This window comes from Podarcis tiliguerta (assembly GCF_965153285.1).
Source record: "Podarcis tiliguerta genome assembly, chromosome: 11".
NCBI classification, from domain to species: Eukaryota; Metazoa; Chordata; class Lepidosauria; order Squamata; family Lacertidae; genus Podarcis; species Podarcis tiliguerta.
Window position 1 is genome coordinate 27,023,255 of NC_139544.1, and position 120,599 is coordinate 27,143,853.

The 120,599-nt window shown below is 42.4% G+C and overlaps 3 protein-coding genes across 6 annotated transcripts; 1 reads left to right on the plus strand and 2 right to left on the minus strand.

Annotated features, from left to right (window-relative positions):
• Positions 1 to 5,974: 5,974 nt before the first annotated feature.
• Positions 5,975 to 43,826, plus strand: LIX1 (limb and CNS expressed 1). The gene is made up of 6 exons (XM_083404350.1): positions 5,975 to 6,548; positions 17,174 to 17,337; positions 28,808 to 28,948; positions 35,666 to 35,761; positions 37,645 to 37,722; positions 41,202 to 43,826. The coding sequence occupies exons 1-6, from the start codon at positions 6,440 to 6,442 to the stop codon at positions 41,484 to 41,486; spliced, it is 873 nt and encodes a 290-aa protein (XP_083260476.1). The 5' UTR covers positions 5,975 to 6,439; the 3' UTR covers positions 41,487 to 43,826.
• On the minus strand, positions 27,542 to 52,872 carry LOC310659942 (2'-5'-oligoadenylate synthase 1-like). 2 transcript variants are annotated; one of them, XM_083404153.1, is made up of 10 exons: positions 52,020 to 52,077; positions 51,116 to 51,281; positions 50,461 to 50,647; positions 50,137 to 50,327; positions 47,955 to 48,115; positions 47,646 to 47,770; positions 47,272 to 47,461; positions 45,939 to 46,148; positions 44,642 to 44,845; positions 27,542 to 29,001 (listed from the first exon to the last, which is right to left on the minus strand). In XM_083404153.1, the coding sequence occupies exons 1-9, from the start codon at positions 52,031 to 52,033 to the stop codon at positions 44,689 to 44,691; spliced, it is 1,401 nt and encodes a 466-aa protein (XP_083260279.1). In that variant the 5' UTR covers positions 52,034 to 52,077; the 3' UTR covers positions 27,542 to 29,001; positions 44,642 to 44,688. The 2 variants fall into 2 exon arrangements, with proteins under 2 accessions (XP_083260279.1, XP_083260280.1); XM_083404154.1 differs by lacking the exon at positions 52,020 to 52,077 and adding an exon at positions 52,789 to 52,872 and having other exon boundaries at positions 28,885 to 29,001.
• Positions 52,873 to 60,567: 7,695 nt separating this feature from the next.
• LOC310659842 (leucyl-cystinyl aminopeptidase-like) lies at positions 60,568 to 105,524 on the minus strand. Of its 3 annotated transcripts, none has more exons than XM_083403786.1 (18): positions 103,424 to 105,524; positions 93,827 to 94,673; positions 92,703 to 92,841; positions 89,987 to 90,118; positions 88,512 to 88,632; positions 87,954 to 88,108; positions 86,266 to 86,379; positions 84,592 to 84,723; positions 82,560 to 82,691; positions 80,516 to 80,679; positions 78,544 to 78,632; positions 74,146 to 74,329; positions 72,653 to 72,809; positions 71,432 to 71,616; positions 69,483 to 69,644; positions 68,005 to 68,145; positions 66,510 to 66,591; positions 60,568 to 65,878 (listed from the first exon to the last, which is right to left on the minus strand). In XM_083403786.1, exons 1-18 carry the CDS (start codon positions 103,443 to 103,445, stop codon positions 65,747 to 65,749), a joined length of 3,090 nt encoding a protein of 1,029 aa, XP_083259912.1. In that variant the 5' UTR covers positions 103,446 to 105,524; the 3' UTR covers positions 60,568 to 65,746. The 3 variants fall into 3 exon arrangements, with proteins under 3 accessions (XP_083259912.1, XP_083259914.1, XP_083259913.1); XM_083403788.1 differs by lacking the exon at positions 103,424 to 105,524 and adding an exon at positions 103,189 to 103,394; XM_083403787.1 differs by lacking the exon at positions 103,424 to 105,524 and adding an exon at positions 102,970 to 103,323.
• Positions 105,525 to 120,599: the final 15,075 nt, after the last annotated feature.

Genomic DNA, 120,599 nt, shown 5'->3' on the forward strand with positions numbered 1-120,599 from the left:
CGGAGCCCGGCGCCAAGCCGTGCCGGGCTCCAGAGGGTTGTGCAGAGCTGCCTGCATTCCGAAGCCTCGGGCGCTCTTCAGCGCGCCCGGGCTTTGCACAGCTGTCTGCAAGCCTGGGGAGACCGGCGCGACTCCCTAGGCTTGCGGATTGCAGGCTGTTCTGGGGTCGGGGGAAGCTCGGGCTTCCCCTGCGCCAGCCCCGTGCCTGGGGGGGGAGGGAAATTTTTTTTTCTTTATCCCCCCCCCCCCCGAAAAAAACTAGGTGCGTCTTATGGGGCGAAAAATACAGTAAGCACAAGTTTACAAAACATGGGATCAAACTGCAATAATCTTGAGGAGATGATTATAAGGCTTGTGCAAATCTATGGGCTCAAATCTGACATTATTAGAGCAATCCATAACCCTGTTTAAAGTTACCCTGTTATCTTCACTTTGGCTCAACTGCCTTGCTTTGCAACCCCATATATGTTTACTCAGAGGTAAGCCCTATTGAGGTCAGTGGTACTTCCTCCCAGGTAATTGTGTTTAGGATTGCAGCCTTGCAATAATTAATGTAGCACCTTCAACAGTATCTTCATTTCTAAACTTGAACAAAGGCTCACAAGTTTTTCATGACTAGCAGAGCTTTGAACCTAGAAGCTCTTACTTGAATTCTCTCGGCACTTCCAAGGTTTCATACGTAAATCCTGCCCAAACTGACAAGTAATAAAAATGATGTTGCACAGGCCTGGCTGGCACTCGGATCTCTAAGCAGCTCTGTGCAACTGCTAATAAATTTTGTTCACGTACATTCAACAATGTGCTAGATAGCCTCTCGCAAAATACCTTGGAAACCCAGTAGCCAGGAGCACTTGGCTGAAGTGTGGGTTTAAAGTGCATAAAAGATGTTTATCTAGCAGAAATAGAAGCAAACTCTTGTTATGCTGAATCTACCTTGTTAGTAATAATAATAATTTTATTATTTATACCCTGCCCATCCAGCTGGGTTTCCCCAACCACTCTGGGCGGCTTACAGCATATATTAAAACGTAATAAAACATCAAACATTAAAAACTTTCCAAAACAGAGCTGCCTTCTAAATGTTGTGTAGTTCTTTATCTCCTGGACATCTGAAGGGAGGGTGTTCCACAGGGAGGGCATCTAAAACTGTTACAACTAAAGCTGTATGGGATAAGTTTAAGAACTCCAGAAAGGAAGGGAAAGACTTTTTTAAATAAATCAAAAAAGGTGTGGTTTCTGTAAAAACAATAAAATGTAAATCAGAAATTTAAAGATAATCAGGCCAGCTGGGGCCAGCATATTTTTAAATTCATGTTTCCTTCTATTCTGCACTACAGCTTGAATCACCTTCGTGAAGTTCACTTTATGATAGTTTCTGTGAGTGTATTTAATATAGCAGCTGAAGTCTTAAAAATGTGGGGTGGGAATGGTTTTCAGATTGCTGAAGTAGCCATACATAGCCAGAGATCATATATAATATGATCAGTACAGCTTATCTATTTTTAAAATAATTCAAGAACAGAGCATATTACAACAACCAAGAAAAAACATGAGCATTTAGCGGGCAAGAACCGAAAACAGGTTAAAAGCCCAGTGGCCTAAGAAAATTTTAATTGCCCACCTAAATGGGAATGTTGCAGGTCAAAATGGAATCACTGAATTGTACAGCTGGAAGGCATCAACGGTGCCTCACAAGTGTTGCCCTTTACTTTTCCCCACATACCTGTATGACGAATTGCCGTTTACTCTAGTGGGGACAGAAATACAGCACTGCAGTACAATGGGGGAGAGCCTGAGTTTCTTATGGGAAGGTACACATTGCCCCAAAGATTCCTGCATTGCAGGGGGTTGAAGGAGATGGCCCTCGTGGTCCCTTCTAACTCTGGTTCTGTGAAATACATCGTGGACTTGCGTGCAGAACAAAGATGCTCTGAACTCAAGCCTTTCAATATACATGCCCTCTGTTCACTTCCATCCTTCCTAGCATATTTGCAGAGGTTTTGCTAGTTGGCTTTTAAAGTCTGAACAGGGATCTTTTTTTTTTAATTAAAAAAAACTGTAGGGTTTATGCGTTTCTGTTTCAAGATTAGGGGAAGGGCTGAAAGGTTGATGATGCTAACGTTCTTGAAAGTAACCTTTAACAGATTTCCACAAGAGAAGATAGTTTGCACATGTATGCTTATTACCTGCCTACTTCCATCTGCATCATCCCCTGATGCATACAGCTGCCACACATTTTAACAAGACTGACTACTTCCATGCCTTTTCTCAGGGTTCTGGACCCTGGAAGCAATTTGTATGTTGCTTGTTAAGCTTTCGTGTCACCTGAGGTCACAGACCAGCATCGAAAGAACTGCAAAACTCGTTAGGCAAGTCCAAGAGAAGCTTGGTTGCTTTTGAGTAAAATATTTGAAAGGTTAAAACGATGGAACATGGGATACCCCACAGTTTTGGGGCACGGTGTCTCCTCTGAGAATGTTGGATATAAGTGCTTGATTGGCGGGTTTTTTGTTTTATTTAAAGAGAAATAGTTTAGAGGAAGGGGAGAGCCTTGTATGCCTCTCTCTTAACCAGATGTGCTGCCTCTGGGCTGAGCACCTACAGTTTGCATGCTATTATCCAGGGAGGGATGTGGGTGGCGCCATGGTCTAAACAACACTGAGCCTCTTGGGCTTGCCGATTGGAAGGTCGGCGGTTTGAGTCACTGCGATTGGGTGAGCTGCTCTTGCTCTGGCCAGCTCCTGCCAACCTAGCAGTTCGAAAGCATGCCACTGCAAGTAGATAAATAGGTACCGCTGCGGCGGGAAGGTAAAACGGCATTTCCGTGCTCTCTGGTTTCCACCACAGTGTTCTGTTGTGTTAGAAGCGGTTTAGTCCTGCTGGCCACATGACCTGGAAAGCTGTTTGTGGACAAACGCCGGCTCCCTCAGCCTGAAAGTGAGATGAGCACCACAACCCCATTGTAGCCTTTGATTGGACTTAACCGTCCAGGGGTCCTTTACCTTTATCCAGAAAATTCATGGCTTTCTAAGCCCTGCAGGCCTCAGCTGCTCCCTCAAAGAGCAGGAGTAAGCAGTACACTGAGAGCCTGGGAAGGAGGGCTCCATTGGATGAACATAATGATGCCCAGGAATTCATCCTGGTAGACCAAGAAAGAAGAAGAGGCGGCCTCAGCCTATGGCAATCCTCTTCTCGCGCACTGAGCTGTGTATGTACAGATAGGACATTTAGATAAATAATGGGGAGATAAAGAAGCAAAGCATAGCAAGGGATTAGACTGAGTTAATGTGATTTCACATGCTTCAGACTTTGTTTCATTTGGGGATAAAGACAAAGGTATTTAAAGCATTTTTGAAAAATAAAAGTCGTTCCAAGGCATAGCCATAAGTAACCACTTGTCCTTAACCTTCGGTTTTGTTTAGATTACCATACATTTCTCTGGGGATAAAAATGGCTAAGGGAGGAACTCGGCCCTGACACTGTACCATGATATATCTCTTAACAAGAACAGAGGTAGAATTCCTGAAATATCTGAAGTCACCAGAGGTCACTATGAAGTTTATACAAAGGCTGGACTCCACGGTGTTCCATTTATATTTCATATGTGGATATTCAAACAAAAGTTTACTTTATTTACTGGGAACCTGAGGAAACAGGGAGGTTAAGTCAATAACGTCCCAGACAGTCCTAACAAATTCACATATTTAGCAGGTATCGGAGGATTGTTTAATCAACATCCTTCAAATGCATTTTTAATGGCTGCACTTAACAGGGTTTTCGTAACTGGTCAAACGAGTCATGAAAATGCTAAAGACTCTGTATCTTCTGATACAATATTGTGTATATTACCTGACTTTCAGCTATATGGGAATAAAAGCTGTCAGCTATGTTTGCTGCCCTACCACCCTGGCTGATATTTGTAACTGAAAATCAGTAACAGGTGTCATTTTTCCCCCTCCTTACCTCGGTTAAGAAATAAGTCCATCTGTAGATGTTACCAAGCCTCCCTACAGAGAGGTGAACATTGCCAAGATGGGCAGAAGCTCTTTCCTCATTTGTTTTTTTAAAAATACCATACAAAGGTAAGAGTGTGTCAGGAAGCCTCATACAGGCCCGTTGGTCCATGTAATTGTACTGATTTGAGAGATGGCTCTTGATTTTTTAGGATTATTGGAAATGTTTTTGTTCCCTGAGAGGTATTTTTAAAAATTAAAAAATTCCAAGCACTCAAGTGGAGGGTTCTGTTGGACCCCCAGTATCTATCGGCCCCAGCCAGCTCAGCCAGTAGTCAGGAATGGAGGAAGCCAGCATCCTAAACCCCGACCCTAAAATTTTATGTGCTTCCTAACTCTTCCACAGAGTCTGGACAGGAAATGGCTTGGCATGGTCAGCCATTTTGTGTTGTCTTAGCTGTCATAAGGGGAAGTGACCCTACGCGCAGGCTATAATACATTTCTTTACACAATTTATGTTGTTGCACCTGTTGAACTACAACAACCTCCAACATCTCCAGACGGCATGGCCAGTGTTCAGTGATTATGGGAGTTGTAGTCCACAACATCTGGAGGGCCAGAGGTCACCTAACCTTGCCTTAGTCTACAACCCAAGGACTAAGCAAGCACATGCTCCTATATTTGCTCACATTGCCCTTTCTTCTTCCTTTCTTCCACTTCCCTTCTCTCTTTCATGAAACTTTAAGATTACAAGATGCTTGGGGCAGGGACCTGTGTAAACCTCCATATACATTACTGGAGAACAAATTTCAAATTTGGAGGCAGTTAAAGCAATTCTCTCAGGTCCAAACCATTAGAGTGAGGCAGTGGAAGACAGGAGTGCCTGGCGTGCTCTGGTCCATGGGGTCATGAAGAGTCGGACACGACTAAACGACTAAACAACAACATTTACTGCTTTAATATCTAATGTGGGGTCCCATATTAGAGTGACCACTTATATATCACCACAAGAGAGAAGACAAATTGTTGCAAAATGGGCACCATGGCTTTGGTCCTGCATACCTGAAGGAGTGTCTCCTCCTCCATCGTTCAGCCTGGACACTGAGGTCCAGCTCCAAGGACCTTCTTGTGGTCTCCCACTGCAAGTAGTGAGGTTGCAGGGAACCAGGCAGAGGGCCATCTCGGTAGTTGCGTCCTCCCTGTGGAATGCTCTCCCATCAGATGTCAAGGAAATAAAACAACTATTTGACTTTTAGAAGACATCTAAAGGCAGCCCTGTTTAGGGAAGTTTTTAATGTTTGGTGTCTTAGTGTTTTAATTTGTTGGAAGCTGCCCAGAGTGGCTGTGGTAACCCAGCCAAGATGGGTGGCATAAAAACTTATTATTCCTACTACCACTACTACCTTCTAATGCAGAGGTGTAAATGTAGAAACAATTCCTATAATTAAAAAGAATACAGCTTATCTGAATGGGGCAGACTCCACAGGTGACCTGAGTGCATGCTCAGTCTGTTCCACATGGACTAGCCATTGATGTGAAACTTTGGTTTTAAAAAAAAGGTAAAGGACCCCTGGGTGCTTACGTCCAGTCAAAGGTGACTATGGAGTGTGGCTCTCATCTTGCTTCAGGGGGAGGAGCCGACGTTTGTCCACAGACAGCTTTCTGGGTCACGTGGCCAGCATGACTAAACCACTTCTGGCGCAACAAAACACTGACAGAAACCAGAGTGCACGGAAACGCCGTTTGCCTTCCAGCCACAGCGTTACCTATTTATCTACTTGCACTTGCCTGCTTTCGAACTGCTAGGTTGGCAGGAGCAGGGACAGAGCAACGGGAGCTCACCCTGTCGTGGGGATTTGAACCACCGACCTTCTGATCAGCAAGCCCAAGAGGCTCTGTGGTTTAGACCACAGCGCCACCCACATCCCTACTGTGAAACTTTGAGGCTCCTACTCTCCCTTCTTTATCTTTAAATAGAACTTGGATCGTGATAACCCATCAAATAAAGGGTTGTCCTCAGACAGCAGTACATAAAGTAAGACATCGTCGAGCTATCCCATATTAATCTTCTCATTTCCCTTTTCCTCAGTTATTATTTAAAAAAAAAATACAGTGGGGATGAATTCTTATTAAGTCAGCAGAAAGTCCAACATTGTCTGCTTCAGGAGCTTTAGTCAATGTCAGGATGAAGAGAGGAATGTCTTTCGCATGCTTTCCTTCTCCAGCTAGCCAGTAGGTGGGTGTGTTTAACAGAGGAAAAAGCAAGGAGGAAGGAGCCTGTCAACCAGCCTCCCCAGCTAATTAGCTCAGCCTACAACAAAGATAAGCGAGCTGGGGAGGAGGACCCCCTGAAGGGTCTTTTGAATCTGGGCAATGTCTGATTGGCAGATGCTGAGGGAGATTCTTTGGTAATCCAGTTTATCAATGAGCTGCATAAATTCAGGACAGGGCTGGAAGAATTCAGGCATGTGGTGGACACTTTGTGGATGCAGTCTGCAAGAAGGCAGCCCAAAATGGACAGAACCTTGGAATCTCTACAGCATATAATCTCCCAAGTCCTGCCTCACAGGGACCCTGCACTTGCGTTTAAAGACTGTAAGTACCAAAACAAAGTTTCTGGACTTTGCATTTGAGTCAGACAGAAACCTGTAACAGGGATGTTGTATAGATCAGCCCATCAAATGCTCTGCTCTCTCTGTGTGTGATGTTTATCAAGATATTTTTTTCCTGCAAGAGTTAGTGCTGCGATTCTCACTGGCATGGGAGTAAGCCCAAATGAACTCAGTGGGTCTTACAACTGAGTAGATATGCTGTGTAGTAGTAAAACTTGGAGGGGGGGCGGAATTGAGTACTATATTTGCAATCACAGAATAATGTACTATACGTACACACTTCAAATCCTAGAAGAGTTTGATTATATGTTTTATAAAGTTTTGCCTGAAAACATGCCAAACTGTTTACCGTTTACAATTGTACCTATATACTAAGATTTACATATGTTCTTTCATCGTAACTCATGTGCTATTTATTTGTAGGAATAATGCTAGTTACAAGTCACATGCACGCTTCAAACTGCATCTGAAAACAATCCTATTTATAAATACTGAGGCTGTTTGTTCAATAAAATTTGTATTAAAGTCTGTTAAATTAAGTTCCAAGAAGGTCTCAGTGTCTCAGACTGACTGCAATCCTGTACACACTTGACTGCAGGTAAGCACTGAGTAGGACTTACTTTTGAGTAGACATGCATACAATTGCATTATAAAACAGCTTCAATTTGCTGCCTTTAAGCAGACACTGCTTACTTTCTAGTTAAAGCATTGTTTATGGGTCCCTCTGTGATCTTTATAGGACAAGGTGTTAATTCATATAAAAGAGGGCATCAGAATGCAACCCAAAATCTCTTGACTGTGCTTAGAAGAGAAAATCCTTATATATTAAAGAGGAAACCAACTTGAAAATTCCCCAGAATTTATCGTGATGAATCAGACTAATAATGTAGTCTCACCTTTTCCATCAGCATGGTTTTTTTTGTTCAGTTCATTGCTTTTTCATAATTTGTGAAAACTGTCAGTTATAATATTAGTCTAAATTACTCAGTCACATTGCAGAAAAATCACTACGCTGCCTTTGCTGGGCAACATTTCGCAGAGAAAGTTTATTATTATCTATATTACACTCTGCGGCACTATGGGGGAGACACTCTTTGAAAGTATCTGCTTAATTTCTTTGTCAGGAGCTATGGTAAGAGTTAGCAACTTCATCAGCCCTTTGTGTTCTTTCAAAAGGAGCATGGAATGAATGACTTTAAATAAGCAGCTGGCGAGAGAGAGCGAAGTTGTGTATCAGTTATTCCATACATAGTTTGACAGAAATCAAGAGTTAGACAGATAAACACAAATACAGCTCCTGAGGCCACCCAGAAGGAAAACTCAATGCCATTGCTTCAGTCCCACGTTAAGCAGCAGTTAACAAACCTTGTGGAGGCAGATACATCCCACAAGCACAAAGGATTTGATCTAGAAAAGGTGGGGAACTTCCCCCCTCCCCTCCCATTGTGGCAGATTCCTGAAGATCATCTGACAAGGTTTTGATTGAAAATGTATGTACTGGCCTCTCAGACAAAGTTATTGTGACCACCCACAGATCTGTGGGCTGGAAGAATGGCTACAATAAAGCAGGAAAGCACATGGGGATGGAATACCATTTTCAATGGAATCTTATCACAAAGTGGGGTTAACCATTAAAAAAATAGTCCTCCCACTAGAATATATTGAATATATTGCATCCTGTTAACAGGCTTTAGCCAGCTGAATGCTATCAGTCTCTACATTGATGTAGAAGAGGATGAACCTCCAGTAAATCAGTGTTTCAGAAACCTTACTTTCAATATAAGTGTCTGCCATGGGTTTGTATGGACTTGTTTTTTACATGAATTTACTGATCTTTTCTGTGTTGTCTTTAATGGTTTTATGGCTGTGCTTATTGTATTTTCTACATCACCTTGAGAAATGTATATGGAAGGCTAGTAGTAGTAGTATTTATACATATGTTATTTATTTAGAAGAATTCTATTATCTACATGAATCCCAAAGGCTGCTTATATTTCCCATTCACTTCCCCAGCAGTTTCAGTATATAAGGTCCTATAAGGATTAAATCCTTGTTCCTACAATTATGGTATTTGCCAACCCTTTGCTTTCTCTTTTCCTGAAATCATTCTTACCAGTATTCAAACTTGAAATGGAGATTTATGTAAAATCACATATGTACAACAAGTTTCATGGCCCTATCTTAAAGCTCAGGGCAGATGTATCGTATGCTGCTTTTCTGCATATTTTCTGCCCCTTTGGAAATGTATGTGGGAGTCAAACAGGAGTTTCATAGAGTCATAGAGTTTATAAGGACACAGAAGATCATCTAGTCCAACTCTCTGCATTGCAGAAATATGCAGCTGTACCATATGAGGATCAAACCTGCAACCTTGGCGTTATCACCATCACACTATAACCAAGGCTGAACTTGAGATGTCAAATTCTGTCTTGAACAGACTAGTATTTGAACTTAAAATGCCCTGAACACATATACCAGATGCTGTTTCAGTATCAATGTTTAAGGGAGATATGTTGCTACAAACAGGAAACCAGATGAGAAGCCTTGCTTTGCTTGGTCAATAGCATTCTCTAGCTCCATAAGCCAGAGGGAAACAACAAGATGTGAGTTCTATGAGTATCACCACTAAAGACCACATATTATTAGGTTGTTATGTTATCCTAATCACCTGGGAATAAGTACCTTTGATAGCCATGGAACTAATTCCAAGTACTCTTTGTGCAGTAGGATTGCTGTGTAAATCCCTTAAAGTGGGAACTGAGAACCTGTGTCCCTCCAGATATTGTTGGACTACAATTCCCATCATCCCTGATCTGCTGTCTGAGGCTCGTGGAAGCCGGAATCCAACAACAACTGGTGATCACAGTTCCCAATCCCAGCCATAAAGGAAGCAAGCAGCACGTTGTTATGCTATTTTGAAAGAAAGATAATACTGCACTTACATGACCTGACCACCAAGGTCCTCATGGCCAAGACTTGTTCAGTGCTGCAGCATTACAGATATGGCATGAGCATCCTTAGACAACAGTAAAAGGGAAGATGGATTCTGTGGAATCTCAAAGGACTTGGGGTTATATACAGCTCAGTTCTACTCAGAGTAAACCCATTGAAATTAATGGACCAAAATTAGTAGTGCCCGCCAATTTCAGTGGGAAGGAGCACTCAACTGGTGTTTTATGGCAGGTGTGTTCTGCACTATGTAGTTGACACAATAATAGTCCTTTAGTGGTGGGTTTATTCTGCTTTATTACTTCTGTGATGGTTCCCCAGTGCTACCATATTATTGCTGTCTGGAAGACTACAGCACAACAAAAGCAGGACCAATATATATATTTTAAAAAGCCCAGAACATTGGTGGTATGAAAATGTAATGGGATTTCAGCAGGGAGGTACAAAAAGTATGGAATGCAGGGCTGTGTGTGACCGCTCTGATATCATCATGTGAGCAATAAAAAAAGGACATGTGCAGGGCATTGACTAGAATTGGATACAGCCCTTAGCTTATTTTCATCATGAAGCGGTTATACGATCAGCCCTTTACAATCTTCTCATTTTTCTGAATTATTTGAGCCAATTACTTTGGAGATGAGAGAGAAAATGCATAATACAACTGATGAGCAGTTCCCTCGTTTTTTACAAAAAAGGAGGGGCAGCTAAAATGTACTGTGTATTTTGTATCACAAAACCAGCCCAGATGAGGTAAAAAGGGGCAAGAGTGGAACATTAACCTGCCCCTGCAAGGGCTCACTCACAGAAGCAAGGAAATAGTCTCTCAAGCAGCAAGAGGCCCAAAACATTACTCAGAAAGCCCTTTAAGAGGCCTGTACCGGCCACAGACCAGATCCATTTGTCATAGGGAGGTGGGACACATGGACAGAGTCCTCCTTCAGTGTCTCAAGCTATTCGTGCTTATGTGTTACGGTTGACTCAGGTTGTTCCAAGGTCAGCCAGAGGTAACTGAATTAAAAACAGGTTAGAAACCTACAAATTCGTGAACCCTCCATGCAAAGGCTATTTCAATTTCTCAGTGGTTTGGCTTTCTGCAAACTGAAAGGGAATTATGCCTTACAATAATTCCAGGTTTACCCTTGTTTGTAGGCCAATTACATAATCTGTAAAAACCACAAACAAATATCCATGGCCTCATCAAATGGCAGCCTGATGACCACAGTCTTTATGGATTTTTCTAGAATAAGCATGGCCACCATCATTCTTCATATTTATTGTTTTATTAATCATCTTGGGATCAGAGCAGTACTTGAAATGCACAAATGAGAGCGCCTGGGCCAATTTCAAGACACATGAAACTCCTTGTTCAGGGGTCCTAATGCTAGTTTTGAAATTGTCTTTGGCAAGAGGCCTGCACAGGCAGGGAGCCAAGATCCCCTTCTGAAATAACATGATCCTCAAGGCCACCACCAGGAGACCTCACGGAGAAGTGGAAACACACGCTGATGCTCAACAGCTACACAAAGGATTATCTGGGAATAAATCACTGATAACTGCCTCAAGCTGAGGGCAGTGGAAAAGCTTCAAGACCTCAACTCAAGTCCTCCAGAGAGGGGAAGCCAGGAAAGTAGAAACATAACTGGATGCTTCAGAAATCAGTTCAGAGGCAATGAGTGGAGCAAGGCTAGAGAACCTGTGGCTCTTCAGAAGTTGTTGGACTTCAACTCCCATCAGCCCCGGTCAGCATGGTAAATGGCCAGGAATGTTGGGAGTTGTTGTTCAACAACATCCTGAGACACAGGTTCTCCATCCCAGGTGTAAAGTCTGGCCCTCATTTGACTGCCTTCATTAATCAGGAATCTCAAGCAACTGTTTCAGCTGTTCTAGTATATTCATCTTATCTGATGAAACAGTACTATACTCTAAGCCAGTGTTTCCCAAACTTGGGTCTTCAGCTAATTTTGGACTATGTTTCCCATCATCCTTGATCACTAGTCCTGTTAGCTAGGGATGATGGGAGTTGTAGTCCAAAAACAGCTGGAGATCTAAGTTTGGGAATATCTGCTCTAAGCTGAGGATGACTATGCATCCACTTCTTTTGTCTTCGAGGAACAAATTAGATATGTAAGCAGCAGGTGTGTGTGTTTCAGAAATGAATCCATATTGATATATGGCAGGGATATGGAACCTGTCATCTTCCAGTATTCGCTGGGCTGCAGTGCCCATCATCCCTGGCCATTGGCAATGCTGACTGCTGCTGATGGAAGGTAGAGTCCAGCAACAGCTGGAAGGCTACAGATTTCCCATTCCTGCTGTAAAGGGATGAGAGGAGAGATGCAAACCATACTAGGGTGGGCCAATAGGGAGATGCTGAATGGTTCCACTTTCTTCTTGTACCTCGCTGGGGTTTTACTGCCCTCCTGACTCTGAAAGAGATCGCTTTTTAAAAGCAGTTTGGGATGAGAAAGTGTAAACTTCGAAAGTATCCCCTAAATCACTTTAAAATTTGTCTCCTATCGTTTTATAGCAACTGAACAATCCACCCTGTTCTGATGCACAGGTTCACTGTAATCCTCTTCAAAGACACCTGAGGACTCCAGGAGTTGTCCACGGAGTGCTCAGGATGCATCTCTTGCAAAACTCTGGTGTAGCTAAGAGTGGCTAAGAGATTGACCCGTGAACTGGGGAGTGCCTTGTTCATATTTCATCTTGTGAAGTTGGGAAGGGTGGGCCTTAGGATGGAACTAAGCAAGAATGGTTTGGAAATGAAGTCAGGGATTTGGTAATGGTAGATGAGAATATGACCAAAGATGATTCAGACAAATGGAAGGTCATACTCTTGTAATGAACATATAGATGCGAAATTTTAGGTTGTGGTGAATAAGGGTCTTTGGGGTAAACAGAATTTCTCTCACACACACTCATTCATGATACAGTAGTGCCATGGAGACTGAGGCAACATGTGAGGCAATTTATGACAGTGGTTATGGTCCCAAGGCCCACATATAAGTCTGTCCAGACCCTCCACCAATCAATTGCTTTGTATATTTGTAACTTCAGGCTCACACCACTTAAAGCTGTCCCATAATGATATGCAGATCAGCATGGTGGTGCTGGCCCTCTGCATCTTTGGGAGCTCCTGGGACCCCAGTATCAAGTAGGAGCCCACTTCTGGCCCGTCTTGGGCACCCCCTGCCCCTTGACTTCTTCCTCCTCCTCTTGTCTCAGTGCTCTGATCAGCACTGGTCAACTGGTCTAGTTGCTATTTACATTTCCCACAATGCCCATGGCGTACTGTCGCTCCAAGGCATGTGGAAAGTTGAACTGGTAGCTTAGACCTTGCTGCCCTGTTTTGTTCAGAGCACTCCCTGTTAACCACCAGATAAGCCCAACAGGAGCTGACAAGAGGGGACAGGACCCAACTGAGTCCCATGAAACTTGGAGACATATCAGTGACAGATTAGCCCAACTTATGGTCTTAGCAGTATGAGGGAATTATAGGCATGTGCACATTTTACAGCATTTTGATTTATAAAATGCAACATGGCAACCGAATTAATATTATATCTCTTACATCCATGTAACATAACTGTTTCAGCCCCATGGCGTTGCTTTTTCTCATTCTACACATTTAAACAATCTGCATGTATCAAACTGAGCCCAACTTTTACAGCTTCAGTCGAGGTGTGTGTTAAATTATAGCCCCTAATGGGAGGCAGCTGTAAGAAGGTGTGCCTATAAGTTATGGTATTTGTTTAAATGATATGGTTTTACTGATTATGTGTCATAGATTGATTGAGGAAATAGAAGACAATTTTAGTAGCCTTGCGACAAAAAAAAATATAGTCTTTTACTTAAAAAAAATACAACTTAAAAAACCCAAATATGAAATGTATATTTCTCTGCAGTCAAATGGTTATTTAATAATAGTCTGACAAGTTAGTTAAAACAACTCTTCTTCTGAAAGCCCTTTTAAAGTATAAAACTGACTAAGCAGGAAATACTTACCGTGTGTGTTCTTTATAAACGGATCGTTTGTGACAATGAAATATTCCCAGGGTTATGGCTCTGTTCCACATTGCCAGGAAGATTGCAAAACCTCTGCTTGGATAATCCTCTTCTAAAATAAAAGGCACTGCTAAGTTCTTTGGGCACTGTGTGTCCTGTTTATTTGCAATCTTGGCATGATACATTCTTGTTTTAGTGCCTTCCTTCGTAACTATCTATTGCTCAAAAGCTGAGTTTGTTTGTTTAAATCGAAAAATACAAAGGTTCTTTGTATGGAGCTGATCCTGTTAGTGGGGAGGGGAGCATTCATGGTGGACCATTTCCTATGCCCTGTTGTCTCGTGATCACCTCCCCACCTCTTCCTTTTTCCATTAAAAAAAAAAAAATATTACCTATTGACACACATTTGCAGGTGGGTGCAGGAGATTAAGTCTCCATACATTCAAAGCACATTTAAAGCACACGGCTTCTCCCCCAAAGAATCCTGGGAACTGTAGTTTATCCCTCACAGAGCTGCAGTTGCCATCACCTTTAACAAACTACGGTCACTAGGATTCTTTGGGGGAAGCCCTGTGCTTTAAATGTGTGTGGATGTGGCCCAACTACACAAGCTCCAGGGCCGGCTTTTGAAGAGCAAGCAGAAGGGTTTCTCAGATTTTAGTGCTGTGATGTTTCATGCCAATACTGGATATAATAGATACCCACAGCTGACATAATAGGACATCAAAACGTTTGGTGCCCATCCTCTACCCTGCTGAGTTCAGGACAACCCTGAGACTAAGCTGGGGGAAGGGAGGAAGTTGACAGACAGTGGATGTGTTAGAAGCAGTTGTATTTTTCTAGAAAAAGAGGTTCCGGAACTCACCATGACCCTTGTTCTCTTATACAGTGGTACCTCGGCTTAAGAACTTAATTCGTTCTGGAGGTCTGTCCTTAACCTGAACTGTTCTTAACCTGAAGCACCACTTTAGCTAATGGGGCCTCCAGCTGCTGCCAGGCCGCCAGAGCATGATTTCTGTTCTCATCCTGAAGCAAAGTTCTTAACCCGAGGTACTATTTCTGGGTTAGCGGAGTCTGTAACCTGAAGCGTCTGTAACCTAAGGTACCACTGTAATGGCAATGGAGAGCTGCCGGAACTGAGTTCCATTGAGTTCCAGCTGACAAAAGCCCTGGTTAGAAGAAGATAGGCAGGTGGTGGCTGGATGTGGGCAGCCTCCATAGACCAGCCTCTACTGCACAAACTTGTTGACCAGCTAGAAACAGACCTATAGCATAGACGTGCTCTGGCCCTCAGCCATTCTCTTTGCCCAGGCTTCCATTTTACTTTCTTCGTTGTTACATTGAGCTAACGACATGGGTAACCTATGCACATCCTTTGTATAATAATTTGATATCACCACCACAATTCTTGTCACACTCATAGTTTAAGACGGTTGAGGTTTAACATGTTTTTTAAAAAACCCTAAATATCAGCTTTCCCTTAATGGCTTTTAAATGGAATTGTTACGAGACCTGTGTGCATATGTATGTGTGTCCTTATTAGGGAAAGAGGAGTGATGGATGTAAATCTGGGCGCGGTGCTGTTTTAACAGACCCGATCTAAAAATCTGAACTAGTTTTGGTTTGGAGGGCTCCCCCCCCCCCCCCGATCAGATATAATTCTTTAAGGCATGTTACCAGTTCTGATATTATCAGAAGTCAAAGCTGGGAGGGGGCGGGGAAGAATAAGGAAATAATATCAGGGGAAGTCTTTGGTGAATGTAAAAGCAACAGGTCACCTATCATGCTTCAATCTACTAGATTGCTTTGATGACTTTCAGACATCAACAGCAAGTAGCAGAGCACATTAAATAAGCATTTAATAAAGTCTGCCGGTCTCAAGGGAGGAATACAACTTTAATTTGGAAAAACAATTCATTTCTTTGTGGCTTGGGTTTTCACCTTTGTTCAGTTTGTGTCAAAGCTTAATTCTACCATCACAGATTGAGATAACCATCTGTTTTCCATTTTAAGTTTTGGTTTAATTGGGGAAAGGGGTCTCCATGACCTTCTGAAAGGTCGGTCATATCAGTTTTTATTATTCCTATTATTTTACAGAGCCATTATATTTTCCACTTAGATCATCCATAGAAGTCCTTGAGTGAGAGACCAATCCAATATTTACATTCTATGATTCTCATAGAAAGCAGCTTTTCAGTATAGCTGGTCTATTAAAAAAAAAAAAGAATTTCTAGAGTGCCAATCACTACTTTGGAGGAAGATGCAAAATAAAGGCTCTTATTGAGCCCTTTCTGAAAAAAAAAAAGAATTATAATGCTGGATTTATTGGTTTTCAACAGCATCTGGGGACCTAATTCCCCACCAGTAGTTTTACGTGCTACATTTTTCATCAACATGCAAGGCATTGTCTAAGGTTGCCCTCTTTAACTGTATCAGCCATTTGCCAGAGGAAAGCCATCACATTTGTGCCACAGATTTAAATAGACTTTAGTCAATGTTTTGTTGCACGCCACTCCCCAATCCCTGAGTGGTGTGAGATTCTAGGGTGTTCCAGGCACTCACCCAGGGTCTGTGTTTCCTTTTGGAAATGAGGCACAGCGGAGACTGCAGTGTATTTATGATATATGGTTTATTTACACACACATCTACAATCTGAGCCTACGATGAAGGGATTCACAGCATTAGCACCCCAAGAGGGTCTTGCTTCTCCCATAGGGGCTGTCTAGGATTCAAACAGACATCAAACATCGTGTTCTGCCTGCTGCTCTGCTTCTCTGTCACATAACTCCAGGCTCCCTACTCCAAGCTTCTGGCTCACATTGCTTCTCCCTCTCTACCCTGGCTATCTGTCATTTGCTGCTGAATTCATGATCCACACACATATGGGAAAATAAAGCCACTTCTCTCGCCACCCCATTCCATGAAAAATTACCTGAGATGGACAGTGGTATTCCACCCATTGGCTCTACCCCAACCATCACATCCTCAGGTCTCCCTGTCCCACTGACCACATGTTGGGAGAATGTTGGTGCACGTTTCCAGGTCATGAGGAGAGCCTACACATGTTTATCGGACTTACCTGTTCCGTTTATTTCTCCAACGCATGCAAATGGGGCCAGGACAACATGGGTGAGATCAATGACTGATTTCTCCCATTCATGCTATTGTATATGTGTGATGTATATTTATTAACACCTGAACAAGGCTTAGAAATGTGTTATTTAAAAGGGTTATATATAAATCCTAGGCAGGGCTCTGTAGACAGGATTGTAGCACTGCTTCTCTTCGAAGTGAGACCAGGAAGGGAGGCTGGGCTGTATTTAAGGGAGCAATGCATTGTTAGTTCATTAACCATGAAGCCAACACAAAGTGGCCATTTGTGTCTAGTCTTGGTCAGCCAAAATCTATGACCTTTTCAGTTTGTGGATTAGGTCATCAGACTTCAGCCTGGGAAAACAATGAATTTATTGTACATCCAAATTTAATCTGTGGCTTCCTTTGCAGATTTCTTTCCCATGTCGACATCAATGTAAAGTTATAAAAGACATCCATCATTTTTTAATGCAGGGTTGTAGTTTCATTCCCATGCAAATAGAGATATAGAGAATCATCGGTCATTACTAATGTATTGTCATTTCTCTGTTTTGGCAGTGAATGTGGTAGCAATGCTTCAGGAATTCTGGGAGAGCAAACAGAAACAGAGAGGTGTGTTTTCAAGTGAAGGCACAGTGGTCTACGAGTCACTAAATTCTCCTGGGCCTCCGTTTGTGAGTTATGTTACCCTGCCTGGAGGAAGCTGCTTTGGTAACTTTCAGGTAAGAATATACGCTGAAGCATTTTAATGAAAAAGGACTCTGCTGCAAGTAATTCAGCCTGCCATCATGACTATCGCTCTCTCTGTTGTAACACTAGAACTTTGGGTCAACCAATGATGTTGGTTTGGAACCAAAGGAAGTTTTTCTTCACACCATGCACACATTCAGATTATGTCTGGGCATATGGGCAGGTTTTCCTCTGCTGCTGCTTATTTGAGAATAAAGCATTTGTGACTTACTTCCACCCTGATTCTTGAACACAACACATGGGAAGGTTCAGGGGTGAAGGAGGCAGAGTGGCCTGCATGGCCCCTCCACCGACATGTCAGGAACCTCCTGTCAAGAGATGCATCAGTGGGACAAAACAAGTGTATATTATAGATAATGATGCATCTCTAAAAGAATTTCCAACTCTTTTTAAAACTCTTATCTGTCTCCACCCTGCATTACCATGTGTCCTGATCCTCTGGCCTACTTGGCAGATGGTGTACCAAGACAAAGTCCCAAGTCCAGAAGCCAATTCACACAAGCCAAGTCCAGGAAACACAGTCTGGGGTCAGTCCAAGTAAGCCAAGATAGGAGTTCAGTAGTCAGGATACAGTCTAGAGTCAATCTCAAAGTAGAAACCCATGAAGGTCCAAGGAGAATCCCAGGCAAGGTCCCTCAACATGGGCAGTTGAGCAGACACAGCACCTCAGCTCTGCTTCCGTCTTATCCTGTGTCTGCTGGTTGCAGCATCTGAGCTTGATGAGGCATGTGACCCTCACCTGCTCTCAGCTTGCCCCAGCTGAGGAATCACATACCTCCTCCAGAGCTAGAGAGCCCCACCTAGGGAGCTGGGCTGTGGGCCCTTGCCTGCTTCAGCCTCCTACAGCACCACTCCCCTTGTTCCACATGCCTCAGAGACTGCCATGTTTGTGGGAACAGGGGCCCCTGCTTCCTGGAGTGCCCTGCCCACTGTTCCCTATGTCTTAGGACCGGCTGGGTTCATGGGGACGGGGGCCTCTCTGACTCTAGTGAGGGTCTCGCTACTCAGCTTCCTGTGCACTAGCCCCTGCTTCCTCATCATCCTCTGTCGCCTGTGAATATTTTCTACTGGGATGGTCGTCCTCTTCCACCCAGTGCGCAGCTTAGGGAGGGACGCACATGGAGCGATGAGGGAGGAAGGGGACATCCGCGTAGCCAGCCAGATCAGCCGAATCAACCCTGGCGATCAATGGGGTGACAGATGTCGCAGCCAGATCGCCCTCAGGTCCAGCGCTGAGGTCCAGCGCCGAGGGCCTTCTGGAGGTTCCCTCACTGCGAGAAGCAAGGTTACAGGGAACCAGGCAGAGGGCCTTCTCAGCAGTGGCGCCCACTCTGTGGACACTGGCAGAGGAAGAAGTGTGCAGGGGGAACGCACCGCCCCTGACAGCACGATCCTGGCAGGGTGCCATCGCGGCTGCTGGGTGCCACGCCCCTACAGGTGGCAAACCACGCCCCCAGGACATGCACCAGCCCCACCCCCACCTGCTCTCCGCCCCCTGGTGCCTGAGCATGAAGCTCCGCCACTGCCTGTCGAATGCCCTCCCATCAGATGTCAAGGAAATAAACAACTATCTGACTTTTAGAAGACATCTGAAGGCAGCCCTGTTTAGGGAAGTTTTTAATATTTGATGTTTTCTTGTCTTTTAAATATCCTGTTGGAAGCCACCCAGAGTGGCTGGGGAGGCTTGGCCAGATGGGCGGGGTATAATAAATTGTTTGTTTGTTTGTTTGTTTGTTTGTTTGTTTCAACCTCTCCTTCCCCATCCCCACTTTGCTCCTGGGTGACCCACTCCCAGCTGCACTGCTCACCAGGTTCCTTTTCCTCCTCCCTGAAATACTGCCAGTTCATGACACCATGTTACTGTATATTGGGTGCAGCGAGAATTCTACATTCTATTTCAAGAAAAATGCCACTCTTACAAACAACAGAAAACTCTTAACAAGAGAAGTCCCCTTTTGAAATCTGTGCCCCTTGCCGTTTTTCTTCAGTTACTCATTCTAGGCCTTCTGTATGTTGTTTTTAATATTTATTTATCTGGAATATTTATAAACTGTTGTAACATTATGAAATACCATAGCGGTGTACAAAGCAATAAAAATAGAACAGATAAAATAGTTCTGAAATCAGATCCTGCCCACCCTTCTGGGGAAGTTTTCAGCATCTGAGGAAATGTAGGCTGTCTAACTTCAGTGGCTGGGGTGCATAGGAAGCTATCAGAAGTGCAGTGAGCAGATTTAATTCAAACTGGATAGAATTTCTTGAACTTGCAAGGTATTTTTAAATGCTTCTAGTGAGACTGGGCTGCCAAAGTTAGTCCCCCCCCCCCTATTTTACTTCTTAAAATATTATGTGAGAGAGAATTTGTGGTTAAATGTGGTGCGGTGAATTTGCTGTATGCTTTTTATAAAAAACATCTCACTATCTTATATGCCATCATCGCTGCATAATAGCTCTCTTTGGTTTGCCATCACTTCCAAATACGTCAATAAGCAATCATTTCTATTACTCATGTCACATAAATGTCTCCCTTGTGCATTCCAAAAGTGCTTATAATGCACTTTTAATGCTGTTTGTGTATATGGGTCATCCATTATGTTTAGCCTTAGTTATCAATACTTGTGCATCAATACCAACTTAGCTCTAGTTGTGGTAGCTGTCCGAGACAACATTGGGCAAGTTACATAGCATTGAGTCCATCTTCTCTTTGGATGGGTTCCTCAAAAGCTTTTGTAAATTGATCCCTCCCAGAAGATCGTCAAAAGGGAGCAGATGGGTCCAATTGCAGAGAGGAATTTCCAAAGAGTAGGGAATCAAGCACTGGAAATGTTTAATACAGATTCCAAATGAATTGTCCCGAACCCCTGGCAGAAAGTCAGTCCAAAGTCCAAGTCTAGGGTTAAAGCCACACAAGCAAAGAGCAAAGTCCAAAGGTCAGGAAACAGTCCAGGGTCAATCCAAGTAGCCAAGTCTGATGTCCAGCAGTCAGAATACAGTCCAGAGTCAAACTCAAAGCACAGTCCTGTAAAGGGCCAGGCGTATCCAAGCCAAGATCCATCAACATGGGCAGCTGAGCAGACACAGCCCCTCAGCTCTGCTTCCCTTTGGTACTTTGCATGCAGATTGCAGCATCTGGGCTGGATGAGGCATGTGACCCTCACCTGTTCTGAGCCTAGTCCAGCTGAGGAATCACACCCCTCCTCCCAGAGCTAGAGAGTTCCACCTAGCCAGCTAGCCTGCCTCAGCCTTTAGGCCCCCACTCCCGCTGCTCCATATGCCTCAGAGCCTGCCATGTTTATGGGAACAGGGGCCCCTCTGGCTCTTCAGATGGGTTCTGCTGCCCTGGTTCCTATGCATTGACCCTCATCCCCTTGCCATCCTCCGTCACCCTTTGAGTACTTACCTCCCAAACCCCTGCTTGCCCTGGTGCGTCCCAGTCCTGGCTACATCCCCTGTCAGGGTCCTCTTCCTGCTCCCCATCATACTGCCAGTTCATGACAATACTGGTGGAGGATGAGAGGATGACGTTGGATGATGTCTTTGGGTTTCTACCAAGCTTGTGATTTTGTATATGTAAGACGGGAGTTTCTAGTAGAAGGGACAAGTGCTTAACTCTGTTAAGTTAATGGCAGTAGCTGAGCCTGCTATGCATCCTTCTTCATATCTGAAGAGCTGATTACATATGGATGTGTTGCCATGACAACAGCTGACTGGTGATGCTCTTTTAGGAAGGGATAGATCTCTCCATAATAATAATAATAATAATAATAATAATAATAATAATTTTTATTTATACCCCACCCTCCCTGGCCAGAGCTGGGCTCACGGCAGCTAACACTAGTAAAATTACAGTAAAAACATAGTAAGGGGGGAAACCCCATTTAAAATACAGGTTAAAATGCAATTTAAAATGCAGCTTCAGTTTAAAAGTAGCCCATAGATCAAAACCATAAGGGGAGGGAAACATAAGGGTCAGACCGAGTCTAAACCAAAGGCCAGGTGAAACAGCTCTGTCTTGCAGGCCCTGCGGAAAGATGTCAAGTCCCGCAGGGCCCTAGACTCTTGTGACAGAGCATTCTACCAAGTCGGGGCCAGTAATGAAAAGGCCCTGGCCCTAGTTGAAACCAATCTAACCACCTTGTGGCTTGGGACCTCCAAAGTGTTGTCATTTGTGGACCATAAGGTCCTCTGCGGGGCATACCAGGAGAGGCAGTCCCGTAGGTACGTGGGTCCTTCACCTTGCTGGAGGCTGTGTCATATTCTGGGTAGAACAGAACAATGATCTAGACCGCTCTGGAGCTGGAAGCTGGTTAGACACAGAAGCTGGACTTGCTCTCTGTGCTGAATGCACAGGAGCCCCTGAAGTCTCCTACAGCTCGGAGTTTAGGATGCATGCAAGAATACCTGAGAGGCATGCTTCCCATCCATAAAATCCTGGTAAGTTTAATAACTTGGATCTATAAGATAGCTTAAGAAAGTTCACAGAATAAAAAGTGCACAATCAACCAACAACCATATTTGACTCGTTCCTTAGCCTACTAGTCACAAACCCTATCTGGCTTCTTCTAGAATAGAGAATAAAATAACTTTAAACTTATTGTTTACTTTGGCTGAGATATTGGCATCTTTATTTTTGTTCAATTTGCCCATTGCTCAGCGATGTGTTTGTGGCTCAATTTCAGTATTAAGCAGTGGGCAATTTTAATTTTGCAGAAATTTAATGGATTTTTCACAGGTAGGTGAGTAGCTGAGCTACCCACCCCCACCCTCGCCAGGGAATAATGCAATCCTCTGGCCTACATGAAGGCTTAGTGTTTGTGAAGTATGCATCAAGATATCCACATTTTCCTGGTGTCCTTTGTATCAGGATGTCACAAGCACAGCCATTCATGAAAACAGTACTTTACTTTCCAGTTGCAGCAAAGCAGGGCAACTTGAGGCCTATCTGATAAATTTCTGGCTCCCCTTTTGTTGAACTCTGATGTCAACCCACTCATAACGCTAGCAGATGTTTTTGCTTTTCTTACCAATAGGAATGTCACTGCCCAACTATTCATTTAAATATAGTGAAATAGGTTTAATGCATCTTTAATTAACAACAAATGAATCCATATAACTTTTTTTAAAAAATATATATATTTTTTACATATGGGGATTAAGCTGGGGGGAGGAATGCCTTAACCACCACTTGACCAATACTTTCGTAAAGATAAATCCCCTGTACTTTGTCAAGGTTTGAACGCACCTGTGCTGGATGTCAAAGAAACATATGATTTAGGCTGAGTTGAGATATTGTGCCCCCAAAAGCTGCTCCAGAGGATTAGGAGACTCCCAGGATATATCATTGGATGTGACATTGAGGAAAGGGGCTTGTAAGGGGAATCTTCTAGCCTTTGTGCCTTGGTTCACCCCCCAGCAAATGCTTGCTGGGGCCCCAGAAACATGTTTCAGCTATGCATAGACTACAAGGACTTGTGATGTATAAATACCACCTCACTTAGCATTGCAAGCAGTTCCCCATTTATGTAGGCGATTACATTCCAAATGCAGAAACACATAAAATGTCGAGTCGCCATTAGCTCCCACCCCCGTTAGCTGTGTGAGGGCCATGCTTTCCTCCAGTTCGCGGTATAGACAAGGTTCAGACATCTTGCTGAGCATTAGAAAAACATCGTGATTTGAAAACAAACGCACTGCTCACCTGAGAAATAGAACAGTGCAGCTATCATGGAATAATAAATCTGTGTACTGAAAACAAGGCAAATCTTGCAAGAGATATTTACAGAGGTATCTCACTGCAGATTACAGTTCCTGTGACCAGACGCATGTCAGGTAAGCAGCAGCAGACTCTAATCTATATCCTAGTTCCTATTATCAATCCCAGTGATTGATATAAACCTTTGGAAAGGGCCTGTGTTTCATTTTTACTATTGCCCAATGCAAGGATGTTATTGCAATATTATTCATTTGTATTAAGTTTTCCTTCTCCTTGCCTGCAACACATCCTTCCACACTTGAAGACTACCTAGCCCCTTTCAGCCTTCTGAAGAGTCATCCAAAACTGCAAAAGGAAATGGTGTACAAACTATGTTTAAACTAGGTACTTTTAACTCCTTTTATATAAAGCTCTGCAAACTTCTGAGATATGCAATAGGGTTTCTAATATAGAATATGCCATTATTTATTTCCACCCTGGCAAGAGCCTAATTTCATTACCTGGGTTTATTGTGATTTACAGAGATCTTTAATTCACTGGGCATGGAGAATCATCACCTCAAGTATATGAGCATATGGTTTTCATCTCCTTCATTGTAGCCTTAGGTAACTTCCTGAAACCACATCCTTGGCTATTACAAGGCATGCAGTTGTCCCCCAAGTCTCTGCCTTCTGTTTCCATCCAGTGATATTTTGCATTCCCTTCCTTTAATCTCTAGATTCCATCCTTAAACTGCTGCAATGATTAAAATAAATAGGGACTTTAAATTGCAGAACTCAGACCACATAGTTTTCAATTTTAGCCAAAAGCGAGGGGAGGGGGGAGTTAGAAATCATTTAACCACATAATTTGCCTGGTTTTTCCATCCTCGGGTTAAACCTTCTTTCAGTTAATCCAAATACATTCACACTCTTCTGGTTGTGATGCCCTCAGATTGTTCCTGGGATCTGTGCGTGTGAAGAATTTCATACATGCTGATGGTTGTCTACTGGCACCTATTCTTCCCCCTTCCCCACCTTATGTAGACTCCAGTTCCTATCAGACCCAGCCATCATAGTCAGTGGCCAGGAATGATGGGAGTTGTAGTCCAACCATATCAGGAGGGCTACAGGTTTCCAAACTCTGCAGTAATACTGAATTAGATGGAAGAATGTTCTGACTCTGATAAGGCAGCTTCATATTGTTACATCACCTCAATCTCCACACCTCTTGTGAGATTCAAGGGTTCCAGGTTACCCTGGGTTCGTGTTTCCTTTGGAAATGAGGCACAGCAGAGGCTGTGGTGTTGTTATGATGCATGGTTTATTTATACATAACTTTTCCTTTTATTGGGTCGATGCAGGCGGTGCTGTGGGTTAAACCACAGAGCCTAGGACTTGCTGATCAGAAGGTCGGCAGTTCAAATCCCTGTGACAGGGTGAGCTCCCGTTGTTTGGTCCCAGCTCCTGCCAACCTAGCAGTTCGAAAGCACATCAAAGTGCAAGTAGATAAATAGGTACCGCTCCTGTGGGAAGGTAAACGGTGTTTCAGTGCACTGCTCTGGTTCGCCAGAAGCGGCTTAGTCATGCTGGCCACATGACCTGGAAGCTGTACGCGAGCTCCCTCGGCCAATAAAGCGAGATGAGCGCCGCAACCCCAGAGTCAGCCATGACTGGACCTAATGGTCAGGGGTCCCTTTACCCTTTACCTTTACAAACAACTTGAGGCTGTTCAAAGCATTACACTCAAAGTGGGTTCCGTCTCTCTCATGGCTGCAATGTTGGATCCAAAACTGAGACCTTGGTAAGCAAGGCTTCGGAGGGGGGCAGTTGTGGGAGGCACAACCAGGGCCACCCCAGTTGTGTACATACCACCAGGCAGGTAAACAGAAGTATTTCCTCCCAGAGATTTGCAGGGGGGTGGGTGTTGGTAGTTTGGCCAGTATGGAAGCAAAAGATTACTTCAAAATTCAGGGTAGGATGAAATTTGGGACACTGGTGGATGCTGTGCATAAAGATGGAAGAGAAAGTAAATTTGGTTTTCATTTTAATAGGAACCTACCAATTTTGATCTTACATGGAAACTGAAAAGCAGCCGTCATTCAGGCATTTCACTTCTCCAGATTTTATGGTGTGGTTCTCCAACCAGCTGATGTGTTTGGAGGGAAGTTTGCATGAGAAAGCTCTCTATGCTCCATCAGTTTACCTTGCCAATACCATGTGCATTTCCAAATCAGAATGTCTATCAGAATAGCAATTTAATAGCAACACAGAAAGAAACATTCCGGCGGTCTGTATAACTTACGCTGAACTCGCAGAAAAGGTGCTGGCGTTAAGTTAAAAGGAGGATCCTGTCAGAGCTCGCTCAGAATCCTTCAGATTCTACAGAGAAGTATCCAGATTGTCTGAGTTGTGTGTTTTTTAAAAAGGGAGTTGGGAGAAACCGCATTTGCTGTGCAACAGCTTCTCTAAGCACCAGCTAATTCTCCTTCAGTTCTAGTGGATTTGGGTGATGTAGGCAATGTTTATCCTAGCATAGCAGCACTAGCTAAAAAGTGTGAATTTACATTGGAGGGTTATGTGTGATGAGCCTGTCAGCAGTTCTTCTCCTCACATTTAAAAATCTGCCTCTTAAACTATTCTTCAGAATTTAAAATGCCGCTTGAAGGATATGCTTGGAAACTCAGCGGCAAACCAATGGCTTGATTGTGACCACAGACCACACAGAAGGATAATGGGGTTTGGGGTTTTTTATTATTATTTCAGTTTGTGCACCTATCTGCCTTCTCCCCCATACCAATCTTTCTTTTTCCTGGGCCTCACAGAAGAGGAGAAATAAGCACTCAAAACCAGAGAGCAAATTCTTACTTTGCTTGTTTACTCAACGTGTGTGCATTTGATAAAATATCTCCTGCCAAATCTACTCCCATAATAACTTGTGCACTAACAAGTTCACTTCTGCGGTCTTTCATTCTTCATTTCTCCTTGCAGAAATTAGAAGGCTTAGTTTTCCCCTCCATTTCTCCCTAATGGCACAGAGTGCTGCAAAGTGATCCCATAACTGATTTTGGATTGGCTTCTCCCAAGCCATGCCATTCACTGCAGGCACTGAGCCAAGCTTGACATACGAAGGAAAGCTCTGGCAAATACTGAGGCAAATTGGGCAAGTAGCATCCCAGAACAAAAGCATCCTGGGGGCTTATTTATTTTAGCTCAGGGTGATCCCAGAAGTTTACAGCAAAAGTTTTAAGATGCATGTAAGCTCTTTGGAACAAAAAAATGGCGAAAGATGCAAAGGCAACCCCGTTGCCCAAATAGCATGTCAGGTAGAAGCAAAGGTCTGAAGAACATATTATGAAAGAGTACATAATAAAGCCCTATGTGGCCTAGGACCCACGTACCTACGGGACCGCCCCTCCTGGTCCTGCAGAAGACCTTAAGGTCCACAAATGACAACACTTTGGAGGTCTCAAGGTGGTTAGATTGGTCTCAACTAGAGCCAGGGCCTTTTCAGTACTGGCCCCGACTTGGTGGAATGCTCTGTCACAAGAGACTAGGGCCCTGCGGGACTTGACATCTTTCCGCAGCCTGCAAGACAGAGCTGTTCCGCCTGGCCTTTGGTTTGGACTCAGTATGACCCTTATGTTTCCCTCCCCTTATGGTTTTGATCTATGGGCTACTATTAAAAGGAGGCTGCATTTTAAATTGTATTTTTTAACCCATATTTTAAATTGGTTTTCCCCTCTCCATTATGTTTTTATTGTAATTTTATTAGTGTTAGCTACCCTGAGCCCGGCTCTGGCCGGGAAGGGCAGGGTATAAATTAAAAAATATTTATTATTATTATTATTATTATTATTACAATGCAATAGACTATATACCAATAAATGAAAAGTGCATTGCATGAGCCAGCCGGGACTAGCCCACCAGTTGGCAGGGTGAGGTGTCTGCCTGAGGCGGCAGATGCTGGGAGGCAAAAAACAACAAGGCGTTGGAGGACACAGCTGTGTGTTGCCTGGCCTGCTCTGCTACTTCGATACTTTTTCTAACACTTGTTTTGAGCAGTCCTTGTAGACACCTTTGCCCTGAGAAAAATTAAAGGGTTGAGCTTTTAACAAAACTCGTCAGGGCTCATTTCACATAAGTTCCAATGAGTCCTGCTTTCCCAGGATGAACTATTTATATTGCGAGAGGAATATTTTGGGAAATTAATTACAGAAGGCTGCAGGAGAAAGTCATGTGTCAAGGAGCTAAACAATAATTCTCAATTTGCTTAAGCTTTTCTGTCTGCTATTACTTTCAGAAAGAGAAGTAAAATATTCCTGATTTGTAAATCTCTTGGCCGGCAAAGATTTGCCATTTGCTTTCAGACTTATGCAGCTTCTTTGATCTGCTGCTTTGCTGGTCTTACTTAAAATAAATAGTTACTTTTATCTTTCCTTTTACTAGGTTTAATCTTCACAAAGATGGTTTAAATCCAAATTATTTGGATAGGTTTCTATTATAACGTTTATTATGAAAAGCACACAAGTCTGAATTTTGTCTTGGAATCTGAAAAAGTAAACATTCATTTTAACCCACAAGAGAAGGTCGAAGCTAATATAAGAGCTTGGTGAGTTATGTTCCTCGTGGAGTGAGTAGATATAGGTGGACTTATCAAAATACAGTTTAAAAAATGATTGCTGAAGAGGAAAATGACATTTAATTTTACATAAGGTTCCCCCACCCTTTTCAAGCTAGGAATAATAAACACAGACCAACCCAATAAATGTTTAATGTCCCTTCAGAACGTAATAGTCCTGATGGATCAGACAATCTACTCCAGCATCCCATATCTCACAACTCAAAGAGTTCCCACATGTTTCTGGGAAGCCAGGAGTGGAATTCTAACCCAAGAAGAAGGTGGGTCCCACAGATGATATGAAGCATCCAATACATGGGCCTTGTTGGCACATCATGGTCAGTCAAACTATGTGTGAATGATCTCATTCACACCTGCTTTGTTCCTCCCTGGCTTTTTTAGCTCAGTGAGGCTCAATTCTGTAGCCAAGGTTTTACCTATGGTTACAGGTGGTGGTTAAGGAAGAAATACCTTAACCACAATCCTGGGTACAGATGACATGCTAAGCCAAACCTCGTAAAAGGTACTAAAAGGACATGGGCGGAGCAAAGTAAGTGTGAGCTCCTCTCCATGGATTGCTGTGTTAAGGTGGTTCTGGTAAACCAGGGGAGAGGAGTCTTGGGCCTGAAAGCCAAATGCAGCCCTTCTGCTGGTCCATGGGACTTTCTTCAGGTCATGGGAGAAAAACTAACCACCCTCACCATCTTAAAGCCAAGAGGGGATGAGATAGAGGGACTTAGAGGCTTCATTGGTGCCAGACTTCAAGGGTATCATTGTGCCCATGGGCATCATGTTGGCAACCCCTGCATTAGGTCCACAGTCTGAAATTACCTAACTACACCACTGTGTGCTATAGCCTTTTTTGAGAGGGGCGGACAAGAACATTTGGGGGAAATCTGAGCCCGTACGAAAGAAGATAGTTGTAGAATCGAAAAGGGGCAAAAGTCAACAGAAACTTGGGTGGGAGCATCTAATTCAGGATGACTTATCTCTCAGGAATGGTGGTACAAATATTCCAGTTCATCACATTATAAACGACAAAGCGTTCTATGGTGTTTGGATGCTTCTCTCTTACCAGTTGAGGCAAACCCATCCTGCAAAGCTCTTACAACCATTTACTTCTATTTCAGTGCTGCCTGAGCAGAGCCGAAGCAAGACGAGATGCGGCCAAAGTGGCGCTAATCAATTCTCTCTTCAATGAGTTGCCTTGTCGCAGGATCACAAAGGAATTTATTATGGAGAGCGTTCAGGAAGCTGTTTCGTCCACCAGTGTAAGTTCAATTCCATGGCTTTGTATGCTGTCATTGGCTGCATTTATGGTAAACTGCAGAACAGGAAGACAATAATTAGTGTAAGATTCCAGATAAGAGTATCTCCATTGATAGGCTAGTGCTACTATGATTCATGTGCCTTTTCTTGACTTTCATTTCCTTCACATGTGGAGTCCACTTGGCTGATGGTGAAGTCAAGGATCCTGGGAAGTGGTTAATCTGGGCTGATCTCCCTCCAAAGAAATGTGGATAAACTTTATATTTCCTGCAACCAGGGAGTCCGTCCTTTCCCTAAACTTCTATTAGTCTACGTGGCTGCACATACCATGAGTAACTTCGGTCAACATGGAAAATATTTTAGACCCTGTTGCAAATAGACGGCAGGTCATGGTGGCCCCATCCATTAGGCAATGTTTTTAGTAACCACATAATGCTTGGAGAAGAAGTTAACAAGACATACTCTTACATTTCCCAACAATTATCAACTTCTCTCCAGAAAGACGGGAGATAAGAGATGAATTGGGTAGCAGGTCCAGGGTAAGGAAATCAGATAGGATAGTTTTTTTCAGATTCTAAGAATACAGTCATGCTCGGCAGCAGGCTCAGCAAAAGTGGAGCCTAGGAAGCTGCCTTAGACAGAATCAGACTATTGGTCCACCTAGCTCAATATTGTCTACACTGGCTGGCAGCACCTCTCCAGGAATTCAGACAGGGATCTCCTCCAGCCAAACTAAAGATGCCTGGGATCAAAATTGGGACCCTCTGCATGCAAAGCAGATGATCTGCCACTGAGCAGTGGTCCTTCTCCTACACTGAGCTCTCTGGTGGAGCCGCGCGCTGGAGCTGTGATGCGAGATGTTGCGTGCGTGCTGCGCACACTGGACTCCTCACAAACAAAATATTGAGGGGGCTGAAGACACCTCAGCCCCTTAGAGCTGGTGCACCTGTATCAAAGGAAAATGCATCTCATTGTATATAGCTTGGACATAGTTCCCCTTTCCAAGATGAAACTGGAAAAGTTGACTCATCAATCAATAGATAAAGGGACCCCTGACCCCTGGTCCAGTCGTGGCCGACTCTGGGGTTGCAGTGCTCATCTCGCTTTATTGGCTGAGGGAGCCGGCGTACAGCTTCCGGGTCATGTGGCCAGCATGACTAAGCCGCTTCTGGCAAACCAGAGCAGTGCATGGAAATGCCGGAGTGGTACCTATTTATCTACTTGCACTTTGATGTGCTTTCGAACTGCTAGGTTGGCAGGAGCAGGGAAGATGGAGCCCACTGCTCTGAGTTCCAGAGACAGAGCCAATTTGATCCACAACATTTTTAATCTGGCAGGGTAATTCTTTAAAGTTATTACATTGAACTGTGATATAAAAGGAAAAGGGTAAAGGGACCCCTGACCATTAGGTCCAGTCGCAGCCGACTCTGGGGTTGTGGCACTCATCTCACTTTATTGGCTGAGGCAGCTGGTGTCAGGGGGCCAGCATGACTAAGCTGCTTCTGGCGAACCAGAGCAGCGCATGGAAACACAGTTTACCTTCCTGCCGGAGCGGTACCTATTTATCTACTTGCACTTTGACGTGCTTTCGAACTGCTAGGTTGGCAGGAGCAGGGACCAAGCAACGGGAGCTCACCCCATCACGGGAATTCGAACCGCTGACCTTCTGATCGGCAAGTCCTAGGCTCTGTGGTTTAACCCACAGCACCACCCATGTCGACCCAATAAAAGGAAAAGTTATGCACGCTCCACCCTCACTCATACATTCTTTAGAGTATCAGTTAAGAGCAATGTCATTACGGATGAAAGATCAGAAAAGTCTACCTGCAACCTTCTACTTTCCCCCAGGGCCACATCCACTCTTGGATTGAATAATAAAATATAAGGGAAGCTAGCAATGGTTTCAAGACTAGGGCTGCCTTTACTGGGATTTCAAAGGCAGAATTGATGTCCGGGAGGAATTTCCAAAATGTGATCTGGATCTTAGGCAAGTCAATCAAAAAATCACAGGGGTTTTTTTTAGTGGGGGGGTATTTTTGTAAAACAAAAACAAAACTCAACAACTTTCGGGGTGTCCTGGCTTTTGAAATATGGCAACCATATTCAAGACTAAACCAGTGCTGTAAAGTATCCTAGTCTTTCCATTCACTTTCCCACATCTCTGTTTCAATCCTTTCTTCTCTACTGTGTTACTGCCTCTGGCAAGGAAATGAGTTGGCAGGAGCTTTTGTCACTAAACATGCCGAAACCGAATCAGACTGCTAACATCTGCATTTGAGGTTAGCTTCAGTTTGCGTGGGTTGGCTTGGTGATGCTGTGGATTGTCCTCAGCTACTGGGTTCTTTCAGGGAAACATCTGCATTTACTAATGGATACAGATTCCTTGTATGCGCTACACGTAGCATAGTATTTACTGTATGTATTTATATAGACACAGAAGCACTAGGTAAATGCAAGCTAATTCTATTGGAGAGGAACTTATTTTCAGTACCTCACCCACATTATTGATTTATTAAAAGCTAAGTGCATTCACAGCCTTGGGATTGCTCTGCAAATAATCAGAAATTAATGTACCGAGTTAAAAGCCTATCAGAAAGTCCCGTGATACTCTGTAAATGTCAGCCCAGGTTTCAAGTTTCTTAAATCTGCACGTATGAACACCTTGAAACTGGAGATGCCATCTATTTTAACTTTCCCCAAATCTGTCTAAGGTGCAATTAATCCCTGTATATAATCACTCTCTGCACTTTAAAGCGCAAGTGGGGAAACTGTGGTCCTTCTGGTGCTGAATGACTCCATCTCCCATCATCCCCTTGTAACATGGGCAATAGTAATGGAAGGTTGGGGTTGTAGTTCACCAGATGTTGGGGTTAATTCTGTGTCCAGGGCAGCTGTTTACCAGCTCCATCTGGTACGCAGGCTGAGACCCTACCTGCCCGCAGACTGTCTTGCCAGAGTGGTGCATGCTCTAGTTATCTCCCGCTTGGACTACTGCAATGTGCTCTATGTGGGGCTTTGAGGGTGACTTGGAAACTGCAATTAATCCAGAATGTGCCAGGTAGACTGGTGACTGGGAGTGGCTGCCGAGACCATATCACACCGGTCCTGAAAGATCTTCATTGGCTCCCAGTACGTTTCCAAGCACAATTCAAAGTGTTGGTGCTGACCTTTAAAGCCCTAAACGACCTCAGTCCTGTATACCTGAAGGAGCATCTCCACCCCATCATCCAGCCCAGACACTGAGGTCCAGCACTGAGGGCCTTCTGGCAGTTCCCTCACTGTGAGAAGTAAGGTTACAGGGAACCAGGTAGAGAGCCTTCTTGGTAGTGGCACCTGCCGTGTGGAACGCCCTCCCAACAGATGTCAAGGCAATAAACAACTATTTTACTTTTAAAAGACAACTGAAGGCCATTGGAGGGCACCAGTTTGGAGAAGTCTGGATGATATAATAACCTAGATTCAAACCAAGTTTCCCCCATTTCCCACTGAATTTCAAATGAAATATCACTTAGAGGGAGAGGATGGAAGTCATTTCTCCTTTATCCCCCATTATCATGCTGGAAACGTGTCCATGTGGATTAGGCGTTTGCAATGGTTAAAAATCAGTAATCTTATTGCAGGCGTGTTACAGCTTCTTACAAGTTGCTCAGATTCAATATTTTTAGTCATTGGCAGCAGGGGGAAAAATACAGATCAGGAGAAGCATGTTGCTAATCCACTGCAAAGTAGAGCAAAATTCATGAAAGTTTTTTTCCCCCTTTTTTAAAATGCTGGCTCAGTGAAAGACGTATGCTGCTTGAGACTCCAGAAGATTTAACAAAATCCTCCCATCTGTGCAGAAGGAACTGCTGATAAGCAAACGGGAGATTTGAAACGACTTGGGAAGAAGGTTAAGAGCAGTGTGAGACACACAATTTGAAACTGTTCCTCTTTGATTGAAAGTTATAAGATTCTGGGGAGGTGGGAGGAGGAGTGCTTATACTGTTGGTGTATTTGCAGAGCAGTGGGGAAGGCCTGGGGTATATCTGGTTTGTGGATGAAAGGGTGCCTTTCTTCTCGAGCTTTACGAGTCTCATGCCCTTTTGAGGGACAATCCCATACATACATTTTGGAAAATGGACTATGATTTATTTAGAAATGATTTCGAAAAGAAGGTTCATTTAATGCAATTCATCATTTTTAATGGAAATTTTCTAAGGCGAAAAGCTTAAAATTGCAGAGTTTTAGACAGATGTCCCTTGGGATATTTAAAAGCCAGCATAAATATTTCAGCAGCAGTGTGTTAATGTTACTGCATTTCAAAAGCTATAAATTTGCTGACAGTTCTGCTAAAGAAACTGTCTCGTGTACAGAGTTGGGTTCAGCTCTGCATAGCTTCTCTAGAACGTTAAGGATTATGAGAATTATAAGCATTTGACTCACAAAATGTCCCTCCAAATGGAAAACAGCAAACCACTGTGTCTAAAGCTTCAGTCCTCCACATCTACAGGGCTGTGCTATGCTAATGGGTTGCCCTACCAAATGAGAATATGCAATATTATATATTCCAGTAACTTGAATCTACAACAGGTATGGGGAACCTGTGGCCCAACAGGTGTGCCTGGGCTACATCATCCTGAACCATCCTGAGTGCAGCTGGTGGGAGTTAAGAGTCCAATGATATCTGGAGGGCCATGGGTACCTGCTCTGCAAGTATGAGCCATACCTCTTGAAGTATGAGCAGGTTCTTGGTGGGTCTGAGTTCCTCTTTGACCCTTGACTGCACCCCAGACTGGCTGTAAAACTGGGCAGATGCTCATCTCCTTACCTAGTCCAAGTGTAAGAGTCATTCTGCATTGAACTGCAACCTCAACGACAATGACAGCCTTCAAAGACGACCAAGCACCTGTTTGTAACACTTAATGGAATGCCTGTACCCTGAGAGTCAACATCTCAGGCACCCTCTGATGACCCTCTCTGTGAAAAGGTGGAATGGAGGTTTCAAGGGAGAAGGCCTTTTCAGTATGGCTGCTCACCTGCTATGATGGGATTGGAGGGAAGGCTGGGGGCAGCAGCCCCAAGCAAGGGAAGATGCACAATTCAGTGGCCCAGAGTGACTTCCAGGCAGCAGCCCCAGCAGTTCCTATGTCTCAGATTCTCTCTCTCTCTCCCCTCCCTGCTTGCCCTCCCTGTTAAAGTTGGGTGCCTCGCATTTTATGCAATTTCAGTTATGCATGTGGGGGCCAAGAATATAACCCCCATGTAAGTGTGGAGACAACTGTAGTAGCCCTTATGTCTATGAAGTGCGGCCTGGATGCCCATGTTATCATATTTTCAGTGCCAGGTTAAGATGTTCCTTTACTTCCAGACCATTGATGGAATAGAATGTGCTGTTTGTTTTTTGTTTAATGACTTCATGCGAATTTAATATTTTATGGATTTGTTGTTTGCTTGCTTTTGTTTTTAACCAGGGAAATTTTAATTGTGAGATGCCTTGAGTGCTCTTCTAGAAAATGTTGTCTGAGAAATTTTAATAAACTAAACTAAACTGTCCCAGCTGGACTGTCCCCTTCATCACCACATAAACATCTCCATCTCAAACCAGCTGCTCTGTGGAAAAGAATCCAAGAGACAGAAGGGCAGGTGAAAAAAGCCAACTACACAATATGCCTGTTTCTGCTTGGCTGGTTTTGTTTTGCTTTAAGTGTAGGGCTTTTAACACTTCCATTGTATCTTATTCATTTTGTGAACTGCTTTGAGGACTACATGCAAAAATGTTAGGTACAGATTTACTAAGCAAGTAAGTAAATATATAGCTTTGTAAACTGGTCTAAGACAGTGAAGACACCAAACAGAATCTCTTGTTTGATGGATTATAATTTTTTTGTTAAGATCTGCTGCTGCTCTGAGGCAAACTCAAACCAGACCTACCACAACTGGCTCACACCACTCAGTTGTGGTTATAAGTTACCTCCTTATTGTTGAAAATCCTCCTTCAGCATCATTGAAGGAAGATGTGAACGTTTCAGAAAACCACGTTTTATGTTAGGAAGATGCACGTAGAAATATATGTGGTTTAAAACTAGCCGTGGTGATGTTTATGTCTCAGTGTTATACCCTGCTCTGTAGCCGAAAGGAAGGAAGAAAAAGAGGCTATTGTGAACGGTTGTGTTCCACTTCCCAGATGATGGTGGTAATGGGAGGCATCAAATACTGTGATTTTATTATGGCTTTTGTAGTAGAAAATGGCCTAGTTCAGGCAACATGCTAAATCATAGTTGAGCATTATGAGAATGAGCTACAGTGAAGCTCAGGCTCCCAACTTTCTCCCAACTCTGGCATAACTACAAGGAGGAATCTGGAAACGTGAGCTTCTGGTTTAGATTAATTGCAACCTGTCCATTCATTTGAACCTGTCAAACTGTGCTTAATGTGAACTGTGCTTTGGTTAAAACATAATTTAGTTCCATAATTTAGGATTCTTCAGAAACTTGCTAAACTATGGTTAATTGAAACTGGAAGAGAATTTTTCCAAATTCCTCTTTGTGGCCATGCCAGAAGAGAGAGAAGGGAGAAGGCACAAGATTCACTGTAACTTGTTCTGTCATTCTAAACTATAGTTTAGCCTGATGTCTGAACACATCCAGTTTGTAATCTGAGGATGTGGAAATGGTTTGCATTTCCCCCCCACCTAAGAATGTGTTTACGTAATTCAGAAAGTTCCTTTGTTCTTGTTAAAGGGTACTTTAAATGATGCTGATGACCCAAGCACAAGTATTGGAGCCTATCATTATATGCTGGAATCAAATATGGGGAAGACAATGCTGGAATTTCAGGTACAATTTAATTCTTTCAGACAAGCCAGTTTTTTAAAGGTTTGCAGCGCAATCTGTATGCTGTGTTCAGTGGGTATATGAATTGCTAAATAAAGGATCTCTGCCTCAATAAAACGTATGGCTTCATTTATGTTTTGTACCTCCCTCCATTTATTCCAGCATGAACATTTATGCTATTCATACAGAGTAGGACAGAAAGCAGCATCTGAAAATGTTCAGTTGAATATTGAAAAATGAACTTGCAAAAGTAACTAAATAAGGCTTGCGGCTGTGTATGTGCACATGCTTTTTCCATATATTCTGATTTGGCTTTTTCCCTTTGTACCCTGTTTTCCAGATTAGATTCCAGTTGGAGAGAAGTTACCCTTTATTCATCTTTACAGTGATTTAAATGTGTACTGGAAAACTAACTAAGCAGTCTGAGCTGATACTAGTTGATGTTCCAAAAAAATTATTCAAGTCATATTTCAAAATCTGCCCCATGAACAAATTTCCTTTACAAGTATAGCTATACCAGTTTTGCTTTTGATGGTTGTTTTTCTTGTGTCTGATGAAAGGCAGACCATGGAAGTTTGACATAGCAATAGAATATCCAAGCGGAGGCAAGATTGTGCCTTTCTGGAACAGATGACAGCATGTTTGCAACACAGAATACTCATAAAGGGAAACACTGGACCCCTTCCAATTTAAGTCTCATTTCAGACAAATGGTGATGCTTACACATGCCCCATTGTAACCCCATTGCTATGAAGGTAGTGTCTAAATTCTTATCTGGGTCCACTCTTCCAAATTGTTTTCTACATCCTTTTGCCTAGGACAATGACCAAGAAAACAATAAAAGATAATAAAGAAAGAGGGGCATAATCCAGGTACTTCCATGGTGCACTGAATAACTTTACTTTTATAATACTGCAATTACAAAAGTTCTATAATTTTAAAAAAGTAACAAAAAGATAGGCAATGGTAAACTAATAATTGCCAGTAATAGACAAAAGGGGTCCTTTTACTTTTACCTAATAGACAAAATGGGACACAGGAGGCACTGTGGGTTAAACCACAGAGCCTAGGACTTGCCAAGCAGAAGGTCGGCGGTTCAAATCCCCGTGACGGGGTGAGCTCCCATGCTCGGTCCCTGCTCCTGCCAACCTAGCAGTTTGAAAGCACGTCAAAGTGCAAGTAGATAAATAGGTACCGCTCTGGCGGGAAGGTAAACGGCGTTTCCGTGCGCTGCTCTGGTTCGCCAGAAGCAGCTTAGTCATGCTGGCCACATGACCTGGAAGCTGCACGCTGGCTCCCTCGGCCAATAAAGTGAGATGAGCACCGCAACCCCAGAGTTGGCCACGACTGGACCTAAAGGTCAGGGGTCCCTTTACCTTTTTAATAGAAAAAATAATTGTCTCAGTACATACTTTAGAATCTCTCTCTAGTTATTTATGCTACTCTCTTGGTAAATGTCAGTATTCCAACAAATTTAAGAGCAGCATACATTGGGTTTTTGTTTTGTTTTGGTTTTTGTTTGAAGGGCAAGTGATCTGGTGTGACTCAGACTTAGTTCCACTCTAATCCACATACAAGCATTCAATAATGTTCTAGAAAGTCAAAAGAGTTCAGACATATTAGAGCAATCATCTTGAAGGCAATACAGAAAGACTAGATAATGGCTCTTCCTTGTGAACTCACACAAAGTTCCTGTGCAGGTGGAGGAATTAGTTCCACGGCTGGAACACGAGGTTCCAAAACAGTCCTTCCATGATGCTTTTCAAGATGGAAAAACACATTTGAATCTAACCCAGTTCTCCCCCAGCAAATCCCCACTATTGTTTCGCATACTGAAAGAGAGATTCTACTTTGAAGCAGTTCAGTCATTGGTTTTTCTTCCATAGGAACTGATGATAGTCTTTCAACTGCTGCACTGGAATGGAAGCCTCAAAGCTTTGCGTGAAACAAAGTGCTCTCGACAAGTGAGTAACACAGCACTAATAGTGCACCCGTATCCCCCACAGCAAAGCTATACTCACGTCACCTCTACCCAGTATGTCCCTTATGTTCTATAGACATGGTCCATTATTAGGTGCCATTGATGGGAATTGAAATCAGTGGGATTTTTAAAATTTAGGCACTCAGTGAATCCCACTGAGTCGGAGACATCTCCAAAGTTAAGTGTGTCCACAAACTAAGATTCTTCTTTGAAGACTGTAATGTCATTACACATGTTCTAGGTTTAAAGGGATCCATTAGTGGACAAGTGCAAACCTAGGGTTGTATCCAAAAAGTCCCATTAGCACAAGGACTTCTATCTGCACAGTGGACCTCCCATCCTGAGTCCCTTCTCCCCAAATCTGTTCTATGGTTTTCCCAACCTTCCAGAGCAGTTGGGGAGGAAGAGAGACATGGGGAGAAGAGAGGAAGAGAAAGTCCTGTTGCACAGGAAGTGCTTGAGATAACAGGATGAATTCCCTGGATGCAACCCATAATTTTTTTAAAAAAATAATGTCAGGGGTTCAGGAGCAGAGGCACAAGAAAGGGAGGAAATGGAGAGCGAGGGGGAGGAGTCCGAAGGAAATGTTAGCGATGACAGCGGTCCGAGGTCTCTGAGTCTTTCCAGCGAATCGGAAGATTCACAGAAAGGGGCGCCCATGGTCAGAGCAAGGGGGGTGCCTAGGGGGGCACCCCAGGAAGAAGGGGCCAGAGGGGACTCAGAGAGCAGCAGTCGGAAATCAGGACCAGCGTCCACACCAGAGTGCAGTAGGGGGGAGGAGTCCCAGGCATCGGGATCAGGCGGCGCACTGCCAGCGGGAGGACATGAGTCAGGATTGGCCACGCCTCCATCGGGGAGCGAGGAAACGGTCGAGAGGAAGGTTGAAGGCTGGGCGCGCGCGCCAAGTTCAAATGTACAGGAGGGCGGCGCAGTTGGCAGCCCGGATAGGGAGCCAGGTCCCCAAGCCCAACGAAAAGAGCGGGAGGAGTCAGGGGGGTCAACGTCAGCGTCAGAAGAATCCAGGAAGGAAGGGACCCCGGGGGGTAGCAGAACCCAGAGGAGAAAGGAGAGACAGAAGAGGTGGAGTAAGGCTAGAATCTTAAACTGGTGTACAGGGGGCGGAGATTCAGATGGAGCTTCGCCGATCTAAACCCTAGACGTAGAGCTGGGGCGCTCCGGCTTGAAAATGGAAACTGTACTTCAATAAAGACCTTTGTACATTACTACCGGCTAGCGTTGGTCCTCTGTGAGCTGGGACCTGGAGCCAGCTCTGACAAATAATTATGTATTTTGTATTATAAAAATTATATACAGTGGTACCTCGGGTTACATACGCTTCAGGTTACAGACTCCGCTAACCCAGAAATAGTACCTCGGGTTAAGAACTTTGCTTCAGGATGAGAACAGAAATCGTGCTCCAGCGGCACAGCAGCAGCAGCAGGAGGCCCCATTAGCTAAAGTGGTGCTTCAGGTTAAGAACAGTTTCAGGTTAAGAATGGACCTCCAGAACGAATTAAGTACTTAACCCGAGGTACCACTGTACTTTCATAACTGCATAATTAACGTTTAAATAATTATGTAATGAGTTGTCTGCTTTAAATGTTAAGACCTGCATATTCAGTCACATGAAAAATTAATCCCTTTTAAATAACCCAGTGATTAAGGACTATGCTCACTTCTAACAAACAGACAAAGGCAGGATGCCTTTGAATGTCAGTTGCCAGGAATTGCAGGTGGGGAGAGTTCTGCTTGTGGATTTCACATGAGCATTGCTTGGTCACTGTGTGAACAGAGTGCTGGATGAGATGGGCCTTTGGTCTGACCCAGCAGGACTCTTCAAATGTCCTTAAACCCAAGTGATGAGCTGATGGTTACATACAGAAGCATGAATGAATGAATGATGGAGCAGCAGGTTAACAAAACCAAATTTGCTATGGGTTTCAAGTTCTATTATTTCAAATAGTAATGGGGCAAGAGAGCAGTTCAGCTCGCACAGGGCAAGCCCTTGCTTTTGGACATCCAGGCTCCTGCACAACTAGAATTTCTTCAAGCTACCTTAACTACAATTTATTTGTTTGACTTCCACAGTCAAACATGTTTCCAATATCTGTTCTGAAATGTCCATGTCAGTTGCGAAAGATCCCAGAGCAGAACCTAACCCATTATTTTAGAATAGTGGGGAAGGAGAGCTGGAAATAATGCCGATATATTTCACATCTGGCAACCAATGTGCCCCTTTGGTTTCAGATAGTACATGGGTAGACAAGTCTATAAAGCCCAGGACACAAATCTTCATGGCCCTTTAGCAGCTATGGTGACTAGAAGTATCAGAGGTAATGCATTTAGTGTTAACTCTGCATATGTATACTCTATTCTGACCAAACTAAGCCTCTTGATGTATATTGTGCTCTAAGAGGCTTAGTTTGGTCAGAATCAAGTATACATATCCAGAGTTAACACTAAACCCCGTATTTTTTGCTCTATAAGACTCATTTTTTTCCCTCCTAAAAAGTAAGGGGAAATGTGTGTGCGTCTTATGGAGCGAGTGCAGGCTGCGCAGCTATCCCAGAAACCAGAACAGCAAGAGGGATTGCTGCTTTCAGTGCGCAGCGATCCCTCTTGCTGTTCTGGCTTCTGAGATTCAGAATTTTTTTCTCCTTGTTTTCCTTCTCCAAAAACTAGGTGCATCTTGTGGTCTGGTGCGTCTTATAGAGCGAAAAATACGGTACATTACTGTTGGTAAATAAACCACCATAGCTGCTACAGTAAGGTTACCAGACGTCCCCGTTTCCTGGGGACAGTCCCCGGATTTACAGATCAGTTCCCTGGCAAAATCCATCTATTTAGTTGGAAGTTGAAGTGTCCCCGGATTCATTGAAAATAAAATCTGGTACCCTTATGCTACAGGGTCATGAAAATGTGTGTCCCAGGCTTTTTAGACTCATCTACCCATGTAAGGATGTGGGTGGCACTGTGGGTTAAAGCCTCAGTGCCTAGGGCTTGCCGATCGAAAGGTCGGCGGTTCGAATCCCCACGGCGGGGTGCGCTCCCGCTGTTTGGTCCCAGCGCCTGCCAACCTAGCAGTTCGAAAGCACCCCTGGGTGCAAGTAGATAAATAGGGACTGCTTACTAGCGGGAAGGTAAATGGCGTTTCCGTGTGCGGCTCTGGCTCGCCAGAGCAGCAATGTCACGCTGGCCACGTGACCCGGAAGTGTCTTCAGACAGCGCTGGCCCCCGGCCTCTTGAGTGAGATGGACGCACAACCCTAGAGTCTGTCAAGACTGGCCCGTACGGGCAGGGGTACCTTTACCTTTACCTTTACCTTTACCCATGTACTATCTGAAACCAAAGGAACACATTGGTTGTCAGATGGGATTCCCCTGCCCCTCCAGCTCTCCTACCCCACTACAAAGCAATGGTGTATTTGTTGCTAACTCTTTATTTTTTTTGGACGGGCAACAGGAAGTGATCTCCTACTATTCCCAGTACAGTTTGGATGAAAGGATGAGAAGTCACATGGCTCTGGACTGGCTTATGAAGGAGCAAGAAACTCCGGGCATTATTTCGCAAGAGCTGCAAGTGGCCCTTAGAGAGCTGGAAGAAACCCGGAAAGCTGGACAAGAGCTGCGGTTTTACAAAGAGAAAAAGGAAATACTGGGCTTAGCACTGAGCCAGCTGTACAGTGATCAAGCCGCTGCCTCTTCAAATGATGATCGTATGAGTCTAGCCCTGAGTGGCTATCGCTAGGGCAGCCTAGGGCGCCGTTTGTATGAAACAGGTTTGCAAGGCTGGTCTGTAATGAGCTAATCCTGGATCATTCAGATCAATGGGAAACAACAGCTTGCCTTCATCTGATTGTATAATGTACAAAGCAGAAACTCTCAAATTCCTCCCCCCCCCCCCCAAGGTGAACAGCATGAGTTCCAGGTCCCTGTGGAATCCACACATCTCATGTGCAAGTTCACAGAATGCGTGAAGAAGCATTACTCACACATGCTTCCTGTTTCACTGCATGTGAAACATCTAAAGCTGCATTACAGTGTGACATTCTGTGTGACGAAGACAGATTTTTAGAATTATTATTTTTATAAAAAAAATATATAGCTTAGGTTTGTAACTTCTTAAAGAACAGCAACAATCATTTAATAGCGTTGCATAATCAAAGTAAGTGTGGCAGAATTGTTTAGTATGTGAATTGAATTAATACATCCAAGAGATGTACAGAAATAAGGAGTGAAATGTCCCCTGCAATAAGCAAAAACTGCCGGTTGATAGATATATATATATTGTTATTTAAAGTAGTGGTTGAAGGAACAACAATAGGCTTCTAAACGTAGGGAAATCTATGACACAAAAGCAGAAAGCCAGTTGTTATACTTGAAAAATGACCAACACGGACATTCTTCTAGAAAAATAACTTGAGTCCTGATAATAAAATACATTAGCTACAGCAAAACCTTTGTAGATTTTTTTTCTTGTTTATATGAGTAGTAAGTAAAATAACAACACTGCGATAGGCCAGTATTTGCAATTGGCAAGCCCATTGCTTCTGGTAGGAACACAGATCTCAACTTTTCATTATTTTTGCTCATTGTACTGTATCAATACAGCAAATGAGAAAAAGACAACAATATATTTGATCAGCACCTGGAAGCAGTGGCTGGCTGTACCCAGGGCCACATTCAGTTTTCAATGCCCCAGTAGTAAGACATGTGGGGTGGGCCACTCCGTTTCTGAACATCAAAATGTCATCAAAGAACAACTGACAACATCAATGATAATATTTATGTGTGATGAAATCAACCCTTTTGCAGGGTAAATGTAATGAATTGCTTTTATTTCTTGGCAGGGAAACAGACAACCATGTTTAATTTGTTTTGCTCACTACACTTATACTAGTTTCCTTAGCAAATGAGAAAAACAGCTTAGGAATGATTCAGGGTGGTTTAATAGCACTGAATGAAGTACAGTCGTACCTTGGTTCTCGAACAGAATGCGTTCCAGGAGTCCGTTCAACTCCCGGAACTGTTCAAAAACCAAGGCGCAGCTTCTGATTGGCTGCAGGAGCGTTGGAAACCGGAACACTCACTTCCAGTTTTTAATCGTTCAGGAGCCGAAACGTACGAGTTCCAAGGCAATCGGCGACCAAGGTACTACTGTACTGCTGCTGCAGCTGAGGACCAACCAACTTAGTCACAAAATTGTCATCTTAAGTTCTGGGTTCCATGTTTTTGAGAAATCGCCTGTGCCTGCAAATCCTTTCAGCTGAGCGAGATCTTACTTGCCCCACACCTGATATTATATAAGACATTGTATGGAAGATGGGCAGGTGTGGCTTTGTCAAAATGGCTCCATGTGCCAACTGGGGAGGCTTGGTGAAACTATTAGGCCAGTGAGATGAAGGTTTCCCATCCCTGACCCAACAACAACAACAACAATTTCAGAAAGTTCAACTGTACTTTGGAAGTAAATAATAATAATGACTTACAATTTTGGTCATGATTTTCAGCATTTGGTGAAGATCTTCCTAAATTTGAACCAAATTATAGGATGTTGTCAATGCCTGCCTTGGCTCTAACCTAAGCTATCTCTTCCACTGTCATGATAAACGCTGCTCTGCTTATCAAGCACAATGCAGCCAATCCTTTCTGCTGGTTGTGCACTTGTGACTCTTACAGGAATTTCCGTTGCAAGCAGATCAGATACACATATTCAGGCCTTTTTTCCAGCTGAAACAGGTGGCTGCAGGTAGCATGGCGATCAGTGCAGTGGGGTGTCCCTCCCTAAAAACAAGTTCCGACACCTCTTTTTCTAGAAAAAAAGCTCTGCACATATTATGAAGAGCCCTTGACAATGAGTGATCAACCCTGTGTTGCAAAAAGGAAACCAGACTGTTCTTTCAAGATTCATCTATAGCAGTCATGGGTCTGCTGCAGCAAATGGCAAAGAAATATAATACTGGGAATTAGAATCAACCATTAATTTTTAAAAAGTATTTTACTGCCTCAAATCTTCTGTATCTTATTTGATCTCACTCAGGTGTTGAATTTGGGCAATCATTTTGTAAAATAAACCGTTGTGAAAACATTTCAGGGAAAATGTGCTTATTGAGAGCATTCCACATATTGTATGTGAACATTACAATAGGCTGCTTCTCTCTATGGTCCACGTGAAAAAAAGTAATGCTGAAATCACTAAGCTTAAACATGCTATGGAATGTCAATGGAGAAGTAAACACACACACACCCCCCAAAAAAAAACCCTACCCATGCACATTTCTTATTTACTTCTAACCTAAATATTCTTGACTTTTTCCAATCTTGGCAGAAGTTCTTAAAACCTTGACCTCCTGAACCATAAAATTGCAACCATTTTTTTCGTTCAAGTTAAAAAAAAAAAGAACACCTGGCTGGGCAACACTGATTTTTGTTTTTGAAAGGGAAAGTTACCGTAGTTTTATTTGCTGAATATTTCAGTCAACAACCAAAGACAGACTGCTTATGGTGAAGCCTGAAAGGCCCTTTCTCTCTCTCTGAGTGGGGTTGATAAAATGTTTGCCAGAGAGGAACTCATCTTTCCTCTTACCTCCACCTGCTGCTCCCACACCAACTGCTTTTAACCTTGCCAATGTTTGAGACCTATAGTTATCTTGCAGACATGGGACTAGAACCCCACGGGAGCAAACGCAAGTTGGGAGGAGAGGAAGCAGGGGAAAATGGATGGCTGTAGGAAGGGTTAAGCACCCCCTTTTACCTCATCACCTTCTCCTCTTCAGATTACCTTCTCCCACAGCTCCTCCCACAGAGGAGGCAGTTTCATTGCACACAGCAGGTGCACGACTCACCGTTTTCTCTCTCAAGTTTTCATTCAGTTTCAACACCGACATTTTCCCATGGCAGTACCTGAAAACTGGGTGCCCAATCTTCCGGAAGCGAGGCCAGGTTTGGTTTCACCAGTTCTCTGCAAAAAGCCAGGGCTCCTTTGCTTGGATGCCATTAAAGAGCGGTTTAAGGAGGCTCTGCCTTGCCACATGAGCTACTTCGTCCCAGGCATTGCTGTTCTCGCACACGTTAAAGGTTGGGTTCGCAGGATCCAAAACAAATGGCCTACGGGAGGAAGAGAGGCGTTGTCCATATGAACAAAGACAGGAAGTGCTGAGAGGCAGATGCCTCTTTTACAGTACATTCAAATGCAATGCTGTTTTCACACACAGAGCCTATTGTTTCAAGTCCTCTTGAGCTGGATAGCTCAGCCGGTGTTGATAACACCAAGGTTGCAGGTTCAATCCCTGTATGGGACAGCTGCATATTCCTGCACCTGCAAGGGGTCGGACTAGATGATAATCAGGGTCCCTTCCAACTCGACCTATGATTCTATGATTCATCAGCTGAACGCATCAGCTGAAAGGAAGTGATGTCATTTCTTGGGTGAAGAAAGCACAGATCCAAAACCATGGGAAATTGCAAGTCCAGGAATGAAGGCAGGAGCCACACACAAAACTGGAGCTGTGTGGGTGTGGGTGGAGAGAGAGAATTACCCAGCAGTATGAACTAGACATTTTCCAGAACAAAGTACAACATTGCTCTTGTTCTGGTAAGGGAACAAACATCAAAAGACAAAGGAAGCAGCAGGGCAGCCTGGTTGATTTATGAGCAATGGCCTTCACAGAATCAAAGGCCCTGTAAAAAGCAAAAAGCCACAAGAAAGCCCCCCCACACACAACAGCACCAGCAAGCAATATTCAATGTCATGAACTGGCAGGACAATGGGAGAGGGGAGGAAGAGGGTCCTGGAGACTGGGACTGAGATGCACTGAGGTAAGCTGCCGATGGGGAAGGAGCAAGGCCATAGCTAAGGGGTGGTGAGGTGGGCGCCTGCCAGGGGCGCAGGTGAGAGGGGAGTCCGTCAAAAAATATGTCCATAAATATGTCTAGAAATAAAAAAATTAGTTATTGCCTCATAAGAAAAGCTTTTAAATGGGTGGAGGGGAGGGGAGGAGAGGCGGAAAGAATAACTAATACGTCCATAGGGGGCGCAATTTGGACGGTTCTGCCAGGGGCACAATATCACCTTGCTGCCGCTCTGGGAAGGAGAGGTTGGTGGAATCAGCTTTTCCTAGCAGTGGAAGCTCTAGATTAAATGTCAGCTGTTGGGAGCATGTACTAAAGAGGCAGACAAGTATATAACGGGCTTACTCACCTGGTTTGCTTTAGAAACACCTTTTGGAAAATTGGAAAATTGGGTCTGTAATGTTTGTGCCATACAGCACAGATTTCTTGATACTGAACCAAAAGCTTCAGGATGGCTCTCATTCCCTGCACATAGCTGAAAAACATTGGTTTCCCAGCCAACTCCCATACATAGATGGTGATGAGTTCCACAGCGTAGGAAGAAGGGAGCCTGCGAAACCTAAACACACACACAGCACACATTTAGCAGCTGCACAGAAGGAGCCGCCACAGGAAACGGTCAAAAACAAAAGCTGTAGATCAAATAAAGGCTGTAGAGACAGTAGCAAAATCCAATTTGGGCCTCCCGTTTGATTTAATATCCATGCCTTGCAAAGAATGATAAGCCAGGAGTAGCTAAGAAAATATACCGGTAGATTAAATATTGTTTCCCCCCTGGTATGTATGCTCTCTCTTTTTGCAAATGTGTGGGTCACTCGCTCACAAGAGGTTGAAACAATGCAAAAATCTACAGATTGCATTGTACCTTGGGAAAACAGAAGGATCTGAAGTTGGTCCAGTACTCAAAAGCTTGCATTGGCTGTCCATACTCTACTAGGCCAGGATCCAAATTATTGGGTTATTTTGCAAGGCCCTTAACAACTTGGGTTCAGGATTATTGAGATTTACAGAGAAGTAACTGATAGTGGTCTCCCATGGTTTGGATGTGCAATTCATATCCATCAGGTGTCATTACTGAAATGAGGCTGCATTTTAATGTTGTACTTAATCTTGTTTTTAAGTTGTGTTTTAATCAATTGTTTTTACCTGGTGTTAGCCTCACTGAGCCCGGTCTTGCCTGGGGAGGGCAGGGTATAAATAAATTTTACTATTATTATTATTATTATTATTATTATTATTCATTCTGTATTGTGTGCCCAACCAGGTCAGACAGGCTCCCTCTCTGTTGAACTTCTGGCACTTACTGAAGACACTTACATTTTTTGTTCCAGCAGGCATTCTAAACTGAATTGTGATACTATAGCCTTAACCAATTTTTTTTTATTTTCATTGCATTTCTTGTGTATAAATTGTTTAAATCAAAGGGCTCCCAAACCATGGTCAGTGGTCCAGCAGTGGTCCGTGAACTTCATTCAGGTGGCCATAGGGCATCTGGCACAGTACGTTACAATTGCTACAGCAGGCAGAAAAACCATTAAGTGTTCTGCCAAGAACCTCATCAATTTTCGAGTGGTTCATGGGGAACAAAGTTTGGGAACTGCTGGGCTTAATGGCAACAGCAGGAGGAGGAGGAGGAGGAGATGATAAATGAGTTCAGTTGTGCTTGGATACGAGCAACCTACTTGTTTTCTTCTCCTGGTGTTGCAAATGAAGTTTTGAACCAGTGCTTCATTAAACGTATGAGATCTTTCACCCTCTCTGTTGACGCCTTGACAAACTCAACTTGGTGCTTCAACAGGGCCATAGTGTACAGCTGGATTTTATCACTGTCACTGCAGTGGTAGAGCTTGCGGTAAAAGCTCTCTTTTAAACCTGTTAACACCAAACAAGAGATAAGGCTAATGACACTCGCTTGGTCTCCATTTCTTAAATCAAATCGGACAGATTTCGGGCTAATGGGAATATTGTTGCAGTCTGAATTACAATAATGGTAGATCTCCATAAGTATTATGGGACAGTGAGGGGGTGGGAGACACCACCCCCAGCCAGCTCTTACCTGCTGATAATGTAGGCCCAAACATGTCATAACAAGGCATTATGTCAAACAAGTGGCCGTGGTGATCTTTATAACACTTAAAGTAGAACCTTAAGGAAAATGGTGTCCTTTCCAGCAATATTACCCTAAGTAGAAAAGAAAGGGGAGAATAAGGCTTTAATTCTACCTCTACTTACCTGGGAGTAAGCCCTATTGAATTTCATAGGGCTTACTTCTGAGTAGACATAGTTGGAATTTAACTGTTAATCAGTGGCGTGCTAATGACTTTACAATAATTGGGGGAAATGAAGGGAGAATCTCAGTCCAAACCTGTTGATCCAGGAAGGTTTAGTTAGTCTTTTCCCTAACTCTTCTAGTACTTCGGGAATTTTTCTTTGGCAGTCTTCTAAACTTTGAAAGGCACCGCTAAAAAGAACTATGTCCACATCAGATGAATCTTGCACATCAGTTCCTTTTATATATGAACCGCCCTGTTACGTAAGATATTAACAGAAAGTTGGTTAGTCCTTGACTTTAACCCACCTAGTACCAATGTTCCCAAGGAAGAGCAAGACTAGCCATGTGTCAGCTGTTCAACCCAGGCAATCTGCATCACTTTGGATCACAAATGGAGGACACTGCTTCACTGCTTATGGAGTAGATGACTCTGAATGGCTCCCATAATGTAGGCCATATCACATATTCGTTAATGTGATGACTCTGGTTCCAAGCATCAGACAGGACTTTAATACAGAAGAGGAGCAGTTAAGTCTGTCTTACCCACCACAACTTGGGCAGAGGAGTGAGACCCAGTCCCTGATCTCAACCCTGGAACTGGACCTTGAGACCCTGGTGCCATAGCACCTAGAAATAGGCCCCATCTGCAGCACACAGTTAGAAGGAGTATCATGCAGTTTGAACAGCCGTGGCTTCCCTCAGGGAATCCTGGAATTTGTTAAATGCGCTTAGAATTGTTAGGAGGTTCCCCTTACAAAGATACAACTGCCAGAATGGTTCAGCATTCCCTCCCTCTTCTGATGAAACTCTGGGAATTGTAGCTCTGCGAGGGGAATAGGGGCCTCTCGGCACCCGTAACAAATTACAGTTCCCAGGATTCCCTGGGGGAACCATGGCTGTTTAAAGTGTTATGATACTGCTTTAAATGTATAGTGCAGATGGGGTCATAATACTTCCTGTGCATGTCGTACCCCGAAATGAACCAAGTCTCATTATGTTAGCCACCTCCCATTTTCCCATACATGGAACAGATGAAAGTAAGGGAAAGACACACAAGTGCTTGAATCCAAACCCAAGAGCTGTCCTTTAAAGTTATCCACTCCACTCCTTATGGATTGAGGGTAGCATGGAACCTGGGCCCATAAGGATATAAATCTTCCTTTGGAGCTAGGACTCCATCAGAACAAGTTGCTTGCTCCCAATGATCTGCCCATGGTCCTGCATGCCATGTATCTGACCCTCTTGTTTTTCCTGAAATCCAGACCCCTATCATCATCGTGGACTGCCATCTCCCTTAATTCTGGTTCTTCCTATCATCTCCAACCACTGGTTGGACACTCTGCCTCCTGGGCCATGCATAGCCTCTGCCACTTCTGGACAAGACAATCAAGCCATGCAAGTTCTTGCAAGTGGTGTTCACCTGGGACATGGCCTATCATAAGAACATTAGACAAGGCCAATGGTTTATCTCACCCAGCATTCTGTTCTCACAATGCCTATGGGAAGCCTGCAAGCTGGACACAAATGCCACAGCACTCTTTCAGCAATTCCCAGCCACTGGTATTCAGAGACAAACTGTCTCTGTCAGCGAAGGTAGGACATAGCCTTGCTCTCCATAAATTTGTCTAATCCTCCCAACATAAATTGTATTGGGTTGCAAGCCAAGTAGCTGCTTCACTCATGACATCTTTCCTCCATAGAGATAACACACACCAACACAGTCTGCTGTGCTGTGTTATGTCAATGTGAGTGTTTACTTTGCCCTGAATACAGTATATGCATGTACATATCAGATTCTCAGCTGACATATTCATGGCAAGTCACTAGGTCTTGCCTAACTTCTTATGTCTTTTCCCTTACATAGAGATTAACAGGGATGAAGCAGCCCCAAGCAGCTTAAGATCCTGACCTACCAAAGTCCATTGATTGCAATGGGCCTACTCTGACTTAGTCAAATACCACCTTTTTTTTATTTAAATGTTTTGCCTCATGCCCCCAAATTTCTCTGCCCATTGCTGTATTTGAAGGGAAGATCTGCATACTCCCCCCAAGCAGGAAACTATTGCATTTTCAATTCTTATAAAATAGCATATCCTCGCAGCAGGATAACCTTGAGGGAAATGGGATGTGTGCAACAAAGAGGGAACTAATGTACATTTATTGCATAAACACACACACACAACTGCTTGCAAAGAACCTTAGACATGAAATACTAGATACAGGAAGTGCAACACTACTGTGATCAATCTCAAGTAGAATGTGGCATCATCAGTACCTTCATAACATATGTAATTGGTAATGGAAACACTTCTTCAATGAACTCAATGATCTTTTCAACTTCTGATGCACAGCCCCACCTTACAGCATTTGAGATTGGTCGGAGTTTTGCTTCCACAAATTTCGTTAATTCCGCAGGTGTTTTGTACTCTAATATGTTTTCAGGTTTAAACGCAGTGGACATTTGAGCTATACAAGAGAGAAATCAAGGTGAATTACGAGTTTTTGCCTGAAAAGGAAGGGATGAGGAGAAGCTCTTAAAAAGTAAGGTTTAAAATCGGGTGGTCCTTGATCATGGAGCACTTCGAAACAGCAGTGCTACCTCTTTTGCTGGCAGTGAAGTGATGCTCTTGTTTCTCATGGTACTCCCTGGCATGGGCTGTTCCAAACTGCCTGGGGCACATCCTACAGGATGTCAGTGTTTCCGGGGCCACAAATTTTGTTCTCCTCTTACGAGTCATATCCCAGTAGCTTCTGTGATTGCTGGTCAGTATCATTTCATGATCAGTCTGTTAATAAAGAAGAGAAGAGATGAACGGTATATATATATATCGAGCTGAGATGCAGGGCCAGGAAAGAGATTGAAGATGGGAGCAAGGAAGTATACGTGGATAGCATTCTAGTCTTTAAAATGGTATAGCAGAAAGTAAAATGCCCTTTTTTATTTGATACCTGGTTTTATGTTTGTCTTTCTTAATGTAGACAGGTGTATACAATTGTTTGCATTTTTGATCAGCCAGACATTTTAATCGTTTTGTACTATTTTTATATTTTCTATTTTATTGTATATACTGCTGTACACTGCCTTGTTACGCTACATGAACTTGTGATAAATGTTTTTACAAATAAATGGATAGTAATTTATCTTCTCACATTTATATACCACTATTTTTCCGACATGAAACCAAGATACCAAAAAAAATAAAAGTTCATTTATTTGCTTGAACAAAGGAGGAAGATGGCACGTTCCACCTTACCTTTGCATGCTGCAGAAGACACTCTCGCAAAACCTCCTTGCCACAAGTTTCACAGTGAACTCTCCCAAGATGTTTAGCTTGAAAATGGTATCTCAGAGCTGTGCGGCTGACAAAGTCATTCCCACATCTCTCACAGTTGTAAGATCTGGGTCTTAGGCCCCACATCCTTTAAAAGGACAAAACAAAAAGTTGACTATTCACACACACACACTGGGGGGAGGGTATGGGAGAGAGAGAGAGAGAGAGAATCTCAACTATAAGAATAGCTAAATTAGGAGTGTCATATGTCTGGAATACTGCATCCGGGTGCAAATTGGGGAAATGTCCTGGAAAATCTGGATGTATGGCAGCCTATGTTGACAATGCCAGTTTTCCATAAAAATAAATCAGAAACTGCATTTTTTGTGATTTTGCCCCAAAAGCTCAACAACTTTGGGCAAAAACAAATAAAAAGAATATAATAATTTATTATTTATACCCCGCCCATCTGGCTGAGTTTCCCCAGCCACTCTGGGCAACTCACAACCGAGTGTTAAAAACAATACAGCATTAAATATTAAAATCTTCCCTAAACAAAGAAAAGATCGAAAACTTTGCCAATATAAGCTCAACAATTTTCTGTCCAGATTTTCACTGTTTGAAATATGCCAACCTTAAGCTAAACACCAACCTAAACACATTACTCCAGGGAGCCGGTGGATTATTTGTACCATACAGCTTAATTCTTTCAAAACTAGTAGATCAGAGCCTGTTCTGCTTGTGGCAAGACAGCAAGGTGGCCACTCCCTAAATCATCTGACTAAATTATTCCATGTGCTTCCTCTCCTTTCCCGTTTGTTTTTCAAATACACACTATAAAGGGGTAAATTACAAAGGAAGGGTTTTCTGCCAAAAATAATCTTACCTTGGCAAAGCCATCCTGTCCGCATTTCGTAGCAAGTGTGTTTATGTACTCGTTTCCCAGTTACAGTCCTTTGAGGACAGCACATTTCTCAAGTATGTACCACCCCCAGATGCTTAGAATTCTGGGAATTGTGGTTTGTGCCTCCACTGTTGATTGTTCTCTTTGGGAATTGATAGTTATCACGCCTCTGGTCAGCCCTGGAGCCGCAGAAAGAGGGGATGCAGCTCCTTTTTATACTCTTAGAAGCTTTGCAGCAATGCAAAGAAGAACGATCCATCAGATGCAAAACCTTTTCTTTCTTTCTTTGTTATGGGAGTTCCTGCCACTTTGCAAAGCTAGTGTTGTTGGTCACCTGGACAACACTTTCTTGGCAAATATTTGATTTCCCCCACCACTTTGTTTATAGACTGTGGTTTAATTTGAGCCCCGAAACCCAGCCCAGCGTCTTAACTACATTTGCGGGCCATAGTTTGTTCTTGATTTGTAAGCCCTGGTTTGTGTTAAGTGTAGCTTAGTATTATGTGTGAATGCAGAAGAATGTTCTCTTTTGTCCTTTTCTCATTCATAAACATGAAACACACCTTTTGGGGGGCTTGGGTAATCTAGACTTCTCCATTTTTACATTGTTTAGTCTTACCCAACTTTCACAGCTGGTGATTCATATTGCAATTCTAACCATGTCTGCTCAGAAGTAAGGTGTATTGAATTCATTGGAGTTTACTCCCAAGCAAGTGAGGTTAGGACTATAGCTTACTGCATAGACACTTACCCATTCCATGTGACAAATGTGACAAGCTCTGCTTGAAATCTTCTCCCTAGATTTCCCTAAATCATTTCTGGCCCAGCACTGTTGTATACTTACTCTCTGCCAAAATCACAATAGAGGCAATTATGACACACATACACAGAGAGAGGGGGGTGGGGCAGAGGGAGGGGACCACCAATGTTTAAGTTATTTTAAATGTCAGGCAAAGGTGTTCTTGTTTGTTCAGCCTTTTAGATCTTGATATAGTTTGATATTTGACCTGTTCTTTGTATACCACATTTGGGGTGGGGACAATTGTTTTCCTAGTCAGTTCCTGATGAATGGATGTTTTTAGTACAGTACTACCTACCATTTTTTAACTTTTGGTTATTTTACAGTACATATATCGCTTTACTAATTTGTTGTAAGTCGCTTTAAAACTTTTTTTTCCTGTAGAAAGCAATTAATAAATGGAACAAACAAAACTGAAACAAATTTGCAGCCAGGTATTAGAAGCAGCGGGAATGTGGATTCTCCTGGAGCCTTTTGCTGTGCCGCAGGAGCAGCCCCTCCCCCAGACTCAAAATGGAAATTACATCCTCAAGATGACTGCACAGCCAGTGGCAGACTCTGGGCTTTCAAATTTCAGTGGCATTCTGTGTGGCACAAAAATTCAGTGCCCCCCTGCCTTTCACCTTATCTTCTAAGTCATTGTTGCAGCACCCCCTGCAGCACCCTCTTGGCTTGGCACCCGGTACAAGTGAAGCAGTCACTCTCCCCTAAATCCACTTCTGGCACAGCATTTCATAGAATCATAAAATTGTAGAGTTGGAAGGGACCTCAGGATCATCCAGTCCACCCCCCTACAATACAGGAATACACAGCTGTCCCATACAGGAATCAAACCTGCAACCTTGGCGTTATCACCACCACACTATAACCAACTGAGCTATAGATAGGTTCAATCAATATTATTATTATTATTATTATTATTATTATTATTATTATTATTATTACTATTACCCTGCCCATCTGGCCAGGTTTCCCCAGCCATTCTGGATGGCTCCCAACAGAATATTAAAAACACGATAAAATATCAAACAGTTAAAACTTCCCTAAACAGGGCTGCCTTCAGATGTCTTCTAAAAGTCAGATAGTTGTTTATTTCCTTGACATCTGGTGGGAGGGCATTCCACAGGGCAGACAGCACTACCGAGAAGGCCTTCTGTCAGGTTCCCTGTAACTTCACTTCTCGCAGTGAGGGAACCGCCAGAAGGCCCTCGGCGCTGGACCTCAGTGTCAGCTGGATGATGGGGGTGGAGACGTTCCTTCAAGTATACTGGGCTGATGCCATTTAGGGCTTTAAAGGTCAGCACCAACACTTTGGATTGTGCTCGGAAACATACTGGGAGCCAGTGAAGATCCTTTAGGACTGGAGAGCCAGTGTGGTGTAGTGGTTAAGAGTGGTGGACTCGTAATCTGGTGAACCAGGTTCACGTCCCCGCTCCTCCACATGCAGCTGCTGGGTGACCTTGAGCTAGTCACACTTCTCTGAAGTCTCTCAGCCTCACTCACCTCACAGAGTGCTTGTTGTGGAGGAGGAAGGGAAAGGAGAATGTTAGCCGCTTTGAGACTCCTTCAGGTAGTGATAAAGTGGGATATCAAATCCAAACTCTTCTTATATGGTCTTGGTGGCCACACCCAGTCACCAGTCTAGCTGCCGCATTCTGGATTAATTGTAGTTTCCGGGTCACCTTCAAATGCCAGTGTGGTGGTCCACATCACTCCTAGGGGTGGGAAAACATGTTTTTAAGAATTAAGAGCTCCATGCTTCATAAGCATTTAGAGGTAGTGGCTAATTGTGAGCTTCCAGATCCTGTTGCACTCCAACTCCCATCAGCCCCAGCCAGCATGGAAGTTGTAGTTCAGTAACATCTGAACATCTGAAAGGCCAAAGGTTGGTCACTCCTGTCTTAAGCCAATTATAATGAAACATTTTTTTTTCTTCCATCCTTTTATATATATATATTTTTGCAGTATCAGCATTTAAGGAACTTGCTGGATGTTGCACTTGAGACTCTAAATGTAGGTGATTCCATTTCAACTACATCCAGAAGTTTTATTAACATTGTAAATGGTTATAACTAGATTACATTTTGGGTGAATTAACTACCATTTTATTGCTATAAAGTGACACAAAAAAAATGTTCTTTTCAAAATTTGCCAGCATCTAAATAAAGGAAAAATGCTGCAATGTTTAAAAATTTGCCCAATTTTTTTTAAAAAATAAAAATAATAAAATAAAATAAAAAGCCTAAAAATACACAATATAGCTAAATGCATAACAGTAACGTTTACCATGTGGTGGAATGAAATAACCATGTGAAACATGATACAGAAACTCCAAGAGTTAGCATATACATCCGGATACATAAATGCATACAAAAGTGTATGGTTAGATGAAGCAACGTTGTTTTATATTTCAGAGTGCAATGAAAGATAATATCAGCACACACAGAGAAAAAGAGCATTCCCTTTAATGGGAGTCAAGCAAAAGATGTACGATCGTATAACAGAATCTCAGACTTCCTGCAGCACATATAGACAAAGGGGAAATTATTTAGGCTAGCCCCATAATTTTATGCAGCATTTAAAAAGCATACACAATTTAATCTTCTGCAAACTTGCTAAATATGTACTGGGCCAGGCTACACAGATTATCCAGAACTGGGGCACATTTCCCCATGTTATGATCATGAGGGAGGGCTGCACTTCTTTATTTTAGTTACAGACAGAAAGCATTATTTGCACACTACTGCCATTAACGGTCAGGTTAAAGGAGCTTTCCCAACGTTTAGGACTATGGTTGCCTCCAGAAAGTCAGAATTTTGTAGGGAGGACTCCGTCGTATACCGGAAATGTTGTTTTGTAGAATTAAGGCAGTTTAAAGTGTTTTGGCACAAGTACAGTGGTACCTCGGATTAAGAAATTAATTTGTTCTGGAGGTCCGTTCTTAACCTGAAACTGTTCTTAACCGGAGCTATATTGTGTATTTTAGCTCATGGGGCTTCCCGCTGCCGCCGCACCACTACCACGCAATTTCTGTTCTCATTCTGAAGCAAAGTTCTTAACCCGAGGTACTATTTCTGGGTTAGCGGAGTCTGTAACCTGAAGCGTCTGTAACCCGGGGTACCACTGTAGTCTGCTTAAAAAAGATGTTTTTGCTGTTAGGAAAGTGACAGTGAAATGCAATAAAAAGTGTGGTATAACGCATCAATTGATGGGAAGATGTAAGAACATAGGAAGAGCCTCACCATAAGAAAGCATGCAGTGCAAGTAGATAAATAGGTACTGCTGCAGCGGGAAGGTACACAGTGCTTCCGTGCGCTCTGGTTTCCGTCAAGGTGTTCTGGTGCGCCAGAAGTGGCTTAGTCCTGATGGCCACATGACCCAGAAAGCTGCCTGTGGACAAACGCTGGCTCCATTGGCCTGAAAGCGAGATGAGCGCTGCAACCCCATAGTCACCTTTGACTGGACTTAACTGTCCAGGGGTCCTTTACCTTTACCTTACCTGCATACTCTTACAGACCTCAGTCAGTAGAGCAGGAGACTCTTTATCTTATAGTCATGGGTTCAAGCCCCACATTAGGCAAATGATTCCTGCATTGCAAGGAGTTGGACTGGATAACTCCTGCGGTTCCTTCCAACTTTACAATTCTATGATTCGATGTCCCTCCCCTTTACTTGTATGACCTCTGCACAAACAAATCAGGATGCTCAATAAAGAGCAGGCACTGTACAACCTCTGTGAAAGCTATGTGCTGGCAAATGAGGGTGAATACTCAACAAACAGGTGGTCTGTAATGTACTTGAGACCCAACCAACATGGTCAATGGCCAGGGATGGGAGAATGTGTAGTCTTAAACATCTGGAAAGCAGGACATTGTGGACTTGGAGCAGGACTTGGTTTGAAAGCTCCACTGATGCTCCCTGGCCCAGCTACTGTATCTCAGACTTACTTGCTTTCATTCATTCAGCCTTTATTGGCATAATGACTTACCCTGTAAGGACAAAAAAGGGAGAAAAACCATATAAGCAGCCGTGAGCTCCTTGGGAAATGGGCAGGACATTTTTTAAAAAAAAATGTAATACTATGCCATTCCAGTTACTGATACGTTTTTGCTCTACGCCATTTTCTAAGTAGGACTTGTGGATCATTGGTAAGAAAGCTTTCGGTCTTAATTTCAATTAATACGATCGTGTCTTCTCTCAGAGCAATTGCAACAGGCATCGTATAAATCGGCTGCTTTACATATTCCAACGTGGCAAAATGATGAAGGGCTTGGCTTGCAACCCCATCATGTTCAATTCCTGTTCTGTACTTTGCCATGGCAGGAAGCCAAAAAGCTTGTGTCAGTGGTGTGGATCAAGTGTTAAAAGAGCTGGGGCAGAGATAACTCAGTTCAAGCTCCCCACCCCTCTTCTGCTTATGGGATTGACACAAACAAGAGTTGGTTTAAGGCTAAGTGTGGGATAATCTCATGTGTGCTGCCTTGGGCATCTGACAGGCAAGATTACAAGTGTCATAGAGAATTCTAGATCACAGCCAGCAGCTGCTTTAAAAATAAGAATTCTAGTTCAGTATGGCAGCTGTCGTTACTACGGACCATTTTCTTTGCGCCAAGGAGATCTGCAGAGGTGTGTGAGTGAGAACCTCTAGCTGCCTCATGGGGCAGACACACAAATGGCAGCCATTTCCATATCAAAGGGTTTACAGAGGCCTCAACTGGCAACCACAAGAAGAGCAATAAGCCCCTCTCTCCCATGAAAACTGAAATATTAGGGTGAGATGCTGGCTTCATTCAGTGCTCATTCTTGAGTGAAAAGGAAAGTGATTAAGAAGGTTCAGAATAAAAGTTGTTGCCACCAAACACTGTCAAGCTATGTTGGCGGAACACAGAAGAAAACACTGCTACTGAACAATTGTGTTTTTAGCTTATGAGTGCTGAAATTCAGATGTTAACGATTTGTAGCTGATCTCCTGGTCACATTCAATAACATTATGGATTGAAAAGAAGACCACTCTGCAGCACCACTTCCCCCTTGCTTTATGGATTGCATACTCATGTGCAAACTTCAGAAGGGAAACCCTGGAAGAATAATAGTGCAAGCTTGAGAAAGCCAAGTAGCTTAACTCTAGGGTGCCCTAATCAGATATTTGAGTCGTATTTGAAAACCACAAACATACAGGAAAGAGAATAATAGGTTTGGAGATGTAAGACAGCTGAACTCGGTTCCCTGTGCAGAAAGCAGATCTGTTTACATCTCTGATTTACTAGCATAACTGCAGCGTTAGCATTTCATGTTTTAAGTTTTCCAATCAGTCGTCCAGTTTTAAACACATCATCATCTGTTCCCCACGCTATGATGCAGAAGACAGACTGTTTTTTGGAAGGCTGAGTGGAAGTGAGGTTGGCTAACATCAACCCCAGGTGGGAGCACTTCAGAGAGAGAAATATAAGTGCAGGATCACTTTTATTTATTTATACTTTCCTCCTCAAAAGTATGCGGGTTTAAGTTCTACGCAGATAAATAAAGGAGTCAGTTATCACATCTTGGTAGGTGGACAGTCTATAAAATGTGGTTTTTCTTCCTTCATGGTTCACATGAAGACCACACAGGAGTTTTGACTCCTCTTCATTCCAATGTCTTCATGATTTGCAACGATATGCAAGAAAGTGTGAAGGGGGGGGGACCTTTTCCAAGAAAGCAAATAAAAATACCATCCTTTCTATTAAACTTTGCAAGTTTTGATTTCAAAGTGGAAGTCTACAGTGCGTCAGTTTTTTATATCAGCGGGGGGGGGGGGGGCTGTGGCTCTCCAGACATTGTTGAACTTAAAAGTTCTACCATCCACGATCACTGGCCATGCTAGCCAGAGATTGTGGAAATTGTGGAATCTGGCATCCAATGGCACCTGGAGGGTCACAGGATCTACTTGCTTAGAGCTTGATTCTACTGACTTAAAGCTCCCATGACACACAATGTGCCTGAGGAAAGGAAGTAGAGCAAAGCAGAAAATTGTCCTCCGGGTTTTCACCACCTGCAAAAGAGGCCCATTTTCGAGCCTCTTTAGATTTTTACATTTTGGGTGGGTGGGTGTGAGATTGACCTAATATCTTGTTGCAGATTGGCTGTGGGTACATGCGTTTTTATTTAAGCGTTTATTGTACGGCTTTCTAATGAACGTTTATGAAGTGTGCAACAGAAATATAAGACAACATATATAGTGAAAATGAAATACAGTGGTACCTCGGGTTAAGTATTTAATTCGTTCCGGAGGTCTGTATTTAACCTGAAACTGTTCTTAACCTGAAGCACCACTTTAGCTAATGGGGCCTCCTGCTGCTGCCTCGGCACCGGAGCATAATTTCTGTTCTCATCCTGAAGCAATATTCTTAACCTGAAGCACTATTTCTGGGTTAGCGGAGTCTGTAACCTGAAGCGTATGTAACCCGAGGTACCACTGTATCCTTTAACTATCTTTTTAAAAATCCTAATTACACACGTTTCTTATAAGCATACAATATAAAATATTTGGCGTAAGCTCTCTTTGAAATGTCAGGTTTCAATAGCCATCTAAAAGCAAAAATTCCATAAAGCTGGAAGCACAACCTTAAAGGGTGGGTTTCTACTTGATGTCAGGCATACAGATCAATTAACGATGCCTTATTTTAGAAATTAAATCATCAGGCAGGGGCATATGGGGCAAAGGGGATCCCCTCAGGTATTGATGGCAGAGGATCTTTCGTCTATTAAAAGGTGTGTTTTTCCCCAGCACATTGTAGCCTCAGGCCTACGCATCCTGATCTCAAAAAGCACCATGGGATGTTACTTCATGCTAACCTCTCCTGGGTTTTAATCAAACTACAAGAAGCTGGGGAGGGAAGTAGCTTTGGAGTACCTGAGATCAGTACGCTCAGATTTTGTTTGGAATGTCATTTTTATTTTTTAAATCTCTCAGTACTTTAAAGTAAAAAAATTTAGGGGTGGAGACTCACCCACAGTGGCCAGGTACATAGCAGATAACATCCCCGACTTCTACACATGAAGTAAAACCCAGTGAGGATGTCATGGGGTTTTCAGAAAATACAATCCCCAGGAAGACTGCAGTGTAAACAATGGGGATACAATTTGTAGATAAAATAGGGCACCTTTGAAAGAAAGCAAAGCAGACTAAAACTCCTGTACCCTGAAAGTTTCAGAAATGTTATCTTCCCCTTTGATAACTTTCAAATGCAAATTTCTCTATGCTTTAAAAAAAAATGTGTTTTCAACACAGCACTCAGTTGAAACAGTTCAACCTTTTGACTAGGGTGTATTGCTGAATACAGATAGCTGTGCAGCTGTCCTTAACAGATTCTACAACACCCAGAGCATAGAAAGGCTCAAGATGCCACTCTCCTTGTACCCTTGCCTTATGAGTCTAGAACATGCCACAGCTCCTGCACCTTGCCACCTGAACAACTGAAATATTTCAGCCCATTAAATATTGCAGAATGCAGAGCATGGGTGAATAACTTGTGGTACTCCAGACATCGCTTATATCCAACTTGTATCAGTCCTAGCCAAGTGATGGGTTTGGGAAGACAGAATTTGAGTCCAGTACCTGGGAGGGACACAGGTTAGACCTCCCTGATTTAGAATGTGTCGAACAATGTAGAAAGAAGTCCAAAGTCTCAGCTGAAATCCTGTTAAATACATCTGAGGAATCAAGATAAAGCTAGAAGAAAGTCACATACGTTTGTATTTAAAAGATTTTATTATCATTTCACCAAAAATAAAATAAAACGCAACAGTGTTTGCAATACACATGCCCTTCAATCAGTGCTCATTATATGCACACCATTTTTATTTGAAATATAAGAAAATAGGCTTTATTTCTCCTTTACAAATTAAGGAAAACCAAAAATTTGCATATAACGCTTATACATGTACATATGCACACCATTTTCAAAAATCCTTCTCCTCAAGGTAATATTGTACAACTTGGGTCTTTTACTCTTTTACTATGCAAGGTTCGAAAAAATTCCTGTTGCAGTTGATATTCCAGAAATACTTTGATGTTACCATTATTAAAGCCAACTTCTTGTTATCAGTATAACTACGGATCTGGTGCAAATTTACTCTCAAATCCATTCTCTCTTTTTCTGAAGACTTTGCAAATTAAAAGACTTCAGACTCCATCATTCATTCCAATTTTAAAAAGGTAACTATTTTAGATTTTTACAGTAATTTGCTACATGGTGCCATGACTAACTTAAAAAAGATGCCAGACCATTGCTTTTGATCAAAGAGATGTTGTCATGTGCAAAGATCTGAATTTCTACTTCAAAACAGCAGGTTTAAGTAACACAGCAATTCTGGGAGGTTTAAGTTATTGAAGGCTAAGACCTGAGAACTTAATATGGCAAAAAAATAAAATTCTTTTTTAAGGTGGCTAGAACTTTAAACATTTCATTAAACAAAGGATAAAACATTGTAAACATTTAGGAGCATCAGAGCAAAGCAGAGTTTACCCATGCGTTTAAAAAAAAGTGTGTGCATGGGGGCAAAGGGGGGGTTATTTTATGCATCTAAACAAAGCCTTTGAAACTGAAATTAAGGAACATGTATCTAAAAATTCACTGGCGTTTCAGTTCATGAAATGCATACAAAGCATACACTTAAATGAGGCAACCTTTTAAATTTCAGAGTGCAATGAAAGATAACATCTTCCAGAAGAGATTTAAGAAAGCCAATCTATCAGGAGGAGGAATGTTCTAATGGAGAACAGGTGAAAGATACACAGCAATATAAATACAAAATCAGCTCAAAGGTCAGCATCCTGCAGCATGGTGCTAGTAAGGAAAAATTAAGGCCACATTCCTTAAGAGTATTATCCTTACAATGCACGCCTGAATTCACATATGGTAAGATGTAATGGAGGAGGCAACTTTTTTTAAGCAACAGGATCCATTACAAACCTGCCATATCCATCCCTACATCCCCACGCCTCACTCACAGCTAGAAAGATACAGATTTTACAGTTAAAATGCAGGCATACGCAGCAGCTTTGTGAGATTACCTTCAGCCAAGCTGATTCTGCAAATATAAGCAGCTTGATGCTTCTGAGAGACAATGTACCACTGCTTTAGCTAGAGGAGATTTCAGATATCCTATATTCTGTGTATCTCTCTCCTTTCCTGAATTGTATCTAACAATAAAGACACACAGACGGGGTGTTTCAAGGCATTTAAAAACAACTTTACTGAAGATTTCTCTATGAACATTTGGTGTGTTTCAAGCTACTGTGAATTCTAAAGAACGCAGCACATCTTCCCCCTCCAAAGTTCTCCACCCGTTCAGAAGCTTTAAGTGTGAAAAGATATTCGTGCAGCATTTTCCAGAATTACCTGAAGTTTGCACAGGAGCTCAAAACACCAATGTTTTTTAGATATTACGTCAAAACTTGTTTATAAGCCCCACACGTTTCCCCTTTGTTTCTGAGGGTACAATTCTGCACGATAAAATCCTAATGTTTGAGCCTGGTGACATGTGGAAGCCGCAATCCAAAGGCAGTAGGAGAGATGGGACTTTTTTGTACCATTCGCCTCACCACACACAAAAAGCTGATAAATGGCTGTCACCAGTTGGTTCTAAGTAATTGAGTCTTAAGCTTTTCACACACAACCCCCATCCGGCTTTCATTAAACTCTTGGGGGGCAGAGGAGGACTGTGGTTGGCAGCCCTTTCGCAACGTTGCATGCTCTGCTAACCTCAACCCCCAAAATCTGAAAGAGGAACCTAGGTGAATACAGCTGTATGTTTATAAGACATCACACTAAATGGGTGAACATCACTAGAACAATGGGCATCTGGTTTTCATTTAAAGAAGATGTACAGAAGACAACTCTCCATTTGTGAACATTAGGTGTGTGGTACATACATGGTAGATACATGTTTCTATGTGTGTATTTATCTTTAAATAGCTGGATAACGTTTACCCAAGGGGGGTGCAATAAGTCTATGTAACATTGAAGTTGTGCTTAAATTGTGTGAAGACAAAACAGCTGGAGGTGCGACCTATAAATTGGCTAAGCCAGACAATTTGGATGGAAGCCTATTTCGTTACAATCTGCCAAATCCAGGGCTTGGATGCATACATAGCAAAAAAAGCATACTTCTATGTTTCCAGTCATGTGCTCAACACATTTCCTAACACTGAAGAGAACAGGCAATTCACCGCATGGTGTAAAAGCTCTGTGGCTGCACAATGGAGCACCACAGAAATGTGAATTATGTTCCTTGACTCCCAGTCTCAAAAGAACCAGAAAGTACTTCTGAATGCAGTTTTCCTATCACCGAGTATGCATATAGTTACACATTTCTATAGCCGTACAATATTGTGAATGGAGGGTTTTTAAATAAAGAATCCTTTTATATATCATTAACATATTCCTTGTGCAATCATTACAATATACTCTAAGGCACATGAATCATTACTATTTGATTTAAAAGCACAACCAAGATCGATACCATTCTTTTCATACAAGATCCTCAAAGAAAAGCTTAAAATTAAATTCAGTATTTGATTAACAAGTGGGGGCACACACACAGTTTTCAAATTTCTAAACTATATTTCTACACCAAGGTGATTGCTTTTAGAAAAACAATCTTAAAAAAATGAATCTCGAACACAATTTGAAGTCAATTACTTTAACGGAACAGAAAATTTACCATAAAGAAGGAATACACCCAAACTAGACATTAGCCCTAGATTTCTCTTAAACACAGTAGAAAACTCTTTAACTCCACATATAATTCAGCTAGTGAAAATATATACTCTATTACTACAGTGCATTTTTCTCCTGAAAGAGACATCACAAAACAGATTAGGTTAAAACAAGATACAATACCTGTGAGCTGCCACTTACAGCTTGAATTTACAAAAAAATAAAATAAAATGGGGGGAGGATTCTAATCCCTCCAGTTTGCAGTGAAGTAATTGTGGTACCCAGCAGTTGGCATTAAACCTTGATCTCACTAGTATTTTTTGGAAGATTGATGAGTTTTTATAGCTTCTCCTATAGACTGGATCCTAGGTCCAGACAAGTTTGATTAATATTGTTTAAATAGAAAATGTCACACATTCCAAAACCCATGATTTTAAAAATAAATAATTGAAAAATACTCTTAATCCAACAGCGCTTTAATTTAAACAATACAGTCTTAATTCTAGAAGGCAGGTGCACTATATTTTCAAGTACATTTCACATTTCCAGTAGCAAGCGCATCTATATATAAATAGAGGACAGCCTCAAGTGACTCCCTGCCCTTAAACAAAAAGGGAAGCAACAGAATCTTGACCATCAGTACTATTATATGGGGGGGAAATGAAAGGGGTGAAGTCGCAGGAGTGGACTACAGGCCAGAAAGAGGCAAAAAAGCAAAGCCATTCAAGCACTAACCAACAACCATAGTTCATGACAATAATTATTTCCTCCCAATCAAAGAATGAGTGCATGGTAATGTTTTCCACTGAAAGATGAGAAGCTCTGAAGCCATTTCAGAAAGTGAAGCAGAAATTGATGAATTTCTACTTCAGCTTATTAGAGACCCAGAAGTCTCTTTATTACCTTAATGTATACAATTATTTTTCTCCTCTTGTTGCAAATTTCAACCTATCTGAAAAAGCCACCATTTCACTGCATTTATTGTGAAATCAACGCAGAGGGGATATGCACAGAAAGCTCTGCGAAATAAAAATATGGCATGGTAAGTTCTGAATGCTTCTCTTGAACAAATTATCATGACTTTCTTCATAGTAGCCCAAAGCTGCTTCAAAAACTGAGACCGCACAACCTTTGGCCATTTCCCTGGTTTGGCTCATTTGTTTCGAAGTTATATTATCAGCTGTTTCTAAATCATGGGACAACTTATGAGGAAATGAAGTGAGCTTTACTGTATTGGGCTAATATAACATAGAAAAGTGGAGTGCTATAGCACTTAAATATTGGAGATTAACAAGGTTCCACAGCATGTATTAATGAGGATCATCTGGGAGAAGTAAATTAAGTCAAATCAGTATTTAAAAAACATCAAATCAACCAGAACAATCAGAACACTCTGTTCTATAGTGTCAGCCAAACAACAATGGAAACTAGTTTTTTTATAAGTACCCTAATGAGATAGGAGTCAAAATCTTTGGGGTTTTACTCTGATCAATTGCACAATGAAAACTCCCCTCAAAAAGCTATTTGCAAAAAAAGCTGTTCACTACGTGGCACTGGTAGCACCCAGCCATGTTGCAGACAAAAAAATAAGAGATTTCTACCAATAATTATATTATTTCTGATATTTGCATAATGTCTAGAAATTACTTTGATGAAACAAAACTCAGAGCTTCCCAAAATTCAACATTTTCACTCTAGTTGTTCACTTCCATATTGTGTGTCTTAGCAGCGGCTTATAATCGTTTTTTTAAAAAACGTGCTTCAGAGCAGGTACAGTATTTACCATTCAAGAAGCTACAGACTTTGAGGAAGTCTGATTAGCCAGCACCCTGCAAAGAGAGAAAACAGATCACAGGAGAGTTCTCGTTTAGCTGCTCTTTTTTTTGTTGCTGTTGTTCAACTTTCATTCAATATGTAGAAAGTAGAACTGGATTTTCCTATGATGGAAGGGAGGCTCCATGACAAGTTACTGTCTTTGTTTTGCGTGAATGTTTGGTCAATGAACATTCCCTTAGATTAGCATCTCTCTGTCTCGTCTACAAGCACTGCAAAGAGTGCCAACTTAAGAGATGTACCCTGAGCTAACTCTAACCCTCGCAGCGCAAAGCAAGTTGCACTGTCCCTTTTCGCACACGCCTCTTTTTGCACAAAAGAGCAAGAACTGCCACATTCTAAGTGGCTAACGCGGACTCTGGTAGATGCGATCACTATAGTAATTTTTCCAGCGTCTCCAAGTTCTTCTCCATCCACTGGATATTCAGCTGAATCCTCTCAATGGCCTCTCGAACAAAGCGTAGCTGAGCAGTCTCCTCCGACTTGGATTCGAAGAATGTCTTAACCTGCAGAAGCAACGCACGTAACAGGAATATGTAAGGACAATAAAAAAACCTAACTTTACCCTTGTGCTTCCAAGTGGCACAACAGGGGGGTTGGTGGTGAGGAGGACTTGGACAATCTGCCTCTTCTAGTTTAGTCCTAGTTACACCAATGCATACCAAGTAAATATTAAAAATCCAAACTATTTACTGAAATCCCCTTTTTTTTGTAAACATTTGGAATAACTTCCTGATGGACTGAGGAAGAGGCTGTCTCAGAAGGTGGTAGACTCTATTATATTTGATGCTTTTGAGCAGCTGGGATAGCCATCCATCAGGGATGGAGGAACAGGTTTCCTCCATTAGCAGGAGGTTGGATTAGATGACTTTTGAGGTCCCTTCCAATCTTACGAGTCTTTTTTTATTTTTATTTTTTAAAAAGCTTAATTAACTCCTTATTTTACTTGTGTGATTAAAGGCAGTTAACTCACCAGCAGTGGTTTCTCGAACTTTAAATGCCATCTTCCACATTGCTGTGTACCAAGAATACACAGCTACTAAAAGCCAGCAGTAACAGAGCAAAATACAATGTTCCAACTTCTATTTTATATATTTCCCCCCCTAACACTCTTCGGAATACTTTATTCAAACAAACCTCAAGCAGATGTTCTTGTGTTGAGAACTGACAAGTTGTCGCAATCACAATACTTTGCATGGTGTATGATCCACGGTGAAACCTGAAGTTTAGGAGAATGAATCAAACGTTTATTCAAAGCATATTTAACTCAATTCATGCCTTACCTATTTTGGAAGCTCATGGTGAATTACAGTATTTAACGTTCTTAAAAGTGATCAGCATTTAAAGAAATCTGTTACGCCTGGTCGCTAAACTACTAGACATACTAAGTAAGTAATGGTGTGCACTGACTATGCTAGACACCGTTTGGACCTTGATTCAATGCTCCAGAAAACAGTCTGATTTGGCCCAAAGCACTTTGAAGGCTCTCTGATTAATCTAGGGATCCAAATCTGATACCTAATTTGAAAAAAAAAAACACACACCCTCTGCATTGTCTTCTCCCATTTGAGGGCTTTTTTTAAAGGCTATAACTTTTTCCCTTTTGAAAGAATTAGATTAAATTGGTAGTCACAGTAGCCCCTCCTAAGTATATGAAGCCTACCTAATTATGGACTTACAGGACACCTTTGATGTTTTATCTATGCATTTATTTATTTTTTTACAAAATGAATGGTCTACAACTTTCTTTTTTGGCAGAATGGGGTGAAATCTGCAGGCATGGCAGTTCTTTTGAAGGTACAAGTCCTATCACTTTGCCAAAGGATAGCTGCAATGGTTTTCATGAAAGGCAGCCTTGCACAGGCTTTTAAACATCCAAATCAACCCGAATTGCCTTTGAGGTCCGTGCACCAATTGGGGTGGCTCAGGCAGAATCCTGCTCAGGTGAACCCCAAAACTAAAAATGGTTCAGTATTCAACTAAAATAAGGCTCTGGTCAGATAAGTTCAGTATTTTTCACAATTCCAGAGGACAATGAACAAAGCCAGAGAGCATACAACTATTTTTATAGATCAAAAGATAACAGGTTAATTATACCGGGGACACCGAAGGAAATAAACTGGCACAAAGAATGATAAATAGCTACAATTCCGCAACATGAGTGCCTGCACTTTTCAGCATTTCCTCTCCTTCTGATCTACCCTCAGCCATATGTCCATGTGCCTGAAACTTTATGAGTATGATGAAATGGGACTGTAGTTCAGGAATGCTTATGCCACAATAAATTTGTTGAGTTTTTGAGGTGCTTTAAGGTGTTTCAAAAGAAGTAAAAGACTCAAGTAGCAGTGAAATGTGCTTTTGGTGAGTTACCGTGATTTGCATGCAGCTTCAGCAACCCAGCAAGTCTCCACGTAGCACATGCTGTAGTGCTGAAATCTTTTATTCATTAGGTGTTTATTCTAAACAGCAACGACAAGGGCACCCAAGGCACTAGGGCAAGACCTGAGCAGCATGCTTATTTAGTGCCAGTAAAAATCCTGTTTTATATGTACACGTCTCTCTCTGTGTGTGTGTGTAGCAGAAGGAAGGATAAAGACAGAATTTTATTACAAGAACTGAAGGAAAGCCTTACTTCCTTATAAGCTGATCCCAGTTCTCCTTAACGAAATCCCATGCTAGTAAGTGTCCAGGCAAATTCTGACTGGCTGTTGTTATAACAGTTGGAAGATCCTGTGATCTGATGATGCTTCCTTCCAGGCTTGTTTGCATTAACCTATGAAGCAAAACAGAGTCAAGATTATAGGCACATGTGCATTCTTTTTAGAGATCTAGGCAATTTATAACAGATACTGTAAGGGGGCAGGGCCAATGAGGGCCATCTCACAACTAAAAATGTCTACGTTTGTACAGCGGTACCCCGCAAGACGAATGCCTCGCAAGACGGAAAACCCGCTAGACGAAAGGGTTTTCCGTTTTTCAATGCACTTCGCAGGACGAATTTCCCTATGGGCTTGCTTCCCAAGACGAAAATGTCTTGTGAGTCTTGAGATTTTTTTTCGCTCCCCACCCCTTTTCTAAGCCGCTAAACCGCTAATAGCCTTTTAGCAGCTAGTCCGCTAATCCCTTAAGCCTTTAATAGCCGCTAAACCGCTAATAGCGCTAAGCCGCTAATAGGGTTGCTTCGCAAGACGAAAAAACCGCTAGACGAAGAGACTCGCGGAACGAATTAATTTCGTCTTGCGAGGCACCACTGTATATGTAAATACTACCTGTCTATTCATTCAGCAAATAAATCTGAACCACCCTTTAGCTGGGATGTCATATAAAATGTGTGGTTTTTTATCAGGCTGCCTACTGCTGGAACTGGTGGAAACTTTTCTATGCTCATTGGACAAAAAGTGAAATACAGAAACTTCGAATAAAAGCACCTCAGTAACCTTGCAACTAGAAATTAGAAGCATATGTTTTTCGAACTGCAAACTGACAAACTTTTTGGAAGGGTCGTGAGTTAGAGTCTCATGTTGGATAAAACGTTCCTGCATCGCAGGGGGTTGGACTAGATGACCCTGGTGGTCCCTTCCAACCAGTGGCGTAGCGTGGGTTGTCAGCACCCGGGGCAAGGCAAGTAATTTGCGCCCCCTAACCCGTGGATTTGCGCCCCCTAACCCTAACCCCCAGATGTTGCGCCCGGTGCGGCCGGCCCCCCTGCACCCCCCACGCTATGCCACTGCTTCCAACTCTACAATTCTATGAGTCCATTAAACGCTTTATTCTAGAAATTTGTTCCTACAAGTATACCTAAATATTTCAAGGAAGTACAGCACAAGAAAAGGTAACTTGTAGCCTCAAGTTTTGAAGCAATGTATAACACATGTCCATAAAGCAAGGAGAGAAAGCTCACACACCCCACATACAGCTGCTGCCAAGTCAAAACTTGCCCTGACATTAAAGTCAATAAGTGAAATCTCTCTTGTCAGTGCAAAAGGTCAAAGAAGGGAAGGTGTGTTAAATGCTGCACATATTTTTTTAGACTTCCTGTTACAGTGACATATAGAAATTGCTCTTAGGATTTTCTTTATGATTATATGTGTAATATATGCTGCTTCATACCATATCAGTTTTTTAACATCATCTGCACTGGCCAATGCTTCAAGGATTTTGAGCTTTTCTGGTTCAGACACCAAATATGCATACATGCTTAAAAGATAGTTCCAGCCACTTTCAGTTTTTGCTCCAGCTGTGAATATGATCTTCATGACATCTGTTGGCAGGCTACAGAGAGAAAGTGCAAACCTTTATAAGAACAGCCTAAAAAGAGTAAGTCACATCAAAGCATTAGCTAGCGTGATATGAACCATGGCTTATCTCAGTAAGTCCTTAACCAAGAGGCTAATTTGAAGTCAGCCGATGAGTGGGAGGACAGGGATCCTACACTGGCTATATGCCCTGTTCCAAGCACAGAATAGGATATAGCAGCCAAGACAGGAGGATTTCGCCACTGCTTATCAGGGATGAAAACCTTTTAGTCAGTATGTGTGTGTTTGTGTGGCAGAAGTGGTGGGAGATTCCCCATCACCACCCACTCGCTTAAAGGAAAAGCAGAGCTGCTATAAAGAGCACTGCTATAAAGAGGACCAGCTCTCTGCAAAGCAGCCATTCTTCACCACTTCTCCTCTAACCATTGCTGCGAGCAGATGGGCAGTAGTCTCTCCCACATTTCAATGACGAAGAGGAGATGGCTGCTGCAAACAGCGCTTTTCCAAAGGGCTTTAAGACAGCTCCCTTGCTCCTGGCCTGAGCCTCCAGGAGCTCAAATGGGAGCGTGGAGGCTGCCCTAAAGCCTTTGCAAGTCTGTGTGATCCGCCCCTTTAATCCTCCAAAAAGCAGGGTTTAAAGAGGAAGTGTGGGGAGATACGCAAAGTCTTTTGCACGTCTCCACGTGGTTCCCTGGGAGTTTTAAATGTGCAAGTGATCCAAGAATGGCTGGGGAAACTCAGCCAGATGGGTGGGGTATAAATAATAAAATTATTAGTAGTAGTAAAGGTAAAGGGACCTCTGATCATTAGGTCCAGTCATGGCTGACTCTGGGGTTGCGGCACTCATCTCGCTTTATTGGCCAAGGGAGCTGGCGTACAGCTTCCGGGTCATGTGGCCAGCATGACTAAGCTGCTTCTGGTGAACCAGAGCAGCGCACAGAAATGCTGTTTACCTTCCCTCTGGAGCGGTACCTATTTATCTACTTGCACTTTGATGTGCTTTCATACTGCTAGGTTGTAAGGAGCAGGCACCGAGCAACGGGAGCTCACCCCGTCACGGGGATTCGAACCGCCGACCTTCTGATCGGCAAGTCCTAGGCTCTGTGGTTTAACCCACAGCGCCACCCGTGTCCCTATTATTATTATTATTATTATCCAAATGACATGTGATTGACAGGTGGGAGGTCCCACTTACCTGTCAAATTTGGCCTGTGTGGCTGATCCTGATAAGGATCTGGCGCATGGAGCCACAAAGCTTCTCCACCCGCTGCAAAGAAGCCTATGAAACATCAGGAGTGAGGCAGGTAGAGACATCCATGGGGAGTTGGACTGCATAGCTGATCCCTCCAGAAGCAGGCCTGAATTCGTTGCCCATCAGTGTTGGCTTCAAGCTTGATCAGCGGGACTTTGAAAGCACCACGGAGGGCTCTTTGCAAGCCCTGTGTGGTGCTTTCAAGTCCCAACGATCATCACCTGATGCCACTGTGATGTCAGGTGGGTGACATGAAGGCTGCTCCAGCCAATTTTCATATGTTGTCTGTGAGAAGATGAAGAGATGAGAATCTGGCCCACAAGCCAGATCAGGTTCTCTTCACCTGATATAAAGCTGGAGAATGCTTAATCATGAGTAGCTCACCTGAGGGAGCAAAACCACAGCTCTAAGAGATGCTGATCCATATTTCTATTTAAACCCATCAGGCTGCAAGATGCTTGACTGCATTGAGACTATGTAATAGAAAACTATTTCTGAATGCCATAGTACACAAGAGGCAGCTTGAACCAAAGAGCAAGTCTGTGTTTTACCTTTTTGTGCCATTGGAGTCTTTCCATTCATTAAATAGCTTGGTAGCATCCGTGCTGCAGTCTTCCAAATTATGGGTGCAGGCAAAGGTCAGCAGACTTGACTTCAGCTCTTGTTCTGAAAGGGTTCCATCGCTTGTCCATTTCTGTTGATTAATCTTGTCTTTAAATAGTTGTAACATCTTATGCTGGAGAATAAAGAGGAAAAGTTTTCACTATGCAAACTCTGTCACAACAAGCCTGTGCTAGGTTGGAGACTATAAACTGCAAACATCCCCCAAATCACACAGCTCCTTTCAACACTCCTGTATCTAATGCTCCATTCTGGCAGGTCTGCCATTCAGTTCTCAAGAGAATTTCCTCACTGTCTTACATGTGCTCAATTCTCAACTGGCACCAAAATGAGCCCAATGAGTCTTTGAATGACCTGCAGCTCAATAGGCTAGTTCAAATCTATATGAATTATATTAAAAGGCACATAAAACCAGTCACACCATCTTTAACTCACTTTCATAGACTTCTGTTTTTTTTTTACCTAACCCCACTTTCAATAAAATCTTTTTTATTTGTCTGGTTTCCAGAGTTCATGAGCTGAAACAGTTTGACAGTTCTGCTAGGCACACATTCCACATTATCACTGAATAATAATAATAATCAGCAGATTCATGTGGAACCAAATTATTTGATTGTTAAGGTGTATGCTTTCTGCATGGTCAAAATGTTACAAAAATGCATGCTGTGGCACCTTAAAGACTAAATGGTTTGTTTGGGATGGACACGAATAGATGCTCTCCTCTTTTGGTATATGACTACAGAGCAAAAAGCAACTGGTTACAAATTTAAGAGGACCATAATAATAATAATAATAATAATAATAATTTATTACTTATATTCCACCCACCGGGTCTCCCCAGCCACTCTAAAGGAATGCCAAAAAACCAGCTGCTCTTCTATTTTATCTAAAGTATCCATCTCTTTGCAGTTGGGGTTCACAAGTTACAAATGGCATTTACATCTGAGAATTTACTACTGAGGCATTTACTACTGAGAAAATACAACATGCTTTTAAATGGAAAGCTCATAAGCAACCCATCCAACATTCTAACACTAACCACAACAAAACAGTATGATTTAGAAATTGTCCTTCCATGTAGTACAAACTATTTTGCCCTACTATGAACTTCATATCTAGCTTCCACCACCTGCCTGCTTTCAGTAACTTACCAATATTCTTGCTGAAAGGGTCTGCATTCCTCTTTTTTCAACTAGGTTGAAGATACGGTTCATTTGGTCCAATGCTTGTATGATTGGAGAAGTGCTGTTTTCTTTCACTAGGTAGTCAATCAGGTCAAAGGCTTTGGCCAAAGACACCTTTCCTAGTCTAAAGGGGGCATCAAAAACAACAGGAAGATACTGTCAAGCATTCTGATAAGCCTAAACAAATGTAAAAGAACTTGTTTGTGGTACAGTATATAAATTCTTCAAATATAAAATTGTTTGCTTTATTCCTTCATATGATTAGATTTATTTATTTATTCATTCTGGAGGCAAAACCTCCATAACAGAAGATAAGTTTGATTCATTATAGCATTCTATTGATAAGCCCCCCAAATCCAAAGTGCTGTTAAGATCTAACAAACACCCCTGGACTAAATTCCTGCATCTTTCACTCTTCTTGCAAACTCGCCCTTAACAGAAGGATCCTAAACTAAAACCTTTGCAATTTCATACTTAAAGAGTTTCGTTATGCGCAACAGTGAACATCTAGGATAACAAAAGGTAAAAAATAATTAACTCATCCAGATTAGATAAGGTTCTCCTTTATTCCTCTGGCCCACCAGGCAGTCCAGTTTGACCCACAAGGTCATTTCCCCTAACCACACTCACCTGCCCACTCGTGACATCAGCAGATGGGCAGAAGGAAGGGTTAAATCCTGCAATGGCTGTGTGCATTTGTTCCCAGCAAGAACCAGGCACATGCAGCCAAGGCAGAAGGATTTAAACCCTGCATCACCTACTAAAATGAAGAAAAAAAACTCTCCCTTTTAGCAGGGTTTTCCATGAAAACCCAGTTACTGGATCAGAAGGGGTTTGCATGGAATTGTGCTGAAACCAAAGGCTCTGAACTAGCCCACCACTGCAAAGTGAAGTCCCAACAACCTGGACTTCCAGGTGACTGACAGATGAGCAGCCTTGCCTACCAGCAGTGGGGAGATAAAGATATGTCCCGTGGGCCAGAAAAGCTTCCCCGCCCCTTTCTTAGAAGGTTTGTACTTAAGACTCTGGATTTGAAGATGGATATATCACAGACAGATATATCGCAGTTCGAGGGACGTGGGTGGTGCTGTGGGTTAAACCACAGAGCCTAGGGCTTGCTGATCAGAAGGTTGGCGGTTCGAATCCCCGTGACGGGGTGAACTCCCGTTGCTCGGTCCCAGCTCCTGCCAACCTAGCAGTTCAAAAGCACGTCAAAGTGCAAGTAGATAAATAGGTACCGCTCCGGAGGGAAGATAAACGGTGTTTCCGTGCGCTGCTCTGGTTTGCCAGAAGCGGCTTAGTCATGCTGGCCACATGACCTGGAAGCTGTACACCGGCTCCCTCGGCCAATAAAGCGAGATGAGCACCGCAACCCCAGAGTCGGCCACAACTGGACCTAATGGTCAGGGGTCCCTTTACCCTTTATATCACTGTTCAATGTAATAACTTTAAAGAATTACCCTGCCAGATTAAAAATGTTGTGGATCAAATTGGCTCTGTCTCTGGAACTCAGAGCAGTGGGCTCCGTCTTCAGCAGGTCAATTAGAGCAGTCCAGTCCTTTTCCGCATACTGTACAATATAGTAACCATTTGAGTCTACATTGAACTTCACCCACTGCGTATCACCTGGAAGTTCAACGGCATCTAGGAAAGGGGGGAAAGGAGGAGAGTAAGAAAGCACTGAACTGATACAGTCTTCAGATCACTTGGAAATTTCTAGGAGTATATCAGGGCAATAACACTTCACTGGCATCATTTAAGAAGCTCTCTGCCTTCCTGAATTTTACTGGGAGCAGTAGGAGCCAGCCAATGATTACAGCTGCAGAGCACCTCTTAGCTACAACTGACTTGCAGCCAATACTATCAGCGATCAACCTGAGACGATGACAGTGTCTTCATTGGACAGATGTGCCTTTACTGCATGCCGCTACACATGGCAACATAGCAAAATACCTATGCAAACTGCCCTGCTACCTGCAATTGTCCCAGCAGCCGTGTAAAAGGTAAGAGAGGAAATAACTAAAGCTCGAGGTCGTGCTGTGAAATGTCATGCATCACAAGACCTGATGCACATAACCTATTCCCAAAGTTAATACAGTGGTGCCTCGCAAGACGAAAAGAATCCGTTCCGTGAGTCCCTTCGTCTAGCGGTTTCGTCTTGCGAAGCAACCCTATTAGCGGATTAGCGCTATTAGCGGTTTAGCAGCTATTAAAGGCTTAAGGGATTAGAGGAATAGCTGCTAAAAGGCTATTAGCAGCTTAATGCCTTAGAAAAAGGGGGTGGGGAGCGGAAAAAAATCGCAAGAATCGCAAGACATTTTCGTCTTGCAAAGCAAGCCCATAAAGAAATTCGTCCTGCGAAGCGCATTGAAAAACGGAAAACCCTTTCGTCTAGCGGGTTTTCCGTCTTGCGAGGCATTCGTCTTGCGGGGCACCACTGTACTGTGTTGATAGGCTATTAACAGTAATGCTGGCAGAGACCTCCCATAGGATCACTCCCTCTCAACTTACAGAGGTGACAGGAAGTACTGTACTCAGTTTTATTTATCTGCTGAATGGCCACATGAGCCAGAAAAAAAGAATCAACTGCAGAGAACTTAGCACATTTGATAGGCATATTAATGTGTTGAATCCAGTCTTGCATTTCACCTCACACTATACAAAAAACCGGGGAGGAATCCCATCCTTGTATAAAGCTTTCTAAAGTTAATCCCGGTACAAAGATATATTTTGTAAGTCAACTTACCTACCGACAGTACATTTTTGCATGCTTTTTCCAGAAAATGTTGTGGATGGCATTGGTTTAAACCCTTTCTCCTTAAAATAGGTTTACTGCTTTTCATTAGCATATTTAACTTCTCAACTATGCAGCAGCCTGGATTTTGGCAGTGGGATATGTATATATTTTTAACACACGCTGCTTTCATCTTCTCTGGAAACCAGTTTTCAATTATAGAAATGTATCTGTCCAGAAGTGAATTACTTGAGTCTCTGTGGTTGGCACCATTGCCCCATCCTTTTATATTTTAGAGGAGCCAGGTTACAGAAAGCTATCCATTACAAACTTAATTCCAATTTCTACCATGAAGCAGGTCTGCTATATCCAAGAATGTACCTCCAGGCAAACAGAAGGTAGGTTTAGGCTACACATCAAAGAACTGTTCGTCTCAAGGGAGGCACACAAGGAGAACAGCACACTAATTAGCTGAGAGTCACATAAGTCCTTTTCGGGCTTAACAGCATTTATTCATTTAGATCAAGGTTTCCCAAACTTGGGTCTCCAGCTGTTTTTGGACTACAACTCCCACCATCCCTAGCTAATAGGACCAGTGGTCAGGGATGATGGGAACTGCAGTCCAAAAGCAGCTGGAAGGCCCCTATTTAGATGAACTAGTTTCGCTTTTTCACATCCTAACCTGGTTAAAGAAAACAACTACTCGTGATGGACCATTGAGTTCATTTTATGCTCAGACCCATTCTGGACTCTAGGTTTGACTAGACCCTTAATGTCACTAGCAATGCAAAACTTCCTCTCCAACCCTTCCTGAGCTGCCTCATCCACCGAGAAAAGGGAGCAGACCTAGAGGCCTTCCCAACCCAAACTCTTCTTGACCGCCCCACTCCAAAACAACAAAAACATAAAAGCCTTGCCTGGCAGCAGTACAGAAAGACTTCAGTCTTCATTTGCCCCAGATGCTATAGGAACACAGTCCCAGACAATTTGCTTCTAGGGTATCGTAGATTTCCAAGGTTTCCAAAGCCTTGTCAAGAAATATAAGCCTTGAGAAATTACTTTCCATAAATCCTGGTGCTGGGATGCTGCTGAGAATATGCTTTGGTGGCAGGATTTTTGGAAAGTACAATTTACTAAGGACCTAAAAGAAGCTGCAATTTCCAGGCATCCTGGCACCTAACAAATGAAGGCCATTTCAGCTACTCCTCGCTGCTGCTACCACGTTAATGTCTGAGGGAAAGAAGGTCGTACTAATGTGAAGCTGTGTTTGACCTTTGAAGAGATTTGGGATTGGCTCATGATTAATCCAAACTGGGAAAATGTATATTTTCAAGTCTCATGTTCTAAACTTCGGTTGCAATCTTGGTAAAAAATTATCTTCTATAGACACCAGAAGCTAACACAATTTAAACTATTTGTTTCTTGCAATTATTTATATTCCATTTTTCGGGGAACAAATCCTACCCATGCTTTACTATTAAAAAGTCATTTTATCGTGTGATGCTTCAACTTTCTCAAGTCCCCAAAGTCATATACAAGTACCGCCAGTAAAATAATAATAATAATAATAAATAAATAAATAAATAAATAATAAGGTGAGACATTTCCTTGCTTTAACGTACGCCAACTCATGAAGAGCCAAATCAGAAGTGAGCACTAGTAAAGGCAGGGAGGGAACACTATTCAAATAAAATGCATCTGAAAATTAGTGATATTGGGGGGGGGGGGGGCAAAATGTAAAATGATTACTACCGCTAAAAATCTAGGACAAATTTTCATTGGCCAGAATTATTCTGTAAGGGACAGACATACACACAGGGCCCGATATCAGAACACTCATCCAAAATCTCTGTTATCCGAACACAAAGAATTATACCTAAACCTCACTATACAAACTGCTGATTCAGATATCCAAACAGACAGAGTTTGCATATTTCCTTAATTGTTTGTGTTTTGCTGGTGGCCAGGAGCCATTTTGGGCAGAAACTATGGAGGGAGGGAGGAAGACTGGACAAATCAGGTGTGATGGGATGATGAGCTGCTTGTGCGTAAAATGCAAGTCCCTCAGAGTCTAATCAGGTTTTCAAACCTCTCCCTGTGACGGAGCCCCTCCAGCATGGCTGCGTCAATCGCTGGCAGAATCCGAAAGTGGTTGCTTTCGGAATCGTTTCCAACATAAAAGCTCCTTAACGGAAACACGTCTTCTGGACTCTCGGCGTGACAGTTTCCGGCGAGGAATGGGTGTCCCTATAGGAGGTCCTGAGACCTCCCCGCTGTTTTCGCTGGAAGCGTCTCTGAGCCCTCCCTCCGACTCCCCTTCCCTTGAAGTTCCTGCTCTCCCCCTACTGGTTCCCTCTTCCGCTGCTGCGTCTCTCTCAACCTCAGTGAGCCTTTACACCTCCTGTCCTTCCGATGGCAGTTCCCTGACATCAGGGAGCAGGAGAGAATGGACAAATCTTTATCTGCCTTCTGCTGATTGGCTGTAGCAGTTTCAGGCAGAAAGCATGGAAGTAGAAAGCATGGATTTAAAATGTTCTCTTGGAAAATAATGGAAATTATTTCAGCCCATCATGCAAACGCTTGCCTAACAATTCTCTGGGGAGCATATGGTGTTCGGAAAGCAGGACTTGCATGCACTCTTGGTTAACAAGGTGTAACCAGCCAGAAGCTACAGAATTTAGTTGCTACAGAAACTTTACTAGTTCAGAGGTTTAAAATCCTAAAATGCTTAGCATGTTACAACTAAGAAAATAATCATTTTGGTATGCCCCCCCCCTTTCCTAACCATGCCCCCCCAAAAGGGTTTTGACTGTAAACGCATTATGTAAATGAAATAAATGAATTGTATTGCAAACCCAAAATAATGAGGGCATATGCACTTTCTTTCTTTCTTAACTATAAGCTCTGAACATTGATCATTTATTTTACAGAAATTAAACCCTAAAGAGCCCCCTGCCCTTGTTCCAACACTAGCCATCAAAGATCAACGATGATGCTTCTGGAAGATGCTCATCATTTGGCTCTGGAGACCCTCCAGGGGAAAACTATTCCACATCAAGAACGTATTTGTGCATTGGTTGACTTTACCATCTGGGAGGACAAAAGCCTTCAAAAACATACATACCTGACTTTTGCTGCAGTAAATAATTGTAAGAACTGTAGGGTAAGCTGTCATTGCTGGTGGTATAAGAAAGAGGAATGCTCCACAAATAACTGGAAGAGGAGAAAGTGTTTACACAGTGTTAAAGATTGCATATCCCAAGCATAGGCAAACTCAGCCCTCCAGATGTTCTGGTACTACAACTCCCATGATCCTTAGCTAACAGGACCAGTGGTCAGGGATGATGGGAATTGTAGTTCCGAAACATCTGGAGGGCCGAGTTTGCTTATGCACTGTAGCTTAAAAGAAAAAAACAGATACTGATAGTTCTTCCTATGTTTGTGTGCAGAAGCATTGTTTATTAAACTCAACAGAATTAGTTGAGGGTACAGTTATAAAGATCGAGACCACACCTATGCCTACAAATCTTGTGCTTTACAGGTTCACTACGCAATTTGCTTTTGTAGAAGCAAATCAGTTTTGTACAAATGCACACACAAAACCATGGATCTACAAGGAGCTCTTATGTTCATGGTATGTAATACACCTAAAATCAATCAATCTTCTCCTCCCATTCTGCTTTTCTGCATATATTTGTAAGTAGCAATTGGCTTTAAGTGTCATTCAAATAACACAAGGTTTTTTTTAACGAAGACATTCAATTGCCACAATCAGCAGTGACGTGTTAAGAAATTTTCCATCTATGCAATATTTGGGCCATTCTGCGTTTCAGGCAAAGAAACGTGAAAAATCACAGTAGTCACCTCCCCTCTTTTTACCTAATAGCTGGGTTTTAGACTTTTTAAAACGATTCTGCATGTGCAACCTCAGCTGCTCTACGTGGGATTGGGGCCATCATTCTAAATGCAAGACATTTCCCAGCATAACAAAGGAGGTGGAAGTCACGGATTTCTCTGCGGAGAAGTTCAGCAATTCCAACATTCCATTTTACACCAGAAAAAGTGTGCGGGGAGGGTGGATACAAGTCATTTGCACTTTTGTGCAACTTGGAATGTACAAAACACCTCCAGTTTAATACTACACCTTTATTTTATGGCACAAACTTTTCTGTCCCGCCCCCGCCCCCCAATTTAATCTCCTCGCCATTCCCAGCAATGCCAACAACCTTGGCTAGTCGAAAAATATACTTCCTTGAACTAGGTTTCTGCCACAAAATGTTGATATAATCCGTGTGTAAAAAGAACAGCAAAGAGTGGAGCTCATGTCTAATAGATTCATCAGCAACCCAGACACTCCTATGTGGACGGTAGAAACCCACCTTCATGTCCAAAAGTGTCTTCTTTCTTATCAATTTATAGGCCCACCTTCCATCTCTAACTTGCCACTGCCCCTCTAATCCATGTTTCAAAACAGATCTGAGGTGAACTAGAAGGTGAGCGAGCTACTATTCTCCAACCTACCCCTCCAACAAGTTCCCATCATTTCCAATTGTTCTCTCCCAACCTGGGCAGATGTGCTGGACTGTGTACCACTCATCTTGATACAGTGGTGCCCCGCAAGACAAATGCCCCGCAAGACGGAAAACCCACTAGACGAAAGGGTTTTCCATTTTGGAGGTGCTTCGCAAGACGAATTTCTCTATGGGCTTCCTTCGCAAGATGAAAATGTCTTGCGATTCCTGGGGTTTTTTCCCCGCTCCCCACCCCCTTTTTCTAAGGCACTAAGCTGCTAATAGCCTTTTAGCCGCTAAACTGCTAATCCCTTAAGCCTTTAATAGCCGCTAATAGCCGCTAAACCGCTAATAGCGCTAATCCGCTAATGGGCTTGCTTCGCAAGATGAAAAAACCGCAAGACGAAGAGACTCACGGAACGGATTCTTTTCGTCTTGCGAGGCACCACTGTATTTACACCACACCTCAGTGGATTTATTTGCCATCAGCAGTAAGCATTTGGAAGCCTCACCCTGTAAGCTAAAACACTTAAGTCTGCAGAGTTAAATCACCCAAATTTAAATATAAGAAAAAAAGAAATGAACCTGGCAGGTACGGTCTGATTTTCCGATTCCACATTGTGCACAAACGGCTCCTGCTGCAGATGGATCAGTTTGCCTTCTCTTTTGACAGTCACCAAAGGAAATCCTTTCTGGAGAGTCCAGGTCTTCATGATTTTTTTAATATTGACACGGGTGTCATTTATCACCTAGGAAAGCACAGGAAAAATCAACTTTTGAGGAAGAATATATTATGGGATACCTTCAACAGCTGCCTAATCAATTCACTCAACAAGGACCCTTGTGAAACCAGGGTTTTAAGTAGTTAAACAGAATTGTAACTGCCAAGTTTATCAGTGATAGTTCCTTTTTTTTTTTTTTTTTTTAAGAAGAGAAAAGTCCAGGAACTGAACTCTACCTTCCTATTTCCACACTGCTTCAGCTATGCAGTGGAAGCGTTTGAGAAAAGCAAGAAACAGAGAAAAAGTCAAAGCACTAAACTGCAGGTCATCTTTAGGAGGGCTCTCTTTGCCCTTCTGAGAGACAACAGAAAAGGACTGTGGATCTTGGGTCACAACACAGTAAACTTCCCATTTAAGAGTTGAAATTTTAATTTCAGAAAATTATATTTGGGATGTGGCTCAGTTTTCTAGAGAGAGGCCTGTCTTAGGAAGGCCTAAGCTACCTCTTCATGAGGAAAACAAGCAGGACTAAAGGGGGAAGTTGTTTGAAGGCCACAGGCTGCTTCTTGGTTGTTGGCCGAAAGCAGAGCATTACTAATCACTTCTTCTAATCTACTGTCTTTGGGGGGAAACAAAAACAAGCTGGCAATCATTTTCGCAAGAGAGAGGGAGCAAGAAGCTGGGCAGGCTACCTATAGACTTGTGGAAGCCAACAAGAGAGCAAGCCAACATCAACTTTGTAGCCGTTTTAATGCTCTATTTACACCTTTGCTTTCAAGCTGTGCTCATAAGCACATTCCTGAATGGCTGAACATCCACTGAGCATTTACTATTTATTTATTAAATTTTCATATGCTGCCCTTTATTAAGTTTTCATACCGCCCTTTATCCAAAGACCACAGAGTGGTTCAGAACATAAAAATACAAACACATAATAAGCCCCCTCCCACAGACACATTTTAAATGCCACAGAATGTTTATTGTTATTATTTACTGAATTTCGGAGCGGGGGCTGGCCGGAAAATGGGGCAAGTGAGGAAAAGAAAATCCTGCCAAGCCACATTAAGTGATTAGCTTAGACCCAGAGTTCCGAGGGTAATTTCCACCCACAGATTGGGTCCCTCTTTTCTCCCCCTTGCAAGTTAATCAGGGGAACAGTCACCTATAACTAGTAAGAATGATCTGCCAGACTTATACGGAGCCTCTGGGCTCAGTAACTTGCTCAGCTTCCTATCTGCAAAATGGGAATAATATTTGACCGCGTTATGTACATGTACACATTTTATTTAAATAAATTTAAACAACACTCTTCAACAATAAACAAGGGTTTTCAGAGAGGCTAACAATTACAATCGAATTAAAAACAATTCATGTATGCAGGCAAATAAATAATTTTTCTACTGTTGTGTTCACATTCTTGCCTTTTGGCACGTTAAGGTACAAGAGAACCCATGTTTAGAAAAGGTTGACTCTGAAATTGCAGGGTTACTGAAGGATATATATTAATAAACATGCTATTTGCCATTCTACTATGGTTTCATGCTGATTACAGTGGCACTGATAGGGACAGGGCTTGTCCTATGCATAGAAAGCAGAGGTCTGAGAAGTTTCCCAATTGACCTAAGCTTCCTAAGCATAGATCAGAGCAGCTTTTCCCCCCATTTGTCCCATTACTTTTCCGGGCAAAACCCACTGAATCAGAATGTCAATTCACAGAAAAAACCAATGGACGCCTGTTCTGATTCAGCGGGTTTTCCCAGGGGAAAGAGCCAGGACAAGCAGACATGTGGATGAGCTCCCAGCAAAATCCATCATGGCACACTTTGCAGAACAATTCAGTGGTGGCCAACCTAAGTAACATCAATAATCCTTTGTTCACTTCCCCTCCCCTAGTCCAAGAGTTTTACCTGATTCATGCTATCCCACAAGTCATCACTTTGGGTGGACCCATAGCTGTGGTCATGCAGATATAACTGAATACTAGCTTGGAAGACATCACTGTGGAGATAGCTTTTCAACATTGACAAGAGAGAAGCTCCCTGTAAAGAGAAAAATAGATCACGTAACTATTTGAAATGCAATGGCCATGTTTTCAGTTTCCGTTTCTAACAGAGCATACCAACTGGCTTTTTCTTTTTCCTTGCTGAGGAAAAGGTACTTGGGCCACTATATAGACGGCTTTAAAAGAAAACTAGAACAAATTCATGCAGAAAACATCAGTCGCTACCAACCATAATGGCTATGCACTGCCTTCACAGTTGGAGAAAGTTGCAGTGGTATTAAGAAACTCCATGTGGTTAAAGCCAGGAATACAGAAATGGCTACAGAAGTGGCTGCCACAGGGAGTTATAGAATTAGTTTCCACCATGCTTTAGTATGTGTTCCTCCTCTCCCTCTTCCAGATGTCTGCAGGGCCTCAAGATCACAAGCAGCTGGAGATGGCTGAATATAAAGATAAAGGCTCAAAAAGGATAACATGCCCCCAATATTATAATTCCCCTCCCTTCCATATCAACAGCTCGAGATGTGAACGAAACTTCACCTCTGGCCATGCTTACAGATGGGAGGGTAAAAGCTGGTCTCAGCTATTCCTCAAATCTGAACAAGATGTGATCTGGCCACAAATGACTGGGACTGATTGGAAATAGCAGATGAAAAAGTATCAGTTCACATACATCTGCTTTCTACACATTTATTATGTGAATTTAAACCATTATGTATATCTAGCGAAGTCATCGTCTATACAGATACCAATTCCATTTTATACATTTACAAATATTCAAGGTTGTGTATGAATAGCCTTTTATTTGCAAAAGCCCACCTTGTGAAAAGAAACAGTCTTGCATCTAGTCTTGAAAGAATACACACCTGATTTTATCAAAACTGCATTAAACCTAAGCAAAGAGCTCCTTCTCTGAATCAAAACAGTGTTTACAAAAAGGGAAAACAGAAGTTTAGAAACAAAGAGTTTTATGGTGGATAATTATGAGGATTAACTGAAAACAGGAACTAGCAAAATTGTATCTAAAAATTTATAAATAATGGCTTAGTGTAGATGTCATCCTTTTAACCACAGTTAAAGAATTGAGGGGGGGCACAGAGATTTGTGGCCTCCCTCCCTCTCTTCTTTCTTTTTGGCTTTTAAAATATTTTTTATTAAAGATTTTCATGAACTACAAAAAAAGCATGCAATTTCTCTCCTTTTCATTCAGATTATAAAGTCTTTTGGTTACATTCAATGTAAGACTATATGGTAAGACACCCTGGTTAACAAAGAGTAGCCATGAATAGCTCAAAGAAACTTTTCAAATGTTGTTTTCAAACTAACTGGTTAGTTTTGAACTCTGATGAAGGCTGAGAACTATCCCAGGGATGGGGATCGTCCAGCCCTCCAGATATATTGGAGCACAACTCTCATTATCCCAACCATTGCCCATGCTGCCTGGGGCTTATGGGAACTGGAATTCAAAGCATTTAAGGCTATCATAGAATCATAGAGTTGGAAGAGACCACAAGGGCCATCGAGTCCAACCCCCTCATCACATTCAGAAAATTAATACAGAGTGTAAGGACAGCAAGTCTATGAAGTGCATCTGATCTTCTAGTTGTGTCTTAAAATGCTCAGAAACAATGGATTGATATTTCAGTGCAAACGCATGTGAGAAACAACATTCCGTTTCCCCCCCTCCACTGAGGAAAGGGAATGTTTCTAACCAATTCTTGTTGAGCTAAAATTTCTGATTAAAAATTGCTCATGTTGGTGTGAAAGGTTTCCATTATATGGTCCTCTCGCCCTGCAAACACATCCCCCCCCCCCACCTTTCAGGGCCTGACCTGCTGCTGCCCACGTCAGGAATGTGATTTGAAACATATTTGTGCGAACTTTTCAAGCGCATTTAATTTTATTAGAAGCACATTTGCCAGTACTTTTGAAGTTACCTTGATATAGGAGACGGCATCAAACATTTGCTCGATCTCCTCTGACGACTGGACGGCAAGGGAGATGGGATGAGACGAATTCATGGAATCTTTCTCCATTGTCTTGAATTGCAGATTTGGGAAAGAGTAATCCTGAAGAACAGGAAAATGTTTAAGTGAACTCAAGCAGATACCAACATGAGGAATTTGACCAGTCTGTAAGTACTGTTATCAGAACTGGAGATCTGGAGAAAGTTATATTGTACACAATCCCTTCTAGATACTGGTGTGCCTTTGAAGATTTACAACTGGCCCCGTCCAACAGTCCATCTAGTTCAGCAATCTGTTCCAACAGTGGACAACCTGATACCCATGGAAAACTGCCAGCAGGACCTGAATGCAACAGCCACCTGCCCCCAAGTCACACCAACAATGCAGTTCTGAATGTAATAACCAGGAAGCAAGCTCCCCTGAACACAGTGCGATTTATTTCCAAGTGTGCTGAAACTTGCTTTCCAGCATATGATGCATAAGATTGAAATACTGAGCCAGAACAATATTGAACAAGGTGTTAGCAATAAAGAGTTAGATTAGCAGTATGAGGACTATAGCCGATTTGGATTTTAGATTGTGTACTTCAGCTGTAAGATGTGGACTATATTTTATGTTTCCACTTTACAATTTACTGAATAAAACAGGTAAGCTATGAAATGCCATAGGGCTGTCTGTTATAATTCATTCTACACTCAGATTTCTACATAAAGTGTTAGGGCCTGTTCCTCAATGCACCATCCACTGGCAAACACTTCAGATGCAGAGGCCTGGACACAATGTCCAGGTTCAAACCCAGGTGACCATTCGTTTCAAAAGATTAGAGAGCAGAAAAGGTCACGGAGAAGATAGTCAATAATACAAATCAAGTTGGTAAGTTTTCTGTCGCCCACAAAGAAAATGTGCATTCTTTAAAGCAATCTGGCACCACCAAGTGGTGAAGTTTTATTTCTTCAGGGCACCAATGTGTGCAGTTTTTTCCAAGCGATTCTTGACTTGTAAAAACTGGGGTCGGGAAACTATTTTACCCCAAGGCCCAGATTCAAACTTAACCAACGCTTCAGGGGCACATGTACAAAGAGTAGGCAAGCAAAAATGAGCTGGGGGAAACAAAAATGCATGTGCCCCTATTCCTCTCTCTTATTGTCACCACCATACAAGCTCCAGATGCAGACATATAACACACACTTGTTCTCGCACACCAGGTGTGTATTATGGAAGTTGCCTTCGATGGGTTAGGCCCTAAAAAGGAGCCTAAATATGCTTTTTAAAATAATCCTGGAGTTGGAAGGGACCACGAGGATCATCTAGTCCAACCCCCTGCAATGCAGGAATCCTTTGCCTAATGTGGGTCTCGAACCCTCAACCCTGAGATTAAGAGTCTCATGCTCTACCAACTGAGCTAGCCAATAAACACACTCCCTCTCTCTCTCTCTCTCTCTCTCTGTGTGTGTGTGTGTGTGTGTTGAATTCCATATATATGTTAAACTCCACCATGGCTAGAATTTTACTACAAGTGCTTCAAAAGCAAGAATTTTTCTTTTCTTCGAACAATAGAACGCCTAAAAACAAAGTAAGTCTGAGACCAAAGCGGATTATGCCTAGTTAAAAAAAACTTTGCACACGCCCGTTCACTGCACTTACAGTATATAGTTCTGGGAAGACTTTCTTCAAGGCAAAATTTTCCATAAAAGTGGCAAATCCTTCATTCAGCCACAGGTCGTTCCACCATTCCATAGTTACCAGATTGCCAAACCACTAAGAATGCAAAGGAAATACATATTCCCATTATTAGATAACATGCCCAAAGATAAATCCATGGATTATGTATAAGAATAAAGATTTTAAAGAGCGTTCAAGGAGCTATGCAAGATAGATAGGAAGGTTTCATATTGGGAAACAAACCGTCTTCATCAATCATCTTCATCAACAGGAAGCAGTAAAACAGCCCATACTGCCTTGACATGTGGGCCTACATACATTTTCTCAACTCAGGAAAACCACATTACAGCTGCATAGATGTTTATACTGGCAGCTTATCGTGCATGAATGTGAAACAAACATTTCAGTGGGGCATGCTGCTGCAAATTGGCCTAACCACCCAGTTAACCCAAAACACAAATCTGAATGTAAATAAATATTGTATATACATATTTTTAAAATTGCTCATTTAATTGTTTTAATTTAAACTGCAAGAGTGCTTGTGAACAGAATTTTTACACCCCCCCCCAGGGTGGATTTGGTTTAAATCAAATTGATTTAAATCATGATTTAAATCACTAGTCAGTAAGACTTGATTTAAATCATTTTTTTACAGAAAGACTCATTCTTGCTGGTATAATCTTAATATTTACAACCAGATGATGGTTTCATTTTTGGAATAATAAATTTTCAGAGTAGTTTTTACAGTCATATAAAAATTACTGATGTGGTTATACTATTAGAAATACATAGATAATTATGAAATTATTGTGAGGTTTAATAAGTTAACTGTTTATATTTGGACAACTTTTCTGCTGTTCTTTATTGGAAGGAGAAAAATAACCATTTCCTTAGTAACAATTTAAACAATTTATTTAACTAAAACAATAACATTATAGCATATGTATCCATGTTTGTTAACTGATGTGGTTAAACATTTTTTTTTATAAAAAAACACAACTTAGACTGAGTTTTATCACACATGAAAAACTTAAAACAAATCATTATTTCCTGATGAATAGCCTTTGGACTATAATGTAACTTAAATAGAAAACTATCTTTACAAAGATTTTTCCTCCAAAAGCATTTTATTTTAAAAACCCGATTTAAATTTTAAAAATCTGATTTTTTAAAATAATAAAAATCATTGATTTTTATCCACCCTGCCCCCCCCCCAAAACCACCACTTGGCAATTGCAGATAATGCACATCAGCAGTTCATATCCCATCATGCTTTTCTATTGCTCCTAGTACAAAGAGTTACAGCGTTTAGTCAAATTAGATTTTTTTCATAAAAAAAACTAGCTTGCAGTTGCTCTGTCTTCCTTACATGCTGTCTGGACAAATTTGCAGCGTGAGAAAATATAATCACTCTAGGCTGTCTCAAAAGCTAGGCTGTCTCCATCACGAGTGCAGAGACACAGTAATTTTCATTTGAGGCAGGGGGAGGGGAGAGAGAAACTACTTCCTATTAGTGGTGCAAAAGATGCGGCTAATTATCTTAGCAGAAAATGAGAAAAGGCAAGCTTTCTTGTAAGCAGCATGAATCAGAACTGCAAATTTTTTGTTGTTTTTTTTTTAAAAAAGAGAAAATCCTTCAGTACAGGAAGAAACTGGGACATCCTTCGTACCTGGTGTGCCAGCTCATGAGCAATCACTCTTGTTACTCTCTTTTTATCCATGGCCGAAGATGTCGTGTCCTCGTGAAGGAGTGTTGTCTCTCGAAAAGTGATCAAACCCCAGTTTTCCATTGCTCCAGCCTCAAAGTCAGGAAGAGCTACCAAGTCTAGATGAAGAACAAGGCACCAGTCTTTAAATAAACCAGTACTAAAATAAAAAAAACTTACCAAGTTTAATTTTTTAAAAACCTAGTCAAACACACTAAACTTTAAGCGCATAGAACATGTCCATGTTCCATGCTCAACACTGTGGCGCCACTTGCAAACCTATGCCCATTTTGTTTATACATTTAATGTGTCCCACAAATCTCAATGAACATAGGAAACATGCACTTTCTCGAACAACGTAACAAAGACTCCACTTAATTTTAGTTATGTAATTAATTATTTCCCCATGTTACAGTGGTTAATTCCCCTCTACCTTTACACTGTTAAAAACCAGGTTAAAAACAAATTCATAAGAATATATGAACAACAGATGCAAACTCACAAGAATATAAAGCATCTCACCTAATTTTTGAAGTGGGTATGTTATATTAAAATACTTCTGATAAAACACGAGGAGCTTCACTGCTGTGTCTAAGGCATATTCAGTATGGTTCAACTTTTGTGGCACAGAATAGACAGATACCTATCACAGTGAAAGAAAGAAAAGGGGTGGGGTGGGGGGAAAGAATATGAAACTGAAAACTCCACGAGACGCATATGCTTCACTGATAGTTTTTAAGTGAGAAAACTGCTCTTATGGACAGTTTTACTAAAACAGTTGCCAAAGGAAAGGCAGCATTTGCAAGGCAGCTCAAAGAACCGATTTCTGTGTTTTATGGCTGAGAACCATGTTAGCGCTTTCTTGTTAAACAAGGCAATAAAACGGAATGCAAACAACATCAGGACATTTCCAAAGAGTTCCGAAGTTCTGAACAGCTTCTACTGTGTAAATACAACCTTGCTCATGTTTTAGCTTTATGCTACTTTCTGAATAACTCCACCAGCAATACTGGTGGCTCATGGTTGGAGGGAGAGAGGGGGGAGGCAGCGGCATCCTCCCAGTGGTTGTACTGGGTTTACTGGGACAGGGATGTGGCTGTGTGTCCTTGGGGAACCTTTGATTTGGTTGTGGCTGCCCCACAGGTGTGCACACCCCCTGGATGGAGACTGCCCTCCTAGAGGGCCCGTGAGCTCATCCCCACTGCCTTCTCAATGAGCCCAGGGGGGTGCATGTGCTTCTACCACCAACCCCATGAGCCACCACTAACTACCACCAGAAGTGGTTATTATTCCAGAGATTAAAAAGAGAGAATACGGGGGAAATGAAAAGCTGCCTTCACAATTGGCAGTAGCAACCTCTGTGGTAAGGAAGGGCTGCCTTCCTAACACTAGCATCACAACAGCTTACCTGGATAGGCCTGAGGCAAGGCAAAGCAGTGGAAAGGCCTGCACTGCATGTGTGGACCAAGGAGAGACCAGGATAACTGCGCAGCCCTGACCTTGCTGCCTCCCAGATACGCTGCAGTGAAGCAGGTGTCAGGAGTGCAGCTCCATGACTATGCTATACCCCATAGGCTGCTACTACCAACTGAGACTCTACAGAGGTAAATATGAGTTTACGGCTCCGACACACAAAACTTCATATTTGGGTCAGCAGCGGGTTTGTGGCCACACCCAGGAAAAACAACCCAAGGAAGAAGCTACTCTTCCTTCTGCAAGGTTATCTGTAATATCACTGCCCCACCTGCGGCAGTTCACAATATATACCTATGTGGCTTATTTGGTTTAGCTGAACTTTGAGATTCCTTCATAGTAATTTGAAACAAGCAAGCAGCAGCAGAGCTGGCTGGTTCTGGTGGGTCTAGGCCAAAAAACCACAACCTACTTCAGATAGCACAAGGGAGGGGACATAGCTTTCTTCAATTCACAGAAAGGGCACTTCCTGAAAAATTCTGAGAATGAAAAAGCTTACGCTCAAGAGCTAAAGGAACACATACCTGAATCCCATTTGTTTCCTTAGTGCGATTTGCCAAGTTTCCAACAATGATAGCTACTAGGTAAGTGCTCATTTTCACACTTGGATAGAACTCATCTTGAACCAATCCATCTGCCAGAGATTTGTTTGCTTTCTGGAAACACAAACAAAAGGTAAGTGTTTTAATAGAAACCTAGAGGCCCTGGGGCAAGAGTAAAGCTCAAAGATGCTTACCCTGTGTTGACACAGTAAAAAAAAATAGAGCGATGCAAAATATATACAGGCTAGAACTGGAATTAATATGCAAAATGTTAAGTGTTGCATATCGATATTTCCCTAGGCCTATATTGCCCAATGGTTTGCAATTAGTATTATGCTGACTGAAACTAAATAGTGGGCAACATGTTTTATGAAAAACTTCACCCCTCAGGTAAGGCACCCTTTTATCTGTCGTTTCCATGAAACTTAGTTGAAACAGGGGAGAAATGTTCACCAGAAGAGTTAGGACACTCTCTCAGTTTTGGCTCTGTAGTGATGTCACACAATTAATTTAGCTCTGTGATATCACCACAAAGTCAATTCAGACAGAAGGCAATGTTTCCTGAGCTCACTCTGATGTGGCTTCATAATAGCCTTTAGTCAAACCTGAATGGCTTCATGGCTACATGACATTACACTCCTTGTATGACCTCTGCTGCCTCAGCAAGCTGCTCTTATTTTTTAAGAAAAACTGTGCCGAAGCTGCAGAATGGACAAAGAAGCAGTGGCAAACAGGCCGTGAATAGCTTGCAAAAGAGATAAAAAGATAAGCAAAGGATTAGGAAAAGCTCATATGTGCTCAACTCCCACTTTTGCCCCTACAATTTTCATGCGGCAGTCCTATCACCACACATACATAGAATGAGGCTAATTTATTGATACACACAGTCTAACAGACTAAAACAAATATAATGAATCCCGGATTCATATCTCATCAGTTGGGCCTCCCTAGAAGACACACTGCAGAGAGATATCCTATCTGCGGATTGCTTCTCAAACCACATTTTTTAAATGTCTGGCCAGAACCAGAAAACACAAAACTTATGTCTTTGGTATAGGGTATATAGAGAACACCAACACCACATGGGTGGCGCTGTGGTCTAAACCACAGAGCCTAGGGCTTGCCGATCAGAAGATCAGCGGCTCGAATCCCCGCAATGGGGTGAGCTCCCGTTGCTCGGTCCCTGCTTCTGCCAACCTAGCAGTTCGAAAGCACATCAAAGTGCAAGTAGATAAATAGGTACCGCTCTGGCGGGAAGGTAAACGGTGTTTCCGTGAGCGCTCTGGTTTGCCAGAAACGGATTAGTCATGCTGGCCACATGACCCGGAAGCTGTATGCTGGCTCCCTCAGCCAATAAAGCAAGATGAGTGCTGCAACCCCAGAGTCGTCCACGACTGGACCCAACGGTCAGGGGTCCCTTTACCTTTTATATAAAGAGCACCAACACTTGTCTGAGATTTAACTGACTTGTTGATTGCTATGGCTGAGTCCTGTTCCCTGTTCCATCAATTTCATAGATGCTTCCTCCCCAACTCCATTTGTCTCAAGCAGGGGTGGAGAACCTGCAGCTCTCCAGATGTTACTGGACTGGCTGGGGCTGATAGGAATTGGGTGTCCAACATCATCTTGCTGCCACAGGTTCTTCTCCTTCTGAGTCTCCTGGATCTTAAAGAACATGGGCAAAATGGTGCTGCCATGCCTTTCCATTTCACCCCAACCAGCACCATAAATAGCAACCAAAGAACTATACACAGCTACCATAACAGCACAGAGAACCAAGTACCACATTTGGAAAATCATAGACCTTGCTGCATTTAACCTTCCAATGGAAAGTGAAGGGGTTACCAAATGCAACACCAGATTCTGGGAGCAAGCAGGAGAAGGCTATTGCCTTCATAACCAGCTTGTGGACTTCTCAGAGGCATCCAGCTGGCCTTTGTGGGAAACAGGACTTTTTGTATGGCTCTTTTGTTTCCAAGTTCCCTATAGCCACACAATGCCAACATATTCACATTTTTCTGCATCATAAAAGCAAAGGCAAAGCACAGAATGCCATGTCATGTGGTGAACTAAACAGCTGTTTTGTGCCAACAACCATGAGCACATTATTAAGAATGTAAGAGCAAAGTCCCATCTAGTCGGGCATTCTGTTCCCATAGTGGGCAATGAGATGCTTATGGGAATACCACACAGAAAACACAAAGGTGTTCTCCAGCTTGTGATCGACAGCCACTAGTATTTTGAGTCATATATTATACACTAGTGGCTCGAAGCCTTTTTCAGCTTGTGAAACAGATCCTCTTATAGACAGCATTCTGGGGGCTGCAGGTAGGTGGGCCACAGACAAACATGGGCAGGGCAGGGGTTCCAACTCTTAACTTTCTACAGTAGGGCTACATTACAACTATGAAAGAGTTAGAGGTCTCTCTCTCTCTCCCACACACACACACACACACACACACACCTCCCTCTCCATACAGGTGAGTAAGAGACACCACAGTTCAAGGTCACATTCCAGCCAGGTTTAAAGCACATAAGGAGCAGAGACAGTGTAGGGCATGACCTCAGGATAATTCCAAGGGCGGGAAGAGAGGCACTGAAGGCCACCTTCAGCCAGAGGTGCCAATGGTATATATCCAGTGGAGCTTGGCAGCATAGGTACCCATCTCCCACAAACAAGAATATGGCAGGATTTTACCTTTGGCATATTTGACAAAGCAGAATGCTGATTATCTCTCTTGACAGAGACTTGGAAAGTGGCTTTGAATGCTGGTTCGTCAAAGCACGGAAAAGCTGACCTTGCTGACAAGGGTTCAAACTGGGTTGCTGCAAGCCACCTGATGAAAATCAAAAGAAAATCCATTTGCTATTGTCATTATTAGCCATTAGCTGTTGAGAAAAATATACTTAAAAGGAAAATTATATAGCCCTATGCATTTGTTAAGAAAAGGCAATGCTGCTACCCTGTCAAAAATTGTACCCAAAAAATGCCAAATTTATTACTACAACATTAGGATCACATGAATATTAGGCAATGCAGCTCCTGCTTGGAATTTGCATATTTATTATGATGTATATTTATTACTTCATAATTGCATATGAATCTTAAAAATAGTTTCTCAGGCCACCTATAAACAAGCTCTAAGGAGTTGTCTACCACTGTACCTTTTAGCTACACAAAGATCTGGCTCTGAAACAAAAATTCTAGATTGAATTCTAGAATTTGGTTTTGATCAAGGCTTGATAACAAAAACCAAACATAGTTTACACTCTACATACATGCCTGCATTCTACCTAAAGGAACAAAAACTAGTGGAGAGGATGAACACTTTCCTTTTTACTCCTGAAGAACATTTTAGCAGGTTTAATTCCCAGACCCAAAGGCACAGTCAACAACTGCAACATCAAAAGATTACAAAAGAAGTTTTCCTTGTTCAGAATGCTTGAACTTTTCAACACATACTTAACATTTTATGGAGTGCCTTGAATATTCAAAACACTTTGCATACACACTCAGTAATTCTTAGAACAATCCAGTTAAAGAAAGCAATGTTATCATCTCCATGTTGCACATGGTCTAAAATTGAATGTAGCTTGCCCAAATCTATCTACTAGGTTTATGGCAACAAAGAGATTTGAACCAGGTTTATAATTTCGTCTTGGGCAGTACACTTTATGTAGATCACTTGAAAAAATTCAAGGAGGAGGTGGCAGGTTCCTTGAATTATGAGTGAGAATCCTGTGAGCTTCCAGATACTGCTGTACTTCAACTCCCATAATGTATTACAAATGAGGTAGAAATACATTATTTCCCAACTTTACCTTTTTGTTGAATTTCTGTTGTCATTGTTATAAGCGATTCGGTAAAAGCCAGAGTAACTTTCTGATAAATTAGAGGAATACTCCATGTTGATCTTATATTGTTGTCCTACAAGGAGAGCCTCGGGGGCAAAAATTGCAATCTGGTCATTCAGTGGATATTCCCGAAGTTCGGCTTGCTTTGGCTGGCTTGAGCCCGATGAAGAAAGAGTTACCTTGGTAATGTTAAGTTTTGAGCTGTGAAGAATGATATGCCAGGTCACCTGGAGGACTTTCACAGTTATCTGGACTGAACCCCAAAACTTCATAGTGGTTAAGTTTGGCTGCAAAACAATATCATAATGTACTGGCACAACAGCACTTGGTAGCCTGAATTTTGCCCATGGAAAGGGCTTTCCATTTGTTGCCAAAGGATATATATCGCCCATTGTGTGGTTTTGCTTATGACAGCCTTCTTTGGTAAAGGTACATTTGGGAAGAAGGTAGATTGCCATTATTACGGAGACAGCAATCACAAGAACAACAGCACAAATCACTGTGGTCCTTACAGATGGTGCAGAACATGATCCATCTGAACTCTGCCTGTAGCCCACTGTGTTACCACGCAGGCCTGTGCTTCTATTCATAAAAGACATTCCCAGAAGTTTGGCTGATGATTCATAGTCCTCTTCATCCTCATCCATTTCGTGATCTCCAAGACCACGGACAAGGAGCCGAGAACTCCTTGGCTCATACTCCACTTCGTCAGGCTCCAAAGGATGCAAGCAGGGCTCTTTAGCCAGGTCAACCACATCAGGTTCTTCTTCAAACATGCTGTTTTCAATCATATTCCTAGGTAATGGAATTCGATCTGAAACACAAAAGAAGCATATCAGCTGTTTGAATTGTTGGGTGGTTGGGGCTTTGGGGCTTTTCAAGCATAGTTTGCATGTACGAGGATGGTTGTGTCTCTCATTATGGTACCCATGAAGTGGACATGTGTTCATGCAGGGACAACTTTATGCAGAAGATTTAATTAGCAAAAGTTGCTTAACAAGTGGATGAGTCCATTTCTATGCTAGCTGTAGCCAACAATGTGCCATGATAGTATGGAAATTGGGGCTATCTACTTGGCAAGGGGCTCTTACGGAAGGGGCGCCTGAATGAAACAACCAACACCACAAAGTAATACTTCTTACATGAAACCTGAACCACATATAACAGTTTTATGCTACACTTTCACCACCAAACACTGTGCATTAGAAATGCCTTAAATAAAATGCAATAGATTTAGACTTTTATAAAGAGTATTAATGTAACACTAACTGTTTTAAATCTGTTTTATACACCGCTTGACTGTAAAAAAACCAAAACAAAACAAACCTCAAAGCGATGTGCAGATGATAAAACAGTAAAACCAAGTAAAAATATTTAAATTGTAGTCCAAAACATATGGAGGACACTAGTTTGGTGAAAGCTACCTTAGAGAGCACAGTACAATTGCTGCTATTATGGTAGCTGTATCACAGATGTTTTCATAGCACTTCTTTCCCCCAACCCATTGGCAATGACTGGTAGAATATTAAGACCCATTCAAAAGTTAGTAGGCATTTAAATCAATACTCAAAGCGGTGGGACACTGAGTAGCAAATGCTCACCATACCATCTCTCATCTATATGCATCAGAGGAAGAGAGAAATGGGGTAGAACGTGCATCTAGCTGAAGCAAAAGGGCTATACATTAATTGGTGTCCAAATTCCTATACTTTAGTTAATATTGACCTGTGTTGCATGCGAACAGGGAATCTGATCAGGTTTTTCTAGATCCTTTGTTGCTGCAAGATTCTGTAAATGATAAAAACTGGAGAACTGTGAAATCCCCACATATAACTGCAGTAACAGCAGCTTCTGAAACTTAACATCTGTTTTAAGAGTTTCTCACCTGAGCTTATTTATAAAGATTTGCAGCAAAACCCTTCAGGCAATTTTGGTTCAAGTCCTTTGCAGAGAAAGGTATGCTGAACAACTTGTTCTGCTGAAATACCCGGCAGATGGTTACCTTGCACCAGTTTAAGAGAAACTTTTCATATATTAACTTATGAACATGAACTGGGGGGGGGGGGATCAATAGAGACTGTCTGCAACATCAAAACTCCAACTCCGATGTGCCAGAAAGTAAAAGTTACACATGTCATATGTGAATTGAAAAACCACGTCTTTCATATTTAAAGTTAATAAGTTCACTGCTACTCTGTAAGCTGTGTGGTTAAAGATGTATATTTAATTACATGCAACTGACTGACCCACATTTTCATGGTTCCTGAAAACTTGGAGTAGATGTAAGAAGTTAGTTGCATCCTGTATTGTTGTACCACTTTCGTTTACCTAGAGAACTACTCACAGCTGACATCTGGATAGGCCATGTTTTCCGCCTCTTTAGTCAAATATGCTTTAAAAATAGTTTTCAATATTTCGACATTTTAACCAGTGAAAGGAACAAATGAGTACAAATCCTACTCTTTTCCTCAAAAATGAAAGCATAGCTCTTTCCATCCCTTTCAGGGGCACTTAAAATTATTTACACTGCTCATTGCTCTCGCTAGGAAACAACTCCATGAACATATAGTTAATGGTGGAATTGTGAGGTATTGTAGCAATATAGGGAAGACAGGAGAAGCCATATTATTTCAATGAACTTGTTCCTCCTTGGTGAGGGAGGGGAGACGTGGGTTATGAACTCCCAAATATAAGTAGCATGTAAACAGCAAGAATTTCAGAAACACTTGACTAAATTCTAACGAACAAAATTGCTGAGATACGTTGAGCAACACAATCCTTAGGAATTCAACCTAAAAACCTAGCAAGAAGGCAAAGTCAAAAGCCATATCTCATTGAAACAAATGGGACACAGAGGGTACAATCAGAACTTCTTCAAAGGCTGCACTTGTCAAAAATCCTCCCCCTCTCTTTATCTTTCCTCTGCACTCAGGAAATCTTAGAAATCAATTTGGAATCCAGGTCTCTTTGTAAACTGGACTTCATAAGACTCCAAAAGGAACATGCACCCTCCAACTTTTCTGCACGCTTGCCAAAAAGGAAACCCAAAACAAACCTTTTAAGAGGCACACACACAAAAATGGTGCTGAAGGACGAACTGCTTGTTTTCCACAATATCTTCCATTGGTTGTTCCTTTAAGGATTGCACTAGCAGTCTGGCAGCCATTTTTAAAAAACATGATGGGGGCCAATCACATGGGTCTTTCCCAAGAATCAACACACACATACAGCAGACTACCACTTCCATGGTTGGGACCTAAGTGATCAACTCCCATCATATGGCTGTGTATTTACAATTGGCCTTTCGGCCTCTTGGCAAATTTATGTTTAATGTTTAAATTAATTCACCCTGTTATTCATGTGTTTCTATAAAAGGTTTCATCAGCAGACTAGAGTCCCCTTTGCGAATTACCTGTTGTTTTCCTGTATGCAATCCATCTCTCTGTCAGTATTTGACTGTAATGTAATAATTGTTTGAATCTGTGGGGTGTATTTTATTCCAGCGTAGAGTTATCATATGATTATAGCCTCTCTTCAATGATGTGGTGCTAATACTAGTACACATCCGGCCGGGTAAGCCAAAACAGCATAGCATACAAATGTCAGCAGAGGAGATAAGGGTCTTAACAAATGAGATTTGGATTATGGCCTTCTGCATTCTTAACCTGGCTGACCTTAATATTCCATCAGAAAGTGTCAATAGAAATAAAAACTACTAATGTAGTGGGAAATGGCCAAAATGCTATGCTCATTTTCATTCAATCCTATACCAATCCTAGTTTATTTCTAATTCTTTCTTCCAAAGCATCTTTAAAAAATTTAGTAATTAAAATTAGTTTAGTTGCATGCTCTTATCACATCCTTTCAATGTACTCATTAAAGCTTAATCAGCTTGCCTGGAAGGGGGGAAAGGCTAAGTATAAACACATCCCTAAATCTGATACGACAACCACATAACCAGTGTTAAAAACTGAGATATGAAAGCTAGGAGCCAAGGTAAATGGCACCTTAAACCTAGGTTATGGGCACAACAATGGAATGTCTAGGCACACTTTTTTATAACAAGAACACAAAGCTGAAAATGAATTGCAGCTAAAATCTTACGTTCATTTTTCACATGGTCTAGTCTTCATCTTAAGACTGCAAAAAACAAAGTCATGCTTCCCCTGCCTGTCCCCTTAATATTCTTATGAGGGTCCCTCAAAATGGTGCCTTTCTGTAAGGCCAGATGAGAGGCAGAACCTATCAGTTTGCCTGATGCTGTGATTTCTTGGAAGTCGAGGAGGCAGGAATTTCTCCTCCCACACCCTCAGTGTCAGGAGTGGAGATTTTAATCTGAAATCTTAGGCACAGTGCTGAGTCCAGAGTTCAGAAATTGCTCGCTTTTTAGCACCTAGAGCAAAATGCGCCTAGAACAATGGTAGTTTTGAACGCTGCACATAACATGTTTTCTGAACATAGTGGTATGAGAAAACACCTGTCATTCTGTAACAAGAATCGAAGTCTCTTCTACAAGAACGCAAGTCAACTTTTACTCCAGTACCTCCATTTAAACCTAATGATTCCTTGACCTACCTTTGACGAATACCTTGTCTTAACACATTAAACTCTCAATTCCAGAGATGCCAAACCAAAGCAACAAATGTTGGAACACCTCAAACTGTTTCTTATGGAAATAGCACACAGCTCAAATAATGTTTAAGGTAAACCAAGAACACAACCACATATGCACATAGACTTAGTCACACTGAAGAAATAAAAGACTTAAATTGAGAACTGAAAACAAGACTATGTACAGTGGTACATCTGGATGTGAATGGGATCCGTTCCAGAGCCCTGTTCGCATCCCGAAGCAAACGCAACCTGCATCTGCGTGGGTTGAGATTCACCACTTCTGCGCATGTGCGTGACATCATTTTGAGTGTCTGCGCATGCGGCGAAACCTGGAAGTAATGTGTTCCGTTACTTCCAGGTCACTGCAGAGCGCAACCCGAAAATGCTCAACCCTAAGCTACTTCAACCCGAAGTATGACTGGACATAATCATTATCTCTTGGATCAACTGGTTACATTGCAGGTGTAATGTACAAAGGATATTGCTTTATGGGCTTAAGCTAGCCAACTTTAGCCATTCCATTCTCTCAATTTTATCTCTGGCAAATTCAGTTTCATATGGTTATACTACTGGTGTCAAGTAATAGCTTACTAACAAATAATTTCATCCATTTCTGTGACTGCCTGGGTGCTAGCAAACACAATGCACGTTTACAAAAAAGTTATAAGGAATCGTGTATTTAAATGTTTTTAAGGAAATCAGCCCTGAGTGCTCACTGGAAGAACAGATCATGAAGCTGAGGCTCCAATACTTTGGCTACCTCATGAGAAGAGAAGACTCCCTGGAAAAGACCCTGATGTTGGGAAAGATTAAGGGCAAAAGAAGAATGGGGCGACAGAGGACGAGATGGTTGGACAGTGTTCTCAAAGCCACAAACATGAGTCTGACCAAACTGCGGGAGGCAGTGGAAGACAGGAGTGCCTGGCGTGCTCTGGTCCATGGGGTCACAAAGAGTCGGACACGACTAAACAACAACATGAGTCAAGACAGGAGTGCCTGGTGTGCTCTGGTCCATGGGGTCACGAAGAGTCGGACACGACTAAACAACAACATGAGTCAGCCAGAAACTAGAGGTTTCTCCTCAGGCCCATGAGATTCACAGTCAACAAAACAAAGCAGTACTGAGAAGAAGATAAATCTTGACTAGAGACCGGAACACATTTGCATCTGACTGATAATGATTTTTCTGTCTATACTGCATTTACACTACTTTGTCTTCCGTCTGTTTCTATGATACTATAGGCAGGGGAAGGAGGAAGAAAAAGAAGGAAACTCATGTCTGTAGTACAGTAAATGACTTGTGGGGGCAGGTTAATGGAAGGCATTGGTGGGGGATAAGAAGGGGGTGTGGGGATGTGAAAGAGAGAGAGAGAGAGAGCGCTTCCCCACTGAGATAGGGAAAGTGGTGGTTTAAAAAAAAATGGGAGAAGTTTGAGTAAAGCAAAGATGAAAAGACACTGAAAGGAACATGGTGGTTTTAAACAATGGAAGAGGTTTGAATAGAGCCCAGATGGAAGGGCACTGAGATGTGGGGTGTTTTTTTTAAGTTTTAACGAGGAGAAATAGCAGAAATGGATACAACACAGATGTAACTGAGTAAGAAAAAAACCCAAACATAATATGTGATTACCCTCTGAAACAGGAATACTTATATTTCCTGTTATGCCAGTAAGCTTTGGCAGATCAAATTATGTGTCTCCTTTCCCTATTCAAGTGCTGTGGCCTAGAAGCAAGCAAAGAATTTAAATGCCAATATACTCTGCTACCTGAATGACACTTGCTATAACATATGAATTCTTTAAAACACAATCAAGATTCACAAGGCCTACAGGGCCGAAAGACACCACCTGCACTGTTAGGAGGAAGAAAGATGAGGGAGTAGGAAGGCACAGGCAACATCAGAGCCTGTCTCCTTCCCTCTACCAAACAAATGTTATATCATTTTATAAAATCACAGAGTTGGGACCCTGTGCTTTAGTAATTTAAAATTGTAAACTGCCTTGGGTGCCTCGTCAGAAAAGCTATATATAAATGCAACAAAATGAAGAAGAAGAAGAAGAAGAAGCCATCCAATGGAGGGGGTTTATAAGACACAATATAAAATATCCCAGGATAAGAGACCATGTGAATTGAACCAAAATGGCATTGGCCCAGTAGCCCATTTCTTCCTAATCTATACCATTTAAGGAAAAGGATTTTAGAACACTTTTGAGGACATTTGTATGGTCTTACTATAGTATCTCCAGTATCAGGAAAAGGACCTGCTGCAGGTGCCAGTGGTTAAAAATGCAATAACATGCTCCATAAATGAAACCTTGACATGTCTCAGAAGACTGCTTGAGGAACATTCTCATGTACAGGCAACTATGAACTATACCAAAGGAAAGGAGTACTGTCCATTCTATCTATCTACCTACCTACCTACCTACCTACCTGTTTTTATATTGTAAACTGCCCTGTGATCCTTAGGTGAAGGATGCTATAGAAATGTAATAGATAATAAATAATAATAATAATAATAATAATAATAATAAATTACTCACTATACTTTCTCAAAACACTAATCAAAGGCAGGAAACCATTTGTTAGGCAGGAAAAATGGTTTACTTTTAATCCATCCACCTCTCTCCTCTGCAAATGGCCCCCAGCCCCTTTAAGCAAGTTCCACTCTCTCATTTCCTGCCACAGCAAGTTTTTAAAACCAAAAGCCTTGTCCAGTTAATGAGAAACAAACAGCCTTGGAGTCAATTAAGGGGAGAGGGGATTGGTGGGTGGGATGTATCATTACTCCTTCCCACACCTGTTACTTCATCACTTCAAATGCTCCTGTCTCAAGATCAGAGAAAGTAAGCTGTGCCCTCCAACTGTTGTTGAACTACAACTCCCATCAGTCCCAGCCAACATGGCCCAAGGTCAGGATTAATGGAAGTTTAATCCAACCGGAGGGCGTCATATTTGCAACATCTGCCTCTGGTTATGCTGGCAAATCCGGATTTGGAATCATGCCTTTATGAAGGTAACATGCTGTCCCATGTATCTCTTATTTCTTGTGATAAACTCTTGTGAGCGTTTTGCGCAACGTGCATGAATTCAATTTAAGCAGTACTAAGTTTTACAGACTTTATAAAGCCACACACAAGGCCTCTATATAAGGGGAAATTCCCAGGTTCCAATATTGATTCTGGGTGCGTGTTTTTTTGTATGTGTATGCTACTGCTTCATAAAAAAGCTTTTTTAAAATGTAGGAAAAGATCACAGAGATTCTTCCATAATTTTAGCATTCTATTTTAAACGGCTTTAAGACAATTTCACACCTGTGAGCTGTTACTCTTGCATTCTGCCTAACAAGTTTCCCTGACATCATCAATTTGATGGTGCCAGATAATGTTTGCCACTCTAAACTGTCATGTAGTTTGGAGATTTGAGAACACCCGTTGCGTTTTACAGCTAAATTCTGGCAGGGAATGAAATCTTATACAGTACGTGAGAAACAACACAGTTGGTAAAAACAGGAGAGAATCTTATGACACATTACAGGCAAACAAATGTATTATGCCATAAGATTTCATGGACTACATTTCACTTCATTAGATGCATGAAATGTTGTCCTCCTAAGTAAGAACACAATTATTATCTTCTGACTTCAGTTTACAATCCCCCACCTCAACTATATGCATATATATACACATGTAACACAGGGCAACACTTCATTCATCTCCTGAAATAAACTAGTCTATGAAACCTCACACCATGTTTATTAAGTCTTGAAGGGAGCCACAAGACTCACTGCTGCAATCATCATGTAAATAGTATGGGAGTAAAACAAACAATTAATTTTGCAGTTACACTGAATGGCTTTAAAGGTTTTAGCTTTTTATCACACCCCCCCCCCAGCTGCTAACAATCCTTGCACTAAGAACTCAAGTAGTAGTCTTGGTTCTCCTTTTGTTTAGGCGAGATGTGGTTTGTGGATTTTCTCTAAATAGCATTAACTTTTAAAAAAGGAGATATGCAAGTTTATTAAACAAAAATAATGGGCAATTATTTAGAGTTCATGGGTAGAGAAGGCAACGCTTCTTGTCCCAGACACTGAAGTGGTTCGCTAGGTGTCCCCTCCCCACACCAAGCCCCACTAAAGTCAAGTTTGTTGGCCTACTGAACAACAGTCAGCATGTCTAAAGTTTGTCGCCATCTTCCATCCTAGCATTGAGCCTTTGGGCTGAAAACAAAACTGACACAGCTGGGACATTTGAGCAAACCAGTGCATAATTCGAAGGAGCTTTGGAAATGGAAAAGTCAATAAACCAAGAGAGCAAGTTACAACAGGTTGGGGAGCGTTTGCCTCATTCAAGATGGGGCTGCTGCCCCAAGGCCAAGGTTGTGGCTCTTCGCAGGTACCCTTCCCAAAGAAGGGCTCTTGTCCACACCGACAAGCCACTCCAGCCCCACTGAAAGCTCTTCCTCCCTGGAAGGGTCGCCTAGCTGGGCGCTCCTACTTTTCCAATCCAGAGGCGCTGGTGCGCCTCAGAAGCGCCTCGCTTCAGGCCACGAGGCGGCTTCCTCCCGCCAAACTTTCCTTTCCAGGAGCCTCGGGGGTCGTCCGAGCTCGCTTAGCTCAGAGCTTCAAGTTGCGGGTGGAGGCGAGGCGGAGGGTGGGCGCGCGCGCCTGGCACCTTCACCCCGGCGCTTTCCTTTTGGGGAGGCGACCCCCTGACCTTCAGGCTGCGCGCGGCCTTGCGCGGATGCAGCAAGTCTCCCTTTCCCGGCACAGCCGCCGGGGCGCACGGCCTCTCTCTTGTTGCCGCCTCGGGGCCGGGTGCTTTCTGCCACCCTCGGAGCTCTCCTCCAGCAGCAGCAACAGCATGAGGGGCGAGGAGGAGTCTGGTTACAGCTGGCGAGCCGAAAGGCCAGACAGAGAGACAGAGGGGAGGAAGGAGCTGTCGTACTCACCGTTACTGGGGAAAGGCTCCATTTTCCCGCGAGCAAAAAGCCCAAACAAGGCGGGGTGGCGGGAGGAGGAGAAACACACACGCAAATGAAGAAGAAGAAAGCAGAACCCCGCCGCTGCGGCTCCTCCTCACTCCGCTTCCTCCGCCCCGCAGGGAGACAGCTGCATGTTGCCCGGGCGGCTGCGGCGGCCGGTGCTCAAATCCGCTGCATGCATGCAATAATATCGGTCGACAGCAGGGAAAACAACAGCCCGGATGACGACGAAGGCCAAAAAAACAGAAAGGAGGGGAAAAAGAGGGTCTCCGGCGCTGCTGCGCTTCCCCTTCTTCTCGGCACGGCGGCGTCCCCGGCTAGCTTCGCCTCTCGCACCAACCCCGGCCGACCATTTTCTGCTCCGGGGCTTGTGCAATCCCTCCCCCTGCCTGGGCTGGGCTGCTTCAGACGGAGCAGCGCCTGCCGCCTCGGCTGCAAGAGCAGGCGGTGGGAGAGGAAGCTCGCAGCTTGTCTGGCTAGGCGCCTTGCTCCGCGGCCATCGGCGCCACATCCAGGAGGAGAGATCGACGCGCCGTTTCGCAGCACTTGCAGTATCTGTTCCTGTAGTTGCGTGTGTGTCATAGCTGTCAACTTTTCCCTTTTCTTGCGTGGAATCCTATTCGGAATAAGGGAATTTCCCTTTAAAAAAGGGAAACGTTGACAGCTATGGGGTGTGTGTATGCGTTTATTAATCTGGAATAATTCGCCATCGTTGTTTCCTATATGGCCAAGCATTGATTTGCACGCACACCCCACCCATAACCGGATTAGAATGGGATCCGGCTGCGATCCTAAACCTAATCATAAATCCCACTGAGCCAAGTAGACGTGAGCTCTGAGTAAACATGCTTAGGATCGGGTTGCTAGCCCTAAACATGCAGTAAAGACATCCTAGGAGCTACCATTTTCCCAGCCCTTGATTGTGAGCGCAAGTAATGTGTCTGTTTTAAGAGATCGGGGATGGGGGCGAGTTAAATTATTTTGAGTATGCATTTGCGGCTTCTAGGGCTTTCCCCCTCCCATTTTTAACCTTTCCACGTTTCACTGAATCAAACAGGGCGTAAGAATTACCGCGCATACTGTTCCTATTGGGTAAAACTTCTGACAGAGCACCTCTGCGTGACAATTGCGTAGCAAGTAGGAATTTGGCAGGCGATGCTTCTCTCCCACATCAACAGATAAATTATTTTCCTCCCACAGCTGGTAAAGGTGGTGTGATATCAGTATCATTTTCGAACTGGAACTTGGTCATTTTGGAGGGAGATAAATGTCAGGATTACCCATAAGGGAAATGACTTACGATAGTGCAGTAGTTTCATGGTTTTCACCTGATGTGTGTTGGCCAAGCAGCTTTTAAAAGAAACAAAAACGGCTATGGAAAACCAGCTGGCCATATACTCAGCTAAGATTTGACTATGCATGTTAGACCAATCCACCTCCAAGTTAATGTCACAGGCATTGCCAATTAAGATCAAATGCAAGCTCTGCCCTCTTCTGTTGAGTCATAGGATCCATCTTTTGGCCAAGACCTATATTTTGGGTTCCCATTTCCCCAGTTCCTTGCCCTGCCCCAATTTTGGCTATTGTTGGTGTGTCTAGATGCACTTGACTGTGGTGCACCCATGAGTGGTGGATTAAAATGCTGTATCACAGATGACACCCTCCCAGTTGTGTGTCTGATTTGTGATGGCCCAAAGCATGTTCTGTGATTGAGACCCCCAGTTCTTGATTCCCCCACCCCATACATGTTTTGGCTGCTGCTGGTGAGCATTAGTGCGCTTGACTGTGCCATGCACTTGGAGGGGGCTCTGGGCCAGGTGGGATCCAATGCCATCTGGTAGAAAACCCTCACCTGGTTGCGTGGGTACATGATGTGTGGTGGCTCAAAGCGTATTTTGCTGGTGGCACCTCAGTTCTTGATTTGTTATGATCCTAGGATATCATCTTGCATTTTGAGCGTTTTGAAAGCATGGTAATTTGGATTGGTGAAAATTATTGTTGTGTTTGCAGTGGGGAGTCCCCCAAGAAATTGCCCCATGTATAGATGCATTTCGATCACATTTTTCCACAAATCTTACACGTAGAGACAGTTACCCTATGCCAGAAATACTGTATTTTTCGCCCTATAGGACGCACTTTTTCCCCTCCAAAAATGAAGGGGAAATGTGTGTGCGTCCTATGGGGCGAATGCAGGCTTCGCGGACCTCTCCGCAAGCAGCGGGAGCGCTCCCGCTGCTTGCGGAGAGCTGCCTGCATGCTGAAGCCTGCGCGCGCTGAGCTCAGCGTGTCCAGGCTTCGCGGACCTCTCCGCAAGCAGCGGGAGCCAGCGCTGGGCTCCCACGGCTTGCAGAGAGCTGCCTGTTTGGGGGCTGGGGTCGAGGGAAGCTCGAGCTTCCCCAACCCCGCGCCTGGGGGGGGGAATAATTTTTTTCCCTTTATTTCCCCCCCAAAAAACTAGGTGCGCCTTATGGGACGGTGCGTCCTATAGGGCGAAAAATACGGTATATGCTGTTTCCTTGGCTAAAACTGAGAATCTCATAGATGTGTTAGCCTTCACTACAGGATCTCCCTCATAATTTGGCTACACAACTTTATTAATGCATTCTGTGTTGTTACAGTTGCCTGACCCAGTTCCCATTAAAAAAACCAACACCAAACAATTCATACTGTGTCTCAACACAAAGCTGTAAGAGGTCTATCATGTCAACTGCTTTATATACTGGTCTTATTATGAAGACCGAGGTTATGTGACTCACAATGTTTATTATATTGTGCAGCTTCTGTTTATTTTCCTCAGAAGCTTTTGCAGAAAACTCACTAAGCTGCTGTGCAATTAGCACCTTTTTCCTGTTCATGACAGGATGTTAGAAGCATCTTCATCTGATCTACTGTACCATCCATTTTGAGTGCTCTCTTGCAGTTTTATTGTAGTCTTTGTACTTGGTACAAATTTGGTAATGCATGTGCCCTGTACCCCTTTATTTTAGGGAAATAAAATGCAAAAAGGACATACAAGTTCTTTTAAAAAATCTAAGTATGCTAATCAGGGAGAATATTTCAAAAGCCATGCATAGCAAAATCCATGACTGCATACCTTTCTGTAGGGGTCCAGCATTCAGTTAGCAGCCCCCCTTTTAACACATCTGGTGGAGAATCTGCTTTCTATGTAGTTCCCCATATCCAGGTTTTCCTGTTCAAGTTGTACAGTCCCTTTCCAAAATAAAAAAAATCTTTTTTTCTTTTTTTCTTTTTTTTTTTGTTTTGACTACAACAGACCAACACGGCTACCTACCTGTAACTAGTCCCTTTCCACCCACCTCTTTGGGGTGACTTTCCCCCTTTTTTCCTTTTTGCTGAAAGGCAAATAGGCACTGTTCTGAATGTGCCTATGTGTGGTGTGCAACCAAGAATTCAGAGCCAGGCAACATTTTCAAAAGGAAACTTCCGTTTATTGTAAAGTAAAAAAAAGGATATGAAAGCATATAAATCACAGTGCAGTTGAGGACTAATTTATGTACAGCAGCCTAAGCAGGTGCATTTGATTATCGCTCTAACACATTCATAACTCTAAGTGGAAGAATTTAAGAATTCCATACAGGAAAAAGGAAAAATGGAAGGTTTGGAGTACAACCAAGTGTCATACAAATTCCCAGAGACAGAAATGGGTTGTAAAGATATACTTCTGGCTCAGATTGGGAAATGCCTAGCTGCCGGGGGGATGAAAAGATGTGGAGGAGCTCTTGATTAAAAGCAGGAGTGGGATGCCTCATGTCTGCAAGGTTCATCCATCTGGGATATGCTCCAAACCTGAGGCACCAGGACCTCCTCCAGAGCTTTGGGGCCTTCAATCCAATGAAAGCTGCCTTTGTGAGAGCACCTAGAAAGAGGCACCAGGTGGAGCTCAAAAAGGCTAATTAACATTTCAAAAACAAATTTCCTGGATATGCTTTTACCTCTCACAGATGTGTCTACCTGTGGGAGTGTGAGGGAGTGGTTTTAATGACATCCAAATGAAAGGTAAGCATGTTTCCTTGCTTACCTGAGAAATTGGTAGGGCCCCAAATTTTTACGGCTCTTCTCCTTGCCCCAGGGAAGATGTGCAGCACGACTTGTGCTGACTTAACAATTTTTAGATAAACAATCCTTGATCTACCCTTAGCCTTGCTATGAATGATACATAATGGGGAGAAATTAACCTCTAGCTAGGCAGTGCGCTTTAGCAACAGGCCTGTATCAGGGACTCCTTTTTGAAGTCTGAATATGTCGTCTTGCCTTGCTGTTCTGCTGCAATTAAAGCCAGGATGCTTGCATTCATGCCATGTAGCATTCAATGGAGACAAGAGGGCCAGAGCAGGGAGGAGGAAGGCAAAAGGGAATATGTCCCAGACTGCATTATGGCTGATACCCACACCGGTCTCTTGAGATGAACCAAAATTCTGGTGCCATGGGCAGTCCTTGGGTATGTGTCTGAGGCCTTCTAGCTATTTTCTGCTTCTTGAAGTAGCTGCAGATATCCATAGCTAAAGAAAGAGCAACGGCGCTGCTTCTTTGCTTTCTCAAACAACCTAATACAGGAAAACACTGTACTTTTCCTTTCTACTTTCAACTGATCCATCCTGTAGCAAGGAAGTTTCTGTTTCCCAAGAAAGCGATTTTTGCTACCCATTTCCTGAGAACCACGTCAGCACTTTTCGTTTCTGTTTTTGGCCACTGTCCCCACCTACCTCTCAAAAAGCAGGAGCAGTTCCAGGACCACCCCAAACTCACTACCCAAGTACCACAACACCTCTGTTTGTATTATCATTGTATTTCTAGGGTTTCCAAATCTTGTAACCTTTACAGAAGCAGCATCACTAGATCAGAACAAGCAGCGCAGAGATGAGCTGTCTGCTGGTCCAGGAAAGCTCTTTTCCAGAAAAGTGCTGTCCTGGCGTGGCATCCATCCTCAATAAGAGCGGTCTCAGAGATCACTCTAAACCTCAGGATGTGAGTGTGCTTATTACTAAATGTACTTCTTTATTGTAATGTTAGTGAACCCTTGACCTTCTCCTGTGGGCTCGCCCATGGATAATACACAGCCATAATGGCTAGTAGCCATTGATAAAACTTATCCATGAATCATGCATGATGAATCATGAATCATAACCTTAAGAAGAGCCCTGCTGAAGGCCCATCTAGTCCAGCATCCTGTTCTCACAATGGCCAACCAGATGTTCATGTGAAGCCTGGTCACAACAGTACAGTCGTACCTTGGATCCCAAATGCCACAAACCCAGAAGTGATTGTTCCATTTTGCAAATGTTCTTTTGGAACCCAAACATCCGACGGGGCTTCCGTGGTTTCTGACTGGCTGCAGGAGCTTCCTGCAACCAATCAGAAGCTGCAATTTGGTTTTTGAAAATTTTGGAAGTCGAATGGACTTCCGGAATGGATTCCATTTGACTCCCAAGGTATGGTTGTACTCTCCCCATTTGTGTCCCATTAACTGAGAATCATCATCCTTTTATAAGAGCTATTTAACTAGATCACAAGAAACGAGCAAGAAAATGGCCAGTCCAGTGTAGTAACATGAGGCTGCTTAAAAAATCATTGTAAACAATTAAAATTATTATTAGGATTGGAATGACGCTGGTAGTTAAAAGTTGGACTATGGTTTTATTTAAGATTTAATAGAATTGGATTAACAGAGAAGAGGCAAGAGGAAAAGTTAACATGAGGAACCACAAAAGGGGAGGAGGGAAGTCAAAGGGAACTTATGGAAATTGTCTGTTTATGATTATGATTGTTTGTAAACCTAAAAATCTAAATAATTTTTTTTAAAAAGAATGAGATGGCACACGCTAGAACTGGTTAAATGATACCGAATTAGTTTGGTGCTATTGTATCAAACCTTGTATTATCAGCTGCCAGATTTTAACTCTTAATTTCTTCAGGACCCCAAGATCACCAGCGACAGACATGGAAAACGTTTTATGTAGGATATAACGTGTACCAGTAACTCATGTTAATGGTAAAAAAAATGTGCAGTGAAACCATGGGCATAGCTATAATTTATTGGGGGGGGCAGGCTTTATGTTGTGGGGCAGAACCAAGTCATCTGTGATGCAATTGGTCACTTAGTTAAGCATTTTTATTTATTTACTTCATTTAGGAGGGGCAGTTGCTCCCTTTGCAACCCCATGGCTATGCCCATGAGTGAAACAAGCATCTGTAGTACTAGCACAGTAGAAGAACAAACATTGCAAGGAAGGCAAACAATTTCACCAAGAAGATAGCTAACACAAATACAATAGATAACTAGTTTCACAGTGATCTTGTTTGCTTTGCAAACAGGTGAAGATAGCATATTGTGCAGGGGATCCAAAGTCCTTCATGCAGAAACAGGAAGCATGTCACACATACCTGGGGGCAGAAGCAGTATTGTGCTTCACATGGTGGTCCTCTGGTGCCCTCCTGACTAGAACAGGCTATGAAGGGCTTCTAATAGATAAAGGAAGTTGAAGAGAGCTACTGCCATGAGCAAGTTAGAACAGCAAGCATGGCGCTTTGGATATCGGCCTTAAGAAAGTCACAAATGTTTTGTTGTTGTTGTTTAGTCGTTTAGTCGTGTCCGACTCTTCGTGACCCCATGGACCAGAGCACGCCAGGCACTCCTGTCTTCCACTGCCTCCCGCAGTTTGGTCAGACTCATGCTGGTAGCTTCGAGAACACTGTCCAACCATCTCGTCCTCTGTCGTCCCCTTCTCCTTGTGCCCACCATCTTTCCCAACATCAGGGTCTTTCCAGGGAGTCTTCTCTTCTCATGAGGTGACCAAAGTATTGGAGCCTCAGCTTCACGATTTGTCCTTCCAGTGAGCACTCAGGGCTGATTTCCTTAAGAATGGATAGGTGTTTTTTTCTTGCAGTCCATGGAACTCTCAAGAGTCTCCTCCAGCACCATAATTCAAAAGCATCAATTCTTCGGCTGTAGCTAAATATTTGGAAGTAACTACAGTAACAACAATTACTTCTTCATTTATAGCTTCAGGACTGCTTTGGGGGATATTGAGCTTTTGTGGCACTTTGCAGAAATACTTTGGTCTTGGTTTGGCATTTAGCAATCCAGGAAAGGCAACTGCCGGTTCCAGACACCACCATCTATGCCTGCAGGATGTTAGAGCAAACAGGATTTTGTTCTTCTCTGGGCTGCCCATCTACCTACCACGGGTGTAGATAATTCTGCCCTGCTTGAACAGAGCACGGAGATAGTAATAGATGTGACAAAAAGCCACAACATCGGAGATTGAGGAGGAAGGAAAAATATTATTCCTATCAAAATAATCTATACATTTCAGTCTGTAAACCAATCCCATGCTATCTTCACCATTCTGGAGACTGATTCCACAGGAAATCCATGCTAATATGTGACCAGATAGCAACCCACAGTGCAGACTGGACCAATTGCTGGTGTAGTTGTGAGGTTAGGATGTACACTATGTCTGGAATGATGTTGGCATCTGCCAGTGCATCCCAACAATATTGTTCCTGATTTAAATTATTTAAGGAGTACAGCAACCCTTCATCCCATATACAATTCCCAGGAAGCACTACTTTATGTCTGTGCACCAGTGTGCATACAATCACACTCTTTCTTGACATCATATTTCCTCTAGTTACACTGACTGTAACAATATCCCTACTAAGCAGTGACAAAATGGATTATTTAAAACCCAAGAGGGATTTTAGGATGACAGGACAGATAAAATTTTAACACCAAATATTTTATGAAGGCTAAACATTGTGGAATAAAGCAGAAAGAAATTGTCACTTGCTGCAAATCTGCATGCTAATGTTACCAACTGGTAGCAAAACCAGGAAGCGATTTTTGTAAATATATGGTGAATGGAAATTTAACTGTTACCTATTTAGTGGCCCAATTTATATATGCAGCAGGCTGCAAGGGCAGCAGCTTATACTGTAGTTCAACTACATGAGCGGAGCATCTTGTGGCAATTTTGTGTAAGTGGCTCCCTACATGGTATGAGTGGGTATTATTTATCATATTCTGTTTTATAACCATTCCCAAAGTGGCTTACAAAATATGCTAAAAAAAACAACATTTAACTCTGGCATCAGAAAAAGAACCATCCCAAATATGCATCAGTTTGCAGAACATTTAACCAATCATGTTTTTCCTCGTTGCAAAGTAAACACAAGACATTAGGAAATTAGCACCATTCAAAAATGAACAAATGAAAGAGGAAAAGAGGAGAGGAATTTGAGTGGAGCCTCACAATACATACAAAAATATTTTATGTTGTGCCAGCACTTTCTGTCTGGGAGAGCTCTTTATTTGCATAGTAATAAAATCATGCAAATAATTAAAAACTTACATGATGTTGACTATCATCTAATAATCATTCATAATGTTCCATACGATTCATCATTAGGCCCATAGCATCCTTACAGTTCTGCTTCCAACATAAATTTCACTAGATCATTAGAAACTATTGTAATTTTTAAATAGAAAAGAAATGTCTCTACAGCAGAGGTTTCCAAACTTTTCCTGCTGGTAACACACGTTTTAGATATGCATCATTTCACGACACAGTAATTCAGTTTTACTAACAAACCGCAGGTTAAATTAACCCCTTCCCAGCCCCGAGCACACCTACACACTGCAGATGACAATGTGTCCTGACACATTTGTAAAGCTCTGATCTACAAGATCTTTGTAAAGACCTTTGTAAAACTCTGATCTACAAGATTATTTAGGTGGTATTTCCTGCCTTCCTCCTGGTTCTTTATTTGGCCTCTGCCAACCAGGAAGTGGAATTCACTAAGGCCCTCCTAGGCAAGGGAGTGCAGCTAAGCTGCTGAAACTCGCTCAGCCCTTGTCAGGGAGAGGGAAACACAAGAGTAGGAAAGATTATGTCTGCTGCAAGCACCAGTACAATCCTACAAGAACTGACAGGTAGCCTTGAAAAATTTTGTTCTGAACTGTATAGAACTAAATAGTCATGACAGATTACGGTCATAGTGACAACCACTACATGGCTGCATTCAACAGAGAATTTGGATCTTAAGATCCGTGGCTTTTAGAAATTAACAGGATGTAGTTAATGGAGACAACTCTTGACAGTCGACAAATGAGCACAATGTACCTCAGATGATAAAGAGTGCTTCTTTTTGGCGTTCATTTCACGAAGGAGGAAAACAACCACCATGCGTTATAGAAGCACTGGAAAATAAGAGAGAATGAAACTGAAATGGAATTCAACACGGTAGCTTGAAATCCGACTGTAGTCAAAAGTGAGCAAGAAGATCATGGCTAATCCTCAAAATTTGCATTGAAAATATACCCGGGGGTGTTTGATGAAAGGTAGACCAGGCTGTTTTTCATAGGTTCTTCTCAGCCATCAAAAAGAATGTAAAATATATGGATGATAGCCAGTGTTCAGAATTTACCCTCTTCTCCCCCACTCTGCTGCCCTCTGCAGACCAAGAGGAGGCTTCCAATATTAATACTGTGGCAGTAAAAAGCCCTGGCTAATACCGTATTTTTAGCTCTATAAGACTCACTTTTTCCCTCCTAAAAAGTAAGGGGAAATGTGTGTGCATCTTATGGAGCAAATGCAGGCTGCGCAGCTATCCCAGAAGACAGAACAGCAAGAGGGATCGCTGCTTTCACTGTGGAGCGATCCCTCTTGTTCTTGCTTCTGAGAGTCAGAATATATTTTTTTCTTGTTTTCCTCCTCCAAAAACTTGTGGTCTGGTGCATCTTATAGAGCGAAAAATACAGTAATTGTTTCTGTTTGCAAATAGCTAAATTTACCATCTACATCATATTTCTGGTGTACAGGCAGATAATTGTGAAGTAACAGCTCTTACCAACATAGGCTTCAAAAGCATGATGCCAACAATACAGACCTAAAGCACTTAACCATCTTCAAATATCTAAAGGCCTATCACATGGAAGATGGAGCAAGCTTGTTTTCAGACACTAGGTCCCGAAACAATGGATTCAAGTTACAAGAAAGGTGGTTCCGACAAAACACCAGGAAGAACTTTCTGACAGAGCTGCTCAACAGGGATGGACTCCCCTTCCTTGGTAGTTTTTGAGTTCTGGCATGGATGTTTTAGTTGAGATTCTTGCATTGCATGGGGTCCCTTCCAACTCTACAATTCTATGCCAAACAACATGATCTTGAAATGCCTAAAAATATTATCTTGCCCATCCTCAGGATTTTGAAATCTCAGTACAGACCCACCAATGATTTCCCTGCATCTCTTTTAAACTACATACTACGCGGGTGGCACTGTGGGTTAAACTACAGAGCCTAGGACTTGCCGATCAGAAGGTCGGTGGTTCGAATCCTCGCAATGGAGTGAGCTCCTGTTGTTCAGTCCCTGCTCCTGACAACCTAGCAGTTCAAAAGCACGTCAACGTGCAAGTAGATAAATAGGTACTGCTCCGGCGGGAAGGTAAACGGCATTTCCGTGTGCTGCTCTGATTTGCCAGAAGCAGCTTAGTCATGCTGGCCACATGACCATGTACACCAGCTCCCTCGGCCAATAAAGCGAGATGAGCACCGCAACCCCAGAGTCAGTCACGACTGGACCTAATGGTCAGGGGTCCCCTTACCTTTAGCTGTAAGCTTCTTTGATCATCCCGTTGATAACAACAGGTCAAAGTGTACCCTACAGCGGCAGCTGGACTTCTTAGGTATGATGCTTTGGGATAAACTGTAGACTACAGTCACTTCCCTATTATGTACAAAGTGGCTATAAGCACAGGAACTTCAATGTTCTTAGAAAATCAGAAACCCACATACCCCACTCCCAAGTATTCACATGATCCTTGTTAACTTATTGTGCCTTGCTGGTCTTAACATTTTGCTGTTGTTTGTCTTCATTTATAACTTTTTGAAATTCTGTTTTCTAAAGGTTTCTCTTTTTAAAATTTGGTTTGTACTTTTAAAGTTGCCTTTGCTATGCAAAGCTGACGAATAAATGTTCAATCAATAAAGAAATAGCTGCTGAATAGGGATTGCACTTGCGGGACTTAAAGGGTCGTCAATTCTGTCAGCTTTGACAGCGCCGACCATCTGTTTGGAAGTGCGATGGGGATTAAATGCAGGTCCCAGTACTTTGCTCCACTTTCTGACAAGTAGGTGGCATTGTCAGAGCTGGCCATGCTGGCCATCTGTTGGGCAGCTGCACGTGTCTGCAAAACCCAGCATGCTGCTACACATGTCTTTGGATCAGAACCATACCATTTCCAAATTCAAAGTATCCTTTCGGTGGCTTACACCATGCTATTATTAATTGCTTAAACCAAGCTATTTCCAGGTTCAAAATGTAGTCTTTAAGTTGCTTAATTATTTCAATTAGATGTTTCCCTTAACCCAACACAACAAGCCATTTCCCCAAAGCCGTAGTACGGGGAAATATGTCCGCCAAAATCACCCTAGCAAAGTGGAGGGAAGAAGAAGAAAATGCACACCACTCAATTCCCCCTCTCATACCACACATTTAACTAGTTCAACATTTCTTATTCTTTAACTCCAGATCATACATGGACCCATCCTCAAACTTACTCTCCTGCACTACCAAGTTTAAAATCAGTCTGTTTAACCCATTTTCTGACTATAAGCCATAGAATCTACTGCCCCCACCAATTTCTCATTCTCATGGTGAATTCAGTCAATGGTCTCCCTTCCTTGGAGGTTTATAATGTTGTAAATAAAAAATATGCCCTTCTTCCTTATCCAAGAGCCCATATAGAGTCCTTACATAGGTTCCCTATTGGTAGGAGAAAATAACAGAGGCCAACCAGAGAATATTGAGAAGCAAAGCAGCTAGTAAGCTTGATCTTTATTGATCTGTTGCAACAGGGTACTCCCCTCACATGCAGGAGAGGAAGAGAACCCCCAAAATTGCTGTGCAAGGGCTTATAAAGACTTTGAAATTCCCATCCTCTAGATCAAGACCACCCCCAGAAACATTATGCATACATCACAGAAGGGGTGTAACCTAAGACCACCCCTCAGATACATCCCACTTACATCACAGAAATTTAAATGTTGTTTTTCTCTTGCCACAGTTTCTCAATCTCCTGTCTGGCAAGTTACTTGATTGGATTTCCTGGGGAGCCTGGCCATTCTTTTGTAGTGGTAAAATACTTATTTCCTGGGCCAGGTCACAGGCTCACACCTTATTCAAACAGACATATCCTTGAGACAGGATTTGTGAGGAAAGAGACCATGGGGAGGCTTTTCCAGTTTAACCTTGCAGAGAAAGGATTTGGTCAGTTTAGGAATCAAAATGGTTCCAAGTTGGTCTTCCTGTGTTGATCTATGTATGTGCAATTATGAACATTACCATATATCTAATACCATAAAATTCCTATCACAATAAGCAGAGTTTGGATGGCCATGTGCCATGGATGCTTCAGATTCCTGCAGGAGGTTGGAATAGATGACCCTTGGGGTCCCTTCCAACTCTACAAATCTATGATCCTTAATGACTGTCGCCCTATAATATTCTGAAACAGCTTCCCCGCCCAAAAAGCTTCTCTTGAATTCTCACAGTACCCGAGTTCTGAAAAATAAATCACACCCAATCCATTTAGAATGTTTTCTAAAAACCATTTTGACAAACTGTTTTCTGAAACTACTGTCACCAAACTTAAAAGGGGCATTTTTCCCCCAGCAACACTTCTACCAGTATAAGTAGCACTGTACAATTTTGTTTTGTTTTGTTTTCCCAAGACAACAGGCCTTCAGGGACATGCTTTGACTTGCTGTGTTTTAGTAAAGCATTTGAGTGGTACTGTTCTTGAAGCTACTAACATGAGTTTGACCAAACTGCGGAAGGCAGTGGAAGACAGGAATGCCTGGCATGCTCTGGTCCATGGGGTCACGAAGAGTCGTTCACGACTAAACGACAACAGCATACAAGTAAGTGGGTATGAAAATGAAGAAACTTCACTTCAGCCGTGAAATTTATTGCATCTTTATTGTAAACACCCTGGCACAGGAAAGATGTGCAAGGAAATGATATATAAAAATTAACCTTGCATGGAAATACTATGATGTATCTGCTTATTTTACACTTGCTTCAAATTTTATTAAAAATGCAAATTGAGGATTTAAACATGTGATATGTTTCTGATATGTCACAGAGCAGTTCTGATTTGAGGTGTCCAAAGTATACATTTTATACTAACCAAAGTTTCCAGATTGTCTGCAGAGCTGCCCTTGAAGACAATTCAGTTGGACATATTTCAGAATATAAATAAGCTGTGGCTAGGGCAAAACTGTCCACAACCACCACTAACACAATGATCTTAACTGGTGAGAAGTACTTCAACAATGCAATATCTAATTTAAAGATGGTAAGATTTTGTTACTTTAGTTTATTGTGCTTCAGAAGCATACAGAATGACTTTCTGTGAATAAGCCGGCTGTTATCTCAATTACACTGATAGGGAATGAAGGATGAGAGACAGCAAGTCATTCAAGGTTATCAGGCAAGGTTGTGGATGAGGAGGCATTTATAGCATTCTCTCCTAGAACCTGTCTGAGCTGCCACCATTGGCCATTCAGTTAGAAAGGGTTTCTTTATTAAATTTATATCCTGCACTTCCTCCCAAAGGGTGGCAAATAACAAAAGTTAAAGCAACAAAAACATCTTAAAAACAATACAGATGCATACTGTACTGGGGAAGATCTCAACTTAAACTGTTTGTTGAAAGATGGAGGTATTCAGCAGGAACTGAAAAGAAAAGCGAGATAGTGTCTATCTCTCATATTCAAGTGACGGGAATTCTTCAGGGCAGATTCCACAACATTAAAGCCCTCACCTCCAAAAGAGGTCTAGAGGGTGCTGAACGGGCCTTTTCTGTGGTCGTTCCCCATTTGTGGAATGTTCTCCACAGGGAAGTTTGCCTGATGCCTTCGTTATATCTTTAGGTGCCATGTTAAAACATCCCTCTTTCAACCAGGCCTTTGGCTGTTAATCTATTGGGGGTATTGAGTCCCCCTCTCTTTTACTATTATGCATTTTGTGTTTTATGTTGCCACCTGCCTTGTGGTTTCTTGAGGAAAGGAGGTATATAAATTTAATAAATAATAAATGCCCAATTCATAGAATCAAAGTTGGAAGGGACTCAAAGTGTCATCTAATCCAACCCACTGCAATGCAGGAATCTCAACTAAACCATCCATGACAGATGGCCATCCAAACCCTGCTGAAAAACCTCCAGTGATGGAAAGTCCACAATCTCCTGAGGGAGAATGTTCCACTGTCAAACAGCTCCTACTGTCAGAAAGTTCCTCCTGATGTTTAATCAGAATCCCTTTTCTTGTAGCTTGAAGCCATTGGTTCAGGTCCTAGCCTCTGGAGCAGGAGAAAACAAGCTTGCTCCATCTTCCACGTGAGAGTCCTTTAGATATTAGAAGATGGCTACCGCATCAGCTCTCAGTCTCCTCTTATCTAGGATAAACACACCCAACTCTCTCAACCATTCCTTGTAAGGCTTGGTTTTCAGACTCTTAATCATCTTGGGTGCCATAAGCTACAAAAGTTCCAGCTTATCAATATCCTCCTTAAATTGTGGCACCCAGAACTGGATACAGTGCTCCAGGTGTGGTCTAACCAAGGCAGAATAAAGTAGTACCGTTACTTCCCTTGATCAGGACACTATACTTCTGTTGATGCAGCCTAGAATATTAGCTTTCTTATTTTTTGCCGCTGCTGCTGCATCATACGGTTCACTCATGCTACACTTGAGGTCCACTAAGACCCCTATTTCCTTTTCGCGTGTACTGCTAGTAAGCCTTACATTTGTTCCCACTGAAATTTGTTCCTACACTGTGCAGAAAGGATATCCTGACCGTGCAGACCACAGTGATCAAGTGGGCATATACAAGGTGTGAGATTATCTTTCAGGTATGACCACTTATTTAGGTTCCGAGATAGCATCTGATTTAAAAGCAATTGCAGCAATTCTTCTAGAGTATTTTTTTTAAGTGCTTCCATATAAAGGTTTTATCTGAAGATCCCAGAAACTACAACAGGAACATGGGCGCAGGGCAGTATGCTTACTATCACACTGTTGCTATAAAGTTAAAACATTTTAACTAGATTTACAATTTAATAATGCCTTACTGCCACAGAAGCCTTTTTTGATCCTTCCAAATAACCTGTAAGCAGACAGCCAGAGGTGAAAGTATTTAAATCAGTAATCAAGTCCAAATGGCTGCAAGGTTTAACCAAAGGGTACTCTGATTCTACTCATTCCTTTGGTACAATCATAATTGCTTTCAAATGGTGACAAGACAGACAGACAGCTCCCAGATGGAAGGGTCTTGAGAGCTCTGAACATATTTTGCCTTCTTCCCTGGAAAAGATTAATGTCAGGTAATTGACAGGCCCATACTATGAAGCTATTTCAGAATAATAATGTTTAATGAAGCCTTGGTGCATGAGTGATCCCCTTTGAAATTCATGAACGTTCTGACCTTCTCACTTCAGGAAATAGTTCTCTGGAAAAGGTACTTTAATCTCTGTACTTCATTGCACACATTTTAAATGAAAAACACCCGTACAGAGAAGACAATATTCCTTGACTTCATAATAATCTCTGATCTTGGCCTCCCAGAGATGCATACACATTGTACAAATGGATGGAGAATGACGTCTCTTGAAAACAACGAAAACACCAAATGACATATCTTGCCTTGATCTAGAGACCCTTGTGGAAACAGCAGGCTGTGTAACTACTGCTACACGCAAATATATCCTCTGCCACTATCAGCAAAAGCACCAATCATTTGCTTGGCAGGGTGTAGTAGCACTAGAATAATAGAATAGTAAAGTTAGAAGGGACTCCAATGGTCATCTAGTCCAACACTCTGCAATACAGGAATCTCAACTAAAGCATCCATAATATACAGGGTAGCTTGCATTTTTGTAGCATAATCTATCCATCCATCTGGTATCAGCCTACTTCAGACGCATCAGCTAGAGTCTAAGTCAGGCATAGGCAAACTTGGCCCTCCAGATGTTTTGGGACTACAATTCCCACCATCCCTGACCACTGGTTCTGTTGGCTAGGGGTGATGGGAGTTGCAGTCCCAAAACATCTGGAGGGCCAAGTTTGCCTATGCCTGGTCTAAGTCACAGTCCTAACCCCCCCCCCCCCCATTTATTAGAAGACTGGATCTTAAGATTAAAACTGTAAAATTTAAAATATTTGAACTCTTCCATCCCCCTTTTCTGGTTTTTGATTTAGCACTACGCAGATACTGTATTCCAGCTCAGTTAAAACCAGTTTTAAATTATTCATGTACCTACCTCATCACCATCACTGCTATCAAACATTTATTTGGTGTCGATATTATACAGTGGTACCTTGGTTCCAGAAGTGAGCATTTCGGTTCTTGAATTTTTTTTAGAAGTCGAATGTGTCCTGAGTCCCGAGCTTCCATTTTTAGTGTTGCGCCAGCAGAGCCACTTTGATGATAGATCGAGAGAGATTGAAAGATTGCACTGATTGGAGCGATGGGGGAAGCGTTTTAGGGGTGGTTTTTCAACAGCCTGGAATGGATTAATCCGTTTTGCATTACTTTCTATGGGAAAGCATGCCTTGGTTTTGGAATGTTTTGGTTTTGGAATGGACTTCCAGAACGGATTAAGTTCGAGAACCAAGGTAACACTGTACTGTCCTTGCCTGGAAGCCTTATGATGTGTTTGAATTATAGGATAAGAACAGATACGTGGAACGAAGGAAACAACTGTGAACGTAAGAGCCTGCTGTTTCCATTTAATAATTTAACTTAGACAACTGATACTACAGCATGTTTAATTTTTGAAATCAGGCATTTATTTCCTTAACTTGTAATATATGCCTGCCTATTTCAGTTACAATAGCAGGAAGTGAAAGAATAGCTGCCTGTTTTTTTCTTTTACACTACTGTACATTTTCTTCCTAATTCATTAACTTCATGGCTCCATCGTAGGAATAGGAGAAGAGCCACCTCTGGTGGCAACAAGCTGAAAGGTACTATGTGAATATCCTACAATACAGAAACTAATCTGCATGGCTATTCAAATGTACACCTCACTACTATCTCAGAAAGGAATTACAGTACATTAC

Coding starts and splice junctions, on each gene's coding strand:
- LOC310659942 (XM_083404153.1), bottom strand. Junction 48,116..50,136: donor CAATTACATATGTTATGAAG/GTACTGATGATG, acceptor CTTACGTAACAG/GGCGGTTCATATATAAAAGG. Junction 46,149..47,271: donor ACACCAGGAGAAGAAAACAA/GTAGGTTGCTCG, acceptor GTGTGTGTTTAG/GTTTCGCAGGCTCCCTTCTT.
- LIX1 (XM_083404350.1), top strand. CDS start 6,440: ATGCAGTCTGCAAGAAGGCAGCCCAAAATGGACAGAACCTTGGAATCT. Junction 6,549..17,173: donor TGCACTTGCGTTTAAAGACT/GTAAGTACCAAA, acceptor CTGTTTTGGCAG/TGAATGTGGTAGCAATGCTT. Junction 17,338..28,807: donor GCTGCTTTGGTAACTTTCAG/GTAAGAATATAC, acceptor CTTCTATTTCAG/TGCTGCCTGAGCAGAGCCGA.
- LOC310659842 (XM_083403786.1), bottom strand. CDS start 103,445: ATGGAGCCTTTCCCCAGTAACG. Junction 78,633..80,515: donor AATCAGACCGTACCTGCCAG/GTTCATTTCTTT, acceptor CTCCTCTTCCAG/TTATTTGTGGAGCATTCCTC. Junction 68,146..69,482: donor GATGTTAAAAAACTGATATG/GTATGAAGCAGC, acceptor TTTGCTTCATAG/GTTAATGCAAACAAGCCTGG.